The sequence below is a fragment of the Sprattus sprattus genome (genome assembly GCF_963457725.1).
Source record: "Sprattus sprattus genome assembly, chromosome: 2".
NCBI classification, from domain to species: domain Eukaryota; kingdom Metazoa; phylum Chordata; class Actinopteri; order Clupeiformes; family Clupeidae; genus Sprattus; species Sprattus sprattus.
Window position 1 is genome coordinate 69,137,377 of NC_137921.1, and position 144,179 is coordinate 69,281,555.

Here is a 144,179-nt window from a genome sequence, read left to right on the forward strand (position 1 = left end):
TATATTATTCCTACATGTTCTTCGCGAATACAGAAAATCCACCTCAAAATATACAGTCATGGATATGAAATACATAATTTACCTCTGCTGGTGTTTTGGATTTCATTTCACAAGAACCCTTGTTTTCCTCCTCTTTCTGCGTGGGAAAATGTTTAGTTATGTTGTGTCCACATTTCTAGCTTTAACCATATTAGGTTGCAGGGGAGGGGGCGTGGCAGCGGCAGTTAGAGATCAACCCTGACAATTTCAGAGTTTCAAGTGATACAGGCAGCATATGCGTCCAGGGGGAGGGGGCGTGGCGGTTACAAAAATGAACGTGTTGCCCCTTTTTTCCAGGGCAGAGCAATGGCCCTTCAAAATTCCTGTGCATGTCCCTGTTCCATCATGTTCTGAACACATACAGAACATGCACCACATATTATACAGACATGGGTATGAAATACATAATTTACCTCAGATTGTGTTGTGGACTCCATTTCATGAGAACCCTTGTTTTCCTCCTCTTTCTAAAGGGGGAAAATGTTTAGTAATGTTTTGTCAACATTTCTCCCATCTCCCTTATTATTCCTACATGTTCTTTACACATAAAACACATGCAACTCAAAATATATAGTCATGGATATGAAATACATAATTTACCTCTGCTGGTGTTGTGGACTCCATTTCACGAGAACCCTTGTTTTCCTCCTCTTTCTGAGGGGGAAAACGTTTAGTTATGTTGTGTCTACATTTCTCCCTTTTACCATATTATTCCTAGCCTGGATACCAGCCCGAACCCCGCCCACAAAAGTCTACACGACTTTTTTATGTCTTCATTGACTCGGTTAGTTGTGTTTGTGCAACACGAATGTTGCAAAGAATTGTAGGTCTTTTGTTTTTGATGTCCTTCCTACGGGATCCGGTAAAAGTTTAATGTATAAGATGGTCATGCTACGTTGCTCTGATTGGTTCTAAGTATCCGATTGAGTGAAGAGGCATTTTCTTTCCTGGTTCAATGAAACACGCCCCATAATCACAACTCAAATTGAGCAGTATAAGACTCATATTCTGACTAGAATTATGAGTATGACATCGTCAGGCTATATTATTCCTACATGTTCTTCGCGAATACAGAAAATCCACCTCAAATATACAGTCATGGATATGAAATACATAATTTACCTCTGCTGGTGTTTTGGATTTCATTTCACGAGAACCCTTGTTTTCCTCCTCTTCCTGCGGGGGAAAATGTTTAGTTATGTTGTGTCCACATTTCTAGCCTTTACCATATTATTCCTACACAGAGACGTGCACAGGAGGGGGCTTAGGTTGCTCGGGCAACTGCCCGCTTGCCCTCCTCGACTGAAGTTCCCCCTCCGAAGGAAATATATATATTTTTAAATAGTATTACGACTGCAGAACTTCATGTAGGCCTAAATAAAATAATCGTGAAGCTGTGCGCGGGGGGAGGGGGCGTGGCAGCGGCAGTTAGACATCAACCCTGACAATTTCAGAGTTTCAAGTGATACAGGCAGCATATGCGTCCAGGGGGAGGGGGCGTGGCGGTTACAAAAATGAACGTGTTGCCCCTTTTTTCCAGGGCAGAGCAATGGCCCTTCAAAATTCCTGTGCACGTCCCTGTTCCATCGTGTTCTTAACACATACAGAACACGCACCTCATATTATACAGTCATGGGTATGAAAACACATAATTTACCTCTGCTGCGGTTTTGGACTTCATTTCACAAGAACCCTTGTTTTCCTCCACTTTCTAAAGGGGGAAAATGTTGAGTTAAGTTTTGTCAACATTTCTCCCTTCTCCCTTATTATTCCTACATGTTCTTAACACATACAAAACATGAAACTCAAAATATACAGTTAAGGTTATGAAATACATAATTTACCTCTGGTGGTGTTGTGGACTCCATTTCACGAGAACCCTTGTTTTCCTCCTCTTTCTGAGGGGCAAAACGTTTAGTTATGTTGTGTCTACATTCCTCCCTTTTACCATATTATTCCTAGCCTGGATACCAGCCCGAACCCCGCCCACAAAAGTCTACACGACTTTTTTATGTCTTCATTGACTCGGTTAGTTGTGTATGTGCAACACAAATGTTGCAAAGAATTGTAGGTCTTTTGTTTTTGATGTCCTTCCTACGGGATCCGGTAAAAGTTTAATGTATAAGATGGTCATGCTACGTTGCTCTGATTGGTTCTAAGTATCCGATTGAGCGAAGAGGCATTTTCTTTCCTGGTTCAATGAAACACGCCCCATAATCACAACTCAAATTGAGCAGTATAAGACTCATATTCTGACTAGAATTATGAGTATGACATCGTCAGGCTATATTATTCCTACATGTTCTTCACACATACAAAACATGCACCTCAAAATATACAGTCATGGATATGAAATACATAATTTACCTCTGCTGGTGTTTTGGATTTCATTTCACAAGAACCCTTGTTTTCTTCCTCTTCCTGCGGGGGAAAATGTTTAGTTATGTTGTGTCTACATTTTTAGCTTTTACCATATTATTCCTACACAGGGACGTGCACAGGAGGGGGCTAAGGTTGCTCGGGCAACTGCCTGTTTGCCCTCCACGACTGAACTTGCCCCTCCGAAGGAAATATATATATTTTTAAATAGTATTACGGCTGCAGAACTTCATGTAGGACTAGATAAAATAATCTCGAATCTGTGCGCGGGGGGAGGGGGTGTGGCAGCGGTGGTTAGAGATGGACCCTGAAAATTTCAGAGTTTCAAGTGATATAGGCAGAATATGCGTCCAGGGGGAGGGGGCGTGGCGGTAACAAAAATGTACGTGTTGCCCCTTCTTCCAGGGCAGAGCAATGGCCTTTCAAAATTCCTGTGCACGTCCCTGTTCCATCATGTTCTGAACACATACAGAACACGCACCTCATATTATACAGTCATGGGTATGAAATGCATAATTTACCTCTGCTGGTGTTTTGAACTCCATTTCACGAGAACCCTTGTTTTCCCTCTCTTTCTGCAGGGGAACATGTTTAGTTATGTTTTGTCAACATTTCTCCCTTCTCCCTTATTATTCCTACAAGTTCTTAACACATACAAATAATGCAACTCAAAATATACAGTCATGGATATGAAATACATAAACTTACCTTTATTTGTGTTTTGGACTCCATTTCGTTAAGAATCTTGTTCTTTTTCTGCGGAGGAAAATGTTTAGTTATGTTGTCAACATATACAGTAAAACAGTCATGGATAACAAGGGTACCAGAAATTCACCTCAAAAAAACGTATACGGTCATGGACATGATTGGACTTCATTTCATGAGGACCATCGTTTTCTTCTTCTTCCTGTGGGGGAAAATGTTTAGTTATGTTGTGTCAACATTTCTCCCTTCTCCCACATTATTCCTACAAGTTCTTTGCACATATTGAACATGCATCTCAAAAATATAGCAATGGATATGAAAATACATAAACGTACCTTTATTTGTGTTTTGGACTCCATTTCATGAGAACCCTTGTTTTCCTCCTCTTTCTGAGGGGCAAAACGTTTAGTTATGTTGTGTCTACATTTCTAACTTTTACCATATTATTCCTACATGTTCTTCGCCAATACAGAAAATGCACCTCAAAATATACAATCATGGATATGAAATACATAATTTACCTCTGCTGGGTACTGTTCGGCGACGCTCGCTAATCGGTTTAGCAAGCTAGATTCCAGGCTAAAAAAAGAGAAGGCCCCTTTATCGGGTTCGGCGAAGCAATTTCTGATAAATTGCCATAGTAACATATCTCTTAGCACTAACCTGCTCCAGGGCAGGCTAAAATAACAGGGGGCGTGGCAGCGGTGGTTAGAGATCAACCCTGACAATTTCAGAGTTTCAAGTGATATAGGCAGAATATGCTCTGGACGCCACTTCCTGCCGATAGAGTTGCTACCTACCGCACTCTCTAGCCCCGGAACGCTGCTTATTTGCTTTTGTACTTAAGTATCCCAGTGACTGCGCTTACTACCTTTACCTTCACATTACATCGAATCTAGGAATTCTCTCCCTCCTTATTCTCGGTCGCTATCGGCCTATGCTAACTGTCCTTAGTCGACCCCCACGGCCATGGCTTCTCGTACTACCTCTGTGTGCTGCCGAGCATGTAACATGTTTAGCTACTCCCCAACATCCTTCAATGGCCACAATACTTGCAATAAGTGTAGGCTTCATGATAACTGGGTGACTGTAAAACAAGGAAGTAGTAGGAAAAAAATCAAAGTCCGTATCACACTCACAGCCCATCTCAACTTCAAACCGTTTCTCTCCCATTAATACCACCGATGCTGACTCCACCCTGAGACATATTCAACTTGCAACCCCGTCACAAACAGTGAACTGTATATATCCGGAGCTAGAGCAAATTACATCGAATCCCACTTAAAACGAATCGCATAACGGAAATTCTCTAAAATTATTATTCACACAGGCGTAAACGAGTTCCGCCTACAGCAATCGGAAACCACCAAGCTAAACTTTGCATCATTATTCACTACCCCTAATCAAATGGCAGACTCTGTAGTGTGTTCTGGCCCTATGCCCATAAATCGCAGTGACGAAATGTACAGCAGACTATCCGCACTTAATAACTGGCTAGCAGAATGGTGCTAACGCAATAACGTAGATTTTATAAATAACTGGCCAACTTTTTGGAGGAAGCCTGGGCTACTACAGAAGGATAGCATCCACCCCTCCCAAGAGGGTGCTAGCCTCCTTTCCCAAAACTTAACACACCACCTCGCCAAAACGTATTACTGACAACCAAACACACTCCAACACACTCTGCCCATATTAAACCATATACAAACGGTATCTATACCCAGAATACATAAACCCTACTCAAATTACACTAAAATAAGTGTTAATTTGGAAAACCTAATAAAGATACAAACTTCATCAGCACACAATTAAACTTGTACAATTCTTCAACTGGGCCTTATTAACATTCGGTCCTTAAAATCAAAAGGTGCACTTATAAATGAGCTGATAACGGACAACAACATTTAAATACTTTTCCTAACTGAAACCTGGCTAAAACCAGATCAATTCCTAGCCTTAAATTAATCTACCCCTCCAAGTCATGTTAACTGCCACATGCCCCGCAGCACAGGACGTGGAGGTGGAGTAGCTACAATTTCCCTCGATAACCTATGTATTTCCCCAAGACCCAAATTTAAATTTGCATCATTTGAAGTCCTCGTACTTCATCTTATGCATCCAAACTCAAAAGCCACTCACCCGGACACTATATAGACCACCAGGTCCCTACACTGAATTTTTATCCGAATTTTCCAATTTCCTATTCGCCCTGGTTGTAAATTCTGATAAAATCCTCGTAGTGGGAGATTTTAGTATCCACATGGATAATGAAAATAATAGCCTTACAATTGCAAATTCAATCACTAATAGACTATATCCGGTTTTCACAACATGTAAACACACCAACTCACTACCATAATCACACCATTGACCTTGTATTAACACATGGCCTAGAAATTGACCGCCCTATAGTTCTACCCCAAAATACTACCCTTCAGATCACCACCCAATTACATTCAACATCGGAATTAACCCACTTCTACAGCCGTTGTCTAGCCGACAGGACTACAGCTGAATTCATATCAAAACTACCCGTCGCCCTCGCCACAGCTCCTACCACTGGCAAAGTAAATGGCGTACGCACACCCCCACCTCATATCGACCTACTAACTTAAGGCGTCATACATGCGCTCCACTCAACCCTTGACGCTTTTGCGCCACCCAGACATATCGGAATACAAAAAATGTTTAATAAAAATAAAAATATGTGCCACAGACAGCGTATGTTGTACCGTGTAGGAGGGGCTTTACGGATGCCCGGTACAGCATACGGCGTGTGTTACGATTGTCACCAGCCAATTGGGCACTGCTGTGAACCCTGCAACCCTAACAAAGCTTACGACTAAAATCTACATATTGTACCAAACCAAACAAAATACTAAATGCCAGCATTACTAAACATATCTTAACACATGCAATACCCCCCTTATCAACAAAACTGGGCTACAGACAGCGCATGTTGTACCGTGAAGGAGGGCCTTTACGGATCCCGGGTACAGCATACGGCGTGTGTTACGATTGTCACCAGCCAATTGGGCAATGCTGCCCTGCAACCCTAAAGCTTACGACTAATGTCTCCATATGTACAAAACCAAACAAAATGTTAAATGCCAGCATTACTAAACATACCGTCTCCCTTTCACTCTCTCTCTCTCTCTCTCTCTCTCCTTTCATATTATATTGCTAATGCCTATAATAACACTGACAAAATAGCCATATTGCCTACTGTTAAAAATACTACCCAAAGGTAGTATGAAATTGATGTCTACTAACAAAAATGTTCTCTCTCCCTTGAAGCATGTTCCAATTGCTGATGGAAGTGGAAACATTGCTCCTCACCCCCACCACTCCTCATCTACGCATACGGGCAGCCGAACTCTACCTACTCACTCTGTTCCTTTTCTTTCCCTCCTAATCTAGACTATCTCCGCCATGGGACGCTGCTGTAGTCTCTCCACCTGGTCTACCTGTAGAAACCCTTGGCCAATTGCACCCACCACCACCACATTGTCGTAAACTTACTCTACCCCATACCCTATGCTAGCATTTATATACAATATGGGCCATTCTACCGAATGGTGCAAAGTCACGTCGGAAATATTTTGAATTTTTTTATGTTTTATTCCCAAAACTTTGTCCGTATGTATATTGTACCATATCTAAAGTACACATATCTAGCAAAAAAGAACTGTCAATTTTTATATTGTATTTTCAGAATGTGTTGGAAAGTTTTTCCTCTTCCAAAAATTGTCACTACCGAAACATCACATTTACTATAGTAAAAAAGTATTATTATTGACCTGTTCAGATTGTGTTTCCTTCCCTTCTCTGAAGAATATTTTTACAAATATTTCCTGAAGGTTTTCACAATGAAATCCATAAAAATGAAATTTTTACCACATTTTCAAGTTTAATGTATCTGTTTCGGTAGTGACTGCACTGTTTCGGTAGTGACTGCACTGTTGGATGGATGTTCATTTCTCTCCAAAAATCTTCCAAAAGGTGCTCTGGGCCGCCTTTTAGTCCACACAACACATTTATTTAAAATTAATGGGATTGAACTACTTACCATTTCATTTTTTCACTACAGAAATGATCTGGTCACTACCATATGTTTCGGTGGTGACTGTTTCGGTAGTGACAATTCTAGCTAACTTTAAGCATAAATAAAGAATTCTAGCAAGCACACGGCTTGCAAACAAATCTTTGAAGAGGTGTACACACATACAAACATAAGATTTTGCATGAAACCCCAAAAGGTTTACTTAATTGAAGAAAACATTGGTTTCGGTAGTGACAATTCTTAAGGTTACACGTCGATTTTCAGACTTTGGAACACATTTATATAAAAACTATGGGATATAGCTACTTACAATTCAACCATGAGGGACAGGGATACAGTGTCACTGCATGGTCAAAAATGCAGGGTCGTGGCTAAAACACAGGCTCAGCCATTGGACTAAAACTCTTGTGTTTCGGTAGTGACATGAAAACTAGGGACATGATTTTTTGAGTATAGTTAATTGATTTAAAAATTAAACCCACAATAAATCTAAATCTATTTGAAATTAAACCATTCAAAAAAATCTAAAAAAATTGAAAAGTGTAATTTAAAGGCATTGAAATTTAGATGACAGTGTTGGGGACAGCTACTTCCCAATAGAAAGTACCCTATAAATGATGATTTTGTATATATTTAGCTTATCACTATCTCATTTAATGCATTGGGTTTATACACGCTGTCTGAAGTGATTACTCGTAAATGTATACGATTCGACGGACGTCAGTAAAGTTGCATTAGTGCTGTTTTTGTGCGTTATCATCATCATTGGAGTGGTTATGCTTTTCTGTGGACAGCTACCAACTCAAACGACTGCCCAGGAATGATTGGTGCTATTTATGTTGATAATAGATTGCAGCCACAGATTTAATTCATTATTTATATTATTCTGATCATTATATTGACCTATTTGAACCTATTTGTTTGCATGTCTGAAGCATCACCTATTTTAATTAGGCCTAGCTGAGTGGTCTTGTTTGCATGTTCCATCACTTGTTTTGAGTGCATGCTATCTTTTGGGTCTTTTCTGGTTTGATTTCCTTGCTTGTTCGCTGTGCACAAATAGGCCTTGGCCTACTGCAATTAAGTTCTCTGTGTGTATTTTTGCTGTTTTCTGGTGCACAATACAATTTTGATGCAATATCTAGAGTTAGATTTTCTTTTATTTATTTATAGGCTTCCACCTGTGGCAGGTGCTGATGTTGCTTTTTCTCACACATAACAATCGCTTATTAATTAGAATGAATGGATTATAGATTGAATTAGCCTAATGGAATATAGATTTGCTTAAATAAGCGGGGTGTTGGGCCCCGACCTGTTACAAATACGAAAAGTTGGGCCTCGGAGTCGAAAAGGTTGGGAACCCCTGGTGTAAACCATAAATACAATAATTGCTTAATCATAAAATCAACATATTAAATAATATCAAACAGATTTGACTATAATACACAACAGCGAAAACAATGTAAAAAATGCAAAAATCCCTATCTCGAGACAGTGTTTTCTGCTCTAGGTTACACTGTAGCATTGGGCACAACATAGTGGACGCATTCCTCTACATCCTAACAGCTGTCAATAAACCGACAGTGAGTTGTGATAAGCTTGCTCAGTTAAAGCCAACCAGTTTTCAATCATTAATTTACATATCTTTCAATCTTGGCATGCATAGAACAGTGTGTAACAGCAGGGAGCTAAATGATAGAAGAAGGGCTTATAATGGAAATTTGAAAACCCAGTCGGCATTTCAACGTTTATTCATGGTCGAATCATCGTCATGGATCAAAGCTGAATCACTGTTGAATTTTGTTTATATTTTAAGCGTTGGCATCAACTTTATTTCAATGTCAAACTTTTCAGCATGGGCAAAATAAGGGCTTTGTCAATGTTGACTTAAGTATTTAAACCCTGCCGCTGGGTAACCTCTGGAATTTTGAACTATAGTTTTAAGATAGTTGTCTCCCTTGGTCTCATCCCTTTAGTCCAGATTTAGGCCTACACAGCCAAAATGAGTGGGTTGTAATTTGTCTACTATACATTCAGGTGCATAAAGCAATCTAAGTAACTAAGTAAGTCATTTTGCTGTCACAAATTAAAATGTGTGATAACATAGCCTTAAACAATGATGTAATTATGAAAAATACCATGGCCCTTTCTTTCTCTATCCCCGCCTTGCAAAATGTAAACCAAGGCAGATAACACTTACACTTAAAGGGAACGCAAAGACCACAGCACAAAAGTTGGGACACAAGATCTTTTCACTATTCTTTGAGTATTTCCTTGAGTAAGAACTCATCAGTTATCACTCAAAACGATATCACGAAATGTTAAAGGAATTGGCTTGCTTTGAGCATTATGTCAGACCTTCTACGTTTCGAGTTCTAATGTACAAAAGTTGAAGCTATAACATAGTTAAAAACACACATATCCTGCACAGCTCTATTGACAATTGCTCGTGACGGTTTCCACTTACCTTAAAACCAGTATTTACCAAAAAGTCTACCTGTCGGGCAAAGCCTAACTGAACCTTGTAACTTCTCCCTCAAGCAGGCACCAATAGCCTACTATGATGTGGGAAACTGAATTGCAGGCTTCAGGCTAGCTAATTCGTTTTTTGGTTTCATTTTAAGCCTCCTCTCCCACGCGTTTTACGAGTTTACTTTCTAACGAATGAAAATCGGGGAATCGAAGGGCTTGGAGAATCTTGCCTAAACACATAGGCCTATGTTACGATATCGCTCGCTATAGTCTACGACCAGCGGCATAAGTCCTGTGAACATTTGTTTAGTTATGCTTACATTTTTATTTTCGGTTGTTGGTGTGAAGGAATACACTTCGAAAGTAGAGTATTCTATTCGAGTAACATGAAAAAGGAGGACTCCCTTGTATTTGAGCCCCTCGCCTGGTGACTGGTTATCTGTGCAGGAGACTTTCTCCTACAATGTAAAAAAAAAAATGAAGTTTAGTGCCTTCATGAACTTCCACAAATCTCTGAATATAGCCTATGTATATTCAAGCAATAAGCCTCAAGAGGCCGTGCTTTGCGCTGATTTTAGAAAAGGACGGCTAAGGGGAGTTGTTGGCACGACGCGAAGTTTACCTGTTCTAAAATCAGCGCAAAGCACGGACGTTATTAAATAAAAACAATTCAATTTAAGAAACAATAGTAAACCGTAATTCTTCCGCCACTACAAAGTATAGTTCCTAAATAAATCGTTGCCACGCAACCCTTGAAGCAACGCAACAGCCAGATGGAACCCTACCGGCAAAAAAGGGGTGCTTATTTATTCACATTAATTTGTATATCGCCATTAATAGTGCAATTGTTGAAATAGTTTTCAAACATGCTCCTCTTTGCTGGTGCATCCTGATTTTTACGCTTCAGTGTCCCAGATGATGTTGCTCCACATGTGTATGAAATGCGCTATGAATAAAATGCCCTTGCCTTTGCCATTCGCTGCGCAGTAATATGGAATGTTATCATAGAATGTTATGAGGACATCTTGAAAGGTTATGCTGGATTTTACAACGGCATTTAGCCAATCACAATCAAGGATTGGAACAATCAGTTTTAGAAATATTTATTTTTAAACAGCCAACCGAGCAACAACTGTCTAGCATTTTACTACCTAGGTAAGACAATGTTAAAGCGTAGATATTAAATTATTTTGAATGAAAGGTGGTCCGTTCCTGTATAAACTCCAGTGTTAGACAGGTGTGGAATGTTTTTTTTGTCCGCCAGCTGGTCATTCTGACTGATTCTGATCAATTGAATTAGGCATAATTATCTCCATCTCTCCATCTTTCTCTCTATCTTTCTCAGGGCCTAATTTCCCGAACCCGCACTTAGCCTAAATAAAAGGACTTGAAATCGTTCGTAAGAGGAATCCTACGTTGCAGACCGGTTTCCCGACGCGGCACTTAGCTAAAGTTTATCTTTCGTTGAGAAGAATTCTACGTGTGGTCAGGACCAGTAGTAACTTCACACTTAGCGATGCAATCCAGTAGTAACTTCACACTTAGCAATGCAATCCACCAGGGGCGTCGTTCGCCTATTATAGCAGAAATCCAAACGATGTTTCTGTGTATAGCACATCATGAGAATGTCATTGTTTCACCTGCCTATTCCCATCAAAATAGAAATAAACAATATTGAGTATTTGAAAATAAAGATTAGGCTATACAAAACTAGTGCAGTGCCCGTAGGAATTATGCATTCTGTAGTGTTAGCAGACGTAGAGCTGTTGGGTAGTAGAGTAATGGCAAGACATATTTGCACTCCACATAGGTACAGGTTACACTGAAGTATTATTGTGATGCATGTTTCCTTTTCATTAAGAAATGTGTTAATGGTAGCCTTTTTGGAGAATTACCAACAAATAAAGTTTGAGATTATGTAGTGGATGCAGTTGAATATAGATGTCAACGTTGCTGTCTAAACTATAAACTAAATGTCATAAAGAAAGAAATTATGTAAAATGAAGTTATGGTTGAAATAGGATCACTTCTTTATTGTAAGGGTAAGTGTAGGGTAAGAATGGTCATGCAGTTGGACTCAAATGTAGGTTAATTTTATTGAATGTATGTAGCCCACTGTACTGTATGACTTCGATGATGCTAGCTTTGACAGCCCACTCTCAGACAGATCGTAATAAATGTCCTTACAATGGGAACACAGTTTAAATACTCTGCTGGAGATGGCGTTACTATCCCCGCCCCGAATTCAGTGCACAGTGCACGTTCGATGCACGCATAGGCTAGCTAATTTCACAGCAATTATCGTAAACAGGTTAACGTGACGTAAACAGCTCCTAAGAGATACTTAAGAACTCGTGCACGTTGCGCTCGTGCACCTGACTTTAAGATGATGTTCGGGAAACGCTCGTAAGTAGAAAGTGTTATTGAGTCTACGATGTCGCCAAAATCCACGTAGGCCGTTAAGATACGTCGTTATCGGGAAACGAGGCCCAGTCTACTTTCTCTCACACTCCGTCTCTCTTCACTCCATTTTTATCTCCTTTTTTCAATATTTTCACTCTCTCTTTATCCAGAGCCACTCTTGTTCATTCTTCTTTCCTTCTTCCACTCTTCTTTCCTTTCTTCTTCAATTTTTCTTTCCTTCTTCCAATTTTCTTTCCTTTATTTTTTCCTTCTTAAACTCTTCTTCCACTTTTCTTTCCTTTCTTCACTCTTCTTTCCTTTCTTCTTTCCTTCTTCTACTCTTCTTTCCTTTCTTCTTTCCTTATTCCACTCTTCTTTCCGTCTTCTTTCCTTTCTTCTTTCATTATTTCACTCTTCTTTCTTTTCTTCTTTAATTTTTTCACTCTTCTTTCCTTCTTCCACTCTTCTCTCCTTTCTTCGCTCTTCTTTCCTCTTCCACTCTTCTTTCCTTTCTTATTTCCTTCTTTCACTCTTCTTTCTTTTCTTCTTACTTTCTTAACTTTTGCATTTCATGCACTGGTATTTCCTTCAGGAAATGCATTTTCTAGGTTATAATTATTGGAGCGGGCTGATTAGAGTCCGGCAGTAATCGATTTGATTTAATACCCAGAATGGCTGTCCATACCACTATGCAGACATCTTTAACGCCTAGCTAATCTAGTCAGCTTTGTAACTAAGCTAAACCCCTTTCTCTGTATTTTCAGTGACCATTTCAGTTTCAGTTTGTTTATTTGTTGAAGAGGGACCGTGTACTACAGTGTACATTAACATACAACACACAGCTGTTGCTTTTTGGTCCGGATGAGCAAAGTCCCTTACCAGCACACCTACGTCTAAAGGTCATGAAATGAAGGTTAATGAGTAATGTGTGACAAAATGAAAATGCTGCATCTTTGTAATCAGGTGGAGATAAACAAGCCCATAAACATTTCTTCTGAGCAGTAGATTGACAGGTACTCTAGGAGGCTTTTTGCATATAAGTACTCATTTCTGCATATTCGGGTGTACAGCATTGGTGGTATAAACACATGTATGCAACAGTGATCTGACTTTAATGTTGTGATTTCAGGACTTTGTAACAGATTTCAGATTTCAGGAAGAAAAACAACAGAGAAATCAAATCAATGGAAATATATGCACTAATGAAAGAGTTTAGCTTTATCTGACACCGATTTTTTAGAACTCTCATTGCAGAAGTTCTTTGTGATAGTATATACCATGAGAGCCATGTATCGATATTCAATTTGAACTGGTATTCTTTTTTAAAAGAATGTTTCATGCCTTATGTTTTGAAATCATATTTGTGATTCAGTGTCTTTCACATTCATCTCTTACTGCATGTGCTTGAGAGTTCAAGGTCATGACCAAGATACGCTTTGTGCAAATGACAAACACAGACCACAAATGAGATGAAAAGGTATCAATTTATACACACCACATCACTACACTGATGAAGCTGTACAGCTGAAGCTGAAAAATGACATTGATAAAGTAAGGATCGTTCATGTACGCACATATTTATTGACCAATATATCTGATCATTGTCATGTACTATTTGAAAAAAAAAACACACAGTTGCTACTATGTATTACTGTAATACCGGTTACTTGGCTAGGCAAAGGTGAGTCACAAAGGTTTCACTTACATGAAAAAAAAATCTCTCCATTTACAGAAAAAATAGTAAGAAAGATCTGGTCCTGGCAACAGCTGATTAGAGTATCTGATGTGATATCTGATGTGTAAACTCCAGTTTAAACTGTTGCTCAATATCGTAACGTTGGATAGAGACAGCCTGGGAAAGCATTGCCTTGTCTATTAATGTGTGTAATAACGTGATCTTGAGATATTGAGGTTATTTGTTTGAGTGTGTGATTCAAAAGTATGAAGATGTTTTCTTGGGTTTGACTGATCATTTATTTTTGTTCATAATCCACTATGTGTCATTTTAAGTTGTAGGTTGCCAGATGTGTAGAGGAGGGGAATCTCCACCTCTGGCCATATGTCAGGCATTCCAATTGAAAACGCTCCACTGTTTCTTCACATCTCACCTCATTCCTCAGCTCCTCTGAGAGCATTTAACAAAATGAGATGTCCTTAATGGCGCTTGTTTTAGAGCAATGTCATAATCCAGATGAAAATTGAGATTAAAAAAATGACTATGACAATTATCAGCGGCACGCGATACCTGTGAAGTTTTGGTGATATTGAATAAAGGCAACCAGGGTTTTGATTCTGAGGTGGACAAGGAAGATCATAGACAACATGATGGACTGGGTTTTGAGAGGCAATTTCCCTCTGGAAGCTCATTAAGTAACGGGAAACTCTTTCAAACGCGTTGTCATTGCACTCGCTGTCCAGTAGCTCGCTCTCATGGAACAAGCAGTTGACAGTCAGGATGTCAGCACGGCGTACAAATCTGCTGGCGTCTGGGACTATTTCGTCAGGGTTAAAGGTCGGGTGCAGTAATACCAGGACTCCAGGTCTAGTTACTACAAGAAGAAAAAGAGAGTTCAAAATGAGGGCTCATAGAGGGGACAAAAAGGCACCAGAGCATTGCAGGTGTTAAGCTTTTCCCTAGTGTGGTACAGGTAGTGACAGTATGATCAGTAAAAATCCCTTGCTCTGCTGAACTACTTGTTTCCAGCTGCATATCTAGTGTGGGCCACTGAGACACACTTCATGACACCAAAAGTCTTACAGTAAAGTAGCAGGAGGGATTTCAGTGTGTTTGTTATTTCTGCGTTAACATTTAAAAACTTTATAACCCCCTTTCCCTATTGCTCTTCTTAATAAATGCATTTGTTGTTGTTCTTTACTTCACTCTTGTCACATCATCATGAAGCCTTCAAAAAGTTCACCTTAGTTGGAAGCACAGACACATTGGCTAATGTGCCCTATGAATGAACCCCTAATAAGTTATAAAGTGTCAAGATAATAATGTGAAAAATGACAGTTACAAATGTTTTCCGCAAACACTCACTAGGGATCAGCTGGACGGCTGCCTCTACATCAGTTCCAACTCGTGAGACGATTGGACAGAATGTGAGGGTCACATCACAGTCTCTAATGTTGGCCACTTTTTCCGCATTGGTACTTCTGACCAGGCTCTGCCAAAACTTTGCATGAGTGTTCAGAGTGTTTCCAGCAAAGATGATAAAAACATTCACCATTCTTTATTCTGTATAATGACATGGAAATGTATGTTAATGTGAGTAAGGCTCAATCCCATTTCTAATCTCCACCCCTACCCTTACCCCTACCCCTTGGCCCTCGCTTTTTCAAACGGAGCCATAACGTAGGGGTAGCCGAAGGGGTTGAAACTCTAGCCATACGAATTGGGATAGCCCTTCAACACTTACGTACGTCATCAGTACGCTGCGTCAGCTGTTACGTTACCGGAGAGCAACAGCTGTCAGTCACCAGACATAAACAAACATGGCGCCTGCAGCTGTTATTTACACAATGCAACATTTCATCAAACAAGTTTTAAAACCATGAATTACAAAGAAAATGCTTTCATTTGTGTGATGCTTTTCCTGCTGTTTTCGACATTTTTAAAGGGACTCGCGCGATGTTTCTTCTTTAATGATCACGGGTTCGCAATGCATTGGGGGAAATCGGTCTCACCCCTTCGTTTGAAGTGTGCCCTCGGAAAATCTCCGTTTGGACGGGTGGAAAGCCCTTACCCCCGCCCCTACCCCTCTGTCCTAACGTGAATTGGGATAGCACTACCCCTACACGTGAACGTGCAAAACGGAGGGGAAGGGGAAAGGCGAAGGGCTAAGGGGTGAAATGGGATTCAGCCTTACTGAACCTCTCCATTCCTCTGGAAAATAACAAGCAATAATGTAACGTATGACATATGACTGACTAACTGCAAAAAAATATTTTTGTTAATATTTGGAATATTACATTACAAGACTAAGTCAATACAATGGTAAAATTGTAATCAGACATGTCCATACATACAGTACATGTATAACTTATCAGCTAATGTCATAGAAAGTATCTTTATAAACTTTTACATTTTTTACTTTTTTAATATCATAATTACATGACAGATGTCTGTGTACATAGCAGTTCAAAGACCTGTTTGAATATGATTTGTTTTATTAATTAATTATCTTTTTTTCTTGTCATGACATTTATAAAGCACATAGTGGTTCAATGTCTAGCATGTTGCAGTGTAAACCATAAATAAAATGATGTCTAAATCATGAAATCAACATACTAAATATTATCAACCAGTCCTGACTCTTATACACAAAAAAAAATAAAAAATGCGAAAAACTTTATCTCGAGGTAGTGTTTCGTTTTTTACTGTAGAAACATGGGGCACAACATGGTGGACTCATTCCTCTCCATCCATTAACAGCTGTCCTTAAGGAATTGGCTTGCTTTGAGCATTATGTCAGTACTTCTGCGTTTCGAGTTGTAATGTACAAAAGTAAAAGCTATAACCTTAGTTAAAAACACACATATCCTTCACAGCTCTATTGACAATAGCTCCTGATGGTTTCCACATACCTTAAAACAAGTATTTACCAAAAAAAGTCTAGCCTACCTGTTGGGCACAACCTTGTTGTTACTTCTTCCTCAAGCAGGCACCACTAATACCAGGAGTGAAACTGAATTCCAGGCTTCAGGCTAGCGAATTATGTTTTTGGTTTCATTTTACGCCTCCTCTCCCACGCGCCGAATTTTAAAACAGAGGACTGCCTTGGAGACTCTCCCCTGGTGACTGATTATCTGTGCAGGAGACATTCTCCTATTCCAGACTATAAAAGGATATCAGGGCAGTAAGCAATTATATTTAATACCAAGAATGGCTGGGAAGAGTAGGTGGCAATACTACTATGCAGACATCTTTAACGCATAGCTAATCTAGTTAGCGTTGAAACTAAGCTAACCCACTATCTCTGTATCCTGAGTGACCATAAACATACAACACACTGCTTTTGCCTTTGGGTCCGCATGAGCAAAGTCCCTTACCAGCACACCTACGTCTAAAGGTCATGAAATGAATGTTAATGGTTAATGTATACAATGTGTGTGACAAAATGAAAATGCTGCATCTTTGTAATCAGGTGGAGATAAACACGCCCATAAACATCTCTTCTGAGCAGTATAATATAGACAGGTACTCTAGGAGGCTTTTTGCATTAAAGTACTAATTTCTGCATAGTCTTTCACATTCATCTCTTACTGCGTATGCTTTAGAGTTTAAGGTCATGACCAAGATTTGCTTTGTGCAAATGACACACACAGACCACAGATGAGATGAAAAGGTATCAATTTATACACACCACATCACATCACTACACTGATGAAGCTGTACAGCTGAAGCTGAAAAACTACATTGATAAAGAAAGGATCGTTCATGTACGCACATATTTATTGACCAATATATCTGATCATTGTAATGTACTATTTGAAAAAAACAAAAAAAACACTGTTGCTACTTTGTATTAATACCGGTTACTTGGCTAGGCAAAGGTGAGTCACAAAGGTTTCACTTATATGAAAAAAAAATCTCTCCATTTACAGAAAAAAGAGTAAGAAAGATCTGGTCCTGGCAACAGCTGATTGGAGTATCTGATGTGTGATATTTGATGTGTAACTCCAGTTTAAACTGTTGCTCAATATCTTACTGTTACATAGAGACAGCCTGGTAAAGAATTGCCTTGTCTATTAATGTAATAACATGATCTTGAGATATTGAGGTTATTTGTTTGAGTGTGTGATTCAAGAGTATGAAGATGTTTTCTTGGGTTTGACTGATCATTTATTTTTGTTCATAATCCACTATGTGTCATTTTAAATTGTAGGTTGGCAGATGTGTAGAGGAGGGGAATCTCCACCTCTGGCCATATGTCAGACATTCCAAATAAAAACGCTCCACTGTTTCCTAACATCTCACCTCATTCCTCAGCTCCTCTGAGAGCATTTAACTAAATGAGACGTCCTTAATGGCGCTTGTTTTAGAGCTATGTCATTAGCCAGAGGATTATTAGAGCCAAGATTATAATTAATACTATGCCAGCTATCAGCAGCATTAAGGGGAGTTTTAGTGATATTGAATGAAGGCAACCAGGGTTTTGATTCTGAGGTGAAAGATCATAGACAACTTCCCTCTGGAAGCGCATTAAGTAACGGGAAACACTTTCAAGCGCGTTGTCATTGCAGTCGCTGTTCAGTAGCTCGCCCTCGTGAAACAAGCAGTTGACAGTCAGGATGTCAGCTCGGCGTACAAATCTGCTGGCGTCTGGGACTATTTCGTCAGGGTTAAAGGTCTGGTGCAGTAATACCAGGACTCCAGGTCTAGTTGCTACAAGAAGAAAAATTAAGTTAAAAATTGAGTTTTACATGTTTTATGGAGACATACAGTATAGTAGAGGGAGGCACCCGAGTTAAGATTCTCCCTAGTGAGGTACAGGTAGTGACAGTATGATCATTAGAAATCCCTTGCTCTGCTGAACTACTTGTTTTCAGGTGCATAGTTTGTGAACCCCATTAGACACACTACATGACACAAAAACCGCATATAGCGCATAGTATTTTGCATCCTATTTATCAAGCAAGAAGCTCGTCACGTCATCTGCGCCTGACCCCGCCCACTGGTGTTAAATGCGGTCCACTAACATAAGGAAGAAAGAGCCTGCGTGTTCCGGCAACCATGGATTATGAGTTAAAATCAGAATAAGAGCTTTTGGTTTACAAGGTTACAGCAAACTAACCAGGTAAAATATAGAAACTCATAAATATTTCTCTATTTAGCCCTTCTGTCCAAATTAAAAATTGTGATCACTTTACATTCATGACTGTCCTTTATTGGTGAGCTGATTTTGGGAAATTATACTTTTCAGCAAAAATTGAGCTTCTGGGTTGCTATGGCTACCCCTCAGTGTGCCTGTGCAGCTTCATTTTAACGAGTTTATGTACACAAGTTCATATTCACACATATTAACATTAGTTTATCACACACAGGCAACTGCAAACTGTTAAAATGGTTTCCTAAGCTAGAGATAGCTAGGATAGTTAATAGCCAGGTTAACTGCCCATAGCATCCCGTTAAATAGTCTGGTAGGAATACACAACACCCCTTACTTTAAAACGGCTTATTCCAACACTGAAAACCATGCTTTTCAAAAACGCTGCTCTAGGCGGATACATTTGAAAACTGGACTTGTAGTGTGGACAGGGCAGGGGAAACAGTTCAGACGTTCGGTTGGCATGGCACTTATTTTGGTTATAACTCCAAATAAACATGGAAGGTGAAATTAATATGCTGCTCTGTCTCTACAATTTACTTAGTGTAGTTAGTGTACTTCGAGTACAAGTACTTTTCCTGAATAGATAGGCTACGTGTTACTCCTACGCAGAAGGCGAGCACTGTACTCCGTGTGCTTGAACTATGGGATGGAAATACGGTTTGAAAATAAACCATACAAAGAGCAGCAATTCTTGGTAAGATGCGGCCGAACAGCTTGCTGGTGGAAGAATGTTGTATATGCCTATATTAAATGATGTATCAAATTTAAACAAATAACATTTCTGATGTTTGAGTTTTTTTGTTGTTCGAGGGATTTTCTTTACATCCCCCATTGCTATGCTCTATAAATGCATTTCTTGCAGTTCTTTGACTTGAAGCTGAACTCATCATAACGAAGCCTTAAAAAAGTTCACCTTAGTTAGAAGACAAAGACACATTGGATAACCCTAATAAGTTGTAGTGTCAAGATAATAATGTGAAAATGCCAGTAACATATGTTCTCCGCATGTGTGTTCCTTTCCGCAAGCACTCACTAGGTATCAGCTGGACGGCCGCCTCTACATCAGTTCCAACTCGTGAGACGATTGGACAGAATGTGAGGGTCACATCACAGTCTTTAACGTTGTCCACTTTCACTGCATTGGTACCTCTTCCGACCAGGCGCTGCCAAAACTTTGCCTGGGTGTTCTGAGTGTTTCCAGCAAGGACGAAACATACTTTCACCATTCTTTATTCTGTATATTGACATGGAAAAGTATGTTAATGTAAGTTACTGAACCTCTTCATCCATCTGGAAAATAACAAGCAATAATCTAATGAAGTTAGTTGTTAATATTTGGAATATAACATTAAAAGACTAAGTCATTACAATGCTAAAAATGAAATCAGACATGTCTATACATCAAAGTATCAAAGTATTTTTATTTGTCACATACACATATAGGTAGCCTATAAGTGTAGTGAAATGCTTGTTCCACTGACTCCAAAACTGTGCAAATTAATAAATAAAAGAAGAAGGAAAGAAAGAACTGTCCAAAGTGCAAAGTGTTAAGGCTATGTGCTGGTGCTCCGACCACAATCCTCATTTAAAATCCTGACTGGGGGCCTGGGGGTAAAAACTTTTCCGCATTCTTTCAGTTTTGGCCTTGAGGCAGCGGTAACGCTTCCCAGACCGCATGATGGAGAAGAGACATACATGTATAACTTCTCTGTTAATATCACAGAAGGTATCTTGATACACTTTTAAATGTTTAACTTTTTAATATCATAATTACATGACAGATGTCTGCTAACATAGCAGTTCGAAGACCTGTTTGAATATGTTTATTAATTAATTATTAGGCACGAAATAAATAAAGACAATTCAATTTAAGAAACAGACTAGTTTAATAAAAAAACGTTATTCTTCCGCCACTACAAAATATAGTTCCTACATAAATCGTTGCCACACAACAGCCAGATGAATCACTTGACGCTACCGACAAAAAAGGTGTTCTTATTTAACCACGGACTAGCGGGGCTTAATGCTTTTCTAAAACTGTTACTACAAATATCTGCATGCCTGGTCTTTTTTTATCTCTTTCTCCTCCATTCGGTCAATAGTCTCCCACCACTCGTCAAACGTCATCCCACCCAGCAAATCAAAATTCCATTCTCTTTACCTAGGTTGCTTGCTACGTTGTAACTTTGTAACGTCTTTTTTCTTTTCAATATTCCATGCGCAGTAATATGGAATGTTATCATAGAATGTTATGAGGACAACTTGTAAGGTTATGCTGGATTTTACAACTGCTTTTAGCCAATCACAAAAAAGGATTGGAAAAATCAGTTTTAGAATTACGCAATAAGCCCCAAGAGGCCGTGCTTTGCGTTGATTGTAGAACAGGTAAGGGGAGTTGTTAGGCACGACTCGAAGCCCACTTACCTGTTCTGAAATCAGCGCAAAGCACGGACTCACAGGGCTTATTGCTTTTCTTAATATTTGATATTTGATATGCCTCTTTGCTCAATTGGATACCTAGAACCAATCAGAGCAACGTAGTTTGACCATCTGATACATTAAACTTTTGCCGGATCCCGTAGGAAGGACGGCAAAAACATCTTTTCGATCGACAAATGCCTTAATCGCGTTTCTCTGTTCCTCTTTCAAAATGAATGCGCTCTCAATATTCTGCGCAGCAGTAATATGTAAGGGATAATGTATTGTCCGGAGGTCCTTATCCAAAAATAAATCCCGACGGGGCGAACAACACCCCGACGCGCAGCATAATACAATACAATACATTATACCGCTTATTATATGGTTACTTGCCAAAAACGATAGAAGACATTCCTCCAACATACCTTTTTAATGATTTAGTTGCCGTTTCATGAGTCCCGTTTAGAAATAAATAGTTCTTCAAGTAAATAGAACTTTGAAGTTTCAGGTGTTGCTTAGCAACCCATTACTTGCTGTCTTCAAATGACCATGAGTCTGTTACGTTAAAATGACCTGACTTCTTGCGGAATGATATGAAGGAGGTGATTTAGAAGCACAAAACCCGTTGCCAATGACAGCGGTCATTATCTTTTCGCAGCGGTCTGTTAGCAGGAATTAATGTAGGGTAGAACGTTGGGATGGCCCATTCAAATCAACGGTAGCTACTTTTTGGAACATTCTTAAGAGCCGGCTACTTGCCAACACGAAAAAATTACTTCACACAGTGTGTTTTCTTTACAATTTATTTGATACCAAAGCGGAGAAAGCAGAGAAATAGTTCGTCAAAGACGTTGAACTTCAAACATTGAACAAACATTCTTTAGAACACAGCTGCTCAACCGTCCGCTGAAACTCCATTGAAAAGTTACCGGACTACTTGCGGAGTGCTACGAAAGACGTGAATCAGAGGCAAAAAGCAGGCCACTTTCCCTGACAGCGGTCATTATTGCAACGGTCTGCTATCGGTTAATAACGGACTGCAGAACGTTGGGAAGCCCCATTCAAGTGCATGGAGCATTCTACACTATTAAGAAGAGCCGTGTAATAAGGAATGTTATGAGGACAACTTGTAAGGTTATGCTGAATTTTACAACGGCTTTTAGCCAATCAAAATCAAGGATTTAAACAATCAGTTTTAGAATTAAGCAAGAGGCCGTGGTTTGCGCTGATTTTAGAACAGGTAGGATTTGAACAATCAGTTTTAGAATGTGATTTAAAAAATTGAAGCGTTGACATTGCGATTTTATTTCAATGTCATAGCCTACTTTTCAGCATTGGTAAATTAAGGGCTTTGTAAATGTTGAATTAACTATTTTAACCGTGCCGCAGGGTAACTTCTGGAATTTTGAACTAGATTTAAGAGAGTTGTCTCCCTTGGTCTGATCCTTTTAGTTCAGATATACACAGCCAACATGAGTGTGTTGGCATTGCCTTTCTATGCATTCGGATAAATGCAGCAATTTATAGTCTAAGTTAGAAGGAAATGTTGCCTTCAAAAATGTATAATAGTGATACCATAGCTGTGGTGTTATTTAGTACTCCAGTTCCCAGCATGCAGTAGAGTTAGGCATGCGCTGTTAGATGTTGAACAATACATGTGTAGAGGGAGAGTGACGGTTAGAAGCAGCAGCACGGGGTATGAATAAAAGCACAACTAGTTTGGAACACGTCTCGTCTGATTCACTAACGGACATAACATGGTGTCAGAAGTGGCCGTTTGCAAGTAAGGACGACGGAAGACCCGCGAATTGCAACGAGAGCCGTAAGAAAGTGAAAGTTTGCTGCGAGAGAAAAGTCCGGTCACTTAGCATCGGTGCCCAGACACGTCATGGATAAACTCACTCCACCCTCGTGCATGCAATTGACAGGTAATCTTGCCGACAATTGGAAGCGCTTTAAGCAAAGATTTAACATCTATTTGGCGGCTAGTAGAGCAGGGGGTGATGATGACAAACTGAAAGCGTCCATTTTCTTGCATGTCATTGGAGAAGTTGTTCTGGACATTTATAATAGCTTTCAACTAGATGAAGACACACTGACGTTGACAGTTTTGATAGCCAAATTTGAAGAGTATTTTGTGCCTAGTCAGAACGTGACTTTTGAGCGGTACAAATTCTTCACTCATGACCAGAAACAAGGTGTACCGTTTGATCAGTATTTAGCAGAGCTCCACACCCTGAGCAAAACATGCGAGTTTGCACCTCTAAAGGACTCACTTGTCAAAGACAGAATAGTCTGTGGAATTTATGACAATGTGCTCAGAGAAAGACTGCTTCGTGAGACAGGACTGACATTAGAGAAGTGTGTTCTTACATGTAGAGCCGCAGAAACTACTCGTGCACAGGCCAAGGAGCTACGCAGAGGTGAAACAGCAGTGCATGCAGTGGAAAAACACGAACAAAGGAAACCGGTTACCACACAAAGAGATGCAAGAGAGAAAGCTACAGAGTTTCAGTGTAGTAAATGTGGATACAGCCACAAGCCCGCATCATGCCCAGCATATGGCAAGTCATGTAATACCTGTGGAAAGAATAATCACTTCTCAAAATGCTGCAGAGCAGACAAGGACAAAGGGAAAAAGATAAAAGAAAGTCTACGCAGTTGAAGAGGATAGTGATAGTGACAGTGACTTTGTTTGTGACAGTGTGCAGACTTGTGAGAAAGCAGACAAAGCCGAATGGATTGTACCTATAGAGGTAAATAAAACAGTAATACCATTCAAGCTTGATACAGGAGCCCAGGTAAACCTGCTATCGATGGAGGACTACAAAACCCTGACTGTGAAGAGCAAGATCCTTCCTGTAAAAATGAAAGTGACAGGATACACTGGAGACATCGTGCCAGGGAAAGGGAGCTGCATAGCAACCTTCAAAAGCAAAGGACGACAGATAAAGGCACAGCTACTGATCGTAGACAAGAGTGTACAACCAATCCTCGGACTCAGGGCATGTGAGAAGCTCAATCTGGTCAAAAGGGTGTTTGTAGTGACATCACAAAAGGCCCCAAACGACCACAACTCGCTCATGGAGGAGTACAGGGACTGTTTTGAAGGACTTGGATGTCTACCTGGACAACACAAGATACATGTGGACAAAAGCGTGTCCTCAGTTGTGCATCCCTGCAGGAAAGTCCCGTTCAAGCTGAGGGACAAGCTGAAAGTGGAGCTGGCGCGCATGGAGAAAATGGGGGTCATAAAGAAAATCGATGGGCCTACAGAATGGGTCAGTTCGCTGGTCATAGTGCAAAAGAAGACTGGTGCTTTGAGAATATGTCTCGATCCGAGGGATCTTAATAAGGCAATTAAAAGGGAACACTTCAAGTTGCCAACCAGAGAAGAAATCATGGCGCAGTTTGCTGGAGCAAAATGGTTTAGCAAGTTGGATGCTTCTTCAGGCTTCTGGCAGCTAAAGCTAGAAGAGGAGAGTTCGAAGCTTTGTACCTTTAACACGCCTGAGGGCAGGTACCGCTTTCTTCGTCTGCCATATGGCATCTTGTCAGCACCTGAGGTCTACCACAAAACCATTCACATGATATTTGAGCACATACCAGGAATTGACACCATGATGGACGACATAATTGTGTGGGGGTCTACCCGAGAAGAACACGACACAAGACTGAGACAAGTGCTTGATAAGACAAGAGAGGTCAACTTAAGACTGAACAAAGACAAATGTGAGTTTGGAGTGAAGACACTTACCTTTGTGGGAGATGTTGTCAGTGAGGAGGGGGTGAAGCCGGATCCAAGGAAGACATCAGCGATCAACAACATGCAGAAGCCTTCTCGATCAGAAAAATTAGTTTGTCTGGTCACATGAACAGGAACAATGCTTTCTGCAGCTGAAAAAGACTCTAACACAAGAACCTGTGCTGAAGTTCTATGATCCAGAGAGGAGCACCAGGATCTCTGCAGACGCATCACAGTACGGCCTGGGGGCGGTGCTACTACAACTGCATGCAGAGGAGAAGTGGCTGCCAGTCGCCTATGCATCCAGAGCCTTGACGAGCGCAGAGACCAGGTACGCTCAAATTGAGAAGGAACTTTTAGCGAGTATGTATGCGTGTGAAAGATTCCACCAATATGTTTATGGCCAAGCTTTTGAAGTAGAAACGGACCATAAGCCACTTGTGTCGATCATGTCCAAGCCGCTGAATGATTGCCCTGTAAGAATACAACGCATGTTGATAAGACTGCAAAAGTATGATGTACAGATGACATACACACCCGGAAAGTATATGTTCACTGCTGACACTCTGTCCAGGGCAGTGGACAAGGAGGAAAGTGCTGACAGCGAGACCTGCGCAGACATACAGGCATATGTGGATATGATTGTGACATCATTACCAGTTACAGCTGACAGAACCGAGCACATCAGAAAAGAAACTAATGAAGATGAAACCATGAAAGTACTTAAAGAGACAATACAGAAAGGATGGCCTAAAAGCAAACGAGACTGTCCAAACACATTACAGGACTACTGGAATCACAGAGCAGAGCTTACAGTGGTGGATGACATCGTTCTCAAAGGAAGCAAGTTGGTCATACCTCATTCACTACGGAAAACAATGCTCCAAAAGATACACGAAGGCCACTTAGGGGAAGTCAAATGCAAGCGCAGGGCCCGAGAGGTGATGTACTGGCCAAGAATCAATGACGACATTCACCAGACAACAGCATCTTGTGAACTTTGTCAAACCTACCGACCAAAACAACAGGCAGAGCCTCTGATGCCTCACCCCGTGCCTTACAGACCTTACTTTAAAGTAGGAGCTGACTTATTTGACTGTAACGGAAAGAGCTTCATTGTGGTCACAGACTACTTTTCTAATTATCCCGAAGTCGGACAACTGCAGTCAACATCAAGCAAAGCAGTCATCAGCTACCTTAAGACTGTGTTCGCGAGACACGGTGTCCCCTGTGAACTGTTTACAGACAATGGTCCACAATTCTCTAGCGGTGAGTTTGCTTCATTTGCCAAGGAATGGGGAATCCAGCATTCAACGTCAAGTCCTACTTATCCAAAATCCAATGGCCTGGCGGAAAGCTCTGTCAAGACAGTCAAAGGTCTGATGAAAAAGGCTGAGGACAGAGATGACTTTCAGAAAAGCTTACTGATCTATCGGAGCACGCCCCTCCAGAACGGCCTGTCACCAGCCCAGATGCTGATGGGTCGGCGTATTCATTCAAACCTACCAATCAGCGAGGATTTGCTGACACCCAAGGGTGCACACAAGATCAGAAGGGAAAAAGTGAAGCAAAAGGAGGAACAAAAACGGCTGCATGACAGGACAGCAAAACGATTACCTACCTTGAAGCATGGAGACAGAGTATGTCTCAGAGACATCAACTCAGGCACATGGAGACTGATGGGACGCGTTGAGAAAGAAGTTGCTCCACGTTCCTATAGGGTCCAGACGGAGTGTGGACTGTCTCTAAGGAGAAATCGCACTGATCTTCAGCTACAACAGACTGATGAAGAAACAACAGCTCAGGAGAGGGAGATTCCGCAACACACTCAAGAATCTCCTGTACCAGTCAGCAGCGAACAAGACCACGCTGATAGTGGTCTGACAGTGGTGTCCACATCGCCAGCTGCTGAGAGACTTTCCAGACCTAGGAGGGAGATTAAGCCAACTCAGAGGTTGATTGAGAATTGCTGAAAAGAAACACTGACTGATTCATTATATGACTGTTTCTGGTTACATTACCTACCTTACTTACCTGTTGACTTGGAAAAAAAAAAAAAAAAAAAGGAAATGTTGAGTTGTTATGACAATGTTGAAATGTGAGACCTGACAATGTTACATGTTTAGGGCCTAGGGTTCTGAATGCTTAAGTAGGGGGAAATAGATAATGTTTACAAAAGTAAAGGATTATCATTTTGGTTAATGTTGTTTCATAGAAACTTAGATTTCTTTATAGGGGAGAAGATGTGGTGTTATTTAGTACTCCAGTTCCCAGCATGCAGTAGAGTTAGGCATGCGCTATTAGATGTTGAACAATACATGTGTAGAGGGAGAGTGACGGTTAGAAGCAGCAGCACGGGGTATGAATAAAAGCACAACTAGTTTGGAACACGTCTCGTCTGATTCACTAACGGACATAACAATAGCCTAAAACAATGATGTAATTAAGAAGACATGGAAATACCGTGCATGGCCCTTTCTTTCCCGCCGTACAAAATGTAAACCAATGCAGAAGACACTTAAACTTACAGAAAACGCAAAGAACACAGCACAAAAGTTGGGACACATCTTTTCACTATTCCTTGAGCATAAGAACTCATCAGTTATTATTCAACACGATATCACGAAGTGTTGAAGGAATAAGCTTGCTTTGAGCATTATGTCAGACCTTCTGCGTTTAGAGTTGTAATGTACAAAAGCGAAAGCTATAACATTAGATAAAAACATCCTGCACAGCTCTATTGACAATTGCTCATAGCCTAATGGTTTCCACATACCTTAAAACGAGTATTTGCCTAGTCTACCTGTTGGGAAAACCTAACTGAACCTTGTAACTTCTTCCTCGAGCAGGCTGCAATAATACGAAGAATGAAACTGAAATTCAGGCTTCAGGCTAGCGAAGGAGGTTTTTGGTTTCATTTTAAGCCTCCTTTCCCACGCGCCGCAATTTATGTGAATGCAAAATTTACGGCATGACGTGTCTACTCTGAAATTAATGAAAATCAGGGAATCGAAGAGCTTGGAGAACCTTGCCTAAACACATCGATAGCTATTAGTCTACACACAAATGACCAGCGGCATAAATCCTGTGAACTTTTGTTAAGTTCCGCTTACATTTTCATTTTCGGTTTTTGATGTGAAGGTAGGTAGGTAGGCTATACACTTCAAAAGTACATTATTCAATTCCAGTAACATGAAAAAGGATTTTTTTAAACAGAAGACTCCCTTGTATTTGAGACTCTGGACGGGACATATTCTCCTACTTTAGCCTATCCAATGATTAGATTCTAATCTAGTAAGCTTTGTAACTAAGCTAACCCACTATCTCTGTATCTTCAGTGACCATAAACATACAACACACTGCTTTTGCTTTTTGATTCTGATGAGCTAAATCCCTTACCAGCACACCTACGTCTAAAGGTCATGAAATGAATGTTAATGGTTAATGTATACAATGTGTGTGACAAAATGAAAATGCTGCATCTTTGTTATCAGGTGGAGATAAACCAGCCCATAAACATCTCTTCTGAGCAGTATATTGACAGGTACTCTAAGAGCCTTTTTGCATATAGAGAAGGTATACATTTCTGCATGTTCAGGTTTACAGCATTGAAACACATGCATACAACAGTGATCTGACTTTAATGTTGTGATTTCATGACTTTGTAACGGTTGGAGGAAGAACAACAGAGACATCAAATCAATGGAAATATATGCAATAATGGATGAGTTTAGCTTTATCTGACACACATTTCTAGAACTGTCATTGCAGAAGTTCTTTGTGATAGTATATACCATAAGAGCCATGTATCGATTTTCATTTTGAACTGGTATTTTATCTTTTAGAATGTTTCATGCCTTATGTTTTTAAATCATATTTGTGATTCAGTGTCTTTCTCAGTCATCCCTTACTGCATGTGCTTGAGAGCTCAAGGTCATGACCAAGATACGCTTTGTGCAAATGACACACACAGACCACAAATGAGATGAAAAGGTATCAATTTTTATACACACCACACCACATCATTACACTGATGAAGCTGTTGTCGAAGAGACTGACATTGATTAAGAAAGGATCATTCATGTAGGCACATATTTATTGACCAATATGTCTGATCATTCTCACGTACTATTTGAAAAAAAAAAAAAAAAAACTGTTGCTACTATGTATTAATACCGGTTACTTGGCCTGGCAAAGTTAAGTCACAGATCTTACTTACAAAAGAGAAAATAAATATAATCTCTCCATTTACAAAAGATGGAAATTTTGCACACAATGATTAAAGCAGCATAACGGATCAATTGCTAATCGCTAACGAGATGCTAGTGGCTCAAACTAGCGAAATCTCTTGAAATGTGCATACTTTGACACTATGACCAACTAGTCAACAACTGTCCTAACACAGTCAAACATCAAGCAAGTGCAACACAAGACGGCAAATAAGTAAAAACCGGGCGGCTTCAGGCACACCTACATAACACAGTCATTTGCCTACAGACCCTGGTATGGCAATGGCACAGAGGCGATTCTCCATATTAAAAGTCATTGTAGCGCCCCAATTTTTTCAAAGCTGTTATTTAAGGTAAAACTGCCTACCCTGAAGTACAATTACTGCATAAGGCCACTTTGGAAAGTGCATGCCTTGTATTTATACTTGACTTTGTTTAAATTACTTACTTGAAAAAAAAAAAAAACGCATATCGAATCGCAATAGCAGTATTTTGGGGAAAAATCGCAATTAGATTATTTTCCCAAATCGTTCAGCCCTAATTGCCTTGTCTATTAATGTCTGTAATAACGTGATATTGTGGTTATTTGTTTGAGTGTGTTAAAGTTTTATGGAATTAGTTTTAATCTTTACGCATCTCCTCCATCTCTTTACGCATCTCCTCCATCTCTTTTTTTACAATTGCCTGCTGAGGTCTCCATTCCTGTTGTATCAACATATATCAGAGTATAGAAACGGCAACTGATACATTTTGTATGTACAGTGAACTTTCTTATGCTAAAGCTAAGATAACATTATGAGATTACACAACATCCTGAGATTGGACGACATCCTGAGATTGGACAACATCCTGAGATTGAACATCGTTTCTTGCTCCCTTTGTGTTGATCTCTGCCGTTTGAGTTGGTACTCTTTGCATTGACCTCCTCCATCCTGGCAGTTCTCTATGGAAAAGGTTTCAAATAATGGATATGGTGGATGTAGTAAGGAGTTACCGACATACATCACCAACTCCTCATTTTTTTTAAAGAAAATTCAGATATGTTTGCAGATATAATTCAACAATACCCCTTACTTTAAAACGTTGTTCCAACACTGAAAACCATACTTTTCAAAAACGCTGCCCTCGGCGGATACATTTGAAAACTGGATTTGTAGTGTGGACAGGTGAAACTGAAGTTCAGACTCGCGGTTGGCTTGGCATTTATTTTGGTTATAACGTCAAAATAAACATGGAAGGTGAAATTAATATGCTGCTCTGGCTCTACAATTTACTTAGTGTAGTAAGTGTACTTCGAGACAAATGCTTTTCCTGAATAGATAGGCTACGTGTTAGTCCTACGCAGAAAAATACGGTTTGAAAGCAAACCATACAAAGAGCGGCGATTCTGGGTCCGACGTGGCCGAACAGCTAGCTGGTGGGAGAATTTTGTATACAATCATGTATATGCCTATATTAAATGATGTATACAATATAAATATTAAAAACAATTACATTTCTGATGTTTGAGTTTTTCAAATTTCTCGCACACGCATAGTTTCATTTAGTAGCTTATATGTCATGCTTAAACACCTCTTGGTTGGTTTCTAATACATACACAGGCGGACTTTACGCATCTCCTCCATCTCTTTACGCATCTCCTCCATCTCTTTACGCATCTCCTCCATCTCTGCAACGCATCTCCTCCATCTCTGCAACGCATCTCCTCCATCTCTGCAACGCATCTCCTCCATCTCTTTACGCATCTCCTCCATCTCTGCAACGCATCTCCTCCATCTCTGCAACGCATCTCCTCCATCTCTTTACGCATCTCCTCCCATCTCTTTACGCATCTCCTCCCATCTCTGCAACGAACACCCACTTTCCCTTTGTACACTCCCAGCAGCGGTCATCTAAATTGTGCCTCCTTTGTAAATAGGATTTTGTGTTTTTATCCGCTATTTTACGCCTAATATGGGCACAATCCTGTTAGTACATGAGGCCCCTGGTCTTCTTTTTCTGTGGAGGATTTTTTTTCTGGAGCGGAAAATGTTTAGTTATGTTGTGTCAACATTTCTCACTTCTCCCATATTATTCCAACATGTTCTTCACACATACAAAACATGCACCTCAAAATATACAGTCATGGATATGAAATACATAATTACCCTTGCTGGTGTTTTGGTCTTTTCACGAGAACCCTTGCTTTCCTTCTCTTTCTGCAGGGGAAAATGTTTAGTTATGTTGTGTCAACATTTCTCCCTTTTACCATATTATTCCTATATGTCTTTTACACATACAGCGTTGACTTTCTCTATTTCGCGTTGTGAAGAAAGGCGATCCAGAAAATCAGTGTCGGAATTCAGTGTATTTCTGAGTGTGGTCACATATACCTTTATTTGTGTTTTGGGCACCTTTACATTAAGACCCTTGTTCTTCTTTTTCTGTGGAGGAAAATGTTTAGTTATGTTGTGTCAGCATTTTTCACTTCTCCCATATTATTCCTACATGTTCTTCACCCATACATAACATGCACCTCAAATTATAAGTCATGGATATTTAATACATAATTTACCTCTGCTGGTGTTGTGGACTTCATTTTACCAGCACCCTTGTTTTTCTTCTCTTTCTGAGGGGGAAAACGTTTAGTTATGTTGTGTCAACATTTCTCCCTTCTCCCAGTAGTTTAATTTCTCAATTGTAGCATTACATTCCTAGCTCTATATGCCACAGGGATGTTACTTCTACAAATGTCCAACACAGCTGATGAGTGCATACCTTGAATGCCTTTAGTTTCTTTGATGTTTGATTGATTGCTTCGGTAGTCTGATCACAGTTGAGAATTCCTCTGTCTTCATAGAACAGACAATTTACTATGAATGTAGATTCATCATAGTTCCTACTGGCTGGTAAAACTTGTTCTTTGTCAAATGTGTTGTAGAGCCCAACCACAATGACAGGTTTTTCAGATCCATGGCGAGCTACATTGAAACGGAAAGACAATTCAATGAATTTCATTTCTATATTCAGACATGGACTCTCTTACCAAAAAGCTCATCTTTAACCAAAAGAACATGCAAAGACATAGTGTGTCACTTTTCATCCATCCATCTTGACATTCATGCATTCTGGAACAGGCTCATTCTCAACCTTTTATCAACCTCTCTTCCAGGAGTTCCTGATGATAAGCTCCTACCACCTCAGCCTTAACATTTATTAGGTTTCCTCAGGTAGGAGGTAACCTATTGTTATTGTAGGCTTTCTTATTATTATGTTGCTGCAATGGGTGTCAATGGCAGCCCCTAGAACCATATGGAAACTTTTTGTGAAATTTGGCACACTCATTAAGGACCGTCCCTTCTTCATTCACACCAAGTTTCATGGCTCTCATTACACCACTCTAGCGCCACCAACAGGTCAAAGTTGGACTTTTGTAACACACGCAACTTTTGAACCGTATGACCGATTTTCAAAAATCAGGTACCATTGGATTCCCTGGATCAAGACGAATTAAACCCACCCCATGGCGTCAATTTCCGGTTATATAGATTTTCCGCTATTTCCGGTTTTATCAAAAACCTTTGAAAGCCTACTCCTCCTACAATTTTTGGCAAATCTTCTTCAAAATCACCAGAGATGATCTTCAGACCTAGCCTCACAAAAGTAACTTTTTAGAATTTTGATCCTCACAACCGTTTGTCCGGTACAGCCACTCAAATTCAGCAGAAAAGGCGCCAAACAGGAAGTGAAGTCATATGTCCGCAAATATTTGCGTGAAATTGACGCCATAGAGTGTGTTTAATTCGTCTTGATCCAGGGAATCCAATGGTACCTCATTTTTGAAAATCGGTCATACGGTTCAAAAGTTGCGTGTGTTAACACAAGTCCAACTTTGACCCGTTGGTGGCGCTAGAGTGGTCTAATGAGAGACATGAAACTTGGTGTGAATAAAGAAGAGACTGTCCTTAATGGGTGTGCCAAATTTCACAGCCTTCTAGCCCAGTATTGCATTTGAAATTTAATATCCAATTGGTAAGTCTGCAGCATGAATCTAATGAGAGACATGAAACTTGGTGTGAATAAAGAAGGGACTGTCCTTAATGAGTGTGCCAAATTTCACAGCCTTCTAGCACAGTATTGCATTTGAAATGTAATATCCCATTGGTAAGTCTGCAGCATGAATTTTTCTATACAGTGACAAATTGTCACAAAAATACAATTTTCCCTGGTTCGCAATGTTTGGAGGAGGAAACCACCATCGCTGCTTGCAGCTATATTTATGATTGCTATGTTTCCAGGAGTAGGATTATAGGCCCACCCAGTAATTATAGAAAAAGGGAGACTTTGTTCTTTGATTTCAAAAACTTTTATATTGCGAACATGTTTTGTACCAGATCTCAACAAATCACTGCTTTAATATTTCCCAGTTTAAAATCGATCTCCAGACAGCAGTCTTTGTCAGCCGATTTACTAAACAAAGACTGGCATTGTGTTTTCTGATATCCAAACTGTATGATGAATTTCTGTCTATAAAAACCTTGTATATGTTTTCCCCATTCTCAACAAAAGTTTATGGGTATGTTATGGCGATGTAGGGTAGCATGTCCTACACTGTCATTTTGCATAAAAGTGTTTTCACAAAGACAAGCAGTGCGGTATAATGGATGGGGTATTGTTCATGTAAATCAGACAGACGACAGACCCTTCATGCTATGAGCTGTCATTAGGCTGAGCCTATGTTTCTGTCTAAGACTGAGTGAAAATGCATTTAGGTACCTTTTAAGTCTCCAAGCGCCGCTTCAATGTCAGTTCCCGCTCGAGAAACAATTGGACAGAATGCCAGTATAACATGGCACTCATTAGCGTCCACTTTCACTATTTCGCGTTGTGAAGAAAGGCGATCCAGAAAATCCTTGTCGGAATTCATTGTATTTCCGAGTGTGGTCACAAATACCTTTATTTGTGTTTTGGGCAGCCTTTCATTAAGGCCCTTGTTCTTCTTTTTCTGCAGGGGAAAATGTTTAGTTATGTTGTGTCAACATTTCTCCCTTTTACCATATTATTCCTATATTTTCTTCACACACACAGCGTTGACTTTCTCTGTTTCGCGTTGTGAAGAAAGGCGATTCAGAAAATCTGTGTCGGAATTCATTGTATTTCCGAGTGTGGTCACATGTACCTTTATTTGTGTTTTGGGCACCCTTTCATTAAGGCCCTTGTTCTTCTTTTTCTGTGGAGGATTTTTTTTCTGCAGAGGAAAATGTTTAGTTATATTGTGTCAACATTTCTCACTTCTCCCATATCATTCCTACATGTTCTTCACCCATACATAACATGCACCTCAAAATACAGTCATTAGAAATACATAATTTACTTCTGCTGGTGTTTTGGACTCAAGAACCTTTGTTTTTTTTCTCTTTCTGCAGGGGGTAATGTTTAGTTATGTTGTGTAAACATTTTTCCCTTCTCCCAGGATTTAAATGTTTCAACTTTAGCATTACATTCCTAGATACATACTGTATGCCAGAGAGAAGCTACTTCTACACATGTCCAACACAACTGCTGAGTGCATACCTTGAATGCCTTTAGTTTCTTTGATGTTTGATTGAATGCTTTGGCATTCTGTTCACAGTTGAGAATTCCTCTGTCTTCATAGAACAGACAATTTACTATGAATGTAGATTCATCATAGTCCCTACTGGCTGGTACAACTTGTTCTTTGTCAAATGTGTAGTAGAGCCCCACTACAATGACTGGTTTTCCAGATCCACGGACAGCTACATTGAAACGGAAAGATAATTCAATGAATTTCATTTCTATATTCAGACATGGACTCTTTAACCAGAAAGCTCATCTCTAACCAAAAGAACATGCAAAGACATAGTGTGTCACTATCCATCCAGCCACTCACACTGCAAAAAGTGAAATCTTAGTAAGATTTAATATCTTAAATCGAGACAATATATGCTTGTTTTTTGTCTGACAAGTTATCTCTTCTTACAAGGCATTTTTTAATGTTAGAGTATTTCACTTGCTTCAATCGTTTCAGTCCTTAATTATCTTAATAAGGTTTTATTACTTGCCACTGAGATTGTATTACTGATTCTGAGCACGTTAATGCTTGTAACTAGAATAGCCATCATTTTAAGGCAGCTTGATCTCCACTGACAAGCACAAAACTGCTTTATCAAAGTCTGAATTATTTTGTTTCAAGCATCTTATCCTTCTCATCTCTCCATATATATAAAAAAAGGAATTAATTATTTTACAGCACAGATCTCAAGAATCACTGCTTTAATATTCCCAGTTTAAAATCGATCTCCAGACAGCAGTGTTTGTCAGCTGATTTACTAAACAAAGGCTGGCGTTGTGTTTTCTGATATTCAAACTGTATGATGAATTTCTGTCTATAAAAAACCTTGTATATGTTTTCCCCATTCTCCATGAAAGTGTATGGGGTAGGCTACCCTATGGCGATACGGTCTGCATGTCCTACACTGTCAGTGTGCACAAAAGTGTTTTCACGAAGACAGCAGTGTGGTATAATGGATAGGGCAATGTTCATGTAAATCAAACAGACGACAGACCCTGTATGCAATGAGCTGTCATTAGGATGAGCATGTGTTTCCGTCTTAGACTGCGTGAAAATGCATTTAGGTACCTTTTAAGTCTCCAAGCGCCGCTTCAATGTCAGTTCCCGCTCGAGAAACAATTGGACAGAATGCCAGTATAACATGGCACTCATTAACGTCCACTTTCTTTATTTTGCGTTGTAAAGAAAGGCGATCCAGAAAATCCTTGTCGAAATTCAGTGTATTTCCGATTGTGGTCACATATATTTTTATCGTCATCCTAGAATTGGAATACAAAAATAATGATAATGTAACTGCACATATAGGTTACCTTTAACATCTTTAATTGAAAACATTATTCATGGATTGACAGGTTAAAACAGGTTTTTTTTTTTTAATAGAATAACGCACGAGTAAAATCGTTAAATCCAAAACGATCGTATAACTCCTTTATGTTTATCATTAAACAAGAGTCGTTCAGATATGGGCAACGTAACATACCTGTTTAAAGTAGATGCAGGTTTAATCCGAAAATGTTCAGTAGTAGCGTAGATTAGGTGTTCTCGACAACTGCCCCTCTTCCCTTTTGAAATCGAAAGTGGAACTATCTTACCTTTCCACTTATTGCACACCAATGACCAATACTAGGTCCTAGCTCATTTAAAGGAAGCGTGTGAATTTTCATCAGCAACTGTAACATGATTGTCTTCATTACCTGATATATTCTCAGTCCAAATCCATGTGGTGGCCCCATGAAGTTTTTTTTTATGAAAGTATTATTTACCCATCCTGAGCAATATGCAAAATGAGACCTCCCCGGTACAATGGCAGAAAAAAGACCTACACTGTAATGTGATAAAAACTCTCAGGCAAGACAGGTGTGAGACTGCAGCTTTATTCAAAGCACTGGGGAAAGTTACAAGCATCACAAGGTTCAAGTAACACAGCCAAAGTCCTCTGGGGCTAAGCCCCCTTTTGTTAGAAGTCCAACAGGTATCACCCATGCAATCCCACTGTTTCAATGAAACACACGTTGATAACAGACATATGACCGAACTTGTTTTGGCTGTTTTCTATCAAGACTAGTGGAAAGCGATGACTCCAGTGGGGCCACATCAAGGACTCTTCCACGATAATGAGACCTCCCTACAGCATTATGTAGGGTCATGATACATATAAGATGGAGAAATACTAGACTAGTTCTAATTAGTCTAGTTCCTTCCTCATAATCACATCTCAAAACATTATAAATATCATTATTTCATTTGAGCAATTTGCGTAGTTTCAATATTTATATCACAGGAATTGGTAATGTAGTTTCACACAGATCTATTTCCTTTGGTGTGCTTGCTTCTTTTTTCATCAATTTTGCAGATTACAATATTTGGCCAACTGTTTCATGGAAATTTACAAAATGATTTTCGTTGGCATGCTCCATGCATCCAATTTCATCCTCAAACAACAAAACCCTTTATCTTTCCACTTATAGTGACATATTGATGTGAAATGTATTTGTTCACTGTATGAGTTTTCTGCAATGCTACATGACCAATACATCTGCAACTGTAATATGACTGTTTTATTGTTCGGTCAATAATCTCAGTCCAAATCCATGTGGTGGTCCCATACACTTCTATCTACTGAAGGTATTATAAGCCCATCCTGTAAGAAAGCAGACCAACAAAACAGGTTGAGAAGATTTGCCAAGAACAGCATCCTCATTAAAGGCCTACCAAAAGTGTTGTGGCCACAAACAGCTGCTTCATGTGCCATTTCTTTCTTTCCTCCTATTTTTGTTTTATTACCCGTCCAACAACACTTTGCACACATTCACTGATCCACAACAGGATGACGCTTGAATATGAAAAGACGTATTAATGTGCCACTTCCTTGTGCAATGTGTACAATGTCTGCACAAGTATGTCTGCCTAACTGGGGTCAACTTATGAAAGTAATTCAAGGTGGTCAATAGAGGGTACAGTGTTAAAGAGCATCCATAAAGCTGAATCCTATGGTGTGTGTGTGTGTGTGTGTGTGTGTGTGTGTGTGTGTGTGTGTGTGTGTGTGTGTGTGTGTGTGTGTGTGTGTGTGGGAGAGAGAGACAGAGAGAAGACATAAAGAAACTTACAGATGTGACAAATGTGAAATGATGGCTTGAATCCTTCCACATGCTCTGAAAAAAACGTCTCTTATCAATGTTAAAGGAACCATGGAAAGAGCCCCTTGAAAATCATCAAAGACAATATTCAGACATTACAAGTATAATGAAATCAGATAGAAACATGTTTTGTGTGTTAAAGATAGAGGAACATGTCAGGGGTATGGATAAGGTTAGTAGGTGCATCAGTTTGTAGGCCTTCACCGTTTGCAAGAAAGAGGACACTAAATGACTGACTGAGTGGAAGGGGCAGGCTAAGAGTGTTGGAATATGGCTACAGCAGTCTGGGTACCTACTGGGGGCTTGCTTTGTTTTCTAGAATAGTTACCTCATGATACCTAGCTCTACAACTTTTTCAACAGTCTTTCCTTATTAAGTTCATATATATATGTTTTTCCTTATCCTTCCTTGTCAGGGATAGCATTGCTTCTTTTTAGCAACAGTCCTACTAAAATTGTTGTAGCTACAACAATCAGCTGCTTTCCACATCATGTGTCAATTTTTCTTTTCTCCTATTTCTGTTTTTATTACTCGTCCAACCACACTTTGCACACATTGACTGATCCACACCAAGATGACACTAGAATATGAAAAGACATACTAATGTGCAGATTCCTTGTTCAATGTGAACAATGTCTGCACATGTACAGTATGTGTGCCTAACTGGGGTCAACTTATGAAAGTAATTCAGGATGGTCAACAGAGGGTGTAATGTTAAAGAGCACCCATGATGCTGAATCCTGTGTGTGTGTGTGTGTGTGTGTGTGTGTGTGTGTGTGTGTGTGTGTGTGTGTGTGTGTGTGTCTGTCTGTGTGTGTGTGTGTCTGTGTGGGGGGGGGGGGGGGGAGAGAGAGAAGGGGAGAGAGAGACAGAGAGAGGACAGGTAGAAACTTACAGATTTGTGACAAAACTGAAAAGATGGCTTGAATCCTTCCCCATGCCCAGTCTCTTGGAACCATAAAAAGAGCCCCTAGAAAATCGTCAATTACAATAAATAAATGAAAACAGAAAGAAACACGTTTCGTGTGTTAAAGATAGAGGAACATGTCAGGGGTATGGATTAGGTTAGGTGCATCAGTTTGTAAGCCTTCATAGTTTGCACTAAATGACTCTGACTGAGCGGTAGGACAGGCTAAGCATGCTGAATATGGCTATAGCAGGATCTGGGTACCTACTGGGGTCCTGCTTTGTTTTCTAGAATAGTTACCTCATGATGTCTGGGAAGTGGCTCTTCAAACTTTTCAACTGTCTTTACTTATTAAGGTCGTTGCAGATCTTCCTTATCTTGTCAGGGATAGCATTGCTGCTTTTTAGCAGCAGGCGGTTTGATTTTGGTGTATTTAAAATATCAGACCATGTTAATAAACCCACACCCTTTTAGCTTCAGCCACACCAGATGGTTTGTGAGAGACGTATTAGCATTTCAACTGGACCCCTCTGTATTTCTGGAAGATCACGGAAGACTTTTCTCGTGGCTTGCGACCGTGCTATCCGAGATTACTGGGCTATGTGTCGAAATAAACTGGTTATTTCGCTAGGCATGCGTGAGTGAAGGAACCTCTTGTCTTTGTTTAGGTGAGCTCAGAGGTGATAAGAAGGGTTGAACTGTGCCTATCCAACCCTGCGTAGAACTGACATCTTTGTATCTCAGCAGTTAGGATGACGCAAAGACACTTTGAGTCGAGGGTGGCTATTCCTGCTGACGTTAGAATGATGTATGGCGTCCGTGTTAGATACAGAGTAGATAAATTAGATAAATCCTAAGTATATAAGAAATATACTTGAAAGAAATTGCTTCACTTTCATCCTTGTGCTGTGAGTGAGCCGGATTGCAATTTTTACTGAATAAATATACTGACCTACAGCTCCGGAGTCCTAAGATAACTTAAGAGTGAATTTTCACCTAACAGACGTGGATTTTAGTGTAATAATGCAGGGTTAAAAATAAAATGTGTCTTTCGTCCTTCCCCTGTGACTTTCTTCAGGGTCAATAGATGCTGTAGTGTTGTTGTACATATTCTGTGCGCTGAACTTAAAGCGCACCCATGAATCTGAATCATTTGGTGTGTGTGTTTTTGTGTGTGTGTGCGTGTGCGTGTGTTTGTGTGTATGTGGGAGAGAGAGAAAGAGAGAGAGACAGATAAAGGACAGAAAGAAACTTACAGGTTTGTGAAAAAACTGATGAAATGATGGCTTGAATTAGGGATGCAACGGTTTTCGGTATTTTATCGAACCGTTCGGTTCGCCCTGTTCGGTTCGGTTGACCCAGGTGAACCGCGATATTACGGTATGGGTGACATTAAACTTTTAATTTAATATGTGGTTATAATGAATGCACGCATGTATTGGGCGATAGCCATGACTGCTTGGGACCCAGGGGACTGAGTTCTGCGCTCCACAACCATGCAACAACCAATCAGAATTGTACTGACTTTCCCAAGAGCCAATCAGCGCTCTGAATGCAGACGCTGGAGATCCATATGAGGAGAAACGAAACTTTCCCTGTTGCAGCACGATCATGGCGAGTCATCAAGAAACGGAGAGAAGAAAATTTGAAGGCATCGTCATCTTACAAATCAGCTGTATGGGAACATTTTGGGTTCAGTGTGGAGTATGATGACAAAGGGAAAAAGATCGTCAGCAAGCGAGGCACGGTGTGCAAGCATTGCTTTACTACGATCGCCTACTCCACAGGTAATACATCCAACATGTTGCCACTTGACCCGTCATCACCCGGCTGTAACTCTAAGTGGAGCAGCACGGTTTGTCGCCGAAAACACAACCATCCATTGCTGCAGCATTTCAGCAACAATATGCTTATAATTCCGAAAAACACAAGGCAATATCCAACTCAATGGGCGTCTTCATAGGGAAAGACATGCAGCCCTATTCAGTAGTTTTAGGCACGGGATTCCGTCAAATGATAAAGACCATTGATCCTCGTTTTAATATCCTCTCCCGCACGCATTTCAGCAGCAAAATAATTCCAGAACTGTATGAAGTGACTAGGAGAGAGGAGGTTTGTTCTGTTGTTCTTTAAGGGTGTATTTATAACAGTTAAGTATTTTCTAGGGTTTAAGTGTGTGAATGACAATGTTTGTTGTTTGAGTTTATTGAATAATGTCAATGTTTACATTTCACATTACTTTACAGTATACTGCACTTTACTATTTTTAATATTGCCTGTTTTTGACAGAAGGCCAGAATAGTGTTCCTTGTTTAAAATACATTTTGTGATTTGACTTAATATGTGCCCTTTTTACATTTAATTGCATCTTGCATTGTCTCTGCAAGTGTGAGTAGAAGCACCTTGTTGACTTAAAATAGAAAAGACAAATATAACCTAATGCGTGTTAGCGGCAGGATAATATTGATATATCGAAACCGAACCGTTACCGTGGCCCAAAAACCGTGATACAAACCGAACCGTGGCCACACTGTACCGTTGCATCCCTTCCCCTTGCCCAGAAAGAAATGTATCTTGCCATTTGGAAAGGAACCATGTTAAGAACCCCTAGAAAATCACCAATTTCAATATTCAGACATAACAAGTAAATATAAATTAAATCAGAAAGAAATATGTTTCGTGTGTTGAAGATAGAGGAACATGGCAGGGGTGTGAATAAGGTTTGTAGTTGCATCAGCTTGCAGGCCTTCACTGTTTGCACCAAAGAGTAGCGATGGGTATCGTTGTTTTTTTTTCTGATACCGGTGCTAAAACGATACTTTTAAAATGATACTGATGCCTAAATGGATACTTAAAAAAAAAAAAAAAAGCACAAAACGACGATTGACGACTTTAAAAAAAAGGCTATTTTTTGGCAAGACAATTTTTTTTCTTCAAGTGGAACAACATATTAACTGTTTAAAGTATACTATAAATATAAATAAATACAAAACACTTGGCTTCAAACTACAGCTTCATATTCTTTTTTGTGTGTGTGGGGGGGGGGGGGGGGGGGGAGAGAGAGAGAGAGAAAGGGGAGAGAGAGACAAAGAGAGGACAGGTAGAAACTTACAGATTTGTGACAAAACTGAAAAGATGGCTTGAATCCTTCCCCATGCCCAGTCTCTTGGAACCATAAAAAGAGCCCCTAGAAAATCGTCAATTACAATAAATAAATGAAAACAGAAAGAAACACGTTTCGTGTGTTAAAGATAGATGAACATGTCAGGGGTATGGATTAGGTTTGTAGGTGCATCAGTTTGTAAGCCTTCATAGTTTGCACTAAAGAGGTCACTAAATGACTCTGACTGAGCGGTAGGACAGGCAAAGCATGCTGAATATGGCTACAGCAGTCTGGGTACCTACTTGGGTCCTGCTTTGTTTTCTAGAATAGTTACCTCATGATGTCTGGGAAGTGGCTCTTCAACCTTTTCAACTGTCTTTCCTTATTAAGGTCATATATACATTCTTTCTTTGCAGATCTTCCTTATCTTGTCAGGGATAGCATTGCTGCTTTTTAGCAACAGGCGGTTTGATTTTGGTGTATTTAAAATATCAGACCATGTTAATAAACCCACACCCTTTTAGCTTCAGCCACACCAGATGGTTTGTGAGAGACGTATTAGCATTTCAACTGGACCCCTCTGTATTTCTGTAAGATCACGGAAGACTTTTCTCGTGGCTTGCGACCGTGCTATCCGAGATTACTGGGCTATGTGTCGAAATAAACTGGTTATTTCGCTAGGCTGCTTCCCAAGTCTCTTACTGCCTCCAAGATAACTTGAACCAAGGAACCAACTTTGGCGTTTTATGAGAGATTCGCCAAGAACAGCATCCTCTTTCAAGGCCTACCAAAATGAATTTAGCTACAATGAACAGCTGCTTTCCTCCCCATCATGTGCCGTTTTTTGTTTCCTCCCATTTTTGTTTATTACCCGTCCAACAACACTTTGCACACATTGACTGATCCACACCAGGATGACGCTTGAATATGAAAAGACATATTAATGTGCAGATTCCTTGTTCAATGTGAACAATGTCAGCACATGTACAGTATGTGTGCCTAACTGGGGTCAACTTATGAAAGTAATTCAGGATGGTCAATAGAGGGTGTAGTGTTAAGAGCACCCATGATGCTAAATTCTATCATGTGTGTGTGTGTGTGTGTGTGTGTGTGTGTGTGAATGAGAGCAAGAGAGAGATAGAGAGAGAGAGAGAATGAGAGAGGACAGAAAGAAACTTACAGGGTTGTGACAAAACTGACATGCTGGCTGGAATCTTTCCTGCCTGCATGTGTTGATCCGTACATAAAAAACACAAATGAAAAGATTTAAACACTGAATTGATGTATTGCTGCCTGGGAAACAGAGGACCGAGATGCTACAGGTTATACCGACAAGATACTATATTGAGGAAATGAGTAAACACATTCAAACCTCAGCATATTCTTCCAGGTGCCTGCGGATTTGAACAGCTGCTTCAGAGATTTTTTCACGCTTAAGTGATCCCTCGTCTTCATAGCAGAGATAGTCCACAGTGTCCACGCCCCTGGCTTTAACAAATCTACTGCTGTTCGGCGTAACAAAACTGGGATCAATTGTGACATGCATCACCACCAGGATGCAAGGCTTTGCATCTGTCAGAGGCATTAGATATAAAAGAAAATGGTTATTTCTGCACATTTATTTGACATCTCTCAAATCCACTCTGTAATTTGTAAATATACCTGTAATCTTGTCAAGAGCTGCTTCAACATCTGTTCCAAGCCGAGACACAACGGGGCAGAAAGCCAGGATGACATCACACTCTTCCAATGACGTCTTTTCAGTTTGCTTTTTAGCATCTAGTGAACTCAGCAACATTGTACAGTAGTCCTTCACATTCCCTGGCACTCGAGTGAAGAGTTTGATTGTTTTGGTCCCTGAGATGATGACAGGGTGTAATGTGAAGACATGTAAAGTACATATGAAACACTAAAAGACTCATTTCAAGCGGTATCAAGTGTCAAGAAAATTGACAGAATAATATCGCCATATATATAATAATAGAAAATGGATAGAATAATATCGTGGACTGCACTATAGCTCTTATCTCAGTTTATCTCAGATTATCTCAGGTTATCTTATGACACCTTTGGGCTCAAATGGCACAACATATAACACAGGACCTTAAGTGTATTTTTAGTAAATCAGATTGACATATGTTTTCTGTGTGAAGGTCTTTCATTTACCAGCTCGGATCAGATATTTCTCACCAGGGTCATCAGTCTGAGTGTCTGTGTTCCGCTTGTCATCCGCCACTTTTTATACAAGACAAAAAAAAATTGGAAGACTTATTCAATAAGAACCTGTGATTAATGACAGCATGAATTGCTGCAGAAGTTTACTCAGAGCCATAGAACATGAATATTCAGAGTTGTTCATTCGTTGGCCTAAATGTAAGACTAAAAGAGACTGGGACAGATAAATGGAGAGAATACACAAACTCTGAGACTCCAGTGTCGTGATTCCTACTCTATGCTATCTTTGACATAGCATTTTTGTTTCCAAGAAAAAAAATAACACTTTACTTGCACCCTGCTAAGATTAACATAAAAATGTAATTGGCTTACGACGTTGATCGAGATCATTTCCAAACACTGTTAATGACTTGATATTAATCAAGTGTGTTGTATTAATAAATACCTTGTATGAATCATGTGCTTATGTAAGAGGGACATGGCTTTTCTGTGTTCCTGTGTATATGTGTAACTTTGATTAGTAGTTACTGGCGCCACTTAGTCTGCATATGTGTAAGGTCTACATGCGTGAGTGAAGGAACCTCTTGTCTTTGTTTAGGTGAGCTCAGAGGTGATAAGAAGGGTTGAACTGTGCCTATCCAACCCTGCGTAGAACTGACATCTTTGTATCTCAGCAGTTAGGATGACGCAAAGACACTTTGAGTCGAGGGTGGCTATTCCTGCTGACGTTAGAATGATGTATGGCGTCCGTGTTAGATACAGAGTAGATAAATTAGATAAATCCTAAGTATATAAGAAATATACTTGAAAGAAATTGCTTCACTTTCATCCTTGTGCTGTGAGTGAGCCGGATTGCAATTTTTACTGAATAAATATACTGACCTACAGCTCCGGAGTCCTAAGATAACTTAAGAGTGAATTTTCACCTAACAGACGTGGATTTTAGTGTAATAATGCAGGGTTAAAAATAAAATGTGTCTTTCGTCCTTCCCCTGTGACTTTCTTCAGGGTCAATAGATGCTGTAGTGTTGTTGTACATATTCTGTGCGCTGAACTTAAAGCGCACCCATGATGCTGAATCATTTGGTGTGTGTGTTTTTGTGTGCGTGTGCGTGTGCGTGTGCGTGTGTGTGTATGTGGGAGAGAGAGAAAGAGAGAGAGACAGATAAAGGACAGAAAGAAACTTACAGGTTTGTGAAAAAACTGATGAAATGATGGTTTGAATCCTTCCCCTTGCCCAGAAAGAAATGTATCTTGCCATTTGGAAAGGAACCATGTTAAGAACCCCTAGAAAATCATCAATTTCAATATTCAGACATAACAAGTAAATATAAATTAAATCAGAAAGAAACATGTTTCGTGTGTTGAAGATAGAGGAACATGGCAGGGGTGTGGATAAGGTTTGTAGTTGCATCAGCTTGTAGGCCTTCACTGTTTGCACTAAAGAGTAGTGATGGGTATCGTTTGGTTTTTTCCGATACCGGTGCTAAAACGATACTTTTAAAATGATACTGATACCTAAACGGATACTTAAAAAAAAAAAGAAAAAGCACAAAACGACGATTGACGACTTTAAAAAAAGGCTATTTTTTGGCAAGACAATTTTTTTTCTTCAAGTGGAACAACATATTAACTGTTTAAAGTATACTATAAATATAAATAAATACAAAACACTTTGCTTCAAACTACAGCTTCATATTTTTTTTGTGTGTGTGTGTGGGGGGGGGGGGGAGGAGAGAGAGAGAAAGGGGAGAGAGAGACAAAGAGAGGACAGGTAGAAACTTACAGATTTGTGACAAAACTGAAAAGATGGCTTGAATCCTTCCCCATGCCCAGTCTTTTGGAACCATAAAAAGAGCCCCTAGAAAATCGTCAATTACAATAAATAAATGAAAACAGAAAGAAACACGTTTCGTGTGTTAAAGATAGATGAACATGTCAGGGGTATGGATTAGGTTTGTAGGTGCATCAGTTTGTAAGCCTTCATAGTTTGCACTAAAGAGGTCAATAAATGACTCTGACTGAGCGGTAGGACAGGCTAAGCATGCTGAATATGGCTACAGCAGTCTGGGTACCTACTTGGGTCCTGCTTTGTTTTCTAGAATAGTTACCTCATGATGTCTGGGAAGTGGCTCTTCAACCTTTTCAACTGTCTTTACTTATTAAGGTCATATATAAATTATTTCGTTGCAGATCTTCCTTATCTTGTCAGGGATAGCATTGCTGCTTTTTAGCAGCAGGCGGTTTGATTTTGGTGTATTTAAAATATCAGACCATGTTAATAAACCCACACCCTTTTAGCTTTAGCCACACCAGATGGTTTGTGAGAGACGTATTAGCATTTCAACTGGACCCCTCTGTATTTCTGGAAGATCACGGAAGACTTTTCTCGTGGCTTGCGACCGTGCTATCCGAGATTACTGGCCTATGTGTCGAAATAAACTGGTTATTTCGCTAGGCATGCGTGAGTGAAGGAACCTCTTGTCTTTGTTTAGGTGAGCTCAGAGGTGATAAGAAGGGTTGAACTGTGCCTATCCAACCCTGCGTAGAACTGACATCTTTGTATCTCAGCAGTTAGGATGACGCAAAGACACTTTGAGTCGAGGGTGGCTATTCCTGCTGACGTTAGAATGATGTATGGCGTCCGTGTTAGATACAGAGTAGATAAATTAGATAAATCCTAAGTATATAAGAAATATACTTGAAAGAAATTGCTTCACTTTCATCCTTGTGCTGTGAGTGAGCCGGATTGCAATTTTTACTGAATAAATATACTGACCTACAGCTCCGGAGTCCTAAGATAACTTAAGAGTAAATTTTCACCTAACAGACGTGGATTTTTGTGTAATAATGCAGGGTTAAAAATAAAATGTGTCTTTCGTCCTTCCCCTGTGACTTTCTTCAGGGTCAATAGATGCTGTAGTGTTGTTGTACATATTCTGTGCGCTGAACTTAAAGCGCACCCATGAATCTGAATAATTTGGTGTGTGTGTTTTTGTGTGTGTGTGCGTGTGCGTGTGTTTGTGTGTATGTGGGAGAGAGAAAAAGAGAAGGACAGAAAGAAACTTACAGGTTTGTGAAAAAACTGATGAAATGATGGCTTGAATCCTTCCCCTTGCCCAGAAAGAAATGTATCTTGCCATTTGGAAAGGAACCATGTTAAGAACCCCTAGAAAATCACCAATTTCAATATTCAGACATAACAAGTAAATATAAATTAAATCAGAAAGAAATATGTTTCGTGTGTTGAAGATAGAGGAACATGGCAGGGGTGTGAATAAGGTTTGTAGTTGCATCAGCTTGTAGGCCTTCACTGTTTGCACCAAAGAGTAGCGATGGGTATCGTTGTTTTTTTTTCTGATACCGGTGCTAAAACGAAACTTTTAAAATGATACTGATGCCTAAATGGATACTTAAAAAAAAAAAAAAAAGCACAAAACGACGATTGACGACTTTAAAAAAAAGGCTATTTTTTGGCAAGACAATTTTTTTTCTTCAAGTGGAACAACATATTAACTGTTTAAAGTATACTATAAATATAAATAAATACAAAACACTTGGCTTCAAACTACAGCTTCATATTTTTTTTACTTCAAACTATGAACAGTATATTAACTGTTAACAACAGTTTACAGTATACTTAAATAAGTATAAATAAATAAAGACAAAACACACACACACTCTGTACACACACTACAGCTTCAAACTTGAAACAAAGAGATAGAGAGAGAGAGGACAGACAGAAACTTACGGAGTTGTGACAAAACTGGCATGATGGCTGTAAACCTTCCTGTTCCAGCTTCATGTGTCTGCATGTGTTGATCCATATAGAAAAGGAAAAGGTTTAAACAGTGAATTGATGTATCGCTGCTTGGAAAACAGAGGATCGAGATGCTACAGGTTATACTGACAAGATACAAATTAAAAAGAATGAGTAAACACATTCAAACCTGAGTATATTTTTCCAGGTGCCTGCGGATTTGAACAGCTGCTTCAGAGATTTTTTCACGCTTAAGTGATCCCTCGTCTTCATAGCAGAGATAGTCCACAGTGTCCACGCCCCTGGCTTTACCAAATCTACTGCTGTTCGGCGTTACAAAACTGGGATCAATTGTGAAATGCATCACCACCAGGATGCAAGGCTTTGCATCTGTCAGAGGCATTAGATATAAAAGAAAATGGTTATTTCTGCACATTACAGTTCACCATAAAGCAGTAAATAAACGCATAATTATGACAAGCATCGACGATTAAAGTCAATATGCATTGGGATTTATTTGACATCTCTCCAATCCACTCTGTAATTTGTTAATACAGTATACCTGTAATCTTGACAAGAGCTGCTTCAACATCTGTTCCAAGCCGAGACACAACGGGGCAGAAAGCCAGGATGACATCACACTCTTCCAATGACGTCTTTTCAGTTTGCTTTTTAGCATCTAGTGAACTCAGCAACATTGTACAGTAGTCCTTCACATTCCCTGGCACTCGAGTGAAGAGTTTGATTGTTTTGGTCCCTGAGATGATGACAGGGTGTAATGTGAAGACATGTAAAGAACATATGAAACACTAAAAGATTATTTCAAGCTGTATCAAGTGTTCAACATCATCCGTTTTCATAGAAAATTGACAGAATAATATCGCCATATATATAATAATAGAAAATGGACAGAATAATATCGCCATATACATAATATTAAAAAAATGGATAGAATAAAACCGCATACTGCACTGTAGCTCTCTAATTGATCTCAGGTTATCTTATGACACCTTCGGGCTCAAATGGCACACCATATAAGACAGGACCTTAAGTGTATTTTAGTGAATCAGATTGACATATGTTTTCTATGTGAAGGTCTTTCATTTACCAGCTCGGATCAGATATTTCTCGCCAGGGTCATCAGTCTGAGTGTCTGTGTTCCGCTTGTCATCCTCCACTTTTCATACAAGACAAAAAAAGATTTTGGAAGACTTATTCAATAAGAACCTGTGGTAGATGACAGCATGAATTGCTGCAGAAGTTTACTCAGAGCCATAGAACATGAATATTCAGAGTTGTTCATTCGTTGGCCTAAATGTATGACTAAAAGAGACTGTGTAGAAAAGTTTACATTCTTTAATTAATGTTATATGTTTTTAAGTTAGGTAATAGTGTTAAGAAGAAATGTAAGATAATTAATTTCAGGGGTTAGTCACACACACACACACACACAATACGATGTCAAGGAGGGGTTTTACCTAGAAAATGGGTGTGTGGTCAGGTAGGAGGTCATGTTTAATTGGCTGGCTAGGTCAGCCAACGAGGCAAAGATGGGTGGTGCTTAATGTTGGTTTAAAATGTGTTGGCGCGAGTTTTACGGGCAGATGTAATATCCGGTATGCATCTCTTTACTGCAACTTAAACTTAAAGTAAATCTATTTTGAACAACCAATCCTTTATCTGACTTCTAAAATTGTGAATTAGTTTATAATACTTATTTATTGGCCGCAACAACTGGGACAGATAAATGAGAGAGAGAGAATACACAAAATCTGAGACTCCAGTGTCGTGATTCCTACTCTATGCTATCTTTGACATAGCATTTTTGTTTACAAGAAAAAAAATAACACTTTACTTGCACCCTGCTAAGATTAACATTACAATGTCATAAACATTGGCTTACGACGTTGATGAAGATACTTTCCAAACACTGTTAATGACTGAAGAATATATTAATCAAGTGCGTTGTATTAATAGTTACTCTGTATGAATGATGTGCTTATGTAAGAAGGGACATGGCTTTTCTCTGTTCATGTGTGTATGGCTTTTCTCTGTTCCCCGTGTCTTATGTCCTTCCCCTGTGACTTTCCTTAGGGTGTACGCATGCAAATTAAAAATATGAAATTTGAACAACTGCTGTCATTCTTATAACCGCCTTGTTATCCTTGGGTCATAGGGACCCAAAACTATTTTCAATCATGTAAAATAATAGAAAGTACATATCCTGTACTTGAAGATAGCACTTAGTCTACTCGACAGTCTTGCCTTCAAAATCATCAACATTACACATCACATTCTTATCACAAGGTGAACATATCTCACTTTTTGTCCCCCTTTTGTTGTTCTTCTTTTATTTTAGAGCAGAGAGCAAAAAAAGTTAAATAAGTTTCATTAATAGCTCTTAGTAGATTGAATTAACTATGTGCCACTTACTTATTTTATTTATCATGTAGGAGGCTCTTTCTTATCATGTAGAAGACTCACTATTTCTGCCCCAGTGGGATTTTCAGTAGAAGTCCTGTGCCGAATCAATGTGCACCTGCAATGAGAAATTTGAGAAACTATTTTCAAACCAGGTACAACCTTCAAATGAACGGCATAATGTTGCCCCATTCTTGAAACATTCATTTATTTTTGACAATTATATAGTCGACGTTAATCGAGTTACCCACTATTGTAATTACCAATTAGTTTGACCATCAATGTGCCGAACAGCCACTGTATTATAAACAGTGACAAATCTCTTTTGAGTAGATGTTTAACTATACGGAATCATAATGCATTCACTTGAGAGCTATAGAGTCTTGACCAGTTTTTTTTTCTGAATTAACTAGTTTCACTATTTCCGAGATTACCCTAAATCCTGCGAAAAGCTCTCACCTGCACTGAGTATGGTCGCTACAAATCAGCGTGACGACCTAAATGATTTCAGAATGCCTATCGGTTCAACTGATACTGGAGACACACTTCAATGTCCAGCAGATCAGAATTACATTTCCACCTGAACAACCGCAAAGTCTTGAGGTCCATGTGCAAAGTCGACAAACTAATAAAAAGCTAATAGGCTACTTTAAGACACGAGTAGCCAATGTCGCGTCCATTTTCGTTTGAGGATGTTACTTTCACTTTTGCATATTCCCGAAGGCAGCCTGTGTTTCTGGGAAATATGATTTTAAAAGGTCGTGGTGTGCAATATTGGACAATAGAGGGCGTAGTTCGTAAGCTAAAACCAGCTCACGGTCGTTCCAAGTTTTGTAGAGCGCACAGATTTGTTACAATATATTCAGACCTTTTGTAGTATAACACACACCAACAACAATAACAGCCAGAACAACGACAAACCTTATTTATCTTGTTAATTTTATCAACCTTGGAATTGTCAAAATGATTCATCAAACAATAACCAAGTCCTCTTATCTCACTACCTGACACTTCCAGATAAAAGGCTCTGAACAACATGAATAACATATTAAATTCTAATTAGCAATTTGGACATTTTATAAAATAGACTATATGCTATGGTCGTTGAAATACATACATCCAACATTAACTGAACATCATAAAATGTCAACGGGCTGACTTGAGAGCATAACTAGAATGATAGCAGGCTTAGAATCTGTCCAATGAAAAGAAAGCTTGCTTTCTAGCTTTAGAAAACATTAGGGTAAATCATGTGGTCATTACGTTTATTTTTAACCAAATATAATTTGACCTGGAATATTCTAGAGGGTGTGTCTATCTTCTGCATGCGTGATAACAGGACAGGAACTCTGGTGACACCTACTGGGGATTCAGGACTTCTTTGGCAAGAAATATCATGTGGTGAGAATAACCCAGACGAGGCATTACGGCTGCCCAGAACCAGCAGAATGAATGGGGTGAACCATTCCAGACATGACCAGTCCCATCCTGTTTCTTAGATTGTTTTACTTATTTTGCCAATTATTTTTCAGTTTTGTGTTGTGTTTGTTTTCTCATCTGTCCTGGTTCTGGTCCCCTCACACCTGTGCGTGCCACGCCTTTGGTGATCGTCTGTCCCGCCCTCACACCTGTGCGTGCCACGCCTTTGGTGATTGTCTGTCCCGCCCTCACACCTGTGCGTGCCACGCCTTTGGTGATCGTCTGTCCCGCCCTCACACCTGTGCGTGCCACGCCTTTGGTGATCGTCTGTCCCGCCTTGATTGTCTGCACCTGTTCCTCATCACCTATTGTATTTACTCCATGTGTTCTTATGTCTCTTGGCTATAGTTCAACGTTGTTTTTTCCCAGTGCATCTTGCGTTCCAGCGATTTCTCATTGTATATTGTTTTCCTTGTGTTGCCGACCTCTGCCTGTTTTATGACCCCTGCCTTTCCCTTTTCCCTACTGGATTATCCGCATGATCTCCATACTGCCTGCATGATCTCCATACTGCCTGCATGATCTCCATACTGCCTGCATGATCTCTATACTGCCTGCATGATCTCTATACTGCCTGCATGATCTCCATACTGCCTGCATGATCTCCATACTGCCTGCATGATCTCCATACTGCCTGCTTGATCTCCATACTGCCTGCATGATCTCCATACTGCCTGCTTGATCTCCATACTGCCTGCATGATCTCCATACTGCCTGCTTGATCTCCATACTGCCTGCATGATCTCCATACTGCCTGCATGATCTCCATACTGCCTGCATGATCTCCATACTGCCTGCTTGATCTCCATACTGCCTGCTTGATCTCCATACTGCCTGCATGATCTCCATACTGCCTGCATGATCTCCATACTGCCTGCTTGATCTCCATACTGCCTGCTTGATCTCCATACTGCCTGCTTGTGTACCAAACCTCGACCTGACCACCACCTGACCCTGTTGTCCCCTTCACCCTTTTGGATTGTTTGCCTGAATATTGGACTGTCTACCCGTGTATCGAACCCTGTTTAAGTTCAAGTTCAAGTTCAAGTGCTTTATTTGTCACGTACACGAACATGTAGTGAAATGTAAAAAAGTGTGTACGATCCACACTGTGGAAAAAGAACATCATTAAATAATTAAATAAGGAAATAGTGCTGAATTAAAAAACTAAGTGAGTAACTACATTTTCGATCAATAGTCTCACTGCTTCTAAAAACTCCTCCTAAGTCTCTCAGACCTTGAATTGAGTATGCGGAGGCGTCTACCCGATAGCAACATGGTGAAGAGGCTGGCATTGGGCTGTGAGTCATCTCTCATGATATTTTTTGGCCTCGACTCCATCCTCTGGTGGTAAACATCATGCATGGTGGGTAGGAACATTCTGATAGTCTGCTCAGCTGAGTGCACCACCCTCTGTAGGTTGGCCTGGTCTTGGGCGGCAGAGCTTCTGTAACCGACGGAGATACATTCTGTGAGGACACTCTCCACAGGTGAGGAGTAGAAGGTCCTCAGGACGGGAGGGGAGACCTTGAACTTCCTCAGCCTCCGGAGGAAGTACAACCGCTGCCTAAATGACTTAGTCAGGTATTGTGTGCGAAGGGTCCAGGTAAGCTCCTCAGTGAGGTGCACCCCCAGATACTTAAAACTGGGGACCCTCTCAACAGGCTCCCCGCTGATGGTGAGGGGGGTGAACTTGCAGTCCTGATTCTGCCGGAAGTCAACAACCATTTCCTTTGTCTTGTTGACATTTAGGGCCAGATGGTTGGACTGGCAAATTTGATGGAGGTAGAGCTTCTGGAGGCTGTGCAGTCATTCGTATAAAAGTTGTAGAGCAGCGGGCTCAGAACCCAGCCCTGGGGGGAACCTATGTTGAGGGTCAGCGGCCCAGAGGTTACACCACCCCCCACTCTCACCACCTGGGCGCGGTCAGTGAGGAAGCTGAGCACCCAGTTGCACATTTGGGTTCAAGGCAAGGGAGAATGTTGTAGTACTGTAAATGCTAAGTTCACAAAAATGTCTCCACGGATCAGCATTAGGGCTGCAGGACACTTCCAGTGATAGTCTCACGTGTTGCTGTTTCACTTGCTGTACTGAGAAAAGAAAAGTGTCTGCACACTTGTTTTGTGCTAAAGACACCACCACAGACCACAAATATGTACCACAGACACATATTTGCTGTATTTAATTTTCTATTACATATTTTATGTGTACAAGGTGTCATACATGTTTCTTTTCTTTTGCAATGCAACACACAACTGTGCAAAAATAGAGGATACAGCAACACAGAATACATTTATTTGGCAATGTTTCAAGTTGTCTGTGTTTTGTAGGTCATTGTTCTTTGAGTGACAACGTAGTCTTCCTGAGAGAGGACATTTGCTATAGTAACGGCAGCATGAGTCACCTTTGGGTGAAGTAAGTTTGAAGTGTTTTGGTGGTTGTGGTGCATTCTGCACCAAAGCACTGATATGTTGAGGTGTGCATATGTAAAGCCCACTGTGTGAAGAGTTTGGAAAAAGTGTACATGGTATTGAGACAAGTGTGAAAAAGCCCTACTGTAGTTTTACAATGAATATGCCATCATCCTGAATACACTTTCTGTGGCAGCAATCCATAGTGTGGTCGTTGTTAGAGTTGCCAAAGACATTAATGTCTCCAGATCCATACAGGCCACGAATCTGTCCTGTCTGTTTCCACAGTGTAGTGGTGTATGCAGAAGTAACACCACATCACCTAAACAAAATAACCATATAACCTAGACCTAAATTCCACTAACCCAGATGTTTCCCTTTTCCAAAGCTAGCGCTCCCGATGCTTCGCAAATATGCTCTTCCCACAACCTTTATTTAAAGTTGTCTCCATCTTTAAAAATATAAATAGACCGAAACTACTTTAAATCCCAAATTGGCTGCAATGCTATCGTATTCGTAGAATTCCAAGCATACAGCTGTTTAAAAGTTGTGCTCATTTACGATGATCCTAGGGAACTCGCCCTGAAGGCGGAAACTGTACCGCCCACCGCTGACAACCGTGTTGCTCGGGAGCGAAAGGAACATGCATCTCATTTGTTGCCACGGAAAAAGAGGGCGTTCCCAGCATGAAGTAATCGAGCAAAGGGGCTGGTAATGGTTTCCTCTGGATTTGGCAAGAGACGGTGAAAGGAAGTCGGCTTCAGCAACAACGATCAATTGTTGTTGTTTTTTCTTCTTCCATACACTCGGTAGCATACCATCACCAGTATGCGCTGCCAGGGAGAAAATGTGCGGTCGCACAAAAAGACGACAGGATCCTTTGCCACTTAAGAGGCGTGAGGTAGGGTAGACATGTCACAATGTGACTAACCTAGCTCTGTGTTTTTTCCGAAACGATTGCAGCGATTTGCACGTGTTTCTTTATTGGTTGTATGCAATATAGCATTGCTAGCTTCTGCTGCAGCACTTAGGGAACCAACGGGTTTTTTCCCCCCAGGGAGTGTAAGCTAATGGTCAGTATGTGAACCCCAATGTCGCTGCAAGGATCCCAGCGAAAAGGCTACTCGGTCGGCGGACAATGATGGTGGCTGAGCTCTCTCCTCAAACGTTACACCGTGGTCGCGTTCTGCAAGGGAATAAAAATAGTTCGGATTGTGAAGTCATGGGCTGTTTGATTACTGCATACATTGTCTTTACAAAGTCAAGTTTAGACAAGCTGATTGTATTCTATGCGGTGGCCTGTATTTCAAACAGGACAATGCACAGCGTCACAGACACTGCTGGGATTTGTAACTGTAACTTGTTGGATTGCTTTGAAATGCTTTGCAATGACATTTTAATCCAAAGATAGATATACACTGACATTTACTCACCTGTTTAGGTCCAAAGAGAACATGGATCACATGCACAATAACATGTCTGTCACGTATGTGACCACAAAAAGGAAGATCTCCAGGCCACAGTTAAAGCCCAACACACAAGGTAATCTTGTGCAGTAGTCTTAGTTAACTGTTTATAAATGCTTTTTGGCGATAAATATAAAATGAATATCATTGTGTATATAGTGTCAACCAAGCCTGTATTTTCTTTTTTGTAAAATAATTATGTTTGTTCAATTGTTAATGTATTCATGCATAGATACATTGCTTAGCAATACATATACACACATCAGAAATCTATATATCTATATCTCTATCTATCTTTACGTCTATATTCATAAAATCTATCATAGCTATCATAACATTGAATGGTTGTCAATTTCACCATAGTTCCCAAGGCATTGGACCGAGACATCGAATCAGGGGGGATTGGACCATCCAAGGTAAATTGCCATTTTACTGAAGACTTAGAACAGAAATATCTACGTCTCCCCAAAACTGTAATTTAGTCAAAAACATTGATCCTCCGAAATTGACTGGTGGCATGGCAGCTATGACGAAGATGACACAGACAAGGTTGTCTTGCATATCCTAATATAAACAGTTACTTCGCCTCTATGATTATTCAACCATTTTATGACACCATGACATTAGCAATGCTGATTGAGATATTCTGGTGTTCAAAGGAAGACCCAACCCTTCTAGAGCATAACCAACCCTTCTAGAGCATAACCAATGCAGCATTTGTTTTCCAGATTGAGGCATGTTCTCAGAAGACTCAGAACATAAAGAGGACATACGCAAGAAAAAAGTAAGTGCAAATATTTTAACCACCTTTAAATACCTTTTAAAGTCTTCTTTTCTGAAGGACTTCAAAGGAAGTGAAATCTCCCAGCCTCCATCAGTGAGAAAGTGAGCTTAGTTTAAGCAGTATTTATTGTTACACCAGGTTTTTAATGCTCTTAGCTTGATTGTTCTCTCCCTTGTACGTCGCTTTGGACAAAAGCGTCTGCTAAATGACTAAATGTAAATGTAAATGTAGTTTAGTATGCTCTGTCTCTGCCCTAGACACCCAAATATAAGAGAATGACTGGTTCACATCGGTTTGTGGTGTCTGTGGGGCGACAGTGGTACAGGAGGTAGAGAAGTCGTTTAGTACCGTCTTCCTTCCGACGGATTTGCACCTGGGGACACGTGACTCTTCCCTTTCCCAAGATCTGCAACAGTTTAGTAATCAGAAGGTTGCTAGTTCGATTCCCTGTCGAAGTGTCCTTGAGCAAGACACTGAACCCCTAAGTGCTCCTGATGTGCAGTGTGCCATCAGTGTATAATGTAATAATTGTAAGTCGCTTTGGATAAAAGCGTCTGCTAAATGACTAAATGTAAATAAATGTAAATGTCTCCTACAGATACCACGACCTGCAGCCTGTCTTCATGAGTCCTACGGGGGTCCCGGCTAGCGAGTCTTCGCCCTCCTGCTCGGTCATCGCCTCAAGCCTGATCAACGGGACGGAGGAGTCCCACATGGGACCCATGGGGCACATGGCCTACAGGATGCCGGGCAGGGAGCCGTGCTGCCACGGGATGGAGAGCACTAGGGGGACGGGTAAGAGGGCGTGCACATAGGGTCCCTGCTGAACGAGTGTGAAGGTTATAGGCAGATGCCTGGAATTAGAAAATACTACTTTTAAAAAGTTTAATTTTGAAGAGCCTATCAATAGAAAACAATACAGTTAATATATAACCGTTATTATTATTATTATATGATTACTATATATTATTATCTATGACTTACTAGCTACTATTGGGTACAAAAACCGTATAATACAATGGAAATACTGGTTCAGTCGGACACAAAGATGGCGGCAGGCTTCACGGAAGTGACGTCTTTGGGACCCATGAATAGATTCAGGATAGAGCTTTATTATGGAACGGCTTCTGAATAATCATGTGGTATGGTTTCAGGGAACAGTGTGATTCATTTTAGTATCTTTTAATATGGACTACTTTAAGAAATGTAATATACTTGGTGTATAGAGGAACCATCTTGCCTGTCATTTTCATAATAGCACTAAAGGCTAAAGGTGCGCTATCTCTAAAACTGTATACATCCCACACTTCCTTCTGAGTCTTTGTTGTGTTAAACACAAATAGCTAGTGCAGGATTAGCTGCAGTGAACTAGCATTACTTTTTCAAATGGTTTTAAATCTTCATCTCTGATAGCAGTGGTTCTTCTGCAGGTTATGGCATGAAGAGGAAGCAACCAATAGAGGAGCCATGCAGGTCCCCAACTTCAAGCCTTCCTGGGGTTATAAGAGAGTCAGGTATACTTTATATAGGCCAAAATGACACATTTTGTTACGAAGACTTACTTTTGCTTCCTCTCCTATTCTTCTCTTTAGCCACTCATGGATGAATAGGGTTTGATAGGTTTGAATGCTTTATTCCCAGTTCTAGTTGTGGAGCGTACCGACAGCAGTCACCTGGTTTTGCCATCAGAGGAGCCGAGGCCAAGGATCTTCACCACCAAGAAAGAGCCGCCAACCTATCCACCAGGTGCGCCCCGAAGCGCCAATCCGAAGCGTCTTTTATAGCTTCCACTCAATGCTTTTAAGTGCTGTAGATGTGAAATACCTGCTTTTGTTCTGTATGTTTTATTGAAATAGGGAGCCAAGAAGAGAGGTGGCAGTTGCAGATCTTGGGAAAGGGAAGAGTCACGTGTCCCAAGTGCAAATCCGTCGGAAGGAAGACAGTGGAAGGCCTAAAGAAACACATGGAAGCCTGCAATATGGTAGGCCCTGCACACATGCCTTAGACCGAGAGAACATCTCTTTAAATTTATTACACGGCTCTTTTTAATGCTGTAGAATGCTCCATTCACTTGAATGGGGCTTCCCAACGTTCTGCGGTCAGTTATTAACCGATAGCAGACCGTTGCTATGCAATAATGACCGATGTCAAGGAAAGTGGCCTTTTTGCCTCTGATTCACATCTTTCGTATCACTCCGCAAGTAGTACGGTAACTTATCAAGGGAGTTTCAGCGGACGGTTGAGCAGCTGTGTTCTAAAGAATGTTCAACTGTCTTTGAAGTTCAACGTCTTTGGCAAATTATTTCTCTGCTTTTTAACACTACGTATAGTAACAAAAACAAATACATTGTAAAAAGACACACTGTGTCGGGGTGCTGTTCGCCCTGTCGGGGCTTATTTTCCCGACAATGACCTGCGTTCTATACATTATCCCTTACGTAACCTGCGTTGCCAGAACCACTGGCCTGGTCTGGGGTCCACCCTGCCACCACAGGCCATAGGTGCAACTCTAGTAAAGCGCGGACCTCTGTTACCGTGTCATTAGATGTAATATGGAACGGTTATTCGCTCATTAGTAACATTAGTTTGATTAGTTAACTTATAATTAGTTGGAAGTTATAACCAAGGCAATTCAAAGTGACTTTCAGTAAGGTGAATTCCATATCATTCCATCACATATTGTCTATGAGAATAGCATCTTTCCACTGATTGCAAAGCACCATGTTTCCTCAGCGATGAGATGAAAATGATTCACTACTCGCTGTTCTTCCCCTCATATACCCACTCCATCTTGTGTGTAACAAATGTCTTGCTGCTCACTAAAGGCTGTGTTTCCCCACAGCACCCCTTTACATGTCCGCACTGTGGAAAACAGCTGAAGTCCTCAACGGGGATGAAGTATCACCTCATGGCCGACCACAACAACTTGGTAGGACTTCTGCTCTATGTGTTTGTGTGTTACTCGTTTGTTCGTTTCTGTCTTTCCTCTGTCTCACTTTGTCCGTCCTGTTTTTCTCAGCCCTCTCTTGAGGAGGGTAATGGGATGGACGACCAGGCGCTCAAAGAGAAGCTCCGGAAGATTCTGAAAAGAATGGGCAAGTTGAAATGCTCCAAAGAGGTATGGTTTGTGTCCATGTGAACTGTAGTAGTAGTAGTTAGTAGTAGTCATTTTCATTGAACCATCCAAGGTTAATTGCCATTTTACTGAAGACTTAGAACAGAAATATGTGTCCCCAAAACTGTAATTTAGTCAAAAACATCGATCCTCCGAATTGACTGGTGGCATGGCAGCTATGACGAAGATGACCATGTGAACTGTAGTAGTGGTAGTAGTCATTTTCAGAAATGTGGTTGAGGTAGAATTTGTAGAAAGGGGTTGTAAGAAGTAAGTAAGAAATTGTTGTTATTTGTGTTGTTGTTGTTGCAGTTGTGTTGTTGTTTACTTCCTGGCTTTCCCCACTGTTCCCAGGGATGCAGTGGCAGCTTCACCAGCATCATGGGTTACCTGTATCACACCAAGAAGTGTGGCAAGGAGGAGTCAGAGCTGGAGAAACTGCTGCTGAACTGCAAGCACTGTGGGAAACCTTACCGCTCCAGAGCAGGCCTGGAGTATCACCTCAAATCTGAACACGCTCCGGTGAGTCTGTCCCCCCTGTACGCTGCAAGTTCCATTTGCAAAGGGGGGGCACGGTGGCACAAGCCGAAAAAGCCCCCCATTAACGGGCTACATTGCCCGAGGGGACACAGGTTCAAGTCTGGCCTGATGTAATTTCCTAATCCTCTCCCCACCTCTTCTCCGCCTCGCTTCCTGTCATATCTTCAACTGTCCTATCCAAATAAAAGGCATAAAAAGCCCCCCCAATTTTTATTTTTTTTTAGTTCCATACGCAAATGATAGTGTTTTTCATTAAAGACGGTAAGCAATTACTAGTCATTTCATGCATGGGTATTGTGATTTATTAAAAAAAGAAAAACAAGAATTGTTTACATTTCAGTGAGCAACTGTTAAAAATCTAAACGTCGTTCTGAACTGTTGAGTTCTGTATTATATACTAACTCACTTAGCGCCCTTGATTTATTACTGAAAAAATATTTGTGTGAAATTTTATGATGTTTCCTGTTTGATTTGGCGGAATATATACAGTATATCCTATATCCTCCTTCCCCAAGATCAAGGAATCCTGTTGATTCTCAAAAATGAAACCCATAATTCTTCTTGCATCTCCCGCTTGTGGCCTGTCCCACAGACGCCCCAGAAGACGGACGAGGACGAGACGAAGACCCAGCAGGAGCCCAGCCCGGAGAGGACACCCAGCGGCCGCGTGAAGCGCATGTCCGCCCAGGTGGCAGTCTACCACCTTCAGGAGATTGCCAATGATGAGCTTAGTAAGGAGTGGCCTAAGAGGAAAGTGCAACGGGACCTGGTCCCGGATGATAAGAAGGTACAGCATATGGCCATCTATAAGTCAGTCAAAGTCAAAGTGTGTTTATTATTGCATGTACCAAATCGCTTCAGCACAGCAAAATTCGTACAACTTGGCAAGCATCATTCATCTACGCAGTAGACGTCATACATATAACATATACCAAAAAATAACATAAAACTCTATAACACTATGACAATAAAACATATAAAAAGTTGAGCTACTTCTGGTATAGTCAACCATTTTGTTAGGGGTAATGGATTGCCTGCTGATCACGTTGCAAACTGAACTTCACTGCTGGCAATGTAACAGACAGTGGTTGCCAATGGCAGTGTTAAGGTTTAGTGTTAAGCGGTCCATCTAGATTCTAGAAGGTTTGTTGTTTCTGACCGATCGAGTATCTCTCAAGCCTGTGTATTATTCACATTGGCATTTAATTATTTCCATTCATACAACAGCTTGATCCGGTCGAACAATGTGTTTATTTCTGTGTAGTTAGTCACCATAGTGTTCAGATCGGTGATATTTAGATCAGTGATATTTAGAATATTAAAACTAGGTGATATTTTAGAACATTTAAACCAGGTGATATTTAGAATATTTAAACCAGGGACATTAACCAGGAGTTTTCCTCGTCATTGGGTAATGATGCTCTTGACACCTCTGTTCACCTCAGCTCAACCAACAGGCACCATATGAAGTGTTATACCTGAATGCAGATTATTGAATAAAGTTTAAGTATCATAGCAGGATGCTAAACGTGCTCTTGTGGAATGTGCCTACATGCTTGTTTGGAGAATTATCTTATCTCTTTACGTGTCTTGACAGCTCAAATATGCCCGTCCTGGACTGCCAGCTTTCAGTCAGGAGGTTCTGCGAAAGTGGAAGAACGAAGTCAAACTGCAAAGAAAAGTGCTATGCCCTAATCAGGTCAGACCTGTCAAAAAAAATCTATTTTAATGATCACTAAACTCTTCAATGTGAGTACCGTATCTGTGGAATATGTGAATGCCATACAAACAGTCTTTTTCCTTGTTCCAAAGGGATGTGGGGCCGTCTACACCAGTGTGTCTGGGCTCAAAGCTCACCTGGGCCTCTGCACAATGGTGAGGGACTTTTTTTATTTTGTCATTTTACCATCTGTTTTTAAAAACATGCTGCTACAAATTGTAGATTATATCAGACTACTCTGCAACTGTGACCAACCCTAATAGAAATAAAAAAAAATGGAAAAATAAATTGCAGTTTTTTATAAGGATATAATGGAAGGCTGAGATTTCTAATCCAGATGTATTTTTTTGATTTTGCTTGCAAAGGGAGAGTTTGAAGCTGGAAAATACAAATGTCTGATATGCCGTAAGGAATTCAATTCAGAAAGTGGGGTGAAGTATCACATCAACTCTGTCCACTCTCAGGTAAGTAATTATCTACAGAAGCAGAATTAATAGCTGGAATAACTGGCTAAAGGTCTCTCTGAATTGTATGCAGTTATGCACCAACTTGTCTGTGCATCCAATGTTTTCTTGTCGTGTATGCTGCTCCAAACCCAACAATGTTGTGCACTGGTACTGCTACCAAGAGTAGTGTTCAAACTGTCTGGAAATGTCCTTACCCACTGTTGGCTGTCCTATCTGTTACATCACCAGGAGTGGTTTGTGGTGAGCAAAAAGGGCTCCAAGAATTTCGAGAAGCTGCTCAAGACGAAGCCCCGACTCGTCGGATCAGAGCCGCCCCCCGAGCAGAACCAGGGCCTCTGCTTCACCCCGGGCCTTAGCACCTGGGAGGAGATGGGCCCCCTGGGTGCCCCCTCCAGCGTCATCATGGCCAACCCCGGAGCCGCGGAGGCCGAGGGCAAGAGGCAGGAGGAGCGGGAGAAGGACGACGGAGAGAAGGAGAGGGAGCCGGGGCAGGAGCAGGAGCAGGGTCGGGGGAAGGACTGCTACGAGTTTGAAGGCAGCGACAACAACAACAACAACAGCAGCAGCAGCAGCGGAGGCAGCTCCAGCAGCGGCGAGTCCGAGGCGGAGGACGGCGTGCAGACGGGGCATGACACGTGGGCCCTGAAGAGGCCGTCCATCGCTGATCCCCATCACGCGCTCCCTCCTCCTCCTCCTCCTCCTGCCAAGCTGCACAGGGCCAACCCCTAACCCGCCGTCCTGCCTTTGCCCAGCGTTTCGCTGTTCAACCCAACGTCACTGGGTTGCCAACCCCTGTCCTTTCACACAAATTGTGTGTTTGACATTAGATGTACTACAAGTAGTACAGCAAGAGTGAACTTTAACCTTCCAAGAGTAACTGTGTTTACTTTCAACACATTGAGCTCTTTGACATCTGTGTGCCAGTGTTGTTTTTGCTGTTTTTTTTGTTGTTTTTTTTCAGTTGACCTCAACACAAAACATTGAAGAAGTGGAACACGAGGGAAAGTGGACTTTACCTTACCACTGTACCGCTGTGTCCGCCACCACCTGTAAACAAACCGTAGACTTCTGCTCAATATGTGTTTAGCCAGCTGCATGTGGTCTTCTTGTACTGAATGCTCCTTCCTGAACCCACGGAATGGTAGTGATGATTGCTACTGTACAAACAAAAAAAAAGGAAATATGGTGGTGTTGTTTTTGTACAGATAACATTATAAACGCTAATCATCCATTTCTGCATAAGAGAGCAGTAGTTAGATTGGTGCGTGGCTCTGGATGTGCATTTTGTTTAGAAATGAAGTTTGAGTGATTCCTTCATGATAAAGGGGAGTAGGGTGCAGAGTATTGCATGGGTTACTTCCTTTCTGACTGACACTGTGTATGACAGAATATAGCACTGTCCCACAGTGATGAAACACTTTTTTTTTTATTTGTCATTTTTAATGTTTTTAAACACAAAGGACCAAAAAAAAGTCTTCAGACATCGCTAGACTGTGCTAAGTTTAGTTCATGCTATTTGACTGTGTTCTGCAAATGATAAAGGGAATGCATGCATTAACTTGTTCAGAGAGGGGAAAATCATTCCACTGTACTCTGTAAATCTGTTTCCCAATATGCCTTGTTTCGTCTGCAAAGTAACAGTAGATGACAATTGTATTGAAGTTAACGTTCAGTTTTTCTTAGGTTGCTGTCGGCTTAACACCGTAACCTCATGGTATACATTAGTACAGATGGTTCTGGAGTAACTTACTCGCCTTGTAACAAGCAGTATTTATATGAAACTATATTGTTAGATTAGTCAACTTGTATACTACTTGTGTTTTTTTTTATTTAGAACATATGTAACTTTTTCAGCAACATAAGTAAGATATGTACTTTCGACATGTGTAATTAAAGGTTTGTGTACTGTTACAGATTCAGGGTCGTTATTTTTGCTGAGAGAACATGATCTGGCACCACCCAGTGGAGAGATGTTGAATTACAACTCCAACATCATATTGAAAGAGCTTTCTTTCAGTGGGGGGCAGCAATGAGTAAAGTTACATTGTATAAAACGCCTGAACAAACATGGCGGAGCACACGGTCGTGCAAGGCTCGTGGTGCTAGTATGTGTACAGAACAGCAGCTATTGTCGATCGTGTGCATTTCCCAATTTTCCGTCAGGTATACGACGAAAGTGAGTATTTTGTGATGTTATGATGGACTCAGAGTTTTTAGGGCGATATTACGTTCCACTTTACGGAAATTCGACAGGGGTTCGAACCGGTGATTCAGTGCAGGAAGGGCCTTTTAGTGGTCATGGCTTATAAGGTTGAGCTACCAAACTAATGTGTTTCCTCTGTGAATAAGGCTTAGTCACTTGTGTTGTCTGCACAGAGACAGTGTTTCATGTGCTCAGTGTTTTAACATAAATATTCGCTTTGTATTATGTATGCCTTAGCATATCTCACTTATGTGTCAGTTGACGTTGCAAAATGTAGCTGGCTAGCATGGCAAATAAAGTGGCAATGTAACGTTAAGCAGTCGGTTGACCTGCTCTAGCTAACGTGGCTTACAATGATGTCAGAATGAGAACCTTTCATTTTAACTTTGCCAACTTCTTTCATGAATCTGTATCTCTTAACCGATATCTACTTTCTCCGTTCTTGTTATGCTATGTAGCTAAATGTGGACCTAACTGTCACTGATTTGGATGTCAGTGCTCAAAATGAATAAAAGATGGCAAGTTAGCTAGCTAACGTTTAATGAATGTCACTTAAAGTGAAACGTTACGCGAACACAGACTCTAACACCAGACGGTCCTAAACATTTGGTTACCAACGACTCTAGCGACTACAAAAATACTCGCACGACCAGTTTTATCACAAACTTCTCATCACGTTTCTACGTATGGATTACAGTACACCTTCCTTGTTTTCTTAGGTATGCATAGGTAAAACCTGGCACCAGATCAGAAGAGAGTGGACACAGTAGCTGTTTCATGGCATCTGGTACCCAAAAGTTGGTCAGACGCAAAAATAGTGTAATGGGTTTGCCAAAAGGAGAGGAGCTGGCGCAGCCAGTGGGGCGGAGACGTGGTCAGAGTGCCAACAAGTCGTCTTTGAGCGCCAATGGGGATTCATCGAAAGCTCCTGTGAAGTGCGAATCGCAAGCTTTTGAGGCTGAATTGGCGGCAGAGGTCGGATCTGATATGACCAACTCCACTCAAGAAACGGGTGAAGATAATTGTGAGAAAGGTATCACAACTAGTTCTAGGTCAAGGTTGTCTCTGTGTGAGGTTGAGATGAGATTTGATTTACATTTTTCGAAAACTATGTTAACAATAACATTAAATGTTATCATTAAAACATTACTGTGGGCCTGCCAATAATTGTGTGATGTATCAGTAATGACACATCATTTATGCTGTGATTTATCCTCAAAGGCATACAATCAGACAGCACTCTGCTGACGTCTGAAGGGTCCACAAATGCAACGCCAACGAAGACCAAACGCAGAGGTCGTGCTTGGTCTACGGGCAAGCGTCGGAGGAGGGAACCAGCGAAGACCTCCCCCAAAACCCCCAAAGCTGCCCCAGTTACCCCAAAGGCCGTGGTGAAGAGACAGCGGAAGATGTTGGCACCACAGGCCACCAGTACGCCCATGGGCAAGAGCGCAGCTCCACCTGAGGCCCCAGAAACTCCGGAGCTGACGCTGGGCGGTCGGCCCAAGAGGAGAGCAGCCAAGGCGTATGTAGTCCCTGCAACATATACAGTACAACCACTTTTTCAGAGATATAAAACGTCTACAGAGCACACAGACACAGGCACACACACACACACAGACCCACACACACACACACACACACACACACACACACACAGAGACACCAGCACTAGTATTTTCGCTATGGGAGCTTTTTGCTGGTGAAAACGCTTCAGACCAGTGTGGTATTGCTGGTGAAGTTGAGAAAGAAGACAGCACTGAAAAAACTCAGAATTCAGAAGGCTTGTCAATACTGTCAGTGACCAGCTGAGGGCAGCATGGTCTTTGGTGTCCATTTTATACCAGCAAACCAGCTAATATTCTCACACACACACACACACACACACACACACACACACACACACACACTGAACAATAAAAGCTTTGGTTTAAAGTTGCATTTAATGATGTTTATTTGATCCTGGAGGAACACTTGAGTCCAGTATGCTTGCTGTTCAAATTGTGAAGAAATCAGCGCTGAATTTCTCGTCCTGTCACCTCAGTGTATTCTGTCATCTTTGACAGAACTGTGTGTCACCAATTATTGATTGACTGATAAGATCGATAAGCATTGACGTTTCGGCTCTGCTTTGATATATATATATATATATATATATATATATATATATTTAGTCTATTTTTTTAATGTATTATTAATGCATGTACGTTAATCATTTTTGTTTTGTTTTTTAATCTTTTGCAGCGCAATTGAGTACCTTCACAGCCTGGTCACCAGCCTGAACGACACCCATGCAGACTCCCAGAAGACAGACGATGAAACGGACAGCACTGCAAGCACAAAGACAAAGACGAAGACAAAGACGCCAAAGAAAGCGGCGACAGGCCGAGGGAGGAAGAGGAAGGCTCCTGAGCCCGACAGCGACCCGGCCGAAGATTCTGACTTTGTCCCAGAGGGAAAGGAGGATGATGATGAGGAGGAGGAGGACAGCGAGGAAGTGGAGGACGAGGAACTGGATAAGGATTTTTCCTTGCAACGCGAGCCGCGCAAAAGGGTTGCAGGAGTTCTGAAAGAGTTCACTAAAAGGAGTCGAACTCCCCAGGTGAGTGCAGAATCCAGTTAAGCTCTCTTGGCTTAATACAGATAAGTTGCATGAAGCTCACAAAGGGGTTAATCACATATGGTGAAAAGGCACTTGATAAAATGATGATGAGCCTTTACTTAACTTTTCAAACCCTTTCAAGCACAGACAATCCATAAAGTGTATTGATCGATGGATGGGTGGCTGTATAGATGGAAACATGAATGGATATAGATAGATGGAAGGAGAAGTGAATGGATGGAGACCTTTTTTCTCAGGACGGTCAGGACACTGAAGACCCAAAGTCTTATGATTTAATGAGAATTTTTTATTTAGCCCCATCTTCTGTGAGATATGGCGGTATATCTGGGCATTTTTTACCTTCTTTAAAGTGTAACTTTTAATCTCTTAACTAAACAATATGACTGAACTGTGCTGAAACACTCTGTAGTTTATGGGTTGAAAATGAATGCGCCATACTGTAAACTGTTAAAAATAATTTCTTAAAACACAAGTACACTTTAAACTAAGGTTTCTTAAAACATAAGTAACTTTTCACTGCTTTTTAACCACAACTGGAGAGTTCCTCTGGCCCTCTGTTGGAGCATAAGCTTCCATGTTTGCGTCTCCTAACACATAAGCTGTTAGTGTGATCTACCGCATCTCCTCACACAGACACAGACACACACACACACACACACACATACGCACAAAGCATTGTATAGAAAGAGTGTGTTTTTTAAAAATGAAGTTACATGAATGTATTTCTTTATTTTAACATGATGTATTTCTGATCTCCTCAGGTGGCGTATGGCGTTGCAAGCAATGGCCTCCCCAATAGGCTGATGTCCCCTGTTTGGACTGCTTTCCCTGTACACAAGGAATTGTGAGTCTCTGGTCTCTGCCTCACACAGCAGATTCCTCACTAAATTAGATAGACAAGACAGATGTTACACTTTCATAGTTAGTGAACTGATCATAACAAACAACACAGAATCAACAAGGAACAGCTGATCAAGGACACAGTTAAAGCCACTTTCTGCGCGCACACAGATACTGAAGCAGAGCTTGCAAGCAGTTAGAGCTGGATGCTATCAAATCTTCTACCGGTGCCCTAATACTATTTATTGTAAAGAAATGTAATCAAATACCTCCCTGTGTCTGGGCACCATTTTCATTTTCCAGTGATTTGTCCTGTGGGGTTCCTCAGGGGGCTCTTGTCACGCGTTCCAACACAGTGTGCTTCTCTACTAGCAGTAGTTGATATAATAAGAATAATAATAATAATTCATTTTATTTTTAACGCACTTTTCATTCACAGGAATCTCAGAGTGCCTACATATTAGAAACTAACTATAATAATACAATAAAATAAAAAATTGTTAACATAAGCATAACAGAAAAGATTTCACACAAGGCCATATAATAATAATAATAATTCATTTTATTTTTAACGCACTTTTCATTCACAGGAATCTCAGAGTGCCTACATATTAGAAACTAACTATAATAATACAATAAAATTAAAAAATTGTTAACATAAGCATAACAGAAAAGATTTAACACAAGGCCAGAAATGCCTTCCTTTATAAAAATGTTTTAAGTCCAGCTTTAAAGGAGTCCAGCGTCTGCGTTGCCCTTAGGTGGTCAGGGAGGCTGTTCCATGTTTCAGTTCACAGACTTTTAACGAACATGACGATAATCATCAGTAAGCAACATGCCCCCCCTCTAGGGGTCAGCCTTTAATATTGAGAATCAAGTCTTGGTCAAACATGTTTGAGTTATCCAGTTCCTCAGGTCAGAGTTCACTAAGCCTGAACTCTGCTACACGGCGATGAGGGAAAGCTTTTTGCATACACATTAACCCCCCCATAAACTCAACACAACTCAGAGCTGATTACCTATTGATTGTGCGTCATGGCGTTTAATTTCACACTTTGAGGTTGAAACTGAATCTAGGTAAGACACCTGAAAGCATGAGTTTGGCTGGAGTACTGTACTGTTTGTAATAAGTGGCTCTTGTCCTGAGGCGACTCGCATGTGTAGTCTACGTAAACTGCACTGACAGCGTCCTCTGAGTTGGGCATCAGTTTGCACTGGAGGAATCTTGTTTACAGTATCATATTCCCATTGGCCTTCCTAGGAGCCCCTTTGAAGAGGGGGTTATTTTAGAAATGCACTTGTATGAAGTACTCCGTGTAAGAAAATGTAGTAGAGGATCTGTGTTGCATAATAAAGTTTTTTGTTTTGCTTTCAGCCGTAATGATAACCTTCTACCGTGGGTCTTCCCTGAATGGATACCCTCGCTGAAGGACTGGCAGTTTCTGGCCACAAGGTGTGTGAAGTCCTCTCTTATAGTTGCCACACTTCCAATAAGCTGAAAAATAATGTTTTGCAATATTATAATAATACAATGTCATTATTCTGAAGTGATGCTGAAGCATATCTACCTCAAGAGACGGAGTCTCCAGCCTTCATGCTTTCACGAGAGCAACTGTCTAAAGGAAGTGCCCTTCAGCGTCTGAAGAGGTAAAATATAATCCTTTCATTATCTAATGGCCATTTCGTCCTTGAAGTTAAGGAGCCAAATAGCCTTTTATCAATGCCGTCTATCCCGTTTTGCCAGGAAAATACGTTGGCTGTAAATTCTGTAATGCCTTTCAAAGTTGCCATTAATCCCTCATTATTCAACACACAACATCCATTTCCTTGTCTTTTTTTCTTTTTTTTTCCTCTCCAGATTTGAGTCCATGCCCTACCATGGTGATCGTTGGGACGCCACCTTCTTTGTGGGTGGCCCTGTGTGGGCCATGGAGTGGTGCCCGTGCCCCGACGGCTCCACTGGCAGCCAGTACGTGGCCATGTACTGCAACAGAGAGATGGACCAGCGGCATAAGATGAAGAGCCTGCACACGGGGCCGGGCCTGCTGCAGATCTGGGACCTGGGAGACCTGAACTACCGCACCAGGTCAGGGTTTGGTTTTTACGCTAGCATTTTTTACTAGCCGGCCCGATGTCCCAAAATAATTCAATTTTATTTGTATAGCGCCATAACAATACAATTGCCTCTAGGCGCTTAACAGAGCCCAGAGCTTAATATTTCAAAATAATGTATTGTACCGGACAAATACGAAACCTCGATACAGTCTTATGTTGCAAACGCGAAAAACAATGTAGTCTATATCATGACCATGCCCTCAAATCAGTTTGACTGTTACCAGGATGTAATCCTGGGGTGAATATTTCATTGCTTCCCCCATATAGACTTTACTTGGGCAGGCTGCCCAGATAAACTAATGGCTGGCAAAGTATATTTGGTGACCCATTTGAGCATTGTTTTAATTAGTATTTATTTGTATCCGTCTGAGAGAACGACGCCATCCACAATCAATTAACTAGTGGACAATATACAATACACTGTATATTTAAGATGGTAAATTTAAATAGTATGTTAAAGTTAGTTTTTGATTTTGCATAAGCGCTAATTCCTTACTGTTCAACTTGTGATACAAGGGGTGAACTCACTTCTGTTGCATAGTGTCATGGCTTTGGTTGCATCACAAATGTCCTGTTTAAGGATAGGGTTTATGTTTTGTAGGCGCATTATTACCAGACATTTTGACCAGCAGGTGTTTAATATAAAAAGCGTCTGTGGCAAGTATCATTGTCCAAATCCTACTGCTAGCCCCACACCTTGATTTTAAACCAATTTCAAGTGTTATTTGTTTTGGTTTATGGTAAAGTCTATAATCAATATGTTAAGTCATTGTTTGCATGTTGCAAGTGATAATATCTGGAGTTCTTATGTCTGGTTACCTTACCGTCCCAATGGCACTGCCATGCTTCTATCCCTGTTTCCCCTCAGACCCTCCAGAGAGGCCCAGCTGTCCTACTGTCTGGCCCAGGATGAGGGCTGTGTTTGGGGCCTGAAGTGGTGCCCCTCGGGGGCCTGGGAGCTGCCCTGCACAGCTCGGAAGGTAGGGGCACATATCCTAGTCTTCAGCTGTATCAAGGAGGGGGCCGAGGAGTGGAAAGGGAACACAGCATTGACCTGTGTAGGGCTAGGTGTTTACAATCCTACTTCTCATAGTTAAAGGTGGTATATGTAAGAATGTAAGTAGGAAACATTAACATAAAAAACGAACTTAAAAAATAGCAACAACATTTGAAGATATTACCGCTTTGACACAATGTCAAAAAACCCAAATGCTCTGTGTTGCCCAGATATCCACTAACGTTTGCATGGAAAACAGCTAGCCCCGGCCTATCCTCACTCAAAATACCACTAAACTACTATTGTAATCCCCAGCAATTGAGCCCAGACAGTCAAAGTACTGATGTTTTCATTAGTAAATCAACAACCTCCCCCTCCCCCTCCTCCAGAGCCCCCAGATGCCCAGACTGGGTCTGCTGGCTGCTGGCTGCTCCAGCGGCAAGATCGTCATCTACAGCCTCCCGCATCCCGACGCCCTGCTGACGCACAGGAGAAGCCAAACAGACGGTAGGTCCTTTACGAGGTGTGGGGGGTGTTTACACTGTGCCTGTGTAAACACCATGGGGCTGACTTATTAACAGAATCACAGATTGCAGACCCGTATGCGACTAGAACACGTTAAACTGTAGAATTCTTACCGTAAGTGGAAAAAAAGTAATATAAAGTTAAGTTAAGGCAATAGCTTTGCCACGGTTTAAATCACATTTCTGTCTCTCCTCACCGCCAGTGCAGTCTAGTGGACATATCAACAACTCAGCTATGAAAACAAAAGTTATTAAGTGGTTTTAAAATGATCCCGTATGCATTCTGCAACAGGCATTTATTTAGGCTGCCTGTCATCACTTGTCATGTGTCTAGCTGGCTGGATCTGACAGAAATGAAAATTGACAAGTTTGGGAGATGGCAGTATGGCAGTCCACCTCAGATGCAGCTTCAGGTGTTCATTTAGCTCTGGGGTTCAAGTAGTTCCTATCGAATGGCAGAAATGTGATAAGGAAAAAGGACATCTGTGTTTCGTACAAAATATTCAGTACACTACCGTACTTTGAAATTTCCTGGAATGAGTTTGAATCGGTAAAGCAAAATGAATAGGAAACATAGTAATTGACAAGGTTAGAAATAATTATTTATTTAGTTTTTTAATTTATTAGGGCCTTAAAAATGTGCTTTCGTCAAAGAATCCTCCATTTGTTTTCTTTAAAAAAAAGGAAATTCTTTATATATAAGTGCCCCCTTACCTTTGAACAGTACTGTATAAATCCCAACAAATCAAAACATCACCTCTTGCTTCATAAAAGATTTGCACAAAAATAACATGATGAAAAAAAAACAATTGAGTTAACATGAATGGACAGATGTGTTGTCTGTGTAGAGATTATTCAGGGATTGGATAGTTTAAAGGCTGCATTTACTAGCCTTGCCAGAAGGGGGCAGTAGTGATGAGAAGATGTCAGGCTAGTTCCACAGATTCGGGCTCATTATAGTATCACATACATATTTATTTTCCTTAGGGGTGAGAGACGTCTTCTTTAATTTCACACATGTGTTCATTGTCACATGTTCACTATCATTTACAATTGAATGTCCGTCATTCTTAAGAAGAGACGAATGGGCATATCTGTATATGAAATGGCTAGTAACATTCAAAAGGTATTCACAGGGCTATGTAGCAGATGCTTTTGAAGGGAAAGCCTGTTGCCATTGGTAACACAAAGCTCCTCCATGTTGTATAGTTGTGCGTAGCTGTGTCTTGTGCTGTGCTGAGGCTTGTCCAGATTGTACGGCGATCAGGTGCCTGTGTAACAGTGGAGGAGCATTCAGGCCAGTGGTTCTTAACCTGGGTTCGATCGAACCCCAGGGGTTTGTTGAGCCACTCTCAGGGGTTCGGCAGGGGTCAAGATACACGCAGTATAGCCCGGTTCACACTAGCAATGTCGGGCCTTTTTTACACATACCTACGTTTTGAAGAAATCATATTTTATTTTTCAAATTACGAAGGGTTCGGCAAATGCACTGATGAAGCTTGCAGGGTTCAGTACGTCCAAAAAGGTTAAGAACCACTGATTCAGGATGTAATGAATGGGCACGGTGCTTGCTGCGTGTCTGTGCTTGCTGCGTGTCTGTCCCTGTGTCTGGTGGGCTTGGGCCATTACCCCTCATCTCTCACAGCAGGGGCTGGTTCAGAGGAGACCACCGCATTATTCTCACAACTTCTAGCCTGTGCTCGGAGACCCTCCGGCCCCTCCTCCTCCTCCTCCTCCTCCTCCGCCTCCTCCTCCTCCCTCGCTTCGTGCACACTTGTGGGTGTTGCGTGTCTTTTTTTTGTGTGTTGGCATGCACACATGCATAGGCTACCTGTGTGTGTGTGTGTGTGTGTGTGTGTGTGTCCTGTGTGTTTTCTCTTCCTCTTAGATTCAGGTAGACGGGTAGGGGTGAGAGAGAGGAGTGAGGAGCTGATAGAGGAAGCAAAAAAGAAGCGAGAGAGAGATGGATAGAGGAAGGGAGAGGAAGTGTTGAGTGAATGTAAAAAGGATGAAGCACGGAGTCCATTTCAAAACTCATTCATCCTTCCCCTCCCCTCTCTCCTCCCATGCTTTTACCTCCGCCTTTTTTTCCTCTCTTTCTTTTCCTTCTTGCATCATTTGTTTTAAATTGTATGGACGTCTCCTTTAGCAAAATATGTTGACCGTGGCTTCTATTAGAGCTGGGCACAAACTCGATACCACCGTCCGAACGTCCCATCAAATTTAACGCTTCCTGAGTTGCATATGTCCGACGACACATCGATCACGGCGCAGCGTTTATCTAGGAGCTGTCATCGACCAGAGGATCTTCGCTTAATCATCGCACCCCTGTTGTGACAGGATATGATCTAATGCGACGGCCCTAATGACCCCTCTGGCCACGGAGGCAGGAGCACCGATGTCGGATGGGGGCGACTGGACAATGGAGAATACGTGCCACGGTTATGGATGATGCCGAGCGCGTGATGCATATACCAGCGGGTAGAAAGAGGCCCGGTGTCAGTAGAACGCTCGTAGCCGCGCAGGCACACCGTGATTGATGGCGCCCCCAGACGTGCGCACTGTGAAATGAGGGCTAGCCCCGGGCCGCGTCGGTAAAGACTGTGCGCATTAGATTAATGGGCGGTTTGGAGATCGCTGTCCGTCATGTTTGCGAGCGGATGCACGCACCACTCCTCTGATGGTTCGAGATGGTCACTTACTGGAGGGATTTAGTGGAGGACATGGTGAGGTCTTGTAGGTCACTCGTCAATGAAAGACCCTACATATGCAACAGAGGTCATCATTCAGCAGTAAGGGAAAACCAACGAAAAGCACTTAACGTGCCAAACTCAGTGCCATCTCTTTCCCAACTGTTGGTTACAACTGGCAGCTGGGAAATGGTGGCCTTAGGGGCACCGCTGGATAAGTCTAGTCCATAATCATTTGTGACTGGTAGGGCATCCTGGTCTCCGTGGTTTGTAGCCTGAGGTGCTTTTTCATTATTATTGTAATGGTGTTTGTGTGTGGATTAGAACAAAGAATTAGATTGAGCAGAATGGACATTTTTATTCCCAGACATTTTTTGGTCCATGTCAAGCACGGAAGGGGAGGTCAAATGATATCTGGCATCTGGTAAACAGCGTGTTTTTGGCAGGTGTAGAATGCTTACTACAACACTTTCGCTACAAACACGCTCAGCTCAGCGCTCTTCTCTTCTCTTCTCCATGTTCTTGTACTCCCTCCTCTCCCCCGGCAGTCTTATTTATCGATTCTGAATGAGAGTTTAATGCTCGTCTAACGACGCTTCTACCTCACTGCACCCTGAGCTGCCCGGAGACATGCTCAAGGGTAACTAATGTTGACAAATTCCCACTAAACCTGACCCGTATAAATTTGTCTTTCAGTCACTTTACAAATGTTTTGTTTTGTTTGTTTGTCGCACCAATAGTTAGGATAGAAACTCAAGCAATGTTAAGTGAACAGGAAGGTTTTTTTAGTTTCTCTTAATGGTCGGCTTTGGGATTCTGTTGAAACCTTTTGCAACCCGTTGTTGTGTTGTTGCCAATGATGAGGGTCAGGTTTGGTGTGTGTGTGTGTGTGTGTGTGTGTGTGTGTGTGTGTATGTGTGTGTGGGGGGGGGGTTAAGGTTTCAGGACTCACTGGCTCAGTGACCTGCTCTACTGCTGGCAACACTGGCCTCTGGGGAGGTGACCTCTATCACAGAGCTGGGTGCCCCCAACCCCGCCACCCCCCCCACCCCCCAACAAATGTACATCAACTGGCACACCGGAGTGCCCTGGCTTGCTGGCACCAGTGTGTGTGTGTGTGATGAATTATACACAGTGTTTGTTTTTTTGGAGAGGGGGATGCTTTCTCTGGATTGTCTCGCTCAATAAATGAATGTGTGTGTGTGTGTGTGTGTGTGTGTGTGTGTGTGTGCCTGCGGTAATTATTAATAACACAGGAGACTCTGTCAGGCAACGGTTTGAAAATCAGGAAAAAGGTTTAAGTCTTTACAGCGATGCATATCAAGGGAGAGATGAAGGTTTCACATGCACATCCACCATGTTGAATATAAGATACGTGAGAATAACATGCACATCCACCATGGTGAAGTATCCTCAAGTAAGCAGCGTGACTAAAATAAAACCATCACTCCTTGACCATGTAGGCAGACACTTAGGCACTGAACAGTCAGCAGACCCAAGACCAGACACATTCCAGCCAGTCTTAGTACAGAGCACATACATTTGGAGACTAGCTCATATTTGGGATCTAATTCTAGCTGTGAGAGAGAGTGTTTGTGGGCTGTCAGTCACCTGCAAGGTCAAAAACACATTTGTGTCACATAGTGCCTATCAACTAGTGAACAGGCCTCCAGAATGAAGGGACACAGATCTGACCAGAGACTTATGATTATAAGAGACACGTGAATATAAGATACGTGAGAATAAGGATTCTGATCAACAACCCTTTTAGTGTGCATGTGTGTGTTTTGGTGCAGTACTAGAGAGCAAGAGGAACTAAACTAGCCTTGTTTGATTTCACAAACTGTACAGTGTGATGTTGCCTGCAGAACCAGAGCTCACTCCACTTAAACAAGCATGTAGTGGAATAACAATGAATTTCTTTGTATCACGCTGCAGGCTTGTCTCCGAGACGGGGGGGGGGGGGCACTGTCAGGTCTAGCAGTGAAAAGGTTATAGGCAACACACACACACACACACACACACACACACTCACACACCAGCCAGGTTTGGCACAGATAATTATAAATAGCTTTTTGAGAGTGAGGGAGATGAGAGGGGAGGGGGGGGCTGCCTGAAGCTTCTCCTCGCTCAATGGAAGGTAATTTACTAACTTGTTTCCATCAGACAAGGATCTATAATTGAAATGACAAAAAAGATGCATCACTACTCAGTTGTTTGTGTTTAAAGCCATGAATTTCAGCCGAATTCATGACAGCCTTCCCACCTAGTGGCTGTCAGTCAGAACGGGCGTAGTCAGCCCAGGAGGAGGGGTTTGAGGAAAGGGGCGGCCCTTTGACTTATACGAGTTTCATGATTGGACGACTGGAGGTGTGACTGACTGGTTGACTGATTTGGTTGTTTTGGATTGTTTTTAATGAACAATTAATTTAAAAAAATACAATAATTACAATCTGTGTTTAAAGCCCATAGCCTGATATCCTGTTTTAAAACTAAAATCTATTACATCTACTACATCTATTAATTAGCTGCCATTTGCGATTAGACTTTTAATTGAGGTTTTGGCCTGTGATGTAGCACAACAGTATAGTCAGGCTGGGACACGTCCCGAATCAGCGCCTCAGCACCTTCAAATGTCCCCTCTAATAAACGCGTAGTCGAATTATAGTCTCACCCTTATCGATAAGTATGCACAGCTGATAAACACTATTTATGTGTTTCCCAATAGGTGAAGCCAGCCAAGGGCCTCTGATCTGTCGGGTAGGTCAATAACCGTTCTCCAGCATTTCACACTCCCGCAGATAAGGCTCTGGCTCCTGGTCCTGCCACCCAACCACATGTCACCTCTCTGCCCAGAGTGCTGTGGCCACAAGCAGCGGCATGTTCCGGTGACAGTGGGGAGCCGTGACACATTCGATTTTGCTACACTGTTATGCTATGGCTAAATCACACAGCAGCTTCAGTTCTCATTGTGTGCCTGATATTATAAGTAGCTTTTTTTTTTTTTTTTAAGTCTCCTGATTATTTTTTTTTTAATTCATATTTTTTTTTACTTTTTTGTTTTGTTCTTAGAAATCTGTCTGGATTGTTCATCTGAAATTTACTTTTTGAGGCGATTGCAGGCATTCTGGTGACTGACGGCTTGGGTGTGGTGTTTGCAGGTGCAGCCAGTGCTTACCCTGTGTCTAGGCTCCAGCAGCATCAGCGGACAGTGCCTCACCCTGGACTGGATGCCGGTGAAACCACACAACCTGCTGGCGGCTGGTTTCTACGATGGTTCGTATGCATCTTATCCCCCTCTGAAACGAAATACGGTGTAGTCCCAGTAGAAAAGTTAAATCGCCGTTCCATATCAATGCTCTTGAATAGTTACCATTGACAACCAACGTAACGTTTTTCTGTGCGTCGAGGAGTTCTTCGTCCATTATCTTTGTAGAACTGTACAGCTCATCGGCCGTTATCCCTTATTAAACTCCCCCTTTTCAATTTCCACTGGTTTTTGCCTAGTCACTAGTCTTGAATGAGCTTAAACATCAGCTTCTAAATAAATGGCATGTACCAGTCCATCTGTCTAAATGGTCCTGTTTCATGCCTTCTGAGTTTTACAAGGTGCTTACCTTTTTTTTCAAGATGGCATTTTGATTGTGAACATTTATGCTGTAGTTTGTCTCTTAAAGCTTTGTCTACAATAAATATATAACTAAAATATTCTACGTATTCAACCCCTAATTAATTAGTTAGGTAGGCAGCCCCTTAATTTATAATTTGGCCTGTCATCCTTTGAAGTGTCAGCACCAGGTTTGCAGCGCTTTTCCCTCATTCTTCCAAGATTTTCTTCCCTCATTCTTCCAGGATTCTTTTCCCTCATTCTTCCAAGATTCTCTTCCCTCATTCTTCCAGGATTCTTTTCCCTCATTCTTCCAAGGTTCTTTTCCCTCATTCTTCTGAGATTCTTTTCCCTCATTCTTCCAAGGTTCTTTTCCCTCATTCTTCTGAGATTCTTTTCCCTCATTCTTCTATATGTATTGAACATTTAGATTGGTGGGATGGCGGTCTGTCCTGTAGTGACACAGATTCTCTGTAGGATTTTTATCAGGGCTTTGACTGAGCAATTCTAGAATATGACCAGAAAGCTCTGTTTTGGTCTCATGCGACCATAAAAACCTTCCCCCATATCTTAGCAACCTCCATACATGTTAAGTTGTTGATCTCCTAAAACAATGGCTTCATGGGGGCAGCCATGGCCTACTGGTTAGGGTTTCGGGCTGGTAACCGGCGGGTGGTCACTAGAGCTCATTTCCATTATTGTGCCACCCTCCAATCGAGTGCATTTGTATGGATAGGTCTTAAGAGTGTTGGCTCATACACCTGCAGCCCAATTCCAGCCACTAATTTTAGTAGACTTTTCAGGGTGGAAGCTGGATTGGTGGCCTCCCACACCTGTTAACACCCGTCTTGGGTGCCTGCTTTGGGGGACGGCTTTTCAAAAAAGCATGTGGGTGGTGTGGTGCGACTTCCACATTCTTCTTGGATGGATCTCTTTTCCTCACTTAAGCCTTTGAATCACCTTGTCTTTTTAGTTTTCGTTTCATCTCGTATTTCACATCTGGTCAATGACCCCTTACTGTATTGTTTTTTTTTTTCATATCCAGGATATCTCTATCTCTACTCATAGGTAGTACCTCGTTAAGATCAGCTATAGTAATTCTGTCAATTTGTTATCTGCCTTAATCTGGAACTCAAAAGCAGAGGGGTTTGAACACTTAGTCATATCATTTTTTTATTTCCAAAGGAAATGTACTAACATAAATGCTTGCATTAAAAATACTAATTGGGAAAATAAGTTTAAGTATCTTTTGTAGTTGTGAAAATGGTGATTACTTTCACGGGGGTAGAATCATTTTGCGAGTAAAGATTGTTTTTTAGTCTGAACATCAGGTGCTATGTTTGGTTGTGATTTCTGTCTACCGAAACATCAGGTGCTATGCATGGCTTTGAGGCTGAGGCACAGGAGAGAGCCTCTCAGGTGTGTGTTTGTGTGTGTGTGTGTGTGTGTGTGTGTGTGTGTGTGTGTGCCATCATCTATATCAGGTGTTGCTCTGTCTCCCCCACAGGAGAGAGCCTCTCAGGTGTGTGTTTGTGTACATCTATATCAGGTGTGTGTGTTTGTGTACATCTATATCAGGTGTTGCTCTGTCTCCCCCACAGGTATGGTGGCACTGTGGGACCTGAGCACCAAGTCCTCTCTGCTCCGGGTTCGCGCTCCGGGCAAGTCTCCCTCCATCCACCCATTCCACAGCTTCCTGGCCCACGATCAAGGGGTGCGGTCGGTCAGCTGGTGCAGAGCCTCTGGGTGAGAACACACAGCTAAACACACCTGTCCAAAACACACCTGTCCAAAACACACCTGTCCAAAACACACCTGTCCAAAACACACCTGTCCAAAACACACCTGTCCAAAACACACCTGTCCAAAACACACCTGTCCAAAACACACCTGTCCTAAACACACCTGTCCAAAACACACCTGTCCAAAACACACCTGTCCTAAACACACCTGTCCAAAACACACCTGTCCAAAACACACCTGTCCTAAACACACCTGTCCAAAACACACCTGTCCAAAACACACCTGTCCAAAACACACCTGTCCAAAACACACCTGTCCAAAACACACCTGTCCAAAACACACCTGTCCAAAACACACCTGTCCAAAACACACCTGTCCAAAACACACCTGTCCAAAAGAAACTGTCTCTGGGAAGGCTCCACTTCATTTCCTTTCATGCACAATGCAGCCTGTGTGCGTGCGTGTGTGTGTGTGTGTGCGCGTGTGCGTGCGTGCGTGCGTGTGTGTGTGTGTGTGTGTGTGTGTGTGTGTGTTAGCGTGTGTGCTTGTTTGTGTGCGCGAGAATGTTAGTGTTTGTGTGTGTATGTGTGTGTTCAGGATGTTTCAAACAGTCCTTCAGCTGTACACACCGTGCTACTTGAGTCTTTCATACTTTTTACTTATTTTATCTGTGTGTGTGTTTAAATTACCTTTTGCCTGAAGGGACTTACCGTGTGCAGAAGGTTCTTAGTACATCAAGCACCGTCAGCCAGAGACAGATGCTTTCACTCAGTGACTTGCACTGGCATTCCATTCCCATTCCATCACTGCTAAGGGAATTGAATTTTGCTGTGAGGAGTCGATGCCATTTACAAAGCCTAGCAGGATTAGTGCACCTTAACGACCCGCAGTATCATCCCAGGGGCTTCCTTCATGCGTGCCCCGCTCTAGAGTTATATAGACACTAGCCTCTCAAGCATGTCTGTGTGCATGTAGCACACATAATTGTACATATGCTAGCCCGGACACTCACACTCACACATCTCACACATCTCACACACACACACACACACACACACACACACACACACACACAGTCATGGACTAATACAATTTCCTTTCCATTGCCTGACAAATGGTTTCGAAATGTTAAACTCCACCTAATAACTTCAGGAACAGAGATGTTCCCTGCTGTAATCCCAGCACAGCGTATCGGACAGCAATGACCTTATGTGTGGAGAGTGCTGCAATAGCCACTCTGCACTGTGCTGGGCTGGGCTGTGGGCTGGGCTGTGGGATGCTCCAGTGGGCCGTGTCATAAAAGCTCGTTTAGGTAAATGACAGCCTATCCTGGCCCCCCGGGCTGGAGCCCATTGAGGCTGGGAGAGAGGAGGTAACCTGCAGTGCTCCGGCGCCAGCCAGAACCAGCGCCACAGGTCCGGAATTTCAATGAGCACGTATAGACACACACACACTCACACACACACACACACACACACACACCTATATGCATGCTGTTACGCTTCTTCATACACATCTTCATACTGTATACAAAGTGTGTGTGTGTGTATGAGGGGGGTGTTTGAGACCTGGATAGTGTAACTGCAAACACACTGTATACAGTTTAACTGTGGATTGTGTTTGTGTGTATGTGTGACACAGAGAGAGAGAGAGAGAGAGAGCGAGTGGGGGACAGACTGACACACACACATACACACACAAACATAACATCCCCCCCTGTTTCACACACACAAATATTTGTACACACACGCAGCAGACTTAAGGATGCTGAGGGTTGCTCAGACCAAGCAGATGGCGGGCGGGGTGGAGGGGGCACGGTAAAGACGCAGTCGTTGTGTAAGAGAGGCTGGAGAATGCAGCCATGTTGAGTTGTGTGTAAACACACACAGCAGGCCGCAGTCAGGAGCCGGGGGGGGCTCAGCTGTCTGCCGCATCCCCCCCCCCCCCCTCAACAAACCCCCACCTCCCTGGTCCAGATGTCAGGGCGAGGGCATGCGCCCGCCTGGAGCAAGAGCGCATAGCATCAGTCGCAACTCTCGCCTTCTGCACACACACACACACACACACACACACACACACACACACACACACACACACACACACACACTCACTCACACACACACACACACACGCCTTCTGCACATGACATCCGAACTCTCCACTGCTCAGATCCACACTGCGGTTACACACATCACTTTTATCACTACACGCAGTCGCTTAGGCGGGAAGCCTTTATCTACAGGCTTTTGTAGTTCTGGGCATTATTTTGATGGCCTTTTATTTTAGTTCATAAGCTGTTGATCCTCACTGCTGACTGTGTTAAGTATGATTAGTCTCTTACTCTTACAATGTGAGCATGTCTTCATAATTGAACTGATGACCTTTGTGTAGATATCACCATATCCTGATACAACAACATCACTCTGGAACTACATTTTTCCTACTTGCGTACTCCATAGGACTGGTAGTCATAATTCCTCCATCCCTTAATTAAGCCTAGTCCTAGATGCAAAACATGTGATTCATCCAAAGACTATGCAGAGTTGCGGTATACACCACCAGACCATACACTGGTTCACGTTTAGGCTTGGGGGGGGGGGGGGATCTTGTTGTGAGCACATCCTGACTGGCCTGCGTCCTGACCGACCTGCGCTCTGTCACATGACGTTACCTGTGTTTAGCCCTCACAGCTACGCCCGCCTGTTCCTCTCTGGACCTGTGCTGTGCGGTCGGTAACCCTGTCCCAAATCTTATTTATGGGGGCTACAGGAGGCCCAGTGCCGGACGTGTTAATGAACTCATCATTTACACAAACACACACACACACAGACACACACACAGACACACACACAGACACAGACACACACACAGACACACACACACACACACACACACACACACACACACACACACACACACACTGTGGTGAAGGCTACAGGACACTCCGCCCGTAAAGCACAGTCCATCTGCGGAGTAACAGAGCGGCAAAAACTCATTATGAGCGCCCGCTCCGCAGAGAGGCAATGTCCCCAGGAGGCCTCACACCCCTCAGTCACTCTCTCCCTCTCTCTCTCCATCCCTCAGTCACTCTCTCTCTCTCTCCATCTCTCTCTCCCTCCTTCTTTACTCTGTCATTGTATCACTCTCTGTAATACTGTGTTCTCTCTCTCTCTCCCTCCTTCTTTTTTCTGTCATTGTATCACTCTCTGTAATACTGTGTTCTCTCTCTCTCTCCCTCCTTCTTTTCTCTGTCATTGTATCACTCTCTGTAATTCTGTGTTCTCTCTCTCTCTCTCTCCATCCCTCAGTCACTCTCCCCCTCTCTCTTTCTCTCTCTCTCTCTCTCTCCATCCCTCAGTCACTCTCCCCATCTCTTTTTCCCCTTCTTCTTTTGTTCTCTCATTGTATCGTTCTCTGTAATTCTGTGTTTCACTCTTTCTCTTTCTCTCTCTCTCTTTCTTTCGTTCTCATTTTCCCTCTCCCTCCATTACTCTCTCTCTCTCTTATTCACTCTCTCAAACCTGTCGTCATGCCTCTCTTCCTCTCTGTCTCTCTGCATGTGACCTCTATCTGGTGCTGAAGCCATGGAGATCCATGCACCCATCATTAAATCTGTGGACTATAATGGAGGCGAACAATAGCATGTAGTTCTGCAGGACATGACACCTCAGAGGTGTGTGTGTTTCACAGGCATTATATTTTGCCATCTTTGTTCTTTGTTGGCCTTCTGTAGCTAATTTCAATGTACTGATATGAAAATACTTCATCAGTGCCTATGTGTAATTGTATTGGACAACACTTTCTAAAATCAGTTCTGATTACACAATATTTAAATAGTTATTTTTAATGTTTTTTTACTCTACTGAAATACTTTCTGGCCCCTATAAACTAATCATGTTAGTTGTCATGAAGGTTTCCCTTCAGCAGAGCCTCCCTATGATGGCCAAGCAGGGACCAAACCTGCTGAGGTAGAGCCACCTGGCAGGAATACTGCTCACTGCTCACCCACTTTAGAGTGGTTTGTTGAGGCATTCGTGCCCGAGGCATCGGGGATGCCATTTTGTACCCTGTCAGCTCCGCTCCGCTCCTTTCTCCCACCACCATGGATTCACACACACATGAAGGCATTGAAACAACTGGCCAATAGCTGATTATAGTTACAGTATGTGTAAATTGCTAGACATCCATGCTTTATTTATTGGTAACATTATGCTCTAACCACTGTATTGTATGAATGCTGTGTTTTTTTTTTTTTTTTGCTGTGTTGGCCTTAGAAACGACTTTAGATCAAGGCTCGTGTAAGCAAGGCATGCTCTAAGGTTTGAAACCAAATGGATGTGTTGGCCTTAGAAACGACTTTAGATCAAGGCTCGTGTAAGCAAGGCATGCTCTAAGGTTTGAAACCAAATGGATGTGTTGGCCTTAGAAACGACTTTAGATCAAGGCTCGTGTAAGCAAGGCATGCTCTAAGGTTTGAAACCAAAGGGATGTGTTGGCCTTAGAAACGACTTTAGATCAAGGCTCGTGTAAGCAAGGCATGCTCTAAGGTTTGAAACCAAAGGGATGTGTTGGCCTTAGAAACGACTTTAGATCAAGGCTCGTGTAAGCAAGGCATGCTCTAAGGTTTGAAAACAGACGGATGCCAAAACAAACATTTCTCTTTTCACTTTGGTTCCTGTGTTTGATTTTCACAGACAGTATGCTATAGGATGCTCCTTCTGGCCTCGGAGTGTGTGTGTGTTTGATTTTCACAGACAGTATGCTATAGGATGCTCCTTCTGGCCTCGGAGTGTGTGTGTGTTTGATTTTCACAGACAGTATGCTATAGGATGCTCCTTCTGGCCTCGGAGTGTGTGTGTGTTTTAGGACTGTGTATAGGCAAGAATCTGGCGATATGATACACTGAATAATTATGCGTATAACGATAGATTGTTATACTATTTTTTTATTTTTAGGAAAGCTGTCATAGTATAAAGAACACACAACCATACACATATATCACAGTCCATGTAACATCCAACATCATGGCACTACTTATTGAGCAATCTGAGCAAAATAATTTACCTATATGAGGAAAACAAACCTCAATACACTGTTCTTGAGAATCAACACAGTATCACAAAACAGAATATCGTGATACTCAATATATCAATATTTTCTCAAACCCCAAGTGTGCCGTAGGCCTAACACTGTCCCCATCTCTGCTTTCTCCCCTCTGTAGTGATCACATGGTGACAGCCGGGGACGACCGCATGACCAAGATGTGGGATTTGCAGAGAACTCATACACCCATCTGTGCGTTCAAACGCTTCCTGACCACCGAGGCCATCTGGCCCCTGCGCTGGTCCGGCGTGCTCATGTCTCAGGAATGTTCCTTCGCCACGTGAGTCTCTTCTGTCACATGTCCCCCGTAACGTGTCCCCTGTCATGTGTCCCCTGTCATGTCTCCCCGTCACGTGTCCCCCGTCACGTCTCCCCGTCACATCATCTCTTTGATATATTTTCTGTCTCGTCTCATCTCTCTCTCTCATACGTTTTCGGTCGCATCTCTCCTCTGCTTCGATATCTTGCCCTATCTGACGTACTCTCACACACACATACACTGTGATGTCATGCCTCAGCGTTTTTGCCAAGATAAATGCCAAGACACAACACAGCTCACCTTACATTATTGTAACGAGATTGGTAAACCCTTATTTACAGTTTGTATAGTGAACACCGCTGTAACTTCTCCTCTGTCATATCTTCTCTTCCATGACACATCTCTCCTCTGCTCATGTACTCAGTCGTTATCTCTCTCACACAGATTTTCTCCCTCATACATACTCTTAGTCTGTTACATTCCTCAACATAAATGGCAAGACTCGACAAAGCACAATATACATCAACTTTTGTTTGTAGAACGATGTTTTGTTTCCTTAATGCAGGCATGGGCAGCAAGGGCTCCATTATGTGGACTCAGGGTTCGTTGGGTTCCGGCACTTATTCGTGCTCCCGAGGAAAGCCACCCTTTGGGTAAGGGAATTCACTTCTACAGACTGATTTAGATATTTTTGTATATTAAAGTATTAACTTTTCCAGGAATCTTGTATGTTCGATTCAGAACTCTTTGTGTGTCTCTTTTGTTACTGCCTATTGTCTTTTGTTATTCGTGGACACCTACATTTCATATTTAATGTACAGAACAGGTATTTAGTTGCAGTTGCATTTTTTTTATCTGAGTAGAATTTTTGTAGACTCCATGCCAGCATTAATGAATGTTTATCCAAACATAGTGTTCCATCCTATTTTATAGGGGTGGGAATCTCTTGGCACCTCACGATTCGATTCCGATTCCGATTCAGAGGTCAACGATTCGATTCTAAATCGATTTTAAACCGATTATAAAATTTTATGTTGAAATGCAAGCTACATTGATTATTGCATTGCTCATAGAAAGTCAAAATTGTGACAAGAAAAAGCTTTTTCTCTAATAAAGCAAATAGAGAAGGTAATTCATCTGTTGATTTTCTTTAATTATCAAACACAAAGTAGGAAGTGATTTTAGACTCTGAGTTGCAAACTCAGATTATTTAATAGTCGAAATGCATCGATAATGTCTGTAGTTCAAATTGTTCACACCCACTGCACTTCTTTCTCCGGGTTTTCAGAGCCTGTCCCTGTCCGAGTGGCTGAACAGCTGCGTGACTGCAGACAGCATTGGCGAGATGGTCATGGTCCTGATCCCAACACTGGGCATGACCGCCATCAACCTCAAGAAGACCTCTGACCGCAGATTTGTACGTAGAACGCCCAAGATGGCTCTGTCAAGTTGAAAAGATGAACGGCTTTTTTTTTGTCTGATGTGTCTTGTCTTCTGAAATGTCCACACCTTGCTGATCTTTGTGATGCATGCACAATCTGTTCTGGCACACAGCATGCACGCCCTGCATCTTTAGTAATGCTCAGGCTTAATGTAGATAGATAAGTAAATACCACATGATTTGTAGATCTGTCATTTTCTCTGAAGATTATTCAGACACTCAGTGGGTGCTTTTAAAATGAGTGAGTTCTATGCATTCACACCGTACGTTTTCATGTGAGGATTTTGAAATCATTCTAAAGTATTCTGTTTTAATTCTATCAATGGCACATTCCTCCTGCTACTTCACTCTAATCTGGCTATTAGTCCGACTTAACATTAGGCCGCTTGTTAATATGGGGGACAGTAGGTTGTTGTACTCTGTCTGAATCCACAATTCCACAGTTCTTACGCAGTTCCATAGTCCTTACACAGTTCTTGAACAGGCCCTGGACCTTAATTAAGCCTAATCAAAGTGGAGATCCACGTCCTCCATTGTCTTCATAGGAACACTCACATAGTCCCTGGGTGCATTAAACCTGAGTGAGCAGCAGAATGTTGGGTGGTGTAGGTTAACTAATCCTCACTGTCACATTTGAACTTTCCCCTTGCTCTCTTCTGCTCCTCAGCCAGTGTACAGGGGCGAGATGGTGCAGTTCGGTCCCGAGGCAGAGACAGAGAGTGGCGAGGAGGATGGTGACGGCGGTGGTGATGGTGAGGGCAGTAGTCTCGAGGGAGGTCCGAAAGACCCTGTGGCGGAACCCAAGACCTACCGAGACGCGTTGAAGAAGTACTACATCCACTTCCATGACTCGGACATGGTAGGTTGAACTTTCACACACACAAACACACACACACACTCTCCAAACACACACACACACACACACACACACACATACACTTTCCACACACACACACACACACATACACTCTCCAAACACAAACACACACACACACTCACACACACACACACACACACACACTCACACACACGCACGCACACACACACACACATACACTCTCCACACACACACTCACACACCCCCCCACACACACACACACATACACTCTCCACACACGCACACACACACACCGATATCTCCCTTTACGGCCCCTTATCTGGCTCCCCCAGTTGCTGGGGGATGTGGTTGACCTGCTGACCTCTCTGATGGCCTGGCGGGGCGGGGCGGGGAGGTGTGTGTGAGTGGGTGAGTGTGTGTGTGTGTGTGTGTGTGTGTGTGTGTGTGTGTGTGTGTGTGTGTGTGTGTGTGTGTGTGTGTGTGTGTGTGAGAGAGGGGAGGTGGTCGTTCCCAGACCCCATTGCTCACTACATTAATCATTCATTTCATCAGTTAATGAAGTGGTTATTAGTGAGGGGCCCCGCTATCTGCCCACTCCCAGGATGGTCCCCAGTCTATCAGTGGCCCATTTCATACAAGTACCACAAAAGGCACGTCAGCGTTATCTTTAAGTGAAAGAGTGAGAAGGGTTCTTTAAATTGCAGTCTTTGTAGAAAAGATCCTAGAACTATGATGCTTCTGTGTAAACAGATCACTGTTTAAAGCAGCTAGGGACCTTTGCTGTCCCTTTGTGTGTGTGTGTGTGTGTGTGTGTGTGTGTGTGTGTGTGTGTGTGTGTGTGTGTCCTGTGTGTAGGTAGGTAAGAATGTGAGTGTTTGTGTGTGTGTAGGTGATTTCTGTCTGTATGTTTGTGATTTGAGATAAGTGTGTGGGTGTGTATTCATCCGTGTAAGTAAACAAGGCCCCATCCCACACGCCGCTAACACGCGTCCTCTGAGTGTGACGCGGAGGCCGGGGCTCCATTCCTCAGACACACCTGAGCGAGCCGTCGAGCACAAGGCCAGAAGGGCATAGAGGCCCTTGGGGTTGCCATAGATACACGGTCACACACACACACACACACGCATTAGGATCATCCCCGGTGACTGCACCACAGTGAGGGATATTGTGTTGATTAAGTGCTGCACCCTTCATTAATTTAAAGAACCCGAGCCATCACCACCCTTTCTCCTCCCTCTCCACCCCCCCCCCCACCCCCCCCCCCCGTCCCTGTTCCTACCACTCAGGCCCCTCCCTCTCCACCCCCCCACCCCCCCTCCATCTGTTTCCCTGCCTTCCGCTTCAGCTAACCCCTCTTCCACACCCCCACCCCCACCTCCCCTCCCCTCCCCTCCCCACTCTCTACTGTCACAGCCCACTGAGCATGTCCATTACCCCTAACCCCACCCCCCCCCCTTCAGGACATGGACCCCCCCCCCCCCATGATCTCCCTGACAGAAGGATGGGAGGTTTGTGTGTGTGTGTGGGGGGGGGGGGGGGGGGGGGCATGGTCTGCTAATTGAATTCTCCTCAGTCAACCCCCACCTCCACACCTCCTGACTGGAAAACAGGAGCCACATTTGCTCCACAGTATGGGCCTCCACAATGAACTCTGCAATCGGCTCGTCACACACACACACACACACACACACACACACACACACACACACACACACACACACACACACACACACACACACACACACACACAGAGATACACATGCCACAGCCAGCCTGGTCCCCTTGTGGCAGCCTTGGCAGCCTCAATGTATTATCCGTCTAGGAACAACTCCACTCCGTCACACGCAGGGCTCCTGTCTCCCTTTGAGCCTGTTTGGATAAGCCTGGGTTTGATGTAAGGCTAGGCCTAGATTAGCCTGGGTTTGATGTAAGGTTAGGCCTAGATTAGCCTGGGTTTGATGTAAGGTTAGGCCTAGATTAGCCTGGGTTTGATGTAAGGTTAGGCCTAGATTAGCCTGGGTTTGATGTAAGGTTAGGCCTAGATTAGCCTGGGTTTGATGTAAGGTTAGGCCTAGGTTAGCCTGGGTTTGATGTAAGGTTAGGTCTAGATTAGCCTGGGTTTGATCTAAGGTTAGGTCTAGGTTACTTTTCTACTGGGACTACGTCCAAGGTGTGCATCTATACGAACTTATTGTACACACCCCATTAGCCAATCAGAAAACAGTATTTCGTTCCAGAGGGAGATAACAAGAAATAGCAAACTGCGAGCTCAGACATTTAACCCACATATGGCCCACACAACGGAACTTTTGGGACATTCTGAGGAGCCGTATAATAACTTTTTGTAAAGGATTTTTGAATGGAGGCTAATTTTAAATATATCTTTAAAAAAATCTCACGTACCCCCTGGACTACCTTCACGTATCCCCGGTTGAGAGCCACTGGTTTAGCCTTTACAAGTCTGCAAAGTTGTTTTTCATGATTGTCTGCACAAAGTGATTAGGGTGAGTCCCTCTAGGAGTGTGATTCCTGATTCCAAGGTTACAATGAAAGAGGAGGTTCAAAGTGATGGTCCCGCTTATCTAAGGGTGGTCATTGCACAGTAATGCATTCAGGAAACATTCTGGATGAGTAGAGGTTGGCCTGACTCGTCCGTATCTCTCTCTCTCTCTCTCTCTCTCTCTCTCTCTCTCTCTCTCTCTCTCTCTCTGGTTCTGGCTTCTTTTGCAGAGGAATTTCAAAGGCGTCGCGAGCCGACCCAGCACCAAACTGATGCGCAGCTCAGAGATGAAGGGGGCCATTAAGATTGACCGAATGCCACTCACTTCAATACACAAGGTAAGTGTGTGTGTGTGTGTGAGTGTGTGTTTGTTTGTTTCTAAGAGCATGGTATGCATGTGGGGGATCTTCCACTTAAATCAGATCCCAGATCAGCGTCCAGCCCACGTTCCACAAGAGTAAACACACCAGACAGACCCAAACTTCTAGAGTAAATAAATAAATCTATAAACTCATTTCATCTCGGACATAACGCTGTTCCTCCTCTTCAGACTTAATCGAACAAAGCTGCATGTCGTGCCTCTTTTTTTAAACCACCTCTCGTTCCTGAAAAACAAAGTCATCAGGGCTGAAATTGAATCCGAGTTAATGGGAACGCACGACAAGCCTTTCCCACTACACGGTCATCAGCACAGTGTGAGCAGAGCAGACATGGCTTCTGGCCGCACGTTAGTGTCCTTACCTCCCCACCCCCCCCATTCCATCTCCATACTAATACACTACTGTTTCCCTGCCTGATGATGCGTTTTGTAATATGCGAGTATGTGAGCGTGTGTGTGCGAGTGTGTGTGCCCCATGCTGTAGCATATGCGTATACACCCCTTCTTTCTTGGGTGCCTGGCAAGCAGAAATTTAGGCAATGGAATGCTTTTGTCCCCCACGGTGTGTTTGTTTGTTTGTTTGTTTGTTTGTGTGTGTGTCCCGGCTCTATAAAAGGGTTGAAAAAAAACAAAGTGTCTTGGACCCAAGCAACACATACTATTTCAGCCCATCAACAACACTTGCTTCAGGAACTCTGAAGGATGGGCAGCATTTGCATTGGCTGTTGAGTTCCAACATAAACAACCTTTGGCCAGGATCGAGAACGGCCCCTTTAAAAGCTCCCCTTTTCCCCTCTGGCCCTGGCTAGGATGGAGAGAAGGGCAGTGGAGAAATGCCCTGGTGGGCAGAGGTGGAAGGGATGGACAAGGGGGTAATGGACTGTTAAATGAACATGTCGACCGGGCTCTCAGAAGTGAGAGGAGAGGGATTTGTTGTAAGAATGTACGAATGCTTGAATAAATGTATGAATTTATTTTATTTATAGAATTGTCTCATGGCGCTTTATAGAGCCCAGGTCCTGAAACCCAATAGAGCAAGCACAATAGCGACAGGGATAAGGGGAATAACTCCCTGTTACTCAGGAAGAAACCTTAAGCAGAACCGTGGCACATAAGTGAATGAAGGAATGAGAGAATTAATGAATGAATGAACAGAGCATGCCATTATTAGAAAAATACAAATACAATTTAAAAGCCCTTTGAATTCCTACAAGTTCCTGGACTGGTTCCAGCCTTTTAAAAGCCCCTTGAATTCCTGCAAGTTCCTGCATCTTCTCAGGCTTTTAAAACCTCCCTTTATAGCCTAGGACTTGTTCCCGTAGCACTTAATTTCATGTAATAATGTGATGTACTGTATGACTGCATTTGATAAAAGGAAATAAAAAAGTAAAAAAAATAAATAAAAACCCCTTTAAATGTTCCTCTCACACAGGTGCGCATGAACCCTAACCTGGTGGCCAGTACGTGGGTGCTGTCTGCGGGGCAGTCTGGCCTGGTGCGCATCCACTGCCTGCGCTGCCTGCAGGGCTCCGCCATGGAGAAGCTTCAGCGGGAGAGCGAGGCCCAGTTCTCCGCCATGTTCCCCTCTCAGGAAGACCCGGACGCCGCCACCACCGTCCAGAGCAGCACGGAGGGCACCGTACTGGTCTCCTAGCAGCACAGCACGCTGTGGAGCAGCTACAGGAAAGACTGCTACCAGCGCTGGTCACCACAGAGGCACGAGCTGTAGAGGGGAACTGATTTATACCCCCCTGTTACATTGGTCAGGGAAGAAAGCAAGAATATGGATGGAAATTGAGAGACAGACAGGGCAAGACTGGTGCAGACAGGGATACAGGTGCAGACAGGGATACAGGTGCAGACAGATTCTCTTTCGGTGCCCTCTGCCGATAGGTAGGTACAGGTAGACAGACACAAAGGTGAAAAGAGACTGAAGGCAAGATGGCCTCCAGTCTCAGCTAGTTCTTTCACTGAGTAGTCAGGTTTTAAAGAAACAGGTAAAGAAACCAGATGAGGCATCATGTGTCATAGTTTGTTTTTATATTTGTACAGTTTTGTGCTGTAAATAATTATGGGCCAAATCACTCTTGGAAGAGGCACTTGGAAAGCAACTTCTTTCTCAGTTCAAGGGGTCAGTTTCTCCAGTAATCAGTAAGGACTTTTATATGTTATTTATTTTGGATGAACTTTTATTAAAAATTAAATTTTTCCATTCCTTTGTACGTGTTGCTTATTGTTTTACTGTCAGTGGCTAGAAGGATGGTTGCAGTGGGGTTCTTGGTCATGGTCAGTGTGTTGATAGTGTCCATGTTTGCGCCGCCTTATTCTGCTGCAGGTATCCGTCACTGTCTGATGGGTGTGTGCCTTTCTGCCCGTCACCCAATGCATCAGTCTCCATTAGAGGGACGGAGAGCACAGAAATGTATTGAAAGCACTGAATCATCCAGGGATGGTCCATTTTCAATCGCCAATTACCTGATACATCTTAAGTTTAGATGAGAACACGGCTGTGTTGCTCAGAGTGTGTGTGTGTGTGTGTGTGTGTGTGTGTGTGTGTGTGTGTGTGTGTGTGTGTGTGTGTGTGTGTGTGGGGGGGGGGGTGTGTGTGGGTGTGTGTGTGTGTGTGTGTGTGTGTATTTTTGACAGCCACTGGGGAGATATCACCTTTATTGTGTATATTCACCTATGTTTAAGGATAATACATTAACAATATCAAGTCAACTGGTACAACCTAAACAGGAACACGAAGGTGTCAAATAGATGGATGCATTTTTGTCAACCTTTCACACCTGTTTGGCAGACTGTCACAGCTGGGATTTCTATTCTTCATCACCTTATGTTCTCTGAAGCATGATGAAGCAGTCACAGTGCGTACACACCTACATAACAGTGCAGAGTCTTGCTGTGTGACAAGTCACTGAAGTCCTCCCCAAATTTCCTCTTAAACTGCTTGAGCGTTCTACCCTTGGAACTTCCATGATACAGTTACACCGCGTGCACTTGGAGCACTTTGCCTGTATTTCATGCTAATTAGCCCCTGGTCATCCTGGTGGAGAACTGCCAGACAGATTAATGTCACTCCCTCCCATCCTGCGACATTAATAACCAGCCTTATTACTGCTCCACGAGGCACGTGGCTCATACGGGATGGTAGCGCTTTAAAAGCGACATTCGTCATTGTGTCAGCGGCTAAATGTTTATTTTTACACACGGGGGAAAGAACTTTAAAAAGGCGCATGATGGAGGTCTTTGCCTTACTTTGCCTTACTCAGATAGCTAACTGGGAAAAGGAAAAACAAACTTTAAATTTTACCATTTGCACACATTTATTGCAATTTACAAAAGTCCCACCACACAAAATAGAAATGAAATATCAAACAGAGTGTTGGTTGCCAGAGTTTTCATATTGTTACACGCATTAACACCATATAACATTTATACACAACGATTACAGATCATTTGTTAACAGTAAGCAAATGTATTTACACATTCACAAAGTGAACATTCACAGAAAATACGTCACTTTTAGAGCATTTACAGAATTTTCACAGTACCGTTACAACATAGAACTCGGAAACATCACAGGACTGATAAACAGGTTACAAGACAGTTACATTACGGTTGATGTGTACCAGGACTGTGTGTAGGCAGCCCAAATCTCTCCCTCTCACCACTTCTACTCATTCTCACCATAGTGGGGAGAACCAAGACCCAAACTGTGATACGGTGTGCGTGCTTCTCTCCAACTCACTGTAAATTGGTGCAATAAAAGTTATTTTTGTTATCTATTAGTATTATAATTACCATTATTGTTATTAATATTATAACTCCCATTAAATGAGCTCCAATGGCTTTTAAGAAAAATCTCTTTTAGATACATCTACAATATAACAACAATAAAGGCATTGAGGCCTTAGGGCCATATCGTTTATTAATAAAAGTAATTCATATGAGGCCTCAGTGATCATATTGTTTATTGATTAAGGGAAATCATATGAGGCTCGGTTTGGCAGTAAAATGTTCATTTGTGTTCCACAGCTATGGGCTGCTGTGATTGTATTGCTGAAACTAAAGATTGAAGACCTTATTGTGATTATCGACAGGTATCCACTGGCAACCGGAGATTTAAAGTACGTTTCTGTCTCATGCGTGCCGTGGCTATCCATTGACTTTCACCGTTCCACGCCACAAGTTCAAGTTCCCTCCTTAAAACATCCATTCAAAATTTAAAATAAAATATAGCAAAAATGGTGTCGGTTACTCTGAAGTGATATTTTTGTTCGTTTCTCACATGGCTTTACAAATGATGATATATTTACAAGTAAAATATACTTCCATTTTATTAAAGTTGGCAAAATATAGATTTGAATGATGACATTTTGATACAGTCTTAGCTGTATGATGTTCACTATGCTAAATGAGGGAGACCCATCCATGCAACTGTGAACCTTTTTTTTAAATGAATTTCAGCCACAATTCTTAGTTTGCAAGAAACAGTGTAACATTCAAAAACAACAACTGATGATGGGTCTGGCTTTTTTAGTGTCTGCTTTCTATGGCTGTACACCTGACTTCATTCTGTTCCTCGTTAACAATTTTGATTCCTTTGAAGTTGATAGCCACGTCACTCTATGTTTTACGCTGATCCCCTCGCATGTAATGCATGTCTCACAAAGATCTCTGCAGTGGCTTGTATAGACCTCGTACCGATGTTGACCTGGTCATACTCCTGGAATGTATGGCCAACTAACCAGATAGGACAAACCAACTGTGGGCTAGCTATGGTGTGGATAAGCTGCCAGACTATAGCGGTGTAAATCCACAACACTTACAGTACATGCCAAGATGTCAATGTAATGATATAGAACAATCCCAGCCTGCTTTACTTCAGTTACGGTTATCTTAACAGTATGATCAGTGAACTGGGTAATGAAGAACATTCTGGTCTGTTTCAGCTGTAAACAATCATCTTTGTTGCGCTGAGAAGTGTTGTGAAGAGGCCACTCTGGGCTATGATTAAGAAGACCAGTTTGAGTAATGGGATTCTTCTAAGAAGTCTTTCTTATTTCTAAATTATGCTATATATTGTGAGAGGTCTGGTTGTCCTATATTTTTAATACGTATAATGTTTGCTACTAGGAGTCTTCCTGGTTTATTGAGACATGCACTTGTTCGACCTCTCGACCTTGGCACTTGATGAAATGAAGTGAAGAATGCAATCCCTCGTCATATTGGCCCAGCCATTTGAAGCCACAAAACTTTAGTCTCAGCAAACCCAGTCGCTGATCCCACAAATTAAGAGAAGTAACCCGTGGTGTAGTCCAGGGTATACGCAGGTATACGGAGTATACCCACTTATTTTTCTGTCAGCATTGAGTATACCCACTTCTCAAAACAGGGTGTTTATTCTGTGCTGTATGGGCTGCTTAATTTTTTGGGGAGTATACCCACTTCTACCGGGACCACTACACCACTGGAAGTAACCCTAACTGTAGGGCACTGCAAACCCAACTTTATTTTCTCTTTAGTCGATACCCTCTCTCCGCACCAGAACTGTTTGGACAGGCAATAACGATGAGGTTCCCCCATAAAATATTGTGCCAGTGGTGCAGAAAAGCACAAAATGCCATGTCACGACTTTCTAACAGCAGTTTAGCAAATCCTATATACCATACATTCACAAAGGAATTGTGATTGCGTATACATTTTAAGGAAGTGGCAGAATGATTTATGTTTTGATATTCCATTTTCCACATCCATCTATGATTAGCTGCAATTCATTCAAATCAATATGAAATATGACATCAATCAATATCTGTTCAAAAAATAGAACAGACTACTCGCGGAATGATATGAAAGCAACGAAGCACGAAATCTCCACCTGCCCGTAGTGTATTCTGTGTGTACCAAATCATAACTATGAGTGATCTCTATGTAGTGCCTTAATGTCTGACAATGATTAGTATAGGGAGGATGGCTTTGAGCACCATCCATCCTTCATCTGGGACCCCTCTGCATCGCATGAAGTTTGCAGCGTTAGGCCTCAGCGATGCCATTGATGTGCGCATGTGTTCTCCTCATCCGACTGCCCCCTCTCTGTAATAATGATAATAATAATAATACATTTTATTTGTATTGCACTTTACATCATACAGATCTCAAAGTGCTACATATACATATAAGACAACAACAATTAACAATGATTAGAAGAAAGCTTTTGAAAAAAGATAAGTTTTCAGGCCTTTTTTAAAAACGTCAATAGACTGTGGGGCCCTGAGATGGTCAGGGAGGGCATTCCACAGCCTTTGCCTGTACCGACCTTTGACCTTTCTCCATCCGGCCTGGCCGGCGGCGGCCATCAGTCCGTGGGGTCCTGGCACTGGGTGCAGTGGGCCATGTCCTCGCAGTAGGCCTCCACCTGGATGGTGGTGCTGTAGAAGCCGAACTTGGTGTGCAGGAGCTCGGTGGCCTCCCTCAGAACCACCTGCGGGTCGGCGTTCTCCTCTGAAGAAATAAAAGCAGAACTTCTGAGATTCACATTCTAAGACCTAATTGATTCCTAGAATATCCAGTGTATATGTGTGTAAGGAGTGTAAGTTCTAACCACACTCTACACAAATCAACCCAAATGAACTCAAATCATATAAAGTGTTAGATGGGGGATGGAAGGCCTCAAACGCCCTCAAGAAAATGTTTAATTATAATACAGTTTGGCATAGTTAGCCATATTTATTCATTCCATGTATAACTTGTGCAGGAACCATGAACTAGGCTGTGCCTCACCAATGGCCACGTGGACAGACAGCAGTGTTTGCCCTAAGGTGAGAGCCCAGACGTGCAGGCTATGCATGGCCTTCACTGCCTTCAGCGACAGCAGCACCTCCTTCACAGAGTTAAACTCAATGCTTTTTGGCGCCCCTGTGGAGACAATGCATTCATGTCAAATCCCAGGAAGCTCAATGCAGACATAGCACAGCAAGAAGTTAAAGGTACAGTCCGCTATTTTATTCCCGTACACTTTTTGTCAACAAAAAAAGAAAATTGTTTATGACACGATGACCCAGTACTGTATGACAACTGGAGTTTTTCTTGAGTAATCAGACAGCTACCGGACCATGGAGTGCTATTTGTTTGACAAACAAATAGCACTCCATGGTCCTGTTGCTGTGTGATTACTCAAGAAAAACTCCAGTTGTCATACAGTCCTCTGGGTCATCGTGTCATAAACAATCCAAACCAATCAACATAGTGCTGCAGAAGCACAGAAGGGAGGGGTGTCATTTGATTGGCTGTTGAGCTCAAATATTAAAAAACATTTGTGAAACCGGTTCACGCACTACACCTTAAAATATAAATATATAAGTGTGACTCAAACGTGTCAGAAATGTCATCTTGCACATGTGTGATGTGTACTTGTTCAAAGTCTCATTTTCTAACAAAACAGCAATGAACATTACAGTTAGCATCACATATTTAAAAGGATCTTTAGAGTCTCCGTACCTTCCATGAGTATCTGAAAAACATCCCTCATGATTGTGATTGTAGTTGCCAGCACGAACACAGAGAACAGGAAGGTGCAAATAGGATCGGCTATTTTGTATTCAGGCTGAGGAAGAACAACAAGAGACACAGAGAGAAAGAGAGAGAGAGAGAGATAGAAAGCAGAGAGAGAGAGAGAGACAGAGAGAGAGAGAGCAGAGAGAGAGAGATAGCAGAGAGAGAGAGAGAGAGAATAGACAACGAAAACGCAGAGGCAAATGTAATCAGATCGTGTGTTCATCTAGTGTCTGATTATATTATGCTGCAGATGGAGGGTCATTAGTATTGTAAAGAGTTTTCCAGTTCCATTCCTTCAGACGGGTGTCTGTGTGTGGTGGGGGTGAGGGTGGGGAGTTGCAATACATGACAGAGAGCTGAGTGTAAACGATTTATCTTTCAGTTTAAACAGTTCCCACTGAGCAGTTTCAGTGTATTCCAATTAGACGAAACTGAGGATCTGCAATGCTTTGGGCTTCGCTTCACTTCCTGCAGCTAAGTCTAGAAGAGATCTGGGTCGGATTTAGGATAGCTGTCTGTGCTCTACAGTTATGTGTGCATTCGGTAGCATGAAGAGCTAGCCAGCCATCTGACACAGATGTATAGGATCTGTTCTACGTGATAACATGGAATACTTTAGAGAGCTGGCTAAAAGCTATGAAAAAATAGATGCTATGAGAAACATCAAAACATTGGCCCATTCTGGCCAATCATATTTAAAGTTCACTGCACATTGAAAGGGAAGGGCTCTCCCTGTGGTTATGTTTGGCAAAAAAAAAGTACTTCAAGCATCTAAATATAAAGTCATCTCACTTCCAAGATAGGTTCAACCGAAGTGCATCCGCTGAAGGTAAATAAAATGAAAATAAAAAATATACAAATATACATATATATATATATATATATAATATAGGTACAAAGAACTAAGAGAGAGAAAAATGTGACAAAAAAAATGTCTTTTTGATCTAACCCGGAAGTAGATAATGATGGCAGCCACCATGACCCCCACACTCTGCAGGAGGTCCCCCAGCACGTGGATGAAGGCAGCCCGCACGCTGGCGTTGCCGTGGCCACCCAGCAGGCCGTGGGAGTGACCGTGGGCCACGGGGTTCAGACTGACGCCGTTCTCATCGATCTTCTGGTAGCCGGCGCCGTGGGCATGGAAGGTGGTGGAGTGGTGCAGGATGTAGGCCATGCTGCAGGGGTGGATGGTAAATATATAGTGCTTTTCTTAAGGCTGATTTCTGCTCAGAGACGTAAGCGTAAGCACAAGCGCAAGCGCAAGAGGCCGCGCAAGCCCCTTGCGCGACTTCTCACGACTGCACGTGCGTCGGCCCCTTTTTCTAGACTTGCGCCATTTTTTACGCAAGCCTATTATTCTGGGTGTGAATTGCTTGGCAACACCCGAACCTTTCAGGGAGCATGAATTGCTATGAGTAAATTTTGCGCAACACCAACGCAGAAGCAAGCAGGGGCCTTTACTCACGGCACTGAAAGTGCTTTACAGATTAATGCCTCAGACAGGCTAATATCTCAGGCACCAAGCAACCCTCCGATTACTGAACGACTCCTCCTCCTCCTTGACTTCAAGCAGCAAAAGTTATAAAAAGGGATATTTTTAAGAATATAATATGTCGTATAAAATATGATACTTTTATGCAATCTCATACTGTGTAGCAGGATAGAGTTTTGATATATGTATAACTTGTATGAAGTTGTGTAGTTAATTTTAGGGATTTAGGTAAGTTAGGCTAAAAGACCCCAGCACTCACATGATGTTGACCACCACAGCACAGCCAGAGGTGAGTAGCATTACGTGGCTCTCGATCTCATAGTCATTCCTGACGATCCTGTCAATGGCCAGGTACACCAGAACCCCCGTCACAATCCAGATGGACAGCACGGACACCAGGGCTCCCATTATCTCTGGATGCACAAAAAGAAAATCCATGATGTGACCGAAGTGTTTATTTTCTAACACAAAATAACATTTCCATTCAAATTTGTGCAAACTGTGATTCAACGCATTAGAGCCAAGTCTTAGCTCTCTCTGAATCTCTCTGGGCTAAGCTAAGCTAAAATAAACTTTACGCGTTAGTCTTTAGGTTGTTTTGATCATAGTTGATAGCAAGGGGATCAATTCACTTCTAGACAAGCACATTATATCTAATGCTAAGTCTGTGTTCATTCTATTTCATAGAGTAGCTGGTCAAATAATTATCTGCATTATGCTACAAAACTAGAAAACATGGCTGAATACTACAGGCCTTGGATTAAATAAACAGTAATCCAAAAGACAGTCTCACCTGACCGATGCCAGCCAAAGTTCATTGTCTTTGTAGGCGGCCTGGTTGAGACCCACAGAGAGAAGATGCTGACCATCATGCTGCCGAAGTCTGTCAGGAGGTGAGCAGCGTCGGTCATGATGGCCAGACTGTGAGCTAGATAGCCCCCTAACGATAAACGAAAAAAGGAGTGTAATTAAAGAAGCATTATGGTGTTTTTGCCTAAAACTAGCAAACTAACTAGCTAACATCCAACAGACATATGGCACGGATAAGAGATGTCTAGCTTGTTAATTGATGTGGTTTGGCAGTATATTATGTAACATTATGTAAAAGCTGTTGGGGGGGGTCCAACCCATGGCAAAAAAAAGCAAAAATGTGAAGAGAACTACTGAATAACTTTGAGGCTAGGCATGTTAATCTATTCTTTCCATACCCTCACAATGAATCTGAGAACGTGATAAAAACTACCGCTAACCATTAAAACAGAACAGTAAAGCCCCTCACAGTGTTTCTTTAAGGGTCTGAGAAATGGATAAGTTTCACCTCAAAAGTAGATATAAGGTGCACGGTGGAACTTCAGGAACCAAAATTCAGACCACCGTAAGAGTTTAGTGGGCGCAGGCCATGTTTCAGAATCCAATTTCCGAGCCGCCAGCGTACAGAAAGGAAATAGTTCTTATTTTCCTTTGGTTTCTGGTTGCTCTTACTGAGGGTGCTGACTCAGAATACCAAAGAGGCCGGAGACCAGTGGAACCTCGCAGGATTTAAATTGAATGGTTCTCTCAGATGATCCATAAATTGGCCTCACGCCCAGACCCTCACATTGAATAAAGATGAATGTGTGAACAGTTGTACAGCGCTAAACACTTTTTTGTGACTGCAGAAGTATGTAATGGCTGAGCGCGTTTATCTAATTCTGAGCAGCCGAGAATGAATGACATCGTTATCTAAGCAATTACAAGCTTTGTGTGCAGAACTCGGCTTTATATTAAGTCAAAGAGTTTGACTCCCAAGTTGAATGTAATTTTTTTTAGAAAGTTTCCTATAGCTCGCCACATGTTTTTACATAAATGTGCCTAAAACACAAAACTCAGGCAGAACTAGATTACCTTATCTATCCAGAAAAAAAAAATCATTCTCAAAAAGACAAGTCAGCATTTTGGATGATACGGTGTCCTCAATGGCCTCGTAAATGAGTAAATGTGTGTGAGCGAGCGTGTGTGTGTGTTTGGGAGGGTGGGGCGTGGTAGGGAGAGTATATTATGTCTCAGCCTCAAGCCTCTCACCTATCACCTCTCCTATCATAAACACCAGGCACACGATGGAGGCAATGTAGAGCTTCTTCTGAGCCAGCCGCCTCTCGCCGCCCTCCCCGCCGGACGCTTTGTGGCCATGACAGTGAGCGTGCACGGGCCTCCTCAGCTCGATGGCCCCGGCTGCGTCACCGTTCTCCAAGGGCATGCTGGGATAGCCGTCTTTGGAATCTGGAAATTCACTAAAAAAAAAAAAAAAAACATCTGATTAGGGGACAATATTTTCCTTCAAGAATGCTCTCCAGGAAACACTAGAAGGAAAGATGGTGGTAGGTGGGGATGAATCGCTTTCTCATTTGTGTTAATAAGGAATAAACATGTTTTTGGATTGTTTTGCATTCTGTTCCATTTAAGTGAGTGAGGAAAACATGTATATGGAAATAATATAGTAATATTTACCGTTGTACCATAATAACAAAAATGATATATACAGTACTGTGCAAAAGTTTTAGGCAGGTGTGAAAAAATGCTGTAAACTAAGAATGCTTTCAAAAATGGAAGTGTTAACAGTTTATTTTCATCAATTCTTCATAAATTAACAAAATGCAGTGAAGGAACAGAAGAAAATTCTTAATTAAATCAATATTTGGTGTGACCACCCTTTGCCTTCAAAATAGCATCAATTCTTCCAGATACACTTGCGCACAGTTTTTGAAGGAACTCGGCTGGTAAATTGTTCCAAACATCTTGGAGAACTAACCACAGATCTTCTGTGGATGTAGGCTTCCTAATATTATTCTGTCTCTTCATGTAAACCCAGACAGACTCGATGATGTAGAGATCAGGGCTCTGTGGGGGTCATACCATCGCTTGAGGGACTTTCTGTTTTTCTTTAAGCTGAAGATAGTTGTTAATGACATTGGCTGTATGTTTGGGGTTATGTTCCTGCTGCAGAATACATTTGGTGCCAATCATACGCCTCCTTGATGGTATTGCATGATGGATTAGTATCTGCCTGTATCTCAGCATTGAGGACACCATTCATCCTGACCAAATCTCCAACTCAACCTGCAGAAATGCAGCCCCAAACTGGAAAGGAACCTCTACCATGCTTCACTGTTGCCTGCAGACTCTCATTATTGTACCTCTCTCCAGCCCTTCGGCGAACAAACTGCCTTCTTCTACAGCCAAATATTTCTAATTTTGACTCATCAGTCCAGAGCACCTTCTGCCATGTTTCTGCACCCCAGTTTCTATGTTTTCGTGCTTAGTTCAGTCACTTGGCCTTGTTTCCTTGTCGGGGTAGAGCTTTTTGGCTGCAACTCTTCCATGAAGACCACTTCTGGCCAGACTTCCCCGGACAGTAAATGTCTGTACCTGGGTACCACTGGTTTCTGCCAGTTCTGAGCTGATGCCACTGCTTGAAATCTTCCGATTTCGAAGGTAAATAAGCTTGATGTGTTTTTCATCAGCTGCATTAAGTTTCCTTGGCTGACCACTGCGTCTACGATCCTCAACGTCTTCTTCAAAAGAGCTTGAACTGCACATTTTGATACCCCTGTCTGCTTTGAAATCTTTGTCTGGGAGAGACCCTGCTGATGCAGTATAACTATGTTGTGTCTTGTTGCTGTGCTCAGTCTTACCATGTAAATGGATAAAAAATAAACATTTATTGTTTACATTTTTCAAAGCATTCTTAGTTCATAGCATTTTTTCACACCTGCCTAAAACTTTTGCACAGTACTGTATATATACACACACACACACACACACACACACTATATATATACACTATATAAATAATATAATAATATACATCATAAAAAACCACCACAGCACAAGATGTACCCAGCAATCTCTGCCTCAGAATCTGTTTCTTTTTTCTTCCCTTTCCATGACAAGAAACAGACTGGGATTAGACTGTGAGCGTTGCTGACTGGACATTTTGGTGACCACCCCCCACCCCCCCACTCTACCCCCAGCCCAGGTGCTGTCCCAATGAGGAGCTCTATGATGGGACTAATGGGCTGGAAAAGTGAATCTGAGAACCCATCTCCGTCATGAAACCCCCCACCAACGCACACACACACACGCACGCACACACACATACACTCAGGGCCACGACACAACTCTAAGGAAGCAGTCAAGTGGAAAAGAGCGGCTGTTTAATTACACCACTGGGACAGCCCCCTGTCCCACATGCACACACTATCTCTCTCGCACACACACTCTCACTCACACTCATACATACATATATACATACATACATACAATTCAATCACACATGCACACACTTACTCACACAAACCATACACATATGCAGACACACTGATACAGTCACACACTGTTCCGAATCCCAGTACCCAAGATGGGGATTTTGTAGTTCAGGGCTCAGTGGCCAGGCAGTTTAAAGAAAAGCAGATCATTACATCCAGGCAACTGGTTGATACCCCTGACTATTACATCAGGGCAATAGGTAGATACCCCTAACTATTATACAAGGGTAATTAAAGGATACCCCTGACTATTATACAAGGGCAATATAAGGATACCCCTGCCTATTATACGAGGGCAAAAGAAGGATACCCCTGATTATTATACGAGGGCAATAGAAGGATACCCCTGACTATTATACAAGGGCAATAGAAGGATACCCCTGCCTATTATACGAGGGCAATAGAAGGATACCCCTGCCTATTATACGAGGGCAATAGAAGGATACCCCTGCCTATTATACGAGGGCAATAGAAGGATACCCCTGGCTATTATACGAATCGATAGTGGAATCGTTAAGGACTTCCAATGATTTCAAGGACACAATCCACTGGGATCCGGTTCTCAACAAAAACCGGTTCTTAAATCCCATCCCTACCTTAGACCCTGTCAAGAGAGACACCTTGAAATAGGCCTGTCAAAGTGGCCAATAACAATTATCAGCCACTGGAATGACATACTCTGGACTTCAGTTTCCATTCATTTGATGAGTCTGCCTCTCTTTTACTTCCCTGTTCTTCTTTTGTTTTGTATATCTTCAAAGCTGTGCTCAGCAATCTTGAAGAAGTGCCTACTGGCCCCACCATATCTAGGCTATTTAATTATTTTAATAAATTAGCCTACGTAGGCTTCTAATAACGTGCCTCTAAGATACAGGCTATTCATTGGAGATAAAAAATACTTCCAATCGGGCATGGGAGCATGTTTGATGGAGGGTAAAGTTATGAGAAAACATAACGATAATCGTTATCTTTTTTGCGTCACTTCCATAAATGCAATACTCAAAAGTATAAAAGGAAAAAGTAGGCCTTTGAGGGACGTTTCTACCGGCTGTTTCTTCCATTTTGGAATTTGGACCATTGTTGCTTCCCAGCTGTTCCAGAAAGCTGAAACGACTGAACATTTCCTGAAGCCTCTCAATGTTTTTCTGGGCTGTGGTTGATCTCATGATTGCAACATCTGGCCATCACTATGTGCAACAATAGGCCCCCGGCAACAGCCTCTCTTCAAACGGGCCAGTAAGGTTAACATGCATGTGCTGGAACTAGAATACGTCCGCTTGATTAGACACAGCATGGGTCCTCATCCGTGCCATTAGCTTCGACAAAGTTCTCAAAACACTCTGTATACCAACTCCATTGTTACCTCCGCCAAGGAGGTTATGTTTTCGCCCCTGTATGTTTGTTTGTTTGTTAGCAGGATTACGCAGAAACGCATGGACCGATTTCCATCAAACTTTGTGCGGAGGTTGGGTAATATAATGGCAATAATTGATTAGATTTTCAGATGTCAAGGTCAAAGGTCATGTCAAGGTAAAAGGTCAAGGTCACAAGGCGGAGGTTTGCATTCTCTCAATGCTCCCATTCTTGTTCATTCTGTTAATCAAAAGCACCAATGGTCCCGCCATTTCTTTCAAGCTTGTCCTTTCAGTCCAATACGTTTCTAAATGCACAATACCCTTGTTTCTTTTAGACACTCATCCATTCACTGTTGTTGTCAGAGTTTACCTCACGACTCCTTAGTTCTATTTTTCAGTCATTTGACTTTCCTTGTGTGTTGTTTGGTTTCCTCCCCTCTTTGAAATTGCAGCTTGCTAGCCTGCTAGCTACCCAACATTCACTGCAGCCACGGAAAGTTTAAAAAAGTTTAGCAGTTCAGAAAGTTTTAAACAGTTGCAGCTCCTCACACACGTTTTCACACGTTTATCATCAGAGCTCAGAAAAAATCTCCAGCATTTGTTGACCTCCTTGCCAGTAGTTTTATGTGGAGTTTATGTGGCAAACAACCATTCGGAATAAGAGTTGAATTGAAGAGTTGAAGGATGTCAGCCACTGATATCTATGAGCTTGGGGTCAACTATAGCCACATTGCAACACAATACACACAATTTTCATTTTCCATCAGTTTGATTTTCATCCATCAACTGGTCAATAAGCACTTTGTTTGAGAAACGTTCTTTTCACTGCAGCGAGGTTTTATTTTCCGATAGAGACTAAATTCATGATTGCAAAAAGTGTCCCCAGGGTACCCAACGTAAATGACGCCTATGGTTAGGGCAAGCATTCAGTGTACCTGTTTAGGCCTGCGTTTCACGTCATGGAAGAATTAAAATAAGCATTAACACTTAATAGCTCATTATAGATGACATAGAGGGAATATTCATACTAAATGACAGAACAGGACTTGGTATGGGAACCTTGTATGGTGTCCCTCTCTTTAGAGTGACACTTTATTTCCCTGGGCCTGATTATCTCTTGTTGCCGTTTGCTGCCATGAAGCATTCCCCATAGAGTCATGTGAATGGACTAAGGCAAATCTTTGGTGGGTGGGTTTTAGTCCTTGGCAACATATCACGTTGTGTGTGTGTGTGTGTGTGTGTCTCTCTCTCTCTCTCTCTCGGAGATTTTTTCACACAGACGCACACACACCAAATATGAATGTACACTCTCCTTGACTGTCAGTACATGGTCTCTGTCCATCTCATGTGCACAGAGAGAGAGAGAGAGAGAGAAAAAAAAAGAAAGAGAGAGACTATCCTGACCTCTTTCAGACTATTGCACTCATATCCATGTTTAAAGCCCTAAAGTAATCTACAATCATTCCATTGATTTAAACTAAGCTATGCTGTTGTATAGCCTAATTAAAATGAAAGCTTCGCTCTATTGCTTGCTCTCCTTTTAATCTTTCCTCCCTGCATCATCCTATTTTTTCAGACTTTTATCTCGCACTACGCACGTGAATATATACCATTTTGACATAGCCTACTTATAATGAAATAATCAACAGTTTATTTTTTAATGTGTTTAATATGTAAAAGACAATATTCCTTGGCGGTATTATGGCTATACGTTCATGAAAGAAGTCACATATCTCCGTAATTACCTTTAACTGTTTTAGACAGGATCTATTCTCCTACCCTAACGACAGGACCCATCTCTCGAAGACAGCATAACTAATACGTTTTAATTGTATAACTAGCTTAACCTCTTGCTTTTTGACCGCCGCTTTTGTCTCTTGCATTTATGTAAGTGACGCGGAGAGATAACGATTTAAGGCAGAAAAATAGTAAATTTAAATTTTTGCTGTGAAACAAACTTTTGTGTAGGCCTGTTTTCTGATAACAATCTCCTCCATCAACCATGCTCCCGAGCCCGATCGGAAGTATTTTTAATCTCAAATGAATAACCTGTATCTTAGAGGCACGTTAGCCTACGTATTATATTAAAATCATTAAATAGCCTAGATATTAATGTGTAAACCTTGAAAAGAAGCACATGCCACAGCATGCCTAAAATCAACGTGGGCAGTTAAAGGCTGGTATAAAAACGCCATACACAAAGGCTAACAAGGCAATGGGGCAATTAAGCAAACCATTCAATTATGCGACGAGACCAGGACAGGGCACTATTCCCACACACTTCACCTAAGCAAGTAAAATATTTTGAAATGTACGCTGAACTGCTACATTGGCCTACCTTATCCACCAACTCGAGTCACTGAACGGGCATACACAAACGCATTGGAGCCCCCCAAATACTTTTTTTTAACCCGAATACAATGCAATATCGCTTTCACAGGCCATAGAAGATCGGCCGACTTCACAGACAGAATATCAACTCTTCTCAGTTAATGTACGTGGCGACCCTGTCCAAGGTGCTGAAACGCAATAACGTTCCCTTTGATAAGCATCTGCGTGTTCTCACATAATTCGCTTAAAAAAACAGAACAGTACCGATCAAATATTGCCTATTTATTATTTTACTTAATAAAGTGCGCAGAATATAGGACCGTAGACATATTTGTGACAGAATATATCATTTCTAAATGCAAAAAAATTGTCAAATGTAAAAAAAAAAAAAAATCTAAAATGTTCAAACACAAACATAGTAGTTGGCGATTTTAATTAGCAGTAATTGGTGTTTTTTTTTTTTTTTTTTATTTTATTGTATTTTTATTATTAGGATACGTGACACCACACAATTTACATTTAAGTTAATAAACTGTTTTTATTATCCAGAAATGTATTTATGTGGCTTAATTTTTTTTAATTTTCAGCATCTTAACCGATGGTCCATTTTCTACATCGTATCCCATAATAAGAGATGATAGGTTTGCAGGCTATAGTCCCACAACTTCCCTGCGGCCATTTGTCAAATACTGTCTACGATCAAGTGAGCCGTGAAAATGAATTTGTTCATTCACATAAAACATTACACACCCAGTCTGGTTAATGGAAGTGGGTGGGGAGAATACGAAAAAGGTTTCTTTTGGAATAGTGGAAAGTCTTATGTCTCTGATATTCAGGGCACTGGAACTCGGACAGTTATATTTTGATGGTCACATATGGTGGTGTTGAAAGTATCTTGTAGAATTAGACTATATTGAATCTTGTGAGATGTAACGACTCGATCTGTTTGATGAAGTTTATAAGAATATGTGCTGTACATAAATATATATATATATATTTGTATTAATTTAAAAGCACCAGTGGAACACCACTGCAGGTCTTGCGGTTGCAAAACCCGCTTCACAAAAGGAATGGCGTTAGCGCTACCAAAACTATAACGCAAATATATCGCCAAATGGAGGCTATATTCTAAAACTCCGCTGTGTATGTTTAATAAAGATAAGTGTACATTAAATAGTTTAAAAGTCTGCTGTCATTTAATTCAAAATAAGGCTCAGCAGTAGGCTAAATAATACCATACAGTAGGCTACAATAACTTAAAGCTTCATGCAGCCAATTACGATGAAAAAAAAAGCCTACCTTTTCTGTTTTAGTGAATACATTTTGGCATTCTTCTCATTCATAAGATGTGATTTCTCAGAATTCACTGGCGCATCCATGGTCTCATCCGTGGTTGCCTGAATCTGCAGTGGGGATATCCTATCCTAAAGTCTTAAGAGTTTTCGAGACAGTGGCATGAATAATAAAGCTCTGTTTCATCAAACGAAATGTCCTCCATTTCATTCCAGTTGGAAAATATGTTTAAAGAAATAATTCCTCATGCACGGAAAAACGAAGGGTGAAGACGAGTAGTTCCGTTGCTGGTAGCCTAGTGTAAAGCGAGGCGAACCTTGCTGTGAAGTGGCTTTGGTGCAGTTGGCTGAGAGTAGCCGAGCCTACACGAGCACGCAAACATTTGACGCACACCTCCAGGTTTGTGCAGTTGTGTTTCAGATGAGCTGTAGGCTACGACAGTACGACACCAATATACATCTAAGTTATTTTCACCATCTCTCTCCTTTTCCTTTAGCCTACTATAAGGTATTTTCAGCTTTTAAGGCAAACACATGAACTAATTAGAGACACACTTCAATATAAATTTAGCGTTGACTGGCAAAAATAAATAAATACTTTCTGCAGGTGTGTCAGTTTATCCTAATTAGCCCTGATTTAATCAAAGTAACCAATCAGAAAACGAGCGGTTTAGGGTACATTTCTATTTAAGTAACGAGATGTTATGAGATATAAAGGCTTCTGCATAAATATATTTTTAGAAGATTGCATTTGGTCGATAGGTAACGAAGTTAATTCCTGCCTATTTTACCATTTTATGAGTTTACGTTATTTAGCGAGATCAGTGCAGTTTTGTTGTTGAAGTACATAGGTTAGTCCTCGACCTGGGGTAGCCAATGTTATGTTGAAGAAAATACTCCTGGCTGGCCCTAAATACTCGTTTGGAGCAGACAGTAACGGTAAACTTGATCATGCAAACTCAGCTGTGCTCGATGACGTCAACAACACACTTCCGCTTCGTCGGTGTGTACACACTGACATGAAAACATGGCAGTGACAATGAACCAAGCCGATGTGCAAATACAGCCAAAGGAAGAGGTAGAGGACCATGATCGATCAATACCCAGATCTGATAGGTAATTATAATGCAAAACCTAATATATCGGGAAGACGCCTAAATGGCCGGTCTTTTGTTAAGTATGTGATGCGCTGTGGTATTTTTATGAAAGCTAACGTCAGACCCATTGTATGCGGCGTTAGCTTGCTAGTCTGGTCTGAAAACCAAGTGAAAGGAATTGTCCGGACCAGAGATTCGAGCTAAACTGCCGTATTTGGCTGTCGTTTGTGTGTAGTTGATGGGCAAAGTGTTTATATATAACCAACACATCCAAATTTGGCTGCGTATGTTATTCTAGTTTGTTGTGCGGCTAATGTCAGTGCAAGTAGGACGTGGCGTGGTAACGCGTGGCTCGTCTCTTGATAGAAACATTAGCACTTTGCTAGTTGTCGGTAGTTGAGGTGACTGACAGTGGTGTTGTTACATTCAACGATGCCAAGCAAACCAGTCGTTAATGGATAGATTATTAAAAATCTGGAAAACGTGAGCTGCACTCGTTGCTGAACAAATCACACTGTTGCAATTGGCATGTTAGCTAACTTGCTAAAAGCCTTACAATGGCTGCACTGCGACTGATGGGGATACGTTTTAGCAATCTGAAATAGCATGTAGGTGACATCACCACATCAACGAAGTTTTTCAAAGCGTTGAAGCTATCCTTATCCAATGTATTAGCTGTTCGGAAACACTTTCTAACATTGCATTACTTAACAACTCGATATCTGAGATGAAGTTAATGAGAACAGTAGGTCCTTGGCCTTTGGGTTAGACGGTTGTGCAGGCTAGCCTTGGTTGATAGGGCTATCACTGTTTCATCATTCAGTACTCCAAGTGATGATGGCCTTACTCAGACGAGTATCCACTATTGGCTGAGCCATTGTGTGGTTTCCTGGAAGGGGGTTGTGAGAGTTTAAGCCCTTTCCCTCATCCCACACGGATATTAACTATAACTGGTGGGCAGCTACTTATTCATGAGGGAATCCTTAAGCACATGGATCCTCTCATCCCTGCCCACTGGACATTCCTCAATAACCAAAATGGCTCAGGTCAAAGTGGGTAAACAGTGAGTTCACATGGCATGTCTGATGGCATATGGGACAATTTACTATACATGTTGCATATTTAACTTGCATAGTGTCAGATATGTACTGGCTGTGTTTGTATCACACCTCTCTTGTCTTTAATCTGTTGTGTCCTACTGCAGTGGTAGTGGAGACGATTCAATGGATGGTCTGGTGAAGCACAGATGCCCTCCAACGCCCTCACTCTCCCCACAGAAGCGGACCACGAGTCAGAGTAAAACGGAACCACCTCTCCTTTGGACCAACAAGAGGACTATTTACACAGCAGGCCGTCCACCCTGGTACAACGTCACTGGGACCACCTTCAAGGAGGCATTCGTCATAGGTTGGTCCAAAAACCTTATATAACATGTACAGTTTGGATTGTCGATAGTTGAAGTGAGGAGTGGGACAGGAAATGAGGGAGGAGGGGTGGGGAGTTGACGGGAGAAATGACATCAGGCCGGAAATCGAACCTGTGTCCTCTATGGGTGTCCTCAAGCCCGAATGTGGTCGGGGCTACTGGTTGCGCCACAGTGCCCCCGGCTTGTAAGCTTAAAGCATGTTTTGGCCAATAATCCCCAGTTGAAAACCTTTTAAAGAGGTGAACCATCATGAAGGTCACTATAGATTGGTTCATGTGAAGTAGGCACAGGGAGAGGGGTGATGAACAGCACAGATTTGTGTTGAGGATGGTGGCAGTACTTTATAGTGTGCGTCCCTGGAGGTGCCTGAATTCCATGCTCAGAGATGGGTTAAGCGAAAATCCAAAAAGAAAAAGAAAATACTCCTGGCTGGCCCTGAATACAAAAATCTAGTCTGTTATTACTTCTTTCAAACTGGCAACCTCAAAAAGCCTATAGTTCGTAATTCCATGGGGCAAGTATATGTGTCAAAGTAAACTGCTTGCAGAGATGTTTATAGGTGTCTGACAACATGGAAAGGATCCCTACAGAGGTAGACCTATGTCTGTTTTAATATCTGTAAAGAAACTGTAGGGGGGCACTGTGGCGCAAGCCGATAAGCCCCCCATTTACAGGCTTCATTGCCCACGGGGACACAGGTTCAAGTCTGGCCTGATGTCGTTTCCCAATCCTCTCCCCACCTCTTCTCCGCCTCGCTTCCTGTCATACACGTCACTGTCCTATACGTCACTGTCCTATACAATTAAAGGCAGAAAAAGCCCAAAATAAATCTTAAAAAAAGAAAAAGAAACTGTAGACAAGAGAAGATGCGTGAGCGAGAGAGACTTGCTTGGTCCAGTGACTCTGTTGCACTGATGGTAATAGGTAGAGGTGTTTCCACTGCGACGGCCCCCGCAGACATTAGTATTCAGCATGTTGCCTCGCTGTATCCAGCTGACGGGTTACAATTTCACACTTGGGCGTTCCCGGGTCGATTGTTCCGCTTTTAATGGGGGTGGGTGGGGGGGAGAGAGACTCTTCGGCCTGAGACTCCCAACCCCTTCAGTCTAGGGGAAGCAGGAATAGATCCATCAGAGCAGCTCGTAGAGAGAGCGGACGAGTGAGAGAGAGAGCAGGGACATCATTAGGGTATTAGGAAAAATATAAAGTTCCTCAGGGAGTGAAGGGGCTCTCAGGCCACATCAACAGCCATGCATTTACATTTCAGTTTGTGCTTCTTCCTTGAGTCAGTCTTGCAGTGTGCCTGTGCTCTCTGCTGGTGTTGCAGGTCTCTGTGGTGGCAGTGCCTCCGGGAAAACCACTGTGGCCAATAAGATCATTGAAGCCCTGGATGTACCGTGGGTCGTTCTCCTGTCCATGGACTCCTTCTACAAGGTAAACTCATAGTTGTCTACAACAAAAATAATGATGGTTGATTACAATGACCGTTCGATACATTTGGATCTAAGCAGTGAATGGATTGCAGGGAGCTTTTCAGCTCGCAGGGACTGACTTTCTTTACCCACATAATGCTCTTAGCGTCACACTCTTGAAGAAAGTACAGCTTGCCAGGTGTGTGTGTGTGTTCAAGCACTTGATCAAACACTTTGAGTTATCCATTACACACTCTATCCATTACATTTCGTTAGTGATCTTGTTGGCTATCTTAATAAGAGAACTACGAGCACAATAGAGGGTAGCAGAGCGTAGCAACAAAGTGTGCCAGTTCCCATAGTGCCTTTGGCCCCATCCTCAGCCTCTGTTGGGCCTACCATCAATCCCCATTCTGTCTTTAATTGCCTTAACTCTCAGCGATTATCAGACTAATGACTCATTCACGCATCATCCACCTTTTTAATTCAATACCAAATAGGGGCGTTGCACAGTTTTGTGTAAAGAGTCCTTAGCACAGTGGTTAAATTGGTATTATTTTTCTTTCTGCTTCAGGGTACCTTAGGGTGCTGCTTGATTGATGACTAACGTCAGTAATCCATGCTTTGGGGTAGTAAGCGTCTTAAACACCCTGTTTTTCTTTTTGTTACAATTTTTTTTTCTTTTGCCCTTTCACTGCAGGTGTTGACCAAAGACGAACAGGAGCTGGCGGCCAGGAACGAGTACAACTTTGACCACCCAGATGCCTTCGACTTTGAGCTGCTGGTGAACGTGTTGAAGAAACTGAAGAAGGGCAAAAGTGTCAAGGTGCCAGTCTATGACTTCACCAATCACAGCCGTCGCAAGGAGTGGGTAAGTCTGGCTTTTGTTTGGGGGGGTTGGGTCTGGGGAAAATGCTGGGGGGGGTCTGATTTTAGATCCCTTAAGTCATGTTTGAAATATGTCATTATTTTTATATGTTCTGATGGAATTCGTTTAGATAAGCAAGGCAAGAATATATAGACGTAACTCACCAAGATTGCATTTGCATTATGAGCACTGGTCTGAAACGCCTTATAAATTCTCGCTTATAAATTGTTAAATGTAGAACAATAAGACATATGGTGGTTCCAGACTTGAATGTGGCAAAAAAAGAGCAGTCAGATCTATGCGCATAGAAATAATCCTGCCGTCGCCTTTATGTGATCACATCTCAATGCAATTTCATGCCTGAGAGAACCAGAGTCGTTTTCTTTTTGAGACTCGAAATCTAAAATGTTGGCACAGAGACAGATTCATGTTACGATTGTTTTCCAGGTGCGATGATAGTGTAATTATCTCTCTCCACTCTCCTGTGAGGAGCTATAAACTTAGCCAGTGGCTTCAGAGGGCACTAGGCATGTGTTTATGGCTCGCTCTGATGTTAATCGCCTCCTCATGGAGAAGCGAGAGCTGAGCCCCCCCCCCCAGCCGGCAGTATCACAGGGGTCCCCTTCCTGACGAGCCGCAGTCTCTAAAACTCATTTAGGATTCCTTGGGGTGTGTAGTGAGCCTGACTCGAACGGAATGCGCCAGTGGCACTCGTGCACCTTTTTGTGTCGTCTGCCCCTCGTTTCCGAAGGATCGATAGGGAGAGGAAGTGCCCATTGACTGTTCTTCTCCCTCTTCTCTGCTGCTTATGGCAGACCTTCACTTGGATCGTGATGCCATTAAAGTCATGCTTCTGCAGCACAGCAAAAAGAAGCCTGAGAAGTGACTGTATGGGGTACACTATCTTCTAATCTGAGTTGCCACTTACCCATTGCCATCTTAGACGCTGCTTGGCAACGTATTGGCCCCACGTCTTCTCCCTCACTCATGCCAGTTGAGGTGTGGCACAGCTCATCTAAAGAGTTTCAGGAAACTGCCTCCTGAGGAGTGGGAGAGGAAAGAAGGGAGGGGGGGGGGAGAGATGGAGGGGGGGGGAGAGAATCACATTATCCTCCCATCAGATAGTGGTGGTGGAGGGTAATTACACTGAGCGCATTGCCTATATTAGCACTGTAAATCAGAGCCAGGGGGCCGAGAGAGAGAGAGAGAGAGAGAGAGAGAGAGAGAGAGAGAGAGAGAGGCAGAAGGAACTCATTACGGGCAGAAGGAATGGTGTGGATAGAGTCTTGGCTTTGTTGTAAACATGTCCGGGCATGAAGGAGTGTTTGGTGTAGAGGAATTTTAATGCCCACAGAAATCAAGTCTTGCCCCAGTGCCTCCCCTGGTACCTCCCTCACCCTCACCCTCACCCTTGCCCTCGCCCTCAACCTTTTGTGGTCGGGGGTTGATGCCGCCCTTTCCAGGTGGGAAATGATTGAACGAGTCCCATGCTGAACTCCCGCTTTATGTGCTCTTGTCTTACAGAAAACTGTGTACGGGGCCAATGTTGTCATATTTGAAGGGATCCTGGCGTTGGCCAACAAGGAGCTGTTGAAGGTAAGGCTCTGTTTTGGTTTTTCTCACTCATTATTGTACCATACACGAGTCCCCAACAAGGTGGTGGGGGTTGGAATCCAGGATGGTCTTAGAAGAGGAGAGATGATGGAGTGGCAAGAGAAGCTGATGAAAGGCAAAAGTGGACTGCATTTTCAATTGCATTGCAACTGTTCTAGTCCGTATAACACTTTCATTAATAACGGTGTAGGAGAGACTGTGCCGAGGTGTTCTGACTCGTTGGACCCTAGGGTCAGGTTTAGAGTTAGGATTAAAATGATAGAGGTGAAATGTTGACAGTGTAGATGTATAAATGCTGTAACACAGTGATAATTTATATGTTACAATGCAGAGAGTAGTGTTTCTACACAACAAGCACCATTCAATGGACTGAAAAAGGTGAGTAAGCAGTAAGCATTGTTTGATGCGGAGCTGAGAAAAAGCAGATGGGCCCCCCTTATGTGCTGCAGTTCTGCTTAAGGATTCTTCCTGATTTTTATTTATTTATTTATTTATTTATTTATTTATTTATTTATTTATTTATTTATTTATTTATTTATTTATTTATGTATTTATTTATGTATTTATTTATGTATGTATGTATTTATCTATTTATTTATTTATTTATTTATTATTATTTTTTTCTTCTTGCCCCTTTCCCCACTGCTCCTAAGGGGGGCTGGGCTTTGTAAAGCTCCTTGAGACAATTTGATTGGTTTGGCGCTACAAAAATAAATTTTTATTTGGGGTATCACACAGGACATGTTGAAAAGATTGGAAGAGGGGGTAGAGGACGGCTAATGAACTAAAGCAGTGGGGGAGCAGGTATCTAAGCACACACAAGAGAATGAGAGAGAAACGGTTGAATGAGCGTGTGAGTGCTCTGAGGAAGAGAGGAGTGAATGAACGCAGGCGCTATCCCTCTCCATCGGTTGGTGCTGCCGCTGCCACTGCTGCCTGGCTCTGCCATTGATTAATGAGCCTGCCACTCAGCGGAGATGGCGGCGCCTCTGATGAATGGAACCGCACCGGAGGAACCGCCAGGAAGTGATTTGCTCTGGCCTCAGCTCAGCTCTGCACTAGCCTGTGATAAGGCTCGAATCACTAGCCTGATTTAATCTGACTGTTCCGTTTAACTGTGAGCTCTGGGATGTGCATCGACTGGATCACCATGACTGTAATGTGCTGCAATTTTATATTTAACATTTTATCGGGTCGGGTATTTTATTTATTCATTTTATTTTTTATATAAATACTTGTATTGAAAACGTTGGAGAAACACTGACATTAAAATTAAAGGCTCAAATAAAATAAGTCCTTATCAATGAACAAAATGAGCTCACCTGCTGATTAGGTCAGTTGGTCACCCAAGAAGTGTATTGGTATGCTCAAAGCACCTTTTTTGTGCACTAATAATTAAAAAAAGAGGCAATTTCTCCACATGGTACTATACTGAGTTGAGTCAACCCCCTCCACCCACTCTTAGTTTGGTTATTCTTGCTCTGAACATCCACTGAAAGATGGTCCACCTCCAGTCCTGGCTCAGATTATATCCCCCATCCATCCCCATTGGTATTGGTCAAAGTACCTCTTGGCTGATAAATCGGAGTCGGTTGCTCTCTGAGCCATCAAACGAAGTTCATCTCATTCCAAGTCAAGAGTTTTGTATTCTCTTCCTTTTTTTTTGTACTGGCCTTCGTGAGAGAATGGGCAGCAGGTTGGGTCCCCCCCTTCATCCACAGCAGTACTTGACCGGCTCCTTTGTGTAGATCGATCGTTGAGAGCCCGGGCGTTTTCAGCAATCCATACGAATTAAAAAAGCGAGTAATTGTACGAGCCTCTGCAAAGTCGGTCTGCTTAGAAGTGATTCATCACCCGACCCTTTTGTTAGGGATGACTTGAGATAATGCATCGTGTTCTGGCCAACAGGAAGCCCCCCCCCCCCCCCCCCCCCCACCTCAGGAAGCTGTTTCCTTCAACAGATAGATAGATAGATAGATGGATGGATACTTTATTGATCCCGAGGGAAATGAAGGTCATCCAGTAGCTTACACTTACTTACATACATACATACATACATGAATCACAATAAATACAACAAATCACAAAAAATACAAAAACAATAACAATACCCATAGGGAGAACATGTACACAGGGGGTGGGGTGTTTACATATAACACGGTTGCCCCAGTCATAGCTCACTATTTCCTTTTAAAGCGGCTGTTTTTTTGACACAACCTTCCCCATTGCTGGCTGTGAACATGCCTGAAAACTCATAAATCAGTGCGATCTACACTACACTGCTGTCAGTTGCTCGTCTATAACTCCTTTGGCAGCGGTAGAATGGAGGTGGCTTGTGAACGGGGGGCATGTTTGGGTCATCCCTCTTGTGAAAGGGGGGGGGGGGGGGGGTGGGGGGGGGCAGTATTGGCGAGGCTGAGGTGAACGGTGAATAGGGGACCAGCATAAAAGCATGATGGACTGCTGTGGCCGCTACTGCTAGTCAGGCTCTTTTTATGGGCACCTTTTGGTGGTGCCCAGCACACCCTTCATCCCCGGCGCTCTCGTAAGCTGACAGGTCTGCTTGCACTGCTGTTTGTGTGTCTGTGTGTGACGGCTAGATTCTGATTTAGGGAGTTTTGGCCATCTCGTTGCATCTTTGATTTACACTTCAGTGTCATTGCCATCAATACATTTTTTTTTGTTCCTGCCCTTCTAATACAGTAGTACATTGCAGCCATTGATTCTAACTTTTTTCGCTGAGGTAAAAAGAAATGAGCTCTTCACCTCAGCTCTGTGTCTAGTTCTGATCCAACACAGCTGACGACAGATGTTGAAAGCTAAAATCAATTGTGAATTAAACACGAAGATAAACATAGTGTTTCTTAGAAAGCGGAGTGGGTCTTTTGCTGTTTTGCAAATCATTTGTTGCAGTATTACTGCATTGCAAAATACTACATGTGCAATGTGTGAGTGTGTTGTCAAAAGTCTTACACATGGATGAAAACTGTTATTGCCCCCCCCCCCCTTCTCTCAACAGCTGCTGGACATGAAGGTCTTTGTCGACACTGATTCAGACATTCGCCTGGTACGGCGTCTCAAGAGGGACATTTCGGAGCGGGGTCGTGACATCACTGGAGTCATCAAGCAGTACAATAAGTTTGTCAAGCCGTCATTTGAGCAATACATCGAGCCCTCCGTGCAGGTGGCAGACATTGTCGTCCCCAGAGGTACGTCAGCGAAAAGACAAAAACAAACTAATTTTAACAGACGTTTTCTCTTTTGAAGTCTTAAAGCTTACAGCCAAACTACTCACTCGTGTACGTGGTTGTCTGTGTTGCAGGGGGTGAGAACTTTGTCGCACTGGATTTAATTGTACAGCATGTGCACAGTCAACTGGAAAAGGTAGGTCACATGAACTCCTCTCTGAACTTGTGTGTTACTCATAATAACACCATGAAGTGTGTTTCTCATAATAACACCATGAAGTGTGTGTCTCATAATAACACCATGAAGTGTGTTTCTCATAATAACACCATGAAGTGTGTTTCTCATAATAACACCATGAAGTGTGTTTCTCATAATAACACCATGAAGTGTGTTTCTCATAATAACACCATGAAGTGTGTTTCTCATAATAACACCATGAAGTGTGTTTCTCATAATAACACCATGAAGTGTTGATACCCAAATATAAACTCTGACCTGCATCAGAATTTGTGTTATGCATGTTTTTTTTATGTTTGTTGTTTTTTTTTTCCTCCATGCAACACATACCATAACACTATATGAGAATGTGATGTAACAATCCACTCAAATGTAGGTGCTGGCGACTTATATGACCGAATTCATTTGAATGTATTTTGTGATGAGAATTGCATAGTACATATCTCCGGTGCTTACGCGTAAATCATAGCTAATGTGATGCTTCTCCGGATCAGTTTCGTTGCATAGGCAAAAAAGTGTCCCAAAAAAAAAGTCCCAAAAACGAGTCCTAAAAACTAGTCCTCCAGGGTACTATTCGGCGACGCTCGCTAAGCGGTTTAGCGAGCTAATTTCCAGGCTAAAAAAAGACAACACCACCTTAGCGAGTTCGCGGAAGCAACTTTTTATCAATCTCCATGGTAATTAATCGCTTAGCACTAACCTGCTCCAGGGCAGGCTAACCAAAGTTTAGCTGGCTAAACTTGCCACACCCACGCCAAAAGGAGGGATCCCATTGACAAGGAGTCATAGTTTGATTAGCGTAGGAAAAGTTCTTTGCGATCGCCAAGAAGATCCATTTTTCCATCATGATGAGTTCTTGTATGAGCGCTACCGATCCACCCGACAAGGAATAATTAATTTAGAAGACCTTCTCGAGTTATTTATTGCATATCCCACCACCGTAGAACATTGAATGTCTTCACTTTCTTGCGAGTCGTTGCCTTTACTTTTTGCAATGTCGGCGATGCGGAGAACAAAGCACTCATAATTCCATGACAGTGGTAGCCTATTAGTACAGTTGAGACATTGGTACAGTTGATAAACCCGAAATAACTTTCATGCTCAGCCTGAGACGTGATTTTTAGTTTGCACACGAATACTACCGTTTTCTTTGATCCCAGGAAATTTGAGCACATAACAAATCCCCATTACGGAGATATTGGCTAAAGTTGTTTTACCTACTTTAACTTACATCATTGCAAACGTTTAGTTTTGCAAATGTGTCTAGTTTTTGTGCAGTGGTGGATGTGGATGGTAAGGTGGTTGCATGATAAGAAGAGAGAAAGAAACACAATTTATTTGCATTGCTTCAATTTATTGAATTTGTTATTAATACATTTTCATTTAGTCATTTAGCAGTCGGTTTTATTCAAAGCGATTTAAAACCACAATTCTTAATGAGGTGAAGGGGATCGAACCGGCGATTACCTGCATGCAAGCCCTACGCTCTGCCCGCTGTACCAAAGTCACATGTTCAGTTAAAGAAAAGATATCATTACTTACCCAGCCTATGGACGGTTTATTTAATGATGTTGCAGTCGCGACAGTGATGAATTTTGACATGATTATGGTCTTGAATTCTTCATAACGCGTTCATGGTCATATCCCGCCTTAGCGGAGAAAAAAATGACGAGATGAATTAACTTGAGGTTAAAATAAATTAGCGCCCGTCGCCAGACCGGTTTGGCCTGTTCTCATTTAGCGAGCTAGTTAATCTCCAGTTGCGAGCTAAATTAATTATCTTAGCTTCAGTTGTACGCCGAACAGGGCCCAGTTCAGCCAAGTCTGCCCTCAGAACCATGTTGTAAATATCAACATCTCTTGTCAATGTCATTGCCACTGATGCATCCATGCCTCTGAATCAGTTTTGTACAACATGTGAATGACATGCACAGCAAAGATGGCAACATTTGCCAAACACACCCCATTGCCTCCCTATGCTGTGATCAGAATCCTTGAGGTACAGGTTCCCCCTGGTGGCCTCGACCCCTCATTGACAGTACAGACACACTCAGGATTTACAAGTGCTCCTTACGTCTACTTGAGCCACACCTAAGTAGATGGTACAAAACGTGGTCACAAGGATTGACTTTTACAAGATAGAAGGGAGGGTCAAGCTGCTCTATGTCCCATCAATGATGCCTTGTACTGACTGTCTTCTTCAGGCTGTCCTCTGAAAGGCTTTCATCAGCCCCCTGTCCAGTGCGATCCCTGGAACGCTGGCTTCTTTTTATGGCCTTCGCCCTCCACTGCCATCCATCACAGAGGCCTAATGCGACAGGCTGTAGCTCTTAGTTAAAGACAAGATGGAACGTCTGGACGAGGGTCCCTCATGAAAAGGGCCGGTTCCTGTCGTATTTAATCACTGTCCGTGCTCCTTGTGGAGGAGAATAATGTCGAACACAAGGCCTGCGTAAGGGCAGACCGCATGCCATTCGGTGCCTATAATAATAATAATAATAATAATAATAATAATAATAATAATAATAATAACACATTTTATTTATAGGGCGCCTTTCAAGAAACCCAAGGTCGCCTTACAACAGTGAATAAAACATTGAAACTTTAGCGCAACATAGGATCTGACTGACCCTGTTACACACAAATACGCATATGCTCTATGCATGCGCCTTAACAAATACTCATTGTGTTTGACAAAAGCAGGGAATTAAAGACTCTTCCGAAATTAAATCCCATTCCTTGCTCGACGGTATGAATAAAAGTCGTGAATTATCTCCCATGATCGAGAGGGAGTGAAAGAAAGGAAATAAGAGAGTGAGAGTGCGGCAGTGGCGATGCTCCCCCAGGGATGGATCATGCTGAGGATCGAGGGGACTGGTTACGGCTAATGAGGCGTGGCCCCCTCCTGACAGAGAGAAAGACGCCATAAACTAGCCCTGCAGAGCCACGTGTGCAAGCTTTTGGGGGCCCTGTTTGAAAGAAGGGGGTTTCGGCCCCCAATGCAAGAATGAAAGTAGAATTTCAACTATATTCAAGTAAGGCCTTTATCATCCTGGACTGTGTTGGTCCCTGTCCTGCAAGAGGCAACGACCTTTCATGTTTTGCAACTAAATAACAGGCAGCAACAGTCATTGGGTCTTAGCCAAGAGAACTAGAAAAACATAGGGGAAAGCCTGAGCGCATTGTTGTAACAAATTTGAGCCATTTATCAGTGCCTTTTTTGACACTCAAGGCCATCACAGAGCGCTATGTGTCAATTCAATCAGAACAGGGTAAAGTGTTCCTGTACCAACTGTTCCAGTGTTGCATTACATGCCTCGTGCAATCGTCAAGGCATTTTATGAGTGAGCGGATCTACTCGTCAGCTGTAATTTAAATAAAAAGGAGAGCCACTTTGTTAGCTACTTTGATATGGAGTGCCGCAGAGTAGCTCATGTTGGACGGGCAAATTATCCCAGCGTCCACTCAAATGTTTGCGTCGTATGTGCGTACGTATTCAGTGAAGGTGTTATACCTCTGAATTACTTAGAAATAACCAGAGTCAGTCATAAATTCCTTCGTCAAACTCAATGCTCTTTACTTTTTCAACAGTCGTCAAACAGAGAGAGAAACTCACGATTTTCCACCTTAACCAAAAACATCCCTAGGCAAAAACAATCGATCCTCAGATCATTGACCAAGGCAAAACAACTAGACAACAGAAACACTGCATTGGCTCAACAGGTCAAATAACAAAGGCACATTAAATCAAAAACCATTTAAGCATTATCAAATATTTGACTGTAACATGTAACAAAGGCATGTGGGGAGAGTGGGGGTGTGCTGTAACTGAATCACTGTTAAGACTGACTCGCATCCATTTCATGACTTCTGTTTTTTTTTCCTCATGGTTTTTATTTTCTCTCTCCTCCCCCCCCCCCCTCCCCGCCCAAACTCCCCCAATCCCCCCCCACCCATGCGTGTACCCTTTGTAACGAACCGCTTGCTAAACTCCCCCACTCGACCGATCGCACTCTTAACCATCTCAGCGTGAAAGCACAGTGAGGTATGGTGGCCACTTCCCTCCCTTATCTTCTCTTATCCGCGTCTTCTACTGGCTTCTTATGCCCCCCCCCCTCCCTCCCGGCCCCGTTCTCCTTCCTACTTTCTCGCTGTTCATTTGCCTTTAAGTACCAGACTCTTGGGTGTGTCCCGGCTGCATCATTAAGTGACCTCTGCCGTTAAAAGATAAAGTGACTATAATTCATTTGAACACTTTTGCTACCATGGTGGTCGTTCAATGATGCTTTCAGGTTACACCCTTCCTGAAACAGGAGAAACATAATGGACCTGGGCCCTGTATGGTCTCCTCAGCTTAGAATTCTGTGTTTTAGGCGGGTGTGGGGGTGGGGAAGAGATGGCGACTCTAGCTGAGCAGAGAGAAGTATTTAACGATCATGGCGACGGCAGCCATGATGAGCCTGTTATTGCGTCATTAATGAGAGAGCTGGAATTAATTCGAGACGATCTTGTTAAAAGAGCTGACAGGTTAGTGAGCACGCAGGGAGCTGCGGGAAAGTCTGAGCTGGCCAGAGAGCGACGGTCCATTTGTCTCTCCTGAAGGAACCGTGTTTGACAGCTGGTGCTAACATGAGGGAGGAGTGGTTGTGTGTTTCAGAGTTTGTGGTGTTATCTTGGCAAAGCAGGCATCAAGCTTTGGACTCTTCGACTAAGCCTCTTGATGACCTCCATACCTGAAGAATAAATTCTTAATTTAAACATTTCTCAATGGCTTTGGCACCAGGTAATCATGTGGTGAAAGCTTTAGCCCCAAATTTTGTTTGTTCACCACCAGTCTGAGACACAGACAGCCCTCCTCCTCTCTCAAACCAGCCCTGCACCCCAAAGCAAGGGGGGGGGGGGGGGGACCCCCAGTGGCTCCTGGGGGCCCTCCCCCCTCTCAAAGCGGCGACGGACTCAGTGCCACAACCAAGTGACTGAGCTCTAATTGGGATGTTCTCTTTCCCTCCACTTGTTGTTTCTCTATCTCTCTCTCCCTTCCTCCCTCCCATCTCTCTCCCTCTCCCTCTTTCTCTCTCCCTCTCCCTCCCATCTCTCTCCCTCTCCCTCTTTCTCTCTCCCTCTCCCTCTTTCTCTCTTCCTGTCTCTTTTTGTCTTGTCGTCCCTATGTTCTTCAATGAATATTTTGCAACTTCTCCAGAGGAAGCAACGTGGGGATATGTGAGGATAAATTCCTGCATCTTTGTGTTTTTGTGTTTTTTCCTATGTTGTTGTTGTGACTTTCCTTATCTTATTAACCAGTTTCACCTGTGAAACATTCTTACATTTAGTTGTGAATCTTACATTTAGTTGTGAATCTAACAACACAGATGTTTCGATTCTTATTGCTTATATTTGTTTTACCTAGTAACATATTTTTTGCCAGATACTTATTGGTGGTTTCATGGGCATAATGGACTATATCCTATTTGAGGCATGTTTAAATACTCCAGGACTTTGGCCAATGGCCAATTTCCTCCATTTTGAATTGAAATTTGCCATTGGATTTTGACATGACTAATGGCTCTGTACTTATGGCATACATTTGAAAGGTGGGGGTGAGCTTTTAAGAGGACATATAACCTCTTAAATGTTTACGCCCCCCAGCTGCTTGTTCTGACCTGGGTTCAGCCCGCAGACCACAAGTCCAGGAGTATATGCTATATGTGGGTCCACAGGAGTATATGTGGGTCCACTGTTGGGAATATCAGAAGCCTAGATTAGAAACTGTTTGAGGACAGAATAAGACATGCTCCAGTGATAGTAGTTGATTGTAGGTCTATGAAACTACCATATAGTATTGCAGCTTGAGGCAGTAGGTTAAAGTGTGAGAGTGTTGGCATCAACATGTGTGCTGGCATCAACATCATGTGTAATGCATGACCTAAACAAAGCACTTTTAATACAGTAGTCATTCATAAGAATGACTATGTGTTTGGAACTATGTTAAGTGGTGTATTGTAAGTGAACAAACACTTAAAACCATACATTTGCTCATAAACTTCAGCAACATAAAATTGTTTATACTGCATCAAAATGTCACATGCAAACATTTCAACCTAAAACCCCAGTGTGGCACATCAATGTTGTTGGCTCTAGCAGATTAACACCCTTTACTTTGCCCCTGACCTGTCATTGCCACCTAACACTCTTTTGCTGTGAAAAATAGTGTGACCTAGCATTTGGTTTGGCCTTTGACCGACCAACCATCCACCTAACCATCAATCATCCTTCTTCTGCCCAACATGTGCTAACAGGTCAGCCCTGGCCACTGCCCATCAAGGCCAGCCACTACCCAAGACCCTTACAGTGCTGGAGAACACGCCGCAGGTCCGCGGTATGCACACCATCATCAGGTACAACCCCCAAGTCATCGTCGCCCATTGGTGGTAGTTAAAGTAAAAGAAGTACGATTGTACGCTCATTGTTCATCTAAGCAGGGTTGCACGGGGTCAAGATTAGCTACGTGTTAAATACACCATTGGAGGAACAGGTAGACAGGTTACAGACATATAGATAGTGAGTGAGTATAAAGGTACAAAGGCCAGGTGTATTGCAGACAATTTAATCCAAAGCGACGTACAGTCAACTTGAAGCGAATCAGGAATCGAAACCAGGCGGGTGCTGTGCAAAAAGTTCATAGACTGACTGTTGAAGATTTCCAGAGTTTGACAGAATATGATGTTTGCTCAAGTTTTGAGGCGCATGGTGAAAACGAAAATATGCACCTACAAGCGGTGACAATACCTTTGTAACACGGGTCCCGTCGTTGATCATGTGACGTAACGCAGAATACTGAATAACGAAAGTTATTGCTTGCACCTGCTGAATGCACAACAGAAACAGTCCCGGCATATTTTGATCGCAGCCCGTAGCTCATGCCATGATGTGGAGGATATGTAGTAGAGGGAAAGAGTGAGAGCATCATAGAGGATGACTATTGGTAGGAAACACACACAGACTGGGGAGGATATGGTGTAGAGCAGTGGTTCTTAACCTTTTTGGAGGAACTGAACCCTGCATGCTTCATCAGTGCATTCGCCGAACCCTTCGTAATTTGAAAAATAAAATATGATTTCTTCAAAACTTAGGTATGTATAAAAACGGCCCGACATTGCTAGTGTGAACCGGGCTATACTGTGTGTGTCTAGTGTCTTGACCCCTGCCGAACCCCTGAGAGCGACTCAACGAACCCCTGGGGTTCGATCGAACCCAGGTTAAGAACCACTGGTGTAGAGGGGAAGAGTGAGATCATCATAGAGGATGACCATTGGTAGGAAACACACACAGACGGGGGGTGTTGCCACTTCCAGGCCTCACCCCTCTGCCCGCCCTGTCCTCATTTGACCCCTCACAGAGGCTCAAAATGAGCACCCTCAAAACCACCACTCCCTTTCTCCTGCAGTGTTTTTTTTGACCTCTCTCTACCCACTCCCTCTGCCCCTCACAGGAATAAGGAAACGAACCGGGATGAATTCATTTTCTACTCCAAGAGATTAATGAGGCTGCTGATTGAGAGAGCTCTCTCCTTCCTACCTCTCAAGGTGAGCGGCCTGTCACTGCTCACTGAAGCATCCCTCAACTTGCTGACCGCCGCGATACTACAGTATTCCCCAGCTCTACGATACACCAATCACCCTCAGTCCTTAGTGCTTGCATGAGGAGACTGAGAGGTCTTGTTTGCTGTCAATAGGGCAGCCATGACGATCAGTAAGAGGTCGTTATGCTGAGGCTTTGTCAGACCTAATGGGTCTTTGATGGGGGCGATGATGTATGATTAAGAGGAATTTTAATGGGATGTTAAAAGTCTTCGGTTAACAGCAGTCAGCATGTCAAGGTTGTGTCCATTGCTTAGTCAAGGTTTCGCTAACTTGGCAAACTCTGTATTCCTCGCAGCCTGTGTCTGTGGAGACGCCTCAAGGATCCATCTATGAGGGGAAGAGGCTCAGTGGCAAAAGGGTTTGTTTGTTTGTTTGTTTGTTTGTTTGTTTGTTTGTTTTTCTGAAAAGTTCTTTTGCCAGTGATGGTGACCTAGTCTCAGTGATAAGGGTCTGTAGTGATTATGTGGGTACAGAATCCTAGCATTTCATATAGGCTTTGTGTTTTAGACCTCTGATTAGGCATGTGTTTGTTCGAGGCTGTCCGTTTTTGATGATTATGCATTAAAAAGAAATAAATGGAACCAAGTTAAGCAGCTGAATGTTAAGTGTGTGTGTGTGTGTGTGTGTGTGTGTGTGTGTGTGTGTGTAGATCAGCGGTGTGTCCATTTTGCGAGCGGGGGAGACCATGGAGCAGGCCCTGATGGCGGTCTGTAAAGACATTCGTCTGGGGAAGATCCTCATCCAAACCAACCACGACACTGGAGAGCCTGAGGTACCTCCCCACAGACTTAAACAAAGAAAACTATAGAGGAGTGTTTTCTCTTGTGTGATTTTTTTTGTTCTTTTTTCTCTCATTTTTGACACCATGAACTAGATGGAGCTGGTCAGCTTATTTTCTGATCTAAGCTTAGCTACAGTAGGCATGACTACGGCCCCATATCCAAGAGCTTTTTCACCAGCGTCCCTTTTTGTTGTCACAGAGCTTATATGTGAATCCTTATAGGTGTCCTTGTGTTGTCATCCTTGAAAAAGGGGACCAGTCTGATTTATCCCAGAGCGCCAACACACACACACTAACCATAACATACAACCTGTCTGCTGCCTTCAGATTCATGCTGCACCTCACACCTAAACATGCACTTTCACACACACTTACACACTTTTTCATACATACTCACACATACCATACACACACACTTGCACACTTTTTCATACATACCATACACACACACTTGCACACTTTTTCAGGTCATAAAACACCTGTCCAATGCATTTCTTATCTGTTCCATATCAGCCCTTGTCCTCAGTCAAGGCGATTTGTCAAGCCCATGGTTAACAGATGACCTTATATTCAGTTGCAATACAAACACTTTGCAACAGTCAGTTTTAGGCCTTTGGAAAACCTTTAATTCACTCTGGGAAGGTGTTATATGAAAGACCTCTCTGAAAATGTGAGATGTTGCACTGGATTTTAAGATCTTTTTTTGCAGTATTGTATTTAATATAAAACCATTCATTTATTCATTTAAAACATGTTCAATACTGGATTGTATGGTTTGTTCTGCTTCTTGATGTTATATCCAAGACCACTTCCAAAACATAGATCAACGTAATACTTAAACTATTAACCTAAGCAATTATATAAATAAAGTAAAGGGATAACTGAAGACACTGCATTTGGGTAACAGAAAGTTAAGCACTTCCAAAGGTGGAAATGCAGTCACAACAAGTGCAGGCATACAGGGGAATTCAATAAAGCCATGGTATAAGTCGTATTACTGTAATTACCTAAGTACTGTAGTTAACGATGTTAACGAAGGCATTTAATGAATGTAAGTCAATGGAGCTTTAGAGTAAAGTGTTAATGTGGCTTTGTGGTTGTGGGTCTCTCTCGCAGCTTCACTACCTGCGCCTGCCCAAGGACATCAGTGAGGACTACGTGATCCTGATGGACAGCACTGTGTCCACTGGGGCCGCCGCCATGATGGCCGTGAGAGTGCTCCTGGTGAGGGAACTCACCCCATGCACACACACACACACACACACACACACAGTCAGACATGTAGTGAACACACAGTATGAACGGGGTATGCCAGGTGACAGACTGCAGTGGTATAGTGTAAGAAGACTAAGGTGGGAAGTATGGGACGGAAAACTGATTCCTAGAGGTAAAAAAAACCTAGGTAAAACCTATGCCTAAATTTACATTTACATTTACATATATTCATTTAGCAGATGCTTTTATCCAAAGCGACTTACAAAGATGTATACATTTTTACATTTACACTGATGGCACACTGTACATCGGGAGCAATTAGGGGTTGACTGTCTTGCCCAAGGACACTTCGACAGGGAATCGAACTAGCAACCTTCTGATTACTAAACGACTTCTCTACCTCCTGTACCTCTCTTTCTACAGGACCATGACGTCCAGGAAGACAAGATCTTCCTGCTGTCCCTCCTCATGGCAGAGATGGGCGTCCACTCGGTGGCCTACGCCTTCCCCAAGGTGCGCATCATCACCACAGCCGTGGACAAGAGGGTCAACGACCACTTCCACATCATCCCAGGGATAGGTGAGTAGGGATGGATATCGTTTGGGTTTTTTCCGATACTGGTATTTAACCCATTTAGGCCTAAAGCGCCTGGAAAAAATGCCTGTAAAACCTATAGGTGATTTCAGAAAAGCCCCCAAAACCTGAAGTTTTTCTAGAAATTCAGCAATTGTGTCAACGCCTACTACATTACTGATTTCTCAGCCCCTGTAACAGATAGGAACACAATTCAAAAAGTATTTGAGAGCTTACACCTGTGGCTTTCATGAGAATTTGAATTTGTATTTACAAATATTTACAATATTTACATACACCTTCTCAAAAGTAAACAAAATATGTAAAAGTGCAGGATCAGCACAAAACAGTAGAAAAAAAATGTAATAAGCTATATGACAAAGTATATAACAAAGTGAAATAAAGTATATAACTATATAATTCTTATAGGGAAAGTTTTAACTTTTGAGTTGTTTACTTGTTTTATTATGAGCAGAAGGGAATACGATTAACATCTATTTTGTTGTCCGTGTAGTTTTTACATACCAGGGATATTTAATGCTCATTTGGACACTATGGATGGAGAATGGACCTGACAGTGTCAACCTCTGAGTTGTTTACTTGTTGTATTATGAGCAGAAGGGAATAAGATTTTGATCAACAATTATAACTATTTTGTTGTCCATGTAGTTTTTACATACCAGTGATATTTTTATGCTCATTTGGATACTATCACTGAGATACAGATGAACTAGTTTAGTGTCAAATATTCCATTAAAAGGGAAAAAACAGGAATAATCCAAATAAAAAACAAAACAAATTTCAAGTACATCTTATTTATCAACTGATAAATACTGTATGCTGGGCTGAAATGGAAGGCAACCAAAGCATTCACTATAATAAAGTCAAACGAGGATTCAGTAGCATTAACTGATTATAAACAACATTCTATAGGGACTGATTATTGTTTTGAAATACTAGAATATATAGTAATGCAAAGAATAGAGAGTTGTCGATATAATTCGCTCGTTCACACTCGCTCACTGGAGAAAGTTTTAACAACATAGCAAGCTAGCTTAGTGTTAATATAGCCCTCTATGATACCATATTCCCTTTCATTTACCTCGAGTAAACCTACATTTAAGCAAGTAACAATCGTTAACAACTACAGATAACCATATTCTGTAACTACCAGTACTCACAACTCACTCCTTGCCTAATTTACTTTGAGCTATAATCCTGGCTGTCGCGGAGGAGACGTTACTTAGCAAAGCGAGAAAGCCAACGATTTTTTTTTTAAACTACTAATGGCAAAACATTTGAGGCACTATCACATGTCTATTCTGATGCATTTCATTGGCCCAGAGGCCGACACTTTGGGCAAAAACCCCCCTTATACAGAGAAAACGACACAAACGCTTTCCCGGCCTTAAAGGTAGAATGACGCAACAGCGCTCCCGGTTTTAATGGTAGAACAGCGGTAATGCTTTCCCGGCTTAAATGGGTTAACCGATACTTTTAAAACGATACCGGTGCCTAAACGGTGCCTGAAACGATACTTTAAAAAAAAAAAAAAAAAGCACAAAACGAGGATTGTAGTGATGGGAAGTTCGGATCATTTTACCGACTCGAATCTTTGAATCTCGTTCAGTAAAATGAACGAATCTTTTTTCGAGTCACTCGTTCATTTTAACGGGGGGGGGGGGGGGGGGGGGGGGGGTGCTACTCAACATTTTTAAATTTTATATATACGTATCATATTTTCATGGAGGTTACTACATGTAAACCAGCAGATACTAATTCCTGCATTCAAATAATATTATATGAAAGTTTGGATGAAATGGTCATTTATTATCACATAAGCATTTAATGATCACGGCAAACAATTACGCTGCACTGAACTGTAAGTAAAGTTTTAAAAAGTTAAAATAACTAAACCTGTAATTATTTCTTGTGAACGAATATCATTCACGTCTTACTAACCATAGACACTCGGAAGTGAACTAGGTTAATAAGTCCTTTCTGTTTCCTCTTCTGAGCCTATGCAGGTTACGTGAAAAAATATCCAGAGCCCAGTCAAAATGAACGAAACATTTCGGTTTTCTCTAGCTTCCCATGCTGAGCCTATGCAGATCACGTGAAAAATGATCCAAATACTTGTATCCGGCAGATGACCTAATCGTTCACCTCCCGACCGTCTTTGGATCAACGTTTCGTTCATCTGCCGGATATCGTTCAATGATTCGTTCTTTTGCCGGATATCAGTCTTTCGTTCAATGATTCGTTCTTTCGCCAACCGTGTCTTTGGATCTATGATTCGTTCATCTGCCGGATATGGGTATTTCGTTCAATGATTCGTTCTTTTGCCGGATCGTTCAATGATTCGTTCTTTTGCCGGATCGTTCAATGTTTCGTTCTTTTGCCAAACGTGTCTGTTTCGTTCAATGATTCGTTCTTTTGACAACCGTGTCTTTGGATCTATGATTCGTTCATCTGCCGGATATGGATCGTTGGATCCTTTTCCACGTGACCTGCATAGGCTCAGTACAGTGAGCTAGAGGAAACAGAAATGATTCGTTCTTTTTCCGACTGGGTCTCTTGGATACGGGTCTTTGGATCATTTTTACGTGACCTGCATTCAACAAATCATTTCTGTTTCCTTGGCTTAGCCAATGCAACAGTCCCAGTTGTCCCGATGCGCGGTCATGAACGAGAAAAAGAACGAATCTTTTTTTGAGAGGACTCGTTACTCTCGAGTCGTTGTAAGGATTCGTTCAAAATGAACGAATCGTTCACGAACGACACATCACTAGAGGATTGACGACATTAAAGAAAGGCTCTTTTTATTGCCAAGGCCAATTTTTTTTGGGAGTAGTCACCCTCTGCCCTCTGTCTGACCCTGTCACCTCCATAGACATTCAAGCAGGCAGATGTTGTGTTGTGTTCTCATTACAGGTGTATGTTAGTGGACTAACCCTCTGATGGATTATTGGAGATCAATGTGATTATAACCTCATGTCCTTCACTAATTAAACCAATCCATCCAATCGACATGCTGGGTTTTTCTGTCACCATGGGAGATTGATTTGGACGTGTTAAATTGACGTTGAATAAGAAAGTCTTAAGTACTGGTACAGCCATTGACTTAAGATGAAAACGGTTCCTATAGGTGAAGAGATGTTACTGTAGATGATGAGTTCTTGTTCTTTGTAGGTAATTTTGGGGACCGCTACTTTGGGACCGACGCCCCTTCGGACTGGTATGAGAGCGATGAGGGGATGGACCACTGACTGTCATGAGGGTGGACAGAGAGAGGGTGTGAGAAGGGAGGCACACATTGAGCACGTACCTATTCTCAACATTGATCCCTGACTCACAAACCCCCATCAACAAGCCCCTCAGCCCTCCAACCTGCTCTCGCCTCTCTGCCCGTCATTCACTGCCATGCCAGGCTCTGCTGCTATACCCACACCGCCCGACGCTCAGTGTCCCCTCTCATCGCAAGGCCAGAGCTCATCCTGACTCCCATCGCCAATCAGAAGCATTCGACAGGGGTCCACTCTGAAGATGAAGACGACTTCAGTGGGCTCCGATCAGAACAGTTAATATATTTTCCCTGACGGTGGTGATAGACGGAACCGAATGGAAGGTATTTGATAGTCGTGATGTGTTGACCTATAGATGTTCCTTCTGATCTTTTAGGGAAAGGATGTGATATCGGTAGTATTATGGCATAGAATGCCCTCCACGATGGCTTGGGAACGACATTGAGAGCCGTGCCGGTGTGAGCTCCAAAAGTGCTTGAATTTCACAAGTGAAAAGAAGTTGTTACAGCTTGATTCTCAATTCCTTTTTTAGAAAGTAAAGCTTTTCATTGTGCTCAAGGGTGATGTCCTTGTGATTCGTTTATGTAGACATTAAGTCTTAACTGAAGTTGTTAGTGATTGACGAATTTTTCTTATTTTTTTTAATGAAAAGGTCTTAGTGTTTAAAGGCGATAGCCTATTATTTTAGTATCAAAGGGAATCATTTCAGGAAAGTATCTCGTCCGAGGGATAACTTTTTTTCCCTCCTCCTTTTTGGTATGTATTTCAGCTGTGGCAAATGTATTTCAGGTATGCAACATTCTGGATTCTTTTTTTTGCCATTTTATTCTTGATTACCTACTTGAATGATGATTTTGTTTTGTAAATTATATTATTGTGTGTATTGAACGTTGTCCAGGCGAACCTTTTTCTTTGGTTTTAAAAGTCTAACCCCCCCCCCCCCATCACTTTCACGTGATCATTCACCAGAGTTATTTGTTTTATACGTTAAAGCCTGCAGGGTGGTTGAGACTTAAATTCAAATATGTCTTCACAAACCCTCCAGGCTAGAATGGAATTGTGTGACCTAATTTGTCCCATTCATTTCCAATAAATTGCTCTAGAATCTTGGAATAAGGAATTGTGCACGGAAGGCACTTTTCTCCTTTTCACACTGGTGAAAGGTCAAAGGGCATCATGCATCTTCTCACTACTTGCCTTTATGTGAAGCAGATGTGTCGGAGAGTGAAGTGAAGTTCAGCATATTGTGGCTGCAGAAAAAAAAGGATGAAAAGATCACATGGTTGGTTTCTCATATTAGGTAAATGCTACATTATAACATGTTCACAAGGATGTTTCAGTATGTAGACATGCAGGTTACTACTTTTGTGATTTAATCTTGGCTACACGATTTAATCAGTTATTTATTTATTTTTTTACCACCATAATGGTTGTATGAGAAATGCTGCATCCGCTGCATGCAAATATGACGGATTGATCCAAGCGATATTTAAAGTTAAAAGTGCTACAAATGGAGATATTTTACAACCCTGAGCACTTGGAGTGTGAGGAATTCACACTATATATTCAACTAAATGAATACCCAGTGCATCTTCTGAAAGTTGGCAGGAAATCCCTTTTTTGCTCTTCAACATATTTTGCCAATTTGTTCTGTACAATGCCAAAAAGGTTTACAATTTCGCTCGCTTTGAGCACAAAGCATAAGTCTGTATTTGCTTTGCCAGTTTTATGCCTGCAAGAATAAAATATCTGCTTACATGCCCTAATGGAAGGGGTTGTAGAAAATGCTTGGCTTTTTAAATGCAATGCAGTTGCATTTTGGTATTTTACCATAGCTTGATGCCTTTAAGAATAATTTTTTGTTTTTTGAACAGGCCCCAATCAATCTCAATCTTTCACTACATTAATAGACCCTGACAATCTTGGGCAACCCACTTAGCATGTATAGAAATAATGATAATACAAAATGTATTTCTGGTCATGTGGTTATTTAAGCAGGCTACCCCTTTGTTGCAAAAGTAGAAGGGCGTTTGTATGAATCTCTAAGTATGTTGGCAAAAGAGCACCTACAGTGTACACAAAAGATGTGTTACAGCTTGTACAACTATGTCCAAATGATCTACAAGCCATTCTGTTATAAACTGTGTCTGAATGCAACAGGTCATTCCATGGTAAACAATATTCGTTCAATGGAAAAAATAAAATAAATGAAATTTAAACTTGACTTAACTTTCCTGTCATTTGTACGTGGTGCCTTTTTCATATTTTTTGGTCCAAAATATGTAGGAGACATTACTGGAAATGGGATTGGTACCACCATGTGAAGATGGCGGATAGTTCAGAGAAAGGTTTTGTCCATCGGGACAGGCCTGAATAGGTCGCAGAGGCACTTCTAAAAAATAAACTTGAATTGAGTGGTATGGTGTTTTTCCAGTAGAGGGCGACGAAGTCCTCTTCATGAGGATTGTCTTTATTGTGGAAGTGACGTCGCCAGGAGCTGCTTGACTACTGCTTGTGGACTTGACCACATAGGCATCTAACTTTAACATTTAATATCTTAGTAGGTTATATCTCCCCATTTAAATTGTACAACTTGCGGCATTAAGACAAATTAACAGTCAACCGTACAATTAGTTTCTTCGTCAAAGACTAAGTCCCCGGTTCGGTGAGTATTGGTCTTATTTTAAAGTGAATGAAGCAGACTTTATGATGCTATTCGACTGACTAGCTAACGTTTGACGGTAGCTAGGGATACGTAGATGAAAATGTGGCTGCTTAAAACGTGCCATGTGACAGGCGATATACTGGTTGTATTGATGTAGCCTCGCTAAAGCGATTGAGCAATGGCAATCCATTCTAACGACTGATTCATGAATAAATGTGCCAAAAGTCCAACATTGTTGTAAAGAGAGATGGACTTTGATCACAAAAGCCAGAATTGGGAGTTGTATGTTTTAGTTGTCTACATACAAAAACATTTAACATTGGCTTTATTGTTGAGTAACCCAGGAGTTGAATATACTGAATAGTCCGACGAGGACATTTATGAGCTTGCTTGGTCTAATTGGTTAAAGGTGGACTTGGCTTGATTTCAAGACGTAACTTAACGTCAGGGCGCACTTCTAGCACGTGGTTTTACTTAGCTTCCTAAACAGAGGACCAACTTCTCCGAAATGTCGACATGTATAGGACTGGAATAGGCTTTGCATTGGTCAGTTATTCGGTTTTTTGTTTTATCATGTGGTTTATGCATCCCTTCTCTTTTGAATAGGATTAGAGCCAGAGCCCAACTATTGATTACCAAAACACGTGATGTAAAGACAACAATTTTTTTTATTATAGTCGTTTATTATAGTCAATTACTTCAAATATACTTCAACATTTCTTAAACCTTTTACCACTTTTTCAACTCGAATGACACATTTCTCTTACGTCATTCAAAATCCAGTGGGGATTTATTTTCTATCCATTTAGTTTAAAACTTGTCATGGCCCCACTAAGAGCTGAAAAGAACCCGTTTGCCTTTACTGCACAGACAGAACCATGGCAGGTCTTTGGAGGTCCTACCAGGGTCTGATATCCAAGCATCCATGGACAGTACAGATAATCACAGCAGGTGAGCGCAATGTCTTTCCACTCTCTCTTAAACTCACTCGCTCTCACACACACTTTAAGTTTGAAACTGTGAAAAAACCTTTTCTCTTTCTCTTTATCGCTGTCACCCCTTCCTCTCTCTTTCTCTTTTCTCTGTCATTCACACACACACACCCACACACACACACACACACAGAAATCCTTGTACCTTTTAAAAGATATCTAGTTTCAAAACTGGGAACCCCGGATGTATACACTGGGTCAATTTAATTTCAGAAACCTTGTAGTGGCAGTGTTGACAGACCCAGATGCCAACAGCAAAGCTGGGAGTCAGACATTTTTTGTCTTCTCAATGTTCTATTCTTGAGTGTTACAAGTGATTCTTTAGAATCTTTATGGAGGTGTTACCTGTAAATATTTACTCCTCCTGTTATTGTGACTGAAGAGTAATTGCATACATGTTTGCTTTTGTCAAGATGGGGAGGTGAAAAACTGTCTCGCGTCAGTGAAGGCATCTTATATGGGCTTGGTTCTTTATACCACATATTTACATTAGGAATATGGACGCATATGTCTGTTTTTACTATTTACCTTTATGCCGTGATATGCTAATGGGCCGTCTTGTGCGAGTATTCTTTAATCCTAATGTGAAACACAAGATGGCAGTAACGCACTAGGTTCCCAGGGCCTAGATCGGCCTCAGATTCAGCAGAACAGCGCAGGGCTGGTTGCTCTGTGGAATTGGAGGATCCCTGCATGTCTCTCACTCTTTGTTATGTAGTGTGAGCACTGCTTAAACTGTCAAAGCGTTTCGTGAAGGGCCAAATGTATTGAGCAGTGAGTTTGTCATTTTGTTGACGTTTCCTTTTACTCTTATGACAAATGCTTTATAACAAAAGTGAAAGGGAGGGTGTGCAAACTATCAGCACTTGTCTAGATGTGTCACTCTTAAGGCCTCCCTCTCATTGGTAGAAGCCTCATTACTGAACCTCGCATAGCTAATGATGAAGGGTTAAGCAAAGAGAAGCCCACTCCCCCTGCTAGCGAAGTTCTGATTGGACGAAAAGGAGTGAGCGTCACCAGTTCACCCACAAGCTGAGTGAAGTTGCCCCCCACCTTCATTCATTGTGTGTTTGTTTGTGATTATAACACAAACAACACAACATAACAACATTTTTGCGGTATTTATCTGCTGCTTGGATCCTCCCGGTAGTTCTGTGGCAGTGGTCCAGCCACACACCTGGCCATTTGTCTGAATGGACTGAAAGTGGCCTTTGGCTGGCCAGTGGGATAGTGGAGAGTTTACATAATCAAGATTACTGTCTCTGTGAACAGTGATTTACCACCATTGTTATCCACATCCTCATTCAGGGGGGTGGGGGGGTGTTTAAATATAGCCACTTGAAATGGAGAGAAATGGAGAGAAACTATGTTCGCTTGGTGCGTATTCTCCAGTGAATGGGTTTTTAAGACATAGAGCAGGGTTGCTGCAAAGCCGAGACGACGGCCATCGTTTGCCTTGTGCAACATCGGCAGAAGTCTTCAGTTAGGGGGGGGAGACCAGCCATGGTGTCAAATAGGCCTACCAGAAGGATTTATAAGGTTTACAACCAAAGACATGCATTCGATGGGTATTGAAGCTTAGTTGTCTATTTTTATGAAGTGCACCAAGTGTGTGTTTTTTCACAGCTTTAGAAATGTTGCCATTTAACCCCTTTAATTGCTTCCCAGATAGACATGATAACTGAAATAGCTTTATGCATGCTGACTGTTGCCTTTTGTATTATTCAACTCAACTATGTAACATCTCCTCTTATCTCCTTGTAACATCAGTCTCTTTTGTGACATGCCGGATTTCTGTTTGCCTAATAGGACTTTGGCTAATCATAACCCCTGCATAGCCTATTCCACCTGACCCAGTGCACAGCAACAGTCATTCCTTTTTGCATTGTTTTAAGACCATACAGGTGTGCTCAGGTGTGTACCATACAGGTGTGCTCTCAACAGTTCACATTATGCAGGGCTCCACAGTCAATTAGTACCCCATTGTTGAATGGCATTGTGGAAATACCTATTCTGGATTCTGTCCAGATACTGTGAAAAATGTTAATTTATTTAAGGATATTGAACTTGCTAGTAAATACTTATGACTTTTTTCTTCCTCTATTTCTTCAAGTGGACTTTGGTATTTTTGCAAAATGGTTGGCGTTCTGCCTTAAAACTGTACAACAGTTCTGAGTTTGAGTGTCTTGTCTCCAAATTAGTTTGAATTCGTGGTCTGATTTAATTTTTGTGATGAATAAGGGAATGAATGGATGGATGGAGATGTAAAAAAAATAAATGTATTGATTGGTAGATGGATGGAGATCCATCCTAGATGCATGAATTCCTTTTCGTGAACGTAGTTGGTGACTCTCTTGGAGCTGCTGCAGAGGGATTTCCTGCCCGGGCTGCCAGCTTCCCCCAGGACAGTCCCCCAGCGGTGGCACTCTCATCAGGGAAGTGCTCAGGGGTGGCTCCTCTTGCTCTTGGCCTCAGAGGAGGAAGTGCAGGGCCAAGGCGGAAGGAAGTCTGCCAAATTTATCACAGATAATTTCACTTAGCCAGAGATGCGTCAATCAGGGCTATTAGTCCCTGGAGTCCACCCCACTCCTCTCAAGGACGAGATCTGCAGGCTGTTGCACTGACATCAGCACTTTTCATGTGTGTGTGTGTGTGTGTGTGTGTGTGTGTGGAGGGGGGACACCACATGTATTCTTGGTGGACTGCTGTTTGGTGATCATCATGTTACCTTTCGGCAGCATGTTCCATGCAAGACTGTTTTGGAAGGTGGCATGATGATGCTGTGTGTTCCCATCTTTCTCTCCGTTGGATCTTTTTCCATCTTTACAAAAGTTTCAGTCTCCTTTTATTCCAGTTTGTGACTGATTTTCAGCGACCCTCTTCCAGGTTCTCACTCGGAAGGCAGGGGCATTGTGGGGGACAGGCAGGGATTTGTTAATGTACCATAAGATTGGAGCCGATTCAGCCTCAACTTTCAAGGTTGTTCTACTGAAACGCTTTACTGGCAGTTAATGGATCCTTTAAAGGCCAAGATGGATTTATTATTCCAGAATAGTGTATGGTGTACTCATGCTGCCATTTTCCACCTGGACCTTGTGCTATACTACCCACCATGAAGACTGGTAGACGTGTTAGTAAGAGGACCTAGTAAAAAGCCTGCCAAAGGGTTTGGTCTTTGCCTGGCCTGTTATTCTGGACTTGACTGCCTTTTATAAGAGCTTTCCTGACATTTCAAGGAAAGGTTAGACTGCATAAAACAGGGTACCTCGCCTTTCTGTGTGTCGTCATTAAGACACAGTTGTCCTTTGTAAACCATGATATTTCCCAGAAACTGTCGCCACCCTCTAAATGTTGAAACAGTGTTCTGATTGTTTTTTTTAATGTATTATTTACTTAGTTTTAAGTACCAGACCATAAGGGTCATTCAATAAAATAAAGACGACCACCGTTGAAGTTATAGCCAGCCACATTTACCAACTCTTGAGATGGTACACTTTGAAAATAATCATTTGATCGAGAGGACCTTAAGAGTGGATGGCAGCTGTGACTGTATCTTCAGTATTTTGCTATAGCATCCCGCTAATGTTGGTGACTTAATGAGGTGTTCACACTCTTCAAACTCTGTAGAGACAAAAACGTAGAAATACGAAACTTCGAAATCCTAAAAATAGCATAACACTGCCTCTACAACAATTGCAGCTATTTAACAGTGTGTCTTCCGTCTAAGTATAAAGCTCTCATATGTTCTGTATTGTAGTCATAGCCTTAAAGACTAAAATGATGACCTAAACTACCAATTTAGGTGGCAATGATTTTAAAAGCCATTTCAGCAGTGTATTACCAAGTAATGAGAACTTAACCGAATAAACTAATCTGAGCCTTAGCCTGACACTAAAGTACTAATAGAATTCTTGTAACATAGTGTTACTCATCCTTGTCTGGTTTTACATATCTGATTTTCATGTCAAAGTCTTTCATTAGGAATGTATCCGGATTGAGGTAAACCCACATGGATTCTTTCGACCCTTTCAATGAAGACTAATGAACACAATCAGTCAGACATGTATTCAATTATGGAAGGGACTCCATTGACAATGTGTAATGCCCGTGCCACCGAAACAGTCCACTGTAGCAGAAAATATATTTTTGGGAAACGCTACAATTTCATTTCTTTTTTGGGAAGGGGATACTAGCTTTTCCATTCAGGTGTGGTTAGATTGAAAACAACTGTGGTGTTATTTTAAGGGCTTTATTAGGTATGTCGGCGAAAATAATTACTCAAAAGTATTGATTTCTTTCCCATTACGCACGCTAATTTAGTAATAACACAACAACAATTACGACTGGAACCAAAGTATGCGGATGGATGGATGGATGGATGGATGAACAGGTATGTGTTTGTCCATTTCTATCTTGCCAAAAGGAAGCCTTAAACAAACAGCTGAGCAAAAATGTGTGGCACAATTTCGAAACATGAATTTGGCAATATTTCTATGTATGTAAATTTTAGGTTCAATTTAATGAGAACGATCATTCACATTCTAGCTATATCTTCTTCACATTTTAGCTATATCCACTTAACATGACGTGTCAACAATCAAGGCATTGAACATCATACAGGAAAGCACTTAATATTATTATTAAATATTTGTGTGTGAATCACTTTGAAGCTCTCCATGAATGCCCATGCAATATGGACATTTAAGGGTGTCTGTGGCCATAAGGTAAATAACTTTAATCCAGTGCCTACTTGCTGTCTGATTGCAGGTCGTCCATGCAACGCTTTGCAGTTCTCTGTTCAATTCATTTATTAGCCAATAGGCTATTTGAATATCTGCATGATCACATAGTTTTTAAATCAACTTTGTACCATGGGTGTTTTTCAAGAGGTATTGCTGAGCGGGTCATCACATGTAGGCCCAAAAGTAGCGCTGCTGACGGTGATATAAAATATTCATGGGAGAACATGTAGTCCAGGTGGGGGTCTCCCAGGTAAAAGTTATTTCTTTTCACCATTAATCTTCACTGCTTAACAGCTGTTGGTTTTCACCGGGGTGCTCCGGATATGACGACACACCGACCTGGCGAACTTGTACCTTGACCCAGACAAACATTCCCTCGTGGTGTTTATTTGTTTTTAGACTGAGAGGACAGCCTTTTTTGAATACTACAGACATGACTCAATGGAGGGCTTTTAGGCCTGAGCAAGCCAATTTGACAATCTCAAGGTAAGCTAGCTAGCAAACATCAACAAACCGCTAGCTAAGTGACATAAACATAAACAAACATAAACATAAACAAACATAAACATATAGAGTGAGCCGTTATTCCATGCAGAGAACACGGACCGCAGGTGACCAATAAGGCTATTCTGCAAAACATGATGTATCCATCTCAGTGTTTCCCCTAGGGTTACAGCTTGGGGGGGGGGGGGGGGGGGACACGGACACAAACACTTAAATTAATTATGATGTTCATGTGTTTCTTTGAATGACAGCAGTCAATAAATATAATTTTACATGTTTTATGGTAAAGGTAACCTTAAATGACTTATTTTGTGATCTGGCGCTATATTTATTAAAAAAAAAAAAAAAAAATTTTTTTTTTTACTTGACCTTCCAGGGGGGGCGGGCCGCCACCCTAATATCATTGTAGGGGAAACACTATAAGTGGAAACATATGTCATTTTCTCTCCATCAGAGACAGGACTGCCGTTATTCTTAGCTGTGTTGATAATCACCTGCAGTCGTCCCTCCACCCTTCATTACTCCTCTAAGTTGGGCCCAGAACTGAGTGTGTAAGTTTGTTCCATTAACAGGGTAGCAGGTGTATCTTACCACATGTCAAGAGGTTTCTCTCTCTCTCTCTCTCTCTCTCTCTCTCTCTCATCACGGTGAGATAAAGTTTGTCTCATCCCACTCTGCACGCTTCCTCGAGGCACAGCTGTCGCCGCTCTCCTGTGAAACCGCCGAGGCATCCATTGCTTCACAGGCGTCTGATGCCTGACGTCCTCCTGCTGCCTTTCTGCCCTATTGTTCTAATCTGACATCTGCTCCGCTTAGCTCAGCGCACCTACCCCTTACTGCACCTTCCCCTTACTGCACCTACCCCTTACCGCACCTACCCCTTACTGCCCCTACCCCTTACTGCACCTACCCCTTACCGCACCTACCCCTTACTGCCCCTACCCCTTACTGCACCTACCCCTTACTGCACCTACCCCTTACTGCACCTACCCCTTACTGCTCCGCTTAGCTCCGCACCTACCCCTTACTGCACCTACCCCTTACTGCACCTACCCCTTACTGCACCTACCCCTTACTGCCCCTACCCCTTACTGCACCTACCCCTTACTGCTCCGCTTAGCTCCGCACCTACCCCTTACTGCACCTACCCCTTACTGCTCCGCTTAGCTCCGCACCTACCCCTTACTGCACCTACCCCTTACTGCACCTACCCCTTACTGCACCTACCCCTTACTGCCCCTACCCCTTACTGCACCTACCCCTTACTGCACCTACCCCTTACTGCACCTACCCCTTACTGCACCTACCCCTTACTGCACCTACCCCTTACTGCACCTACCCCTTACTGCTCTTGTTTGGAGCTCAGCGCACCTACCCCTTACTGCACCTACCCCTTACTGCACCTACCCCTTACTGCCCCTACCCCTTACTGCCCCTACCCCTTACTGCACCTACCCCTTACTGCCCCTACCCCTTACTGCACCTACCCCTTACTGCACCTACCCCTTACTGCACCTACCCCTTACTGCTCTTGTTTGGAGCTCAGCGCACCTACCCCTTACTGCACCTACCCCTTACTGCACCTACCCCTTACTGCTCTTGTGTGGAGCTCAGCGCACCTACCCCTTACAGCACCTACCCCTTACTGCTCTTGTTTGGAGCTCAGCGCACGTACCCCTTACTGCACCAACCCCTTACTTCTCTTGTTTGGAGCTCAGTGCACCTACCCCTTACTGCTCTTGTTTGGAGCTCAGTGCACCTACCCCTTACTGCTCTTGTTTGGAGCTCAGAGCACCTACCCCTTACTGCTCTTGTTTGGAGCTCAGAGCACCTACCCCTTACTGCTCTTGTTTGGAGCTCTGAGACACCTACCCCTTACTGCTCTTGTTTGGAGCGCTGACACACCTGTAGTCCCAGCAGTGCATCCTCAGACGATGGTTTTGAAGAGGACCTGCTAGTAGCAGCCTCTCTTGTGAGGTCACTAACCAATAGCATAAGGAATTTAACAGTCTAGGGCCTGTGCCATGTGTCAAACTCAAGGCCGGGGGGCCTGATCAGGTCCGACAAGCCATTTAATCTGGCCCGCCAGCTCCTCAGAATGTTGCAAAAAAGTTCCATTGATTTGAATGAGCAACGGTGAAATTGTATTTGGTTTGCCTAATTTTCCCTCAGGATTAATAAAGTATCCATCTATTTATAAATCAGAGCTCGTCTGCCGTGGCCGCTGGTATGGTGAACGCACCACAAATACTGCAAGTCCCACAATGCACTGTCCCCGCATTGGTAGCATACAGTGCCACTTGAAAGTATGTGAACCCCTTGAGCACTTAAGCGTTTTCTGTTGTTTTTGTCGTCTGATTGTAGACCCATGTACATTTACCCCAGATGCTGCCAGAGAGGTCTGAAACTATTTAGAGGTGATGTGTGGGTTGACTTTTACCTGATTTATTCTTCTTCTGGTGCTTCTTGGTGATGGTCTTGATGGGCGTCCACTTCTAGGCAGAGATGCGGTCATGTTGAATGCCCTCCACTTCTAAATTATTTGTCTTGGATGGATGGATGGAGCTGGAATCTTTTGGAGATGGTCTTATAGCTTTCCCAAGACTGATGGGCTGTCAGAACCTTCTTCCTGATGTTCTCGGATATCTTGTTTCCTTTCGGCATTGTTGATCTGTGTGGGTAGTGGGTACACCTTGGCACTACAGTAGTTTGGTTGGTTTCCTCTCTCTTTTAATCTGTGTTGCCCAAACCTTTCCCTAAGGATGTCTCAGATGATCAGTTTGCTTAATTGACTAATTTAGCACCCAAATAAGTTTCACTAAATCTGTTACCTGGTTGACTTTACCAATTCAGCTGGGGGTTCACTTACTTTTGAAATGGACTAATTCCATGTTTCATGTAGTCTTTTGGCTACTCAAACAATTCCCTCTAAAAAAAGTACATGCAAATGATAAACATAAACCTGACATTCCTTCTATGGAAAATTGGTGATGAAAAAAATGAAAAATCATGGTAAAACAACAGAAAACTCCTAAGTGGTCAAGGGGTTCACATACTTTAAAGTGGCACTGTACGTCGATTTAGGGAGCGTTTGCCCCACTGTCCAGCCCTCGACTTACACCCATTTTTTTTATTTCGGCCCTCTGTGTATTTGAGTTTGACACCCCTGGTCTAGGGTGTCCAGTGTATAACTGCAATGACTCTACATGTGTTTCTTCACTGGCAGACTCGTATGTGTGTTTAAATGAGTCACTTCCTTTGTCCAACAGCCTTTGTCTGCAGCATGTGAGTTGGCATTAATCTGACATTCCAGGACTGATGATGTAAGCTTGCCAAAGTGAAAGCTAAGTCCAACTTGAAATAGACTTATTTTCATATCTGG

General features: G+C 42.1%; 5 protein-coding genes across 5 annotated transcripts in view; 4 read left to right on the forward strand and 1 right to left on the reverse strand.

Annotated features, from left to right (window-relative positions):
* The first annotated feature begins 55,033 nt into the window (after window positions 1-55,033).
* znf512 (zinc finger protein 512) lies at window positions 55,034-64,189 on the forward strand. The gene is made up of 16 exons (XM_080833412.1): window positions 55,034-55,152; window positions 55,693-55,793; window positions 56,081-56,133; window positions 56,446-56,501; window positions 57,100-57,296; window positions 57,932-58,015; window positions 58,143-58,247; window positions 58,358-58,482; window positions 59,344-59,430; window positions 59,521-59,619; window positions 59,971-60,138; window positions 60,749-60,943; window positions 61,754-61,855; window positions 61,969-62,031; window positions 62,242-62,340; window positions 62,572-64,189. The coding sequence occupies exons 2-16, from the start codon at window positions 55,706-55,708 to the stop codon at window positions 63,070-63,072; spliced, it is 2,022 nt and encodes a 673-aa protein (XP_080689538.1). The 5' UTR covers window positions 55,034-55,152; window positions 55,693-55,705; the 3' UTR covers window positions 63,073-64,189.
* A 1,134-nt stretch (window positions 64,190-65,323) lies between these two features.
* On the forward strand, window positions 65,324-91,859 carry gtf3c2 (general transcription factor IIIC, polypeptide 2, beta; the record flags this gene model as incomplete). The annotated part of the gene is made up of 18 exons (XM_080860538.1): window positions 65,324-65,579; window positions 65,768-66,071; window positions 66,791-67,148; window positions 67,931-68,013; window positions 69,385-69,462; window positions 69,558-69,656; window positions 69,868-70,095; window positions 70,993-71,104; window positions 71,511-71,628; window positions 77,064-77,095; window positions 77,497-77,611; window positions 79,544-79,688; window positions 84,907-85,068; window positions 85,613-85,700; window positions 86,336-86,464; window positions 87,156-87,347; window positions 90,057-90,164; window positions 91,638-91,859. 18 exons carry the CDS (start codon window positions 65,324-65,326, stop codon window positions 91,857-91,859), a joined length of 2,829 nt encoding a protein of 942 aa, XP_080716664.1.
* A 4,704-nt stretch (window positions 91,860-96,563) lies between these two features.
* slc30a2 (solute carrier family 30 member 2) lies at window positions 96,564-108,623 on the reverse strand (the record flags this gene model as incomplete). Its single annotated transcript, XM_080832049.1, has 8 exons — window positions 96,564-96,709; window positions 96,989-97,123; window positions 97,706-97,811; window positions 98,712-98,937; window positions 99,514-99,667; window positions 100,048-100,194; window positions 101,316-101,524; window positions 108,544-108,623. The coding sequence occupies 8 exons, from the start codon at window positions 108,621-108,623 to the stop codon at window positions 96,564-96,566; spliced, it is 1,203 nt and encodes a 400-aa protein (XP_080688175.1).
* A 933-nt stretch (window positions 108,624-109,556) lies between these two features.
* Window positions 109,557-132,787, forward strand: LOC308383153 (uridine-cytidine kinase-like 1). Its single transcript, XM_080860759.1, has 15 exons — window positions 109,557-109,652; window positions 110,838-111,040; window positions 112,387-112,493; window positions 113,172-113,342; window positions 114,864-114,935; window positions 117,973-118,162; window positions 118,276-118,337; window positions 123,580-123,599; window positions 124,676-124,774; window positions 125,869-125,962; window positions 126,315-126,377; window positions 126,669-126,791; window positions 127,917-128,024; window positions 128,439-128,595; window positions 131,782-132,787. Exons 1-15 carry the CDS (start codon window positions 109,564-109,566, stop codon window positions 131,856-131,858), a joined length of 1,635 nt encoding a protein of 544 aa, XP_080716885.1. The 5' UTR covers window positions 109,557-109,563; the 3' UTR covers window positions 131,859-132,787.
* Window positions 132,788-134,423: 1,636 nt separating this feature from the next.
* The window catches only part of mpv17 (mitochondrial inner membrane protein MPV17), a 23,048-nt gene continuing 13,292 nt past the window's right edge, over window positions 134,424-144,179 (forward strand). The window contains exons 1-2 of the mRNA XM_080832073.1: window positions 134,424-134,559; window positions 135,430-135,510. Coding sequence (XP_080688199.1) covers window positions 135,438-135,510 — 73 coding nt within the window. The 5' untranslated portion in view covers window positions 134,424-134,559; window positions 135,430-135,437. The remainder of the gene's footprint in view (window positions 134,560-135,429; window positions 135,511-144,179) is intronic.

What these genes read in the sequence shown, in the direction of transcription:
- znf512 (XM_080833412.1), top strand. Translation starts at nt 55,706, where the DNA reads ATGGATCACATGCACAATAACATGTCTGTCACGTATGTGACCACAAAA. An exon ending in GCCGCCAACCTATCCACCAG is followed by an intron (nt 58,248 to 58,357) that starts GTGCGCCCCGAA and finishes TTATTGAAATAG; the next exon opens with GGAGCCAAGAAGAGAGGTGG. An exon ending in AGTTGAAATGCTCCAAAGAG is followed by an intron (nt 59,620 to 59,970) that starts GTATGGTTTGTG and finishes CACTGTTCCCAG; the next exon opens with GGATGCAGTGGCAGCTTCAC.
- LOC308383153 (XM_080860759.1), top strand. Translation starts at nt 109,564, where the DNA reads ATGGCAGTGACAATGAACCAAGCCGATGTGCAAATACAGCCAAAGGAA. An exon ending in CCATGGACTCCTTCTACAAG is followed by an intron (nt 112,494 to 113,171) that starts GTAAACTCATAG and finishes CTTTCACTGCAG; the next exon opens with GTGTTGACCAAAGACGAACA. An exon ending in ACAGCCGTCGCAAGGAGTGG is followed by an intron (nt 113,343 to 114,863) that starts GTAAGTCTGGCT and finishes CTTGTCTTACAG; the next exon opens with AAAACTGTGTACGGGGCCAA.